The sequence below is a fragment of the Patagioenas fasciata genome, chromosome 1, assembly GCF_037038585.1.
Source record: "Patagioenas fasciata isolate bPatFas1 chromosome 1, bPatFas1.hap1, whole genome shotgun sequence".
NCBI classification, from domain to species: Eukaryota; Metazoa; Chordata; class Aves; order Columbiformes; family Columbidae; genus Patagioenas; species Patagioenas fasciata.
In genome coordinates, this window is record NC_092520.1 from 16,324,142 (window position 1) to 16,467,517 (window position 143,376).

At 40.7% G+C, this 143,376-nt stretch overlaps 6 protein-coding genes and 1 long non-coding RNA gene across 14 annotated transcripts in view; 1 reads left to right on the forward strand and 6 right to left on the reverse strand.

Moving 5' to 3' along the window:
- Window positions 1-540: 540 nt before the first annotated feature.
- On the reverse strand, window positions 541-18,552 carry TMEM123 (transmembrane protein 123). The gene is made up of 6 exons (XM_065831987.2): window positions 18,395-18,552; window positions 12,806-12,862; window positions 10,702-10,767; window positions 6,246-6,431; window positions 4,671-4,824; window positions 541-2,739 (listed from the first exon to the last, which is right to left on the reverse strand). The coding sequence occupies exons 1-6, from the start codon at window positions 18,468-18,470 to the stop codon at window positions 2,715-2,717; spliced, it is 564 nt and encodes a 187-aa protein (XP_065688059.1). The 5' UTR covers window positions 18,471-18,552; the 3' UTR covers window positions 541-2,714.
- Window positions 18,553-18,613: 61 nt separating this feature from the next.
- Window positions 18,614-70,357, forward strand: LOC136098499 (uncharacterized). 5 transcript variants are annotated; one of them, XR_011737220.1, is made up of 7 exons: window positions 18,614-18,777; window positions 34,013-34,348; window positions 56,937-57,190; window positions 60,091-60,215; window positions 62,828-62,933; window positions 64,842-64,958; window positions 66,555-70,357. It is a non-coding gene; the product is annotated as an uncharacterized lncRNA (long non-coding RNA). The 5 variants fall into 5 exon arrangements; XR_011737216.1 differs by lacking the exon at window positions 62,828-62,933; XR_011737221.1 differs by lacking the exons at window positions 34,013-34,348; window positions 62,828-62,933.
- MMP7 (matrix metallopeptidase 7) lies at window positions 40,646-59,047 on the reverse strand. 4 transcript variants are annotated; one of them, XM_071803648.1, is made up of 8 exons: window positions 58,247-59,047; window positions 57,472-57,669; window positions 45,543-45,810; window positions 44,798-45,021; window positions 44,544-44,692; window positions 42,804-42,929; window positions 42,117-42,278; window positions 40,646-40,838 (listed from the first exon to the last, which is right to left on the reverse strand). In XM_071803648.1, exons 3-8 carry the CDS (start codon window positions 45,648-45,650, stop codon window positions 40,816-40,818), a joined length of 792 nt encoding a protein of 263 aa, XP_071659749.1. In that variant the 5' UTR covers window positions 45,651-45,810; window positions 57,472-57,669; window positions 58,247-59,047; the 3' UTR covers window positions 40,646-40,815. The 4 variants fall into 4 exon arrangements, with proteins under 4 accessions (XP_071659749.1, XP_071659745.1, XP_071659748.1 ...); XM_071803644.1 differs by lacking the exon at window positions 40,646-40,838 and having other exon boundaries at window positions 41,247-42,278; XM_071803647.1 differs by lacking the exons at window positions 40,646-40,838; window positions 57,472-57,669 and having other exon boundaries at window positions 41,247-42,278.
- A 26,740-nt stretch (window positions 70,358-97,097) lies between the features above and the next one.
- LOC136098491 (matrix metalloproteinase-27-like) lies at window positions 97,098-105,581 on the reverse strand. The gene is made up of 10 exons (XM_065831963.2): window positions 105,449-105,581; window positions 104,825-105,063; window positions 104,091-104,239; window positions 103,866-103,994; window positions 101,396-101,557; window positions 101,098-101,221; window positions 100,250-100,380; window positions 99,864-100,023; window positions 98,261-98,364; window positions 97,098-98,052 (listed from the first exon to the last, which is right to left on the reverse strand). Exons 1-10 carry the CDS (start codon window positions 105,548-105,550, stop codon window positions 97,952-97,954), a joined length of 1,401 nt encoding a protein of 466 aa, XP_065688035.2. The 5' UTR covers window positions 105,551-105,581; the 3' UTR covers window positions 97,098-97,951.
- Window positions 105,582-110,976: 5,395 nt separating this feature from the next.
- Window positions 110,977-117,757, reverse strand: LOC136108356 (interstitial collagenase-like). The gene is made up of 10 exons (XM_065850091.2): window positions 117,656-117,757; window positions 116,389-116,633; window positions 115,966-116,114; window positions 115,750-115,875; window positions 114,880-115,041; window positions 114,393-114,510; window positions 113,597-113,730; window positions 112,272-112,431; window positions 111,278-111,378; window positions 110,977-111,077 (listed from the first exon to the last, which is right to left on the reverse strand). Exons 1-10 carry the CDS (start codon window positions 117,755-117,757, stop codon window positions 110,977-110,979), a joined length of 1,398 nt encoding a protein of 465 aa, XP_065706163.2.
- Window positions 117,758-128,769: 11,012 nt separating this feature from the next.
- Window positions 128,770-136,694, reverse strand: LOC136108354 (stromelysin-1-like). Its single transcript, XM_065850077.2, has 10 exons — window positions 136,590-136,694; window positions 135,536-135,777; window positions 135,296-135,444; window positions 134,201-134,326; window positions 133,504-133,665; window positions 133,218-133,374; window positions 132,066-132,199; window positions 131,375-131,534; window positions 130,043-130,143; window positions 128,770-128,870 (listed from the first exon to the last, which is right to left on the reverse strand). Exons 1-10 carry the CDS (start codon window positions 136,692-136,694, stop codon window positions 128,770-128,772), a joined length of 1,437 nt encoding a protein of 478 aa, XP_065706149.2.
- A 4,684-nt stretch (window positions 136,695-141,378) lies between these two features.
- The window catches only part of LOC136108345 (stromelysin-1-like), a 6,365-nt gene continuing 4,367 nt past the window's right edge, over window positions 141,379-143,376 (reverse strand). The window contains exons 7-10 of the mRNA XM_065850064.2: window positions 143,291-143,376; window positions 142,595-142,754; window positions 141,677-141,780; window positions 141,379-141,479 (exon numbers count right to left, since the gene is read on the reverse strand). The exon at window positions 143,291-143,376 is cut by the window's right edge and continues 48 nt beyond it. Of these exons, the coding sequence (XP_065706136.2) occupies window positions 141,379-141,479; window positions 141,677-141,780; window positions 142,595-142,754; window positions 143,291-143,376 (451 nt within the window). The remainder of the gene's footprint in view (window positions 141,480-141,676; window positions 141,781-142,594; window positions 142,755-143,290) is intronic.

Here is a 143,376-nt window from a genome sequence, read left to right on the forward strand (position 1 = left end):
TGTTATTTAGCATAATTTTGGAATGCTAAATTACTATTTCAGTTATTAATATAGCCAACTCCTCTACATGTGCAGAACAGCTAAATTCAGGTCCACTCCTTGTTCCAATCCTGTACAGCGACCTCCAGGAATGAAGCCTAGATATGTATTTAGTGGTGGTACGATACACTGAAAAGCTGTCATGTTCATCCCTCTTCATATACGTGTAACTTAAAGCTGAGTTTTTCACTTACTGTTGGAAAGCAAATGTAAAGGTAAACCTACAATTTATCAATTACACCTCACTTTTTCTAGTATCCAGACACCTGAAAGGAGGTCAGGTTTGCACTGACATCTCTGAAACCTTAAGCACCTAATGTTGCTTTATTGTGGTAACAACATTAGAAAATACATTACAACTGATTACAAATGCACTAGGTCTGGTATTCTAGCATTGAAAAGTAGATATAGTGAACACTTTTTATTCAATGGTTACGACTGTGTGAAAGGGTTGAGGGAATTATGAAACCTAATAAAATAAAAATCCATCTGAAATTGATATAGTAACTCCAAAGATTGAATTTTATTTATTCATCTGTACAACAGAGGTGAGACAATCCCAATAATTGAGTTGCACTTAATTGTCTTAGAAATTAAGGAAGTAAGGGATTAACAAAGTAAAGAATTGCAATTCTATGAAAGTATTGTTTCCAAAGTCTTCAAGTCAAAACCAGAAGTTTTCTACAAAACAATGCATTTAAGAAAAATCACAAAAGTTACTTCAAATCACTCCTCCTCCCCCGTACCTCAGTCTTAGCAAAAACAGAACAGCCCTGCTACCCCATTTCAGGTGCATGGCTGGTGCTATTAACAACTGTGCATTTGCCATGGTTTGCTGGAGTCAGCTGTGCCTCAGACACAACAGTTTTACTGCTCCATGTGAAAAAGGAAAACATCCACGTGGGCATTTTAACATTGCATGGCAGAACAAACTATTGCTCAACAAAGCAATTAACCCATGCCAGAGCTGCAGTCATTACCCCGATGCGTTGTTCCCCAGCCCTGACAGACCTGCCTGCCCTACGTGCAGTTCCCACTGTGACCTTCCTCAGCTGCCTCCACCTCCTGTCTGTGCCCTGAGTGACAGAATCGTGCCAGCAGCAACCAAGATGGTCAAGTCCCACCACCTCGACCCTTTTCACCATGGAGAGGTCTACAAGTGGAGCTGGAGGGGGGTGAAGATACAGGCCTGTATTTCTTGACCTTGATCCTTGCTATAGTTTTCCTTGCACCAGTGTAAACCAGTAGCTCATCTACGGAAGTCAGCAGGTTTACCTCAATGTAAACGCAGAAGTGATATGGGAGCAGCATCAACCATCTTGCACAGGACCCCCAGTGTATTTGGGCTTTAATAATGAACTTGTTTCTGTTGGAAGGGACCTTAAAGTTCCAACCCCCCTGCCATGGGCAGGGACACCTTCCACTAGACCAGGCTGCCCAAAGCCCCATCCAGCCTGGCCTTGAACACTTCAGGGATGGGGCATCCACAGCTTCTCTGGGCAGCCTGTTCCAGTGCCTCACCACCCTCATGGGGAAGAATTTCCTCCTTATATCTAATCTAAATCTACCCTCTTTCAGTTTAATCAAAAGGCCTTCTGAGAGATGCCCTTTTGCCTTCAGTGGGCTTTTGACCAGACCTCTGTATACATGTCCAGCAGTACCAATTCTGAAATAGTTGCAAAAATGCAGATTATGTTCTTCTAAAATGCTGCTGTCTTGCAGATTTTCCACTTCTCTATGTAACTTTCAATGTTTATTAAATGCTGCTAAAACATTGCATACAGCTTCATAGTAATAAAAACTAAGAGTGAAGTGATTGCTACATTCAACTTTAAAAGCCAATTTTTAGAAGCAATTTTCCTATCTTACCACATTTATGATGGCACATTCAATTCACATGCTTCATAAGGACATGCTAGAAAAAAGCAACTATGGATCGCATAGTCTGTTTTCTTGTAAGGACCCATTTATAGAAAAGGGTTGTGGATGGGTATCTCCAGTCTGTCCATGCAGCTCATCTCATGGTACAGCCTGTTTAGGGAAGTCTGTGCAGGTCACTGGTGAGCTAATGACTGAAGTTAAAAGTACTCATTATCACCTTCTATACAGTTAGCAAACCATGTCCCTTTACAGCCTAATAAAATTAACTGAATGGTTCAAAATCCAAAATTTCTAAACTAAAGTTCACATCAAATTTCAAAATAAATACAATTTAATACAAAATATTAGGGAAAAAATTACTTGCAAAAACCTATGCCTGGTCTCAAAGACATCTTGTTTAACCTACTATATCCATTATGGAACACAATGGATTTATGCAATATGTGAGAAATAATTGAACTTAGACTTGCAAAGATGCTACCCACTGTGCTAGTAATCAGTTATTTCAGAGACTTCTGTGTGTACCTTAAAATGACTCAATAGGTGTATTTCTTTAAATTTGGTTACAAATACTGGAAAAAGAAAATACTGTCTCTACAAAGTGCTGGGTTCTTCTTCTTATGAAAGCCAATGCGAAAAAAACCCAGGATGTTTAAAGAGCTTCTCAACATTTTGCAGCATCATACCCAAGACAGGTTTAGAGACTGCGATCATCTTTTATGAAAGGAATTCTTTCAGAAGTTACAACAGTTGCGATAGGATGGGTTTCCAACACTGTCTTCCCTGAAGTCTCTTTAAATGATAGCATCATGTTCATCGCTGTAACAGAAACACAGTAATTAATGTTCTGCAGTACAAGCAACAGTCAACATGACAAACAGCCACCCAGCTGCTGCCAAGAAGGTTATTTTGTGAACCAAGTCCATCTCCCTGGGCGGGGTAAGGGCACATTGAGCTGGGAACTGCAGCCCTCTCAGCCAAGCCTGAAGTTAGCAGAACAATTTCATTTTGTCAACACTCCTCCAGCCTCACCAGCCTTATTAACATTTTGGCTTTCACATTTCATTGAAGTACATATTTTTAGATCAGCTATTGTTTAGGCATTTTTTTCCTATCTTACCTGTATCTAGTAGTAACAGTGAATCAAAGCCAGTTTACAAGCTCAGCAACACGTTTCCTTTGTTTTAAAGATACTTTTGACCTGAATTCTAGAATATCCATTCAGACACTACTGTGAATAAACCTGTGCAAGCAGGGACTGGTTGAATTCCATTAACAGCAAGCAGGAGTCAGAGAAAACACCATGCTAAACACTAACATTCCAACAAGTCTGAGAACATCAGCTCACTTAAAACAAGCTTCTCAACTGAGATGGATGATATGGAATGAAAGAAATGAATGCTGCAAAGGAGAGGAAAAGAGTAGCTCCACCAAGAAGAACCATACCCAAGACAAGACTGGACTTACTACCTCCTGTCCCCCAGTCCAGTATCATAAAGGACAGAGATCAGTTGCCTGGAAGAAGCTGGTGGCAGAGAATCTGTTTCAATCAGTGTTATTGAACTTGTAGGCTACAGACAGTCTGAAGTCCACAGAAAACTTCTAAAGGGTCTTAAAATTATAACGAAGAAAAGCAACTTTACTCTCCATAGGCTCGTGTTTACTGTACAGCACCTGCCCTCCACAGGGAAAGTATCAGCAGCCTGCAGCTCCAAGGTCACTGGTGTACACAAAGTAAACAAGTAACCTGAGGTGGGAACCAGCCTGTACCTTTCAATATCCACAGCACAGACTTTATCTAGGACTCTTAGCTGCCCTCACAGTGAATATAAAAATGCATGGATAGGCTCATTCTTCTGACAGATTTACCCTACTTCAAGCTAATATGAATGATATGACAAGATCAGATGCAGATGCCAGCATTCAGTTAAATGAATTCTACTTCTCATTTCCTGGACTTCTGAAAGGTGCTTAGAGCAGGTTAAGCACATACAATTTTATAGACACATTTCTGGAGTTGAGACAAGATAATGCAGAAAATTAAATATTAGAACTCAGCCAGCTGGCCTGCCCATATTGCAAGGTAGGGCAAAAGTCTGAGTTCACAGATTGACACCAGTCAAACACTGTGCTTTAAAAAATGTGAATCAGGGCCATTTTGTTTTCTGTGACAAGAAATAAATGAATCAATTCAACTTAGGAATGTGGAATATTAGATGTCTGGATTTAAAACTGGCTGCTCAAAGTAGACTCGAGGATACATAAAAGATGATACAAAAGAGACATGTTAACAGAGTTCCAGCAAGACATCATATAGGTAACAGAAAACAGAGCTACTACAAAAAAATTAACGGCAAAGGGGAGGAAAATGCCAAAGAGGGAATAAACAAACAGAGCCTAGGAGAAAGTGCCAGGAAAAAACAGAATTTTTGCAAATTGCAGCAAACATTTCAAGGAAACGTTTTCAAGGAAACATTAGCTATTCACAGAATAGCTGAAGGACAATGATCCTTTCAAAAAACCCACAATTTTATATAATATATCAGAGAAAAACCCACACAGAAGACAGCCATAATAAGGAATAGCTGAAGTGGTGAAAGACAAAATATCACAGTTAAATCTTTTAATAATATTAATATAATGCACATTAAACAAATGTATATATCAGAGTTCATTCTCCTTATTTTGTTTGTCCTTGCTTCCCTCAAGAAAATAAAACACTGTCAAGAGACAATCCCTTGGGAACTTACATGGTTCTGTACTGAATGCCTCTTCTGGAGTGATAGGTTTTGCAGCCGAAGTAGAGAATAACTAGGAGTCCAAGTGTCAGCACAATGCCGCCCACAAAACTGCCCAGATCGAACCTGGAGGTTTTGGTTACGACAGCCTCAGATTTTGATGTGGCTGAAAAGAAAACAAAAGGCACTTTTTATAGAGCTCGCAAAATTGTGTTCTGAGGGACTCCCCTTTATCCTTCCTTCCCCATCGACATGTCATCTCAAGACCCAGCTGGACAAATTTAACATAGATCAGCTCAGAAGATACCGGCCAAGCACACTGAAACCTAGAGCTCCACTCTTAAGTGCCAGGAGCAGCTGGTCCAGCTGCTTGCTGCCTCCGAAAGACTGACTGTCCATTCTCCCCAGCTCCCTCTTTCCCCACCTTTCCCCCTGGGTCTCCCCTCCTTCCACACATGCAGCTCCTGCCCTTCTTAGGCCAGTTCTAGTGTTTTTCATACCCTCCATGATCCAGTATAACTCACTAAGCTGGCATGAAAGTAATCCAGCCAAAAAAGGAGGTGGTTTTCGGCCAGGTGAGCACACTGAGTCAGCCTGCACAGGGGTCCAGCAACCACCAGGTCAGTCAGTATAGTTACGTGGCAGGAGTAAAATACTTTTTGTGATGAAGAGCTGTTGAATTGCTTTACTTTGTCTCATGGCATTGTACCCTTACCCTCCAAGTTGAGAACACCTCTGCAGCCCAACACAAAGACTGACAGAGATAACATGACCTCAAATAAGCCAGAGCAGTTTCCCTGTGAAAACTGGTTTTATCTGCTACAAGCTCCTACCAAAAGACCCAGTCTGTGCCCATCTCTATTTGTACTTACCACAAGGAGGGTTATGTGGTCAACTACAAGTTCCGCTGATGACAGGTTCACCTACTTCACTGACATGTGAACAACCCGGATACGTTTACAAGTGCAAGTATGAAGTGGTGTCAACAAGCAGCTAACCACAAAGATATACTGAATTCTACACTTGCTGTTTTTGTATTAAAGGGTACTGTCAAACTGTATTTGACAACTGTTACATAAAGTGTGACTCATTCATAGCCATATTCTAGCCTTCATTAGTGATAAAATTTATTACATTGCTACAAATGTAGTTAACAGAACTCAGTCTTTCTATGAAGCCAGTAGACATATTCTGAGCCATGGGTCAGCTGTCAAAAAGTAGAGATGAGCTCAAGTTCAGTTGTAGAAGGAGAGCCGAACAAATACAGAAGCCGTATTCAATAGCCAGGCTTTCTCCTAACATTGCTGATTTCCTTGCTGGTGGCTGCTGGTTCAGATCACCCGCTTTTTTTTTTTTTGTCCTAGATATACCAGGTCTCTCAGGTTAAGTGAAGACAGCAGAGTGCTCAGAGCAACATTATTGTAGCCAACTTAATAATAAAACCCCACCTTATTTTCGTTTCAGTACGCAGACATCTTCTTTCTTTGTTATACTACCTTACTACTGTAAAACTAACAATTCTACAATTGTACGACACATGTCAACACCTATACAAGCCTTTCTAACCTTCTTGAAAGGTGAACTCACCTGTAACGGAAGTGAGAGAAGTCTTGGAAGTGGTCACCACTGTAATATTGAGTTGTGATGATGTGACTGAGGAAGCTGTGGTGGATCTTGTTGTCTGGCTGGTTTTGGTGGGCTGAGTCGTGACAGACGCAGTGGTGTTGGTGGGCTGGCTGGGACTGGTCAGATGAGTAGTACTGGTGGACACACCTGGGAAATGTTTATTTGTGATATCACACAGAAAAAGAACATAAAAATAATAAACTGTATACTCACTCAATGAGATAGCATTTATCATGCCCAAACAGAATGAGAGAGTAACAATGAAAATGCCACTTGCACACAGACCCTTCCCCTTTGCATTTCCTTTGGAAAGGCTCAACTTCTGAGGCTCAACATCAGGACTGGTTTTAATAAAAGGCTATGCAGAAAACCTGGATAATATCTAATAACTTTTAGAAGGAGCATAGAATCACGCCTAACTTACAGTATTTTAAAATGTGATAAAATTCTGGATCAAGAGTGACTTTCCATTTGAAACACACAACTTGTCAGATAACCAAGCTTCTCTGATAATAACGGATTTTGCATGAAAATGCCCTCCTCATTTTAGTAATGATTTAATCTTTAATTTACTTTTGAATGAAACACTGGCTTTACTAAGGTTGCATGTATCTTAAACTTAACAGAGAGAATTCTGTATATATGTTAAGGTTCAAAAAGTTTTCAACATGTAATAGAAGTTCAACTAAGTAAGTCTACTGGCTTGTATCATTTAGTAGTGAGCTGTCTTGCCAAGCTTAAAACAAAGACTGGAATGCTGTTTCACAAGTTTAAGTGACACCTAATATCTTTAACTTTTACTCTGCTTTTACCTAACACTTCCCCTTCCCTCCTGAGAAAGCAGTAATGAACTGTTCAGAATAAAATACCATGAAGCAAAATTAAGGAATAATAGAGGTTGATATTTATAGCAAAACCCTTAGAACCTTAGTAGAAGGCAGCCAGCTAGAATGATCTTAAGAATTACTTATTTTTGCAAGAAGGAACTAACAAGAAAGCCGCCTGTCATGCAGCTACACATTTCTCTAAGAAGACAATGTGAGGTAAATATCTTTTATGTATGAAGGAATTTCAGGGAGAAAAATATCTCCCTTTGCAGCTGTCTACTTCTGTATTATTTCTAGAACCTCCCACAAGGTGGGTTCATATTAAACACCACAAAAGCTTTTCATCATGGACATTCAACTGTCTAATGTTTTTTTGAAAATTGTCTAAAACTAGAACAACTGAAGAATAGGTAGTTTCACCTTAATTCCACAGAAAACTTGATATTCAATTCCTGCTTCTTTTATACAGCATGTAAAATGCTTCTATAAAATAAATTTCCTGTAAGTGTGGTTTAAAAAGTGAGTAGCTACACACAGAATGGTGTCTTTGCTAAGACTTAAGTATCATTGCTTCCCGTACAGATGTTAACAACAAAAACCTTAAAAACCCAACAATACAACAATGTAAGCCTTCCAAAAGGAACTGGCTTACACAATACTTTTAAGAGACATTTAACATTAGAACTACTGAAACAGCCCAATACAGCCCCCATAGTAAATGTTATTTAGCTTCCTGTTCTTTGATGTTATAATTGTATTGTGCCATAACCCTCGGAAACACTTTGAAATGAGCATTCATTGAGATGGAACAGTTGGAGTACTATATTAATGTACTTACCTTGTTACAACTAGGAAATTCAGTTCCTCTATGAAGCATGTGTAAAATACATCAGATAAAATTCAGGGCACAATTTAATACTGACAGGTAAACTCCCCAAAGGCACAATGATCTATAAATATCAAATGGTTCCTCATTGTAGGAAATGTCTTTATGGAAACCATCTACAGTTATGTGACATGAGACCACACCTGGTAACTGCATTCCTAATATAAAAGATACCAGAAGAAAGACAAATCTAATGCAAATGTCAACCAGTGAGTTTTCTATGGGGTTTTTTTGTTTGGTTGGCTTTTAGCCATGATTTCTGAGTGTCAAACTGGCTTGTGTTTCTGAGCAATATAATGGCTAATTGTTCCATGCGTAAAATTATTAAACAATGTTACACAAAGATGGCAGTTATTCCATGTGCATTACAATAACCTACACAAAACCTGAGTCAGCACAAAAATTATCCAAACAGCTACCATGAGGAATTTCAGCAAACCCGCACATCAGTTTTCCCCCCCTCTTTCCTACTAGTGATCCTTTTTTCTTATTTTATCAAGACTACAGCACTTGGTGATGTAATATTAGGAGTAAAATCTGGTTAATCTCCTACAGATTTATCTTTCATGGTGTATTTAGCATCGGTCGTTTCAAACCATCAGTGGGAGGCTGAGGCAGCTGGAGAATACGGGAAGCTGACAGGAACTGGGCACCAATCTGTTCTGCTGTGTCTGTGAAAAATCTTACCTGTACTATTTTACCAACAGAGTTAAGATGAAAGAACAGTTGCTAGCAACATCTGTCCTTTTATCTTTTATTTGCCTAATTACTTTGCCCCCAAAAGACCAGCTGGGCTTATCAGACATTATGCTAAACAAAGCCAGACTGTCTGGGTTAATTTTTATTATTTAAAAGGAATGCATGGCACTAATAGAGTTCAGATTTATGATGTTTTATTTTTAAAAGAAACAAGAATTTTACTTTGTATGCTACGTGTGTTTAAACATTAAATAGCTACGCTATATCCACCAATCAAATTACAACAACTGAAATTGCGTAAGCACCCTCCTAACGTACAAAATAATTATTGTTGAATGTTCTTCCTAAAATACATAAATACTCTCCTTCTGCCATGAAAAGCTTCCAAGAAAAGAAAACAACAACAACAAAAAAGAGGCAGGGACTTTAAGGAAAATTAAGTGCATATACCCAGTAGTCACTATTCTGAAGAGGGTGAGACAGATAATCAAAATGGACAAATATTTTATTAAAATCTAAGAAGTTTCTAACAGGGGAAAAAAAAAAAAAAAGGACAAAAGAGAAGGATGTAAATAATAAACTGTGTGAAGCACGGCAGAGCTGCATGTTAGGTTTGTGCTGTGCCTAACAGCAAAGGGCTCAGACCTCTGCAAGAAACCGATGGTCAGGGCTGGAGGAACACCTGTGTTTAAAACCCCACAAAGGCCCTAAGGCAACATGGGGATTACAAAAACCTCTCCACTTTCCGGGTTAGACATGCTTGAACTGGTACACTGCAAGCAATGGAATGAGAAGCTGCACCAAAGGCATTTGCAGAGATTTTTTTTTTCTGCTGAGTATTTTATTCTTAAATGAATAACAAGCAACTTCTGAGCATGGTAGATTACAGATACACAAAGTGAGAGTTGCACTGGAAATGGAACAACATAGCTGGGACCTTATGATCAGCATAAAACTCCACGAATATACAAAATATCTTAAGGCAGGAACAATCTCTCTGCCCTGCTTTCACCTGGCTCTTAGCCCATAGGGGACACAGTTAACGGATGGAACCAGCTTTTCTTCTCTCAGGTACAACCCTCTATCTGTCTGTCGCGAACTGAACAACTGCATGACATTAATTCTTACCCAGTCTTTATGGATGTGGTGATATATGGCTGTGCAAGTTCTTCCAGAAAATATTTTTTTAGATTTCGTTCTAAAAATTATCTCACATGGACATAGCCAATGGTTTGAACACTGCCAATCCAAGCGGACAAACTGTTTGTTTCTGCCCCAGGTTAAATAGCTGTTTTCAAACTCTACCAGTTGGTCTAATACAGCTATTTCTTCTTTCTACAAAGGTGTGTTTTGTAAACATGTTACTTCTGTTGGAGCATCGCAACTGCAACACTGCTACCTTGGGAAGTCATTCTTACCTACAGTTGTTCTGCCAAGTTGTGAAGGAAAAACAATAGTGCTAGAACAATGCAAGAGTACCCGCGACAGATTGTTCCAGATCTGCCAGTCGTGTCTTGCTTGAACGCCACTCTTTTGTGCTATAAGCTCTATAAGGACTATTTTCTATGGTATAGGGTGCCATGATTCTCATCTAAAAGAAAATAGAGTCTCACTCTTGAAACTCAAGCACCCAGGACTTCATTATATCCTAAATCTGTTTACTGTGAAATAACATTGAGAGATGCATTGTTTGCACAACAAACTATAAACCTTTACTCCATGAAAATGGAATAAGTTTGCTTAGAGACAAAGAAAGAACACTAAAAAGACCAGCTTATTTCAAGTCTCCCTTCAAGTTTTATTCCTGCTTTTCAATGGCACAGCAAATGTTATTGCTTCTACTGATGAAGCATGCTACTTAAAAAAAAGTATAGCTTCATTTCAGAGTTGTTTTACATGTTGCCTCCCAGACTAAAATTATAATGCCTCTCTCAAATATCCACTTTTGATGGATATTTATTTAGAATCTGGTATGATCTAGGGTAGATTTGGAGCAGATACGTACCTGCTGTAGATGTTGTCGTAGATTGTGTGGATGATATAACAGTAGAAGCAGGTGAACTGCTATTTTCTTAGTGGAAAAAAGAAAACAGGAAAAGAAATATTATTCATTTTCATTTTAACATACTACAATTACAGTACTCACAACACAATACTCTCCTCAGAGTATCTATGTTTTCAGGCTAAAGGTGAGAATAGAGCAGAGAGTATTCCATCCCAAAGCAGATGGTTTTACCCCTCTGCAAAATGCTTCCAGATCTCAGTGCAGCAAGAACAGAGACTGTAAGCACAGCAGCGCCCAAATGGTCTGAGTCTGAATTCTTTACATCTTTTTTTGCTTTCTTCCACCTCTACGTCACCCTTATATTTCAGTTGCTGTATCAGCCATACTGTCACTGACTTTCTTGGCCGACTTAACACTGTGTGGGTTCTTTCCAGCTTTTATTTGTCTATTTCAGTTCCATTTCCTATCCCTCAATCTTTAATTTTGCTGCGTATGTTGCAAACTGGGCTCATGGCCGGAACATACTGAAGTCATGTCAAGTAGACCAATACCCCATGAAACATCCTTCTGTGGGCTTATGCTCTCTCTGCACAAAAAGGGTCCTAAGAATGCACCTGTTTCCAAAGACTTAAACTAGAAACATTTCAGTCTTGATGGTTTTGTCCTTCCCTCCTTTCTTTCACTTCTCTTTTCCAGCTCTCTTGTTACTTCTAGCTTCTCAAGCACCCTCCCACTCTCACTTCTGTCCTCACCGCTGCAACGCTCCTCAATGTTTCTTTTCCTCCTGTCAAAGATCTCCTGGGCTGTTCAGTAACTCCGGTTCCTGGAAACCAAAATACTTCCCTCCCTTCATTCTGCACTGTTCTCTATGCCCATTCTGTGATTATTCTTTTTCTCAGAAGTAACTGATCTTTCACATTGCTAGGGCTATGCACCTTGCAGAAGCTCTATCACTTTTCAGCATGGCTTGAAAACAAGGCGCACAACCTCAGAGATAACAAGAACAGTGACACAGCAACCAGAATCAAGGAGTAGGCTTATTTTCTTTGAACGGATCTGCTGTTCTTACCAGTGGAAAAGTCTAGTCTAGAACAGTATTGCCAACCTACTTTGCAATTGCCTACATGTTATGAGCGAGCCCTAATTTAAGAACAAAGGTAACAAATTTACACCTTCATACCATCTGCCAAAAAGGGAGAAAAAAAATTACAAAGAGAATTACTTTGCCTTTTCCTTAGTATAATCATTGCAAACTAGCCCCACCATTGAGTACTGCACACACAACCCTTACACTGACATACCTGTGATATTAAGTGGCAGATTTAATTGCCTTTGAGAAACAGCCTGTGATTGTACAATTACAAACACATTCATTCTTGGATAAGTTGACTTTGATACCCGTGTAAGCCATAGATATGCCTGGGGCTAAACCTTTCCCACACTGGCCCAACACTGTAACCAGAACATAGCTCCGGGTTTTCCCCAAGTTCTGAGTCCTCACATCTGCAGCCCTGGGAACACATCTGGGTATGGACTGCATGCTCATACAGGTGAGAAGAAGCCACGTACACTGCCTGGAATTTGGGTGTGAGTCAGTCATGCAACCAACACAAGAGAGAGTGAGTCAGTGAGGAGAGTATTGGCTATACATCCCACTTGTTGGACAATAGCAAGTTATATGAGTGAAGTGGTACAGGTCAAAAAGGACTCCAGGCATGGCACATGCTTAAAGGTATACAGATTAACACAGTCAAAATGGGATTACACCATGAAATAAACATGTACTTTAGCAATGAGCTGAAGCATGGTGGACCTAGAATCCATCTTGACGTTAAAAATATAATTTAAAAGTGCCTTGCCTTTTTCTCAAGAGCACTGAATTCTAGTCTAGCAGACTTATTGAGCTGGTGGTTCTCTTTTTAACTGTAAATTCATGTTGGTAGGAATTTCTAGGTGTTTCAGAGTACCTCCTGCCCTACAGCTGTTCACAATTCAATAAAATAAAACAAAGAGCAAGCTATTAGAGATTTTAAGGCATACAGTAATACATATTACTTTTCTCGACGCTACTGAGGAACAGCAACAGAAATGCCAAGAGTATTACCTTGCTTAAGGCCTGGAGTCAAAGTAGAGGGTGCAGGAGTGCTGGAGTTGTTTGTCTCTTCATTTCCCACATAAAAAAAAGAAGAAGAAGAAGATAGGTTTAGGTGCTTGATTACTGAGAAGCAAGAAAAGAAGTTAGTGCAGCATCTGTCACTTGCTTTGGGCATCTAAATGACGAAACTGCCATGGACAGGAGTTAGGTATAATGACGATATAAAAGCACAGTGCCACAACAGCATGCTCTTAGCACATTAAAAATGACGTTTGCACTACTCAACCATCAAATGAACTGGAACTCCATCCCATCCTCAGTTTTATCTTCCCCATCATCGCCACCCCAAGTTCTCTTCTTCCTTGAGATGAAAGAAGACTGAAAAAAGATGCAGAAAATCAGGCACCTTCCTTCAGTAGTAACATATGACCTGCACCATGTACAGCAGAAAGAAGAGAACTTCTCACATAAATCTTTTCCTCTGAAGTCTGCAAGGCCCTGGAAGGCAGATGAGCACTTATTCTGCCCCTGCATGGACAGCATGGTAAGGCAATAAGCTGCACTGAGAAGATACATTGCTCAATTTGGAACTATCAGCATGTTAATGCATCCAGTGAGCATTTGGCAGGTGGGGAGTGGGACAGAAAAGGATCACACCACTGCTAAAAAATCACATCTTAAAGACTAATTGAGGCCTCAATACTCTGTCCTCAGGCCTGGCCTACAAAAAAGCGGTAAAATGCAAAGATAAACCACACAAACTGAAAAGTCTGGCATTCCCATACATGTAGAAGGGTCAGTTGCGAAATCTGTCTTTGCCAAGGACAGTTTAGTTTTGATCACTTGTAACAATATTCTGCTAAAGGCAAGCAAATAACTGAATTAAGTGTAACAGAAATAGAGTATTTTCCTAGTAGTTACAAAACCTTAGTGAAGATCTCTGAATGGTAAAGTTTCCAAATACAGATGACAAAACCACTCATTGTATCTTACCCCTGCAATATCAAGACTGAGGGCAGCAGGCAAGATATGTTAAGACTGTTTAATTAGGAAGCCGAGGGAAAACAAACAAAAAAGAAGGATGGGACACAGCTAAACTAAGCTTCCCCAGGAAGGACCCAATCCTGCAGAAAGTGGTTGACACCAGAGCTAGTCCCCCAAAATTTAACACTGATCCAGTTGAGGAAGTGAAGCCAACAGAAAACTTTCATTACCCCCTTCCCCAACCACACAGGATGTTTTTGCTGCCTCAACCAGCAGAAAGGGCTCCCTGTGGGATGAGACGAAAGAAAGGGGCAGGAACCAGAGGCGGAAGGAAAGACAGGACTCCATTAGTCCTAGTTCAGATCAGCTTGGACTGCACACCTTCAAAGATGTCAAGGACCTCATCCAGCTTCAAAGATACAAGTTTATTTCCCCCCCTCAAAAAAGACCCCCAAAACCCCAAACATTGACAAGTTTCTTAATTTAGATCACAAGCAGTGGCTCAAAAATACAAATACATCCTGATATGGGGTACTGCATAAACGTAAGCCACATGGGAATGGGGCAGGTGAGAAAAAGAAAAGCTTAAAATGATACTCTTCCCAAACTGTTCTATCCTTAGACTGCAGCTCTGGATCTGAAGTCATGTGGATTACTGCATGGACAGCAAGATACTTCAATCAGGGAGGCAGGAAGGACTCCTGGCTTAAGCCAAAGGGAAAAGCAGCAGGTGTTTTTATGCAGCGATGAGACTCTCATTCGAGACCATGGACCGCACAGTGAAACTGGCCCAAAGCAAATGGGGAGGGGCTCAGGGGTTCCCCAGGGAGCAGCTGTGCAAGGGGCACAGGTGCAGGCAGCAAGGCGGGGAGCAGCAGCCAGCTGCAGCATGGAAGGGTCGGTGCAACAGCAGAGGTAAAGCAATTCGGGCCACAGGATTAGTTGCAGTGTTGGGCCTAAAAATTTTGAGTGGACAAACTCCAATGCTTGTTCCCACCGTGACCCAGAGAAGGTGGTGTGGGGGCAAGCGTCTCCACCTTCATTTTTCACAACAATACAGAACCAAACCAAGGAAATACCCAACTCAAAACAATGCGCTGAAGAACCAAATACTGGTAAAGGGCAGGGAAAGGGGATCAAAAACGTTTTTGTCAGCTGACTCTTTTCCCGTTTAAGGTCAGGCGCGGATGCAGCTAAAACCAGCGCTGCCTGCGGCTGGCGGGCGGCTGGAGGCAGCCGAGCATCCTGCGGAACCCCACGGCGCCGCCCGGTACCCCCCGCGCTTCCGGGGCCTCTCGCGGTTTTGTTGCTACAGTGTGTAAGAAGTCATGAGTTGGAGACAATTCGGATAAGCAAACTTTCAAAACGGCAAAATCAGGCCAGTTCCTCCAGCTTTATAACTGGAATTCTGCTTCCAGAAGCGCTGTTCAGCCACAGGAAATGAATATCAGTGTTTGTGCTGAATCCAGAGGCAGATGCAGGGTATGTGATGGGGGTAGCTCTGCTACTTGTTGAAAACAAACAGGACCAGATTTTTAAATGGACCTGATTTTGCCAGATGCTGCAAAAATCAACACAGTGGATAAGACCCATGAACCTTAATATTAGGAATCTGTAGTCTCCAGCTCAGGCACGCACCAGATTACTATTCTCTGTAGAAGAAGTCTGGTAGAAGAACCATACACGGGTGACTGGCACTGCTCATTCAGTTCCCTGCATGTGACAGAAGTCAACCTGCCCAGTCCCACAATCATGTATAAGACGAACTAAGGACTCACATGTTTTATACCTAGTCTAACTAAACCTTATGCTGCAGAAAGATGTTGGTACATAAACTCACATTTACACATTTGTTTTGGGGACACTTCAAAAGTTATATAAAAATTAGGTCTGGCATCTTTCCCTTTCAAGTTTGAGGCATAGCAGGAAAGCAGAAGAGTTTTATATCCCCATTCCACTTTTGCTGTTTTAAAAAGCAAAAAGTACAGAAGCACTGATAATGCACAGTCCATCAGAACGACCTCTGACTTCCACAGTAACCTCTAAGCAACCCAACTGAGCTGACAGTTGAGGTGCTGCAATAGTTACAGCAGAAATGTTAGAGAAGCAACCTAAATATAACCATTCCCTAGATAGTTTCCACCATCAGGATACTTGTTCTTCTCAGCTGAAATAGATGAAACTCAAAATCTGGAAAATTAAAACAAGAACAACTGCCTGATCCCAAATCTTTTGTAATATTTACCAGGCAATTTTGACAAACTATAAATTCAAACCCCTGCTATCTATAAACATTATATGTCTTTTCCCTTTGGCACAATGATTCATTTGGGGGCCTACTTTTTAAGTGACATTCTTGAGCTATCATGAAGGCTATTGCTTCATCCTGACAGAGGTCAGGCAGGATTATCTCAGCAACCTTTTGGACAGGTCCTCATGCCTTAGTATTGTGAAATTACCTCACAGTCTTGCAAATGAAAGCATAAACGCTGTTGCATATATGCTTAAGGAAATGACATGGACCCAAGTAACTGATTTTCAATCCTTGTCAACTTGAGATTGAAAAAATACACCTTTTGCCATCATCCAAGAATCTAAGAGAAGGAGATACACTGAAATCAGAACACCATGCCCATTTTCAGGTCTGGAGGCTGCTGCTGCTGCTCACTTTTTGTACTGCAAGTAGTTTACGGCCAGGTGAGCTCCTGGCAGATGCTGGTAGCTATCTTAACAGAGCAGGAAGGGCTGGGAGCAGCGTCCTGCCAGGGACCGTGGATTCTCCTTACTCGCTTGAGTATCAAGAAGGCAGATGGATTTTACACTGGAGTTTTCCTAAACAATAACATTTTGGTGATGTTTCTACCACTGATTTGCCCAACACATAGAAACTAATTCTCCAGCAGAGTAAAGGAACGGCATTATATTGAAATAACCAGCCTGCCCCAAAATCATGGCTGGAATGAGGACAAAGCTACTGCCACTTTCTCTTTTTGCAAATCATTGTATTTGATGTGTTTCACACTTTCTCCTGTAGTGTTCATTAGTGAACCACAAACTTTTGCTGAAACCAACACAAATCTCAATAGTAGTTTCTGGAAGTTTCTGAGTAAGCGGGCAGAAAAAAAAAAAAGATACTTCAACAGATACATTAGACTGAGCCTTAAAAGGGCAGAACTGCTCTCAACATATTATAAATGGGGTCTAGACAATAAATTCATATATACAGCAAGATCTATATTTGACTGTCAAAAGTTAGATGAGATCATCCCTGCCCCAGGAGGCAGCGCTGACTGGAGACTGAGTTAAACCAGCATGTACACTCAGGAAGTCGCACGATAAAAGACAGATCAGGCCAATCTTATATCAAATGAAATGGCAGCCTATCGTTGTAAAATGGAGGCCATAAAGCAGTAAACAGGTTATATGTAAACTTCTTCAAAAAAAGCTTGTGTTTTTTGGAAGGGCAGTTATAAAGCTGTTTACATTCCTAATTTTACTTTTTTTTTTTTTTTTGGTATCAATGTATATTATAGTTTCACCAGATTAAACGATAGCATATTAACACTGCTAGATTGACTGATATTCCTCAATGTTATTCATGACAGGTTAATTTTGGTACCTGTCTTTTGGCTTATTTTGGAAAATTGCGGGGTGTTGGATGGGTCAGTTCGCTCTTCTGAAAAGGCAACTCTGGCATCTGAGACTTTTGTATCTCACATTTTATTTGAGTGCATGTTGACGACTATCCCCTCAATCTGTTCTTCTACTATCAGAGTTAAAGCACAAGAAAACAGGAGGCTGTGTATCAGTCACTAGAAAGAGGCATTGCTGCAAATCCCTGACAGAACTGTGACAAAACACACCATCTGTCCCAACAGTAAAACCACGGTGACCCCAAAGCTATTAAAAGCCACACGCCACAGTTACAACACGCCTCGGAGAACGGCATCAAGAAAGGTAAGGAAAGCGTTTCCTTCCAGTCTGACGCTGTCTGGGGTCCCGTGGCTTCCCCGGCTTCTCCGTGACCTGCTCGTCCGGACACCGACGGGGCCGGTCCCCGCTCCGCGACACTCGGGGGGTCGGGGCACATCTGCGGGCCCGCACCGCTGGGACACGGCACAGGGGCCACGGGTGAACTTTGGGGTGCGCGGGACGGCCGCGGGGCGTGTCTGTACATCCCTCCGTTGTGTGTAAGCATTCACATGCACACTCCAAAACTTTGTTTTTTCCAAGTATTATTGTTTCTACGTCAAAAGCATCCTGAATATTAAGCATATCACCCCGTTTCGGTCACGAGTCCGCTCTAGAGAAACCGGCCATGTGCACGGCGCAACCTCAGCTCTTGTTTCAAAGAGGGAAAGAAAAAAACCCAACAAACCTCCCAACTTCCTCGCAGCTGGAAACCCGAGCGAAGGGGCATCCGGCGGGGCAGCGAGGGCGCAGTCCGCACCCCCGACCCCGCTCCCAGCCCCACGGCGAGTCCCGGGTCCGCCCGGCGGGGATGCCGCAGCAGCCAGCGGACCGCGGTCCCCGTGCCGGCGGAGCGGAGCAGCGGCAGCGCCGCCGCCCGCTGTGCCCGTCCCGCCCGCCCGTCCCCCCGCGGCCGCTACTCACGGGAGCCGGGGACGAACAGCAGTAGCAGCAGCGCTGCCGCCTGCAGCGCGCAGAGAGCGCCGGAGAGGAGCCGCATGGCCGCGAAGGAGCCGGCGGGCTCGGAGCACACGCACGGTGCTGCTGCCCGGGCCGGCGCGGCGGGGCGGGACGGGCCGGGGGCGCGTCCTGCGCGGAGGCGGCCGCTGCTGGTCCCGCCTGCGGGCGCAGCCGTGATCCCCGCCCCGCGGTGCCGCCCCCTCAGCGCACGCCGGGGTCCGCCCGAGCACCCGCGGTGGGGCCTCAGTCCTCTCCTCCGCGGCGTGTCCCTCCGGGGTCCCCTCTCTCCCGGCGGTGTTGCAGCAGGCCAGGCGGCACCGTGTCGCGGTGTCCGTGCGGAGGGACCGGTAAGCAGAGAAGTCTGCGCTTCACGACGCGCGGACCGGGGGTGGTGCCCGAGTGGCGCCCCGGTGGGTTCGTGAGCACCCGGGGAGACGGGATCGAGTCCCGGGAGCGCTGCCCGCAAACAACGCTCGTGGTCATTAGTGTGAGACAGCACATTTCCTGAAGAGCTTTTTAATATCTCCCACCAGAGCCTCAACAGCGCGGGATTATCCCCCTCGTTAACACCTGAACAACGCCGGGTTACCGGTGCGCTGCCTCTGACTGCAGCTCGCCCTGCACGTCTGCGTTACATGGTGCTGGAGGCGCTTTACTGTCGTGATGTTCAGTCTCTGCTTAAGTGTTGCTGATTATCATGCAGTCTGGTTGTGTTTTATGCTAAATCACCAGAGCTAACGCTGTAGAAGTATTATGAAATTTCCCTGTGCACTTAGAAAAGTTTTATATGTCGTTAATTGTGAAATAAACTGCAAAGCTAGTAGGGAAAAGTGAAAGATAACAACCGTGTTCAAGTCTTTCAGATTTTTCTTGCGTACTTCTGGTATAAAGTTGATGTTAGGAATTTATTTTTCAAAGGGAATTTATTAATATTTTCTTAAGCATGACAGCAACTAGAAAATTATTTATCAAAGGAAGGGAAAATAAGCACTGCTTTCTAATAAATTAGAGAAAAATACTTGTAATGTGGATGACTCTGGGATCCTCGTCAAAGCCACAGCAGAATATTTAACATGTATCACTGCATTTAAGTTGCTGCAGGGCACTGATGTTTCCACATCAAGCGATGCATCTGAGCCAGAAGGAACATGGCTGGCCCAGGCACGCGTGGGCAGCCTGGGAAACTGTGCTTGGGTACTGTGTGAAACCTGGTTCCCTTCCCTCATGACAGAATTATCCTTTTACATGCATTTGCTCCGGAAGTCTCAGCAAGCGAGTGATAAACTAAAATGCTGAATAAAGATTTTGTTGTTGTTCTAGCCTAATTAGGCCCCATAGTTTGCATTTTCTGAAAACAGGTTCTTGTGTTATACTTCTGACATTTTCTTATGCCTTTGTTCCATGTTATTTCCTGTGTAGTTCTTGTAACTAAGGTACCTGAAAACCAACGTGCATCTTTTTCCTGTGAATTTTCTGATATGATCCTTCAAAGCTTTTCTTTCTTGATGGCAGTAGGAGTAATAACTGCAGCAAGCCTAACTCTCATGAAGCTTAGAAATCCTAATAATCCATATGTTACTAAGTATAAGGGCCTCCATTTGGTTATAGAGGCAAAGCTTATAGGGAGAAAGAATATTAAACTAACATATATTTAGAAGATAAAGGTATTAATTATGTAAGTCCTTCAGCTTTTGCACAACTCCAGTGAACATCAGGATTAGAACAGACTGGAAGCAATTTATTTTGGAACAGCGTATTTAACATTGCTCAACTTGTGTATCTGCAGGAAAAGAGTAGTTACATGGAACAAGGAGAAGACAAAGGCTTGTGGGCATTAGCTACGTAACTCCCCGTAGAAGTAATGAGTTAGTAGGAACTGAGACATGTTGCGAAAGGTCTTATACTGCGTAAAGGGAAAGGTGTTGTAAGGTCTTGCGTTGATTGCTTTGCTGTGATCTTGTTCCATTTGCTGTTTCTAGTTCTGTGGGAGGAGAATTTCTGGCAATGTGTCTGGAGGTGGCTGGGAGTTGTCTGTATGCTGAGAAGGAAACAATTTGGGAAAATTTAGTGGAAGTTATCATCTTCTTTTGATATATGATGTAATGTCGAGGGTTAAGATTGCGGGGTGACAATCAAACCCTGGCAGATGTATTGTTAACCTCCTCTCCCCTCACCTCCCCCTTTTGCCCCTCCCTTTCCCCCCTTCCCACTCAGCACAGGTGATGGGGAGGGAAAGAAGGACAGAGAGAAGAGAGTTGGAAAAATTAAAGATGTTTTACTAATGCTACTAATAAGAATAGAGAAAATAATACAAAATATACAAAACCAATCTTGAAAGTCTCAACAACTGCAAAGCCAGCACCCAAAGTCCTGGATTAGACTCTGCAGCCAACCGGAGCTGGATTCAGTCTCTCACTAGGCCTCAGTTCGCAGGGACGACCAGCAAGGTCCTCTCTTAATGTTGGCCATAAGCAGATGGGAAAAGGGAAAAGGGATAAGATCCACGTGATCTCCCACTTTTATATGAAGTATTCACGTGAATGGAATGTTATACACCATTGGTCAGTCTCTTGGTCACCTGTTTCTTGTTACCCCTCTCGCGAGATGTCCATCCGTACTTATCAATAAGTTTGCATTCCATTGCTAGGTTTACCAAAAGATGTGTCTGGTTCTCCAAGAAAATGCAGCTAATATGAAGGCTTTAGCTGACAGGCAAAATTCACTAAAAGAGAAACTTGTTTTTTAACAAAATCAGGACATGTAATTAAGTATTTCCCATATGGATTTCTACATAAAAGTAAGTTTGGATAGGTATTTTCTTTCTTCTTTTTTTTACCTATTTTGTATGGGATATTCAGTGTCAGAGAGCAGCAAGAATGTAGCTGCTCCACAGTGCAGATGAGCTGGGTGCTGAGGGTGACCACAGTAGCTCACCCACCGGGGCACAGTCCCACAGGACCTGAGCAGCATGGAGTGGTGATTGTGGCAGCGTCCACCAGCGGTCTCAGACAAGTCAAGGTGATGAGCCTGATGCAGGAAGTTCAGCTGGGAACAGCAAGAGATGGCTCAGAAACAGCTCCAGAGCAGAGTTAATTCTCAAGGATGATCAATAAACAACAGAAACACCCAGTGGGAACAGCGAAATGTCTTATTCGACAGCTCCAGGGCAGGGTTAACTCACACAGATGATCAACGAAAAACAGAAACACCCAACTGGAATAAGAAAACCTCTCTTTATTCACATGTGGAACCTGATCCTCAGGAAGGACCTGTAAAGGAAACCCTGGGAAACAGAAATACCAATTGCACTCTGTATTGAAAACAGACTCAGTATTTACTCAGTGAAAGTTCTATGACCGCTGTAGTTTTCCATACAGCTCATCAACTATTAACCCATTGTTGTTCCACAGATGCTCACTTCTGTAAACTGTGATCCCTTCTAGTGGGATCCACTTCTAGTCTTCCTCTCTTAAGGTGTTTGAGGAATATTAATTTAGGTTACACCCAGAACAGTCATTCCTGCCTGTACCTAGGTTGTTGTCTGCCATGTATGGATCCAACTTGGAAAAAGATTTTTTTCCCCACCTCAACATATCTTATACCAAAAATTATAAATGACACCTTGCTTTACAAATCATGTCATTTTTATATTCTTAGACATCAGAGTTAAAGGAACACTCTTAGCTAACAGCGAAGTATTTCTCATCAGAAGAAGACAGGAACATGCAACATGTTTTGCTGAAATACTGGCAAGGGTAGCTTTAATTCATGCTTCTTCACAATGCAAAGTTAACACTTGAGCTCTGTAGAAGGACAGATAAGAACCAAGGTTCACCAAACTGGCAATCTACTTCATCAGGCGCATTAGCAAATTTGCATTTGTTTGGATTTCTTCATGCATACTTTTTAAAGAGTAAGGAATTAAATTTTAAAATATGTTGGCACTACCAGGATTAGCCGTATTTTTGTTAAGCAACAGCACCCTGTGAATGAATACTGGCATTTCTTTGGCCCAGAAGTGAATAACTGAGTGAAAATCAACCATAATTCAAGTATTTCAGTCAGAAATGTCTGTTGTTTGAAAAGCTTTTAGCTTTATGAACTTTCTATTCCTGAACAGCTTTAAATTTTCCAATCCATACACCAGATTTTTTATCACTGTATTGTTCTCTCTGTGTGAACCTCCTGATGACTTTTTTGTTCTACGAGCTGTACGAGACTAGCTCCTATAGTGAATTCTGTTCTAGAACTCCATAGTGGTGTATTTCTGTGGCTGCTGTGCCTGGCACACGGCTTCGCACGCAGGTCCTGAGGAGAGCACCTGTTCAGCCAGGGACCTGGTGGAGGATCAGGCCTGCTATGGAGTGTGCTCAGGAGTTGGGATATGTATGGTCAGGAACATGGGAAGCGTACCCACCTAGTCCTTAGCTGCCTTTCCCTGTTGCCTTGCACTCGATGAGTACGAAACTGAATGCAACAACTACCCACTTCTCACATAGTGTAGTGGTTGTCAGAAGTAAAAAAGACTTCCTGTCGTAATTGACCTGATTTGAATGGGTAATTTAAGTTGTAAAAATAGAATGCTTTCCTTTTATACAGCAGTTTTTCCACACACATGAAGACACATCATGAAAATTAAGTGAATTAAGTGTAGTGGACTTTTTGAATACTCAGTTTCCAGTGAAAGTGCACAGGTACTTTAGTGAGTGGGAGTTTAAGATGCTCAGCAAGACAGCTAATATCTTGCTGTTGTGCTGTGACGGAAAGAGGAGGTTGTTGGCTGAGTGCCATGCAACTGCCTTACAGAAGTGACACTAAATTGTTCCTAATGGTGTAAACTAGGAAAAAATAAAATCAACCAAACAAAACAAACCAAAACCAAACCAAACAAGAGAATAGCCTAATTGGAACTTCAGGTGAATTTCAGTGATCCAGAAGTGGGTGATTGATTTGGGAGCTTGGCCGGTTTGATGGGATAAAGAAACAACTCTTCTGACAAAATCCATTACAGGACGTTAATAGCACAGCCCTTGGTGAAGTTGTCTGTCAGTTTTACACTGTCCTGGACAGGGATATTTATATATTTGGCATGGACAATGTTGCCTCCTCCAGCATTTGGCAGGTAGCACTTGGACACGTCTGAGTTTCAATGAAGGCTGACCCCAGCTGGCTTCTGTGATTTGATTCAGAACTTGGGTATTACTGTATGTCTATGCAGAGAGAGAGGGAGCTCGTAGCAATAGATATGAACCCCACTGCTGTCTGATATATTAGAATTGTACAATCGTAGAATCATTTTGATTGGAAGAGACCCTTAAGATCATAGAGTCCAACCATAACCTAACTCTGGCACTAAACCATGTCCCTAAGAACCTCGTCTAAAGCCTTTTAAACACCTCCAGGGATGGTGACTCCACCACTTCCCTGGGCAGCCCGTTCCAAAGCCTGACAACCCTTTCCATGGAGACTTTTTACCTAAATCAAATCTAAACCTCCCCTGGCAGAACTTGAGGCCGTTTCCTCTTGTCCTATTACTTGCTACTTGGGAGAAGAGACCAACCCCCTCCATGCTACAACCTCCTTTCGGGTAGTTGTAGACAGCGATAAGGTCTCCCCTCAGCCTCCTTTTCTCCAGGCTGAACAGCCCCAGGTCCTTCAGCTACTCCTCATCAGACTTGTGCTCCAGGCCCCTCACCAGCTTTGTCTCCCTCCTCTGAACTCTCTCTAGTATTTCAATGTCTTTCTTACGATGAGGGGCCCAAAACTGAACACAGGATTCAAGGTGCGGCCTCACCAGTGCTGAGTGCAGGGCGATGATCACTGCCCTGGTCCTGCTGGCCACACTATTCCTGATACAAGCCAGGATACTGTTGGCTTTTTTGGCCACCTGGGCACACTGCTCCTCATATTCAGCTGCTGTCAATCAACACCCCCACATCCCTCTCTGCCAGGCACTTTCCAGCCACTCTTCCCTGAGCCTGTAGCGCTGCCTGGGGTTGTTGTGACCCAAGTGCAGGACCCGGCACTTGGCCTTGTTAAACCTCAGACAGTTGGCCTCAGCCCAATGATCCAGCTGGCCCAGATCCCTCTGTATGGCCTTCCCACCCTCCAGCAGATCAACACTCCCACCCAATTTGGTGTCATCTGCACACTTACTGAGGGTATAAAAGGCTCAAGGAGCTTCTTTCTTTTTTTCCTAAGGTGGCTTTGAAATGGAACTGAAATCAACATTGAAAGTGCTTATTGCTACGTTTTCATGGGAGGAGGTTTGATCATCAACAACCCCAGTGAAATGAAGGATTCTGGACAGTATCAGTGTTTAACCACCAACATGTTTGGTGATACATTAAACAGAGAGTGTTCTTCAGTGGTGATGTTGTTCTTGCATGTGTGTAACATTTTTTTATAAGTGCAGATGAGACCATTTCATTGCTTGATAAGGCTCTAAGTTGTAATTTCAATGTTACACAAGAGTGACACTGTCCACTGACTTTATTGTGTGAGGATCTCAGGATCAGAAATAAAATGCTTAGTGGGAAAGAGTGGTTTTCTATGGACTTTTGACTTTGAAAAGAAATTGAAGCAACTAATAGGGAAAGTGACTCCAGTATATGATCCCAGATGCTGTCCTTTAATTATGCACTTGGATACTCTTCAGTCATATATTCACTCATTGCTAGTTTCCTGTAACAGATACCATTTTGCCACACTGAGCAGGACACAAAGAACTTCAGATGTAGGCACAGAGTGGGATAAACTGCTTCTGTATCTGCAGGATGCTCTGCATCTGTTACACAAATAGGTGTGTGTGAGCAGGGTTCAGTATTTGTATATATGTTTTATGTCCGTGTTTATGCATATCTGTGTTCATACATGATGAGACCGAGGTGGTTTTGGTAGCTGTTAGTGAGCAGGGTAGAAACTGAAAATATAATAGATTTTGAAATCCTTTGCTACAACACACTCCCCAGAAGTTATCAGCAGTCCGTGATCCTGAGTAAATGTGTGTGATCTACATGTCGCATGCTCTTTTCCAGACATAGTAACATGAGAGACAGGCCCAGAATTTAAGATATTCTGCCTCCAACCTTGACTTCCCTTCAGCACTGTACAGGAAGGCAATCAACCTGTTTTTAGTGCTTTATGTATGTAAACCTCACCATAAGGGAAGCAATACCGAGGTTTATCGAAATTTCCTCATCCTGGGGTAGTATGTTTGACCTGTAAACATTGCAACAGTGGTCTTGTTGCTGCATGTTACTGACACACTGAAAAAATTATTTAGTTCAGAAAAAATGATTTAGCCCTGACAAAATTCTGCTACAGACAAGACGAATATCCTGAGAGAAATACTTGGTTAGAGAATGTGACAGCTGGTATCACAGGTTGCTTTAGGGCTCCGAACATCAGATTTCTTTTTCCTTTTCAGAAGCACGACTAGCAGGTTTCCATTTGACCTCCGGCTGAAAGAAATGACAAGAAAAGTGAGAGCCTGGGGCGTATCGTTGGCTTTACTCTGTAATTTTCTAATAAAAATTAATTTGTAAATAGTTGATTGAATTACAACTCTCTATACGTGAGAAAAACCTTGATTTCTCATGTTAGTTCCAGAATATACAGTATACCAAAATGTGCGATCACATTACAATAGCCACGTTGCCTTCTAAACCACACAAAGCTAAACGGTGTTAAAAACTATAAAAGAAAGATTAGAACAAGCTGAAGTGGGAAAAGAAATCAGAATGAAACCAGTCATACTCTCATTTTAAAAAATGTCCCTGATCATCCTGTAAAACTGCCTAAGTTGGGCATTGCTTTGCTCTGAAACCATCACAGCTGTTACTACATTGGTTGAAAATAGCTACACTAGCAATTAGCACTGTAAAAGTTTTGGATAATTTTCTGCATAATTCCAAATTGCTGTTTGTGGGAAATACCTCCTTAAGATACACCTGCAAGCCAGGTGTATGTGGCAGGGAAAGTTCATTGTATATAGGACAGGTTGTATTTCATTCACAAATAGTTTATTAATTGAGGAATATCGTTCAGTGAACCCGAGGTGAATATGAATTTGTGTCACACTCAATAAATAGTTTCAGGTAAATGAAGATTGAGGCTGTTGTGTTATCTTACGATTGGAAGGGATCTAACTTCTAGTGTGGATGTGGATACTGCCTCCCATCCCGTTGACTACATATTTGTGCCAGGTGGAACAGTTCCACAAGGAAAGGTGGTGACATCTTGCTTAGCATTAGATCCTGCCTTTAGTGGATATAGGACTTGGATTAAACGCCCGGGCCACAGTTTTCCATGTAAAGTTTCCAACCACTTGCACATATCTATTTCCGCAAATCTAGCCCTGTCTTACATTAAGAAATTCAGGAGGATTTTTAAACTGCAAAATGTGCATTTTTTTAACTTGAAAATGGTGAAAAAATGAAACTGTGAGTCAAATTGTAACTTATTGTTTAATATTAGTTTTGGAAAAAAACAAGTTATTTACATTTTAGCTGTTTTGGTAATTATTTTGTTGTTTGTGGAAACATTAATCTTATACAACTAAGTTCAATGATGCAAGATGCTAAGAGCTTTGGCCCTAGTCTGACAAAACATTTCATCTTAAAATATTTGCATGATCCTTTTGAAGTTTTGTAGGGATGATGTAGGTGCTTAAAATTAAGCACATGCTTGAACACTTTGTTGTTGTTAGACATGAGAATTTCTAAAGCGGGTGTTGAAACAGTGTTTGTGGATTTCTTTCCATGGTGTTATCATGACAGATACATAACAGGTTTAATTAAGCCTTGCGCCATGCAATTCTCAATCCTTCCTTTCTTTCTTTCTTTCTTTCTTTCTTTCTTTCTTTCTTTCTTTCTTTCTTTCTTTCTTTCTTTCTCTCTTTCTTTCTCTCTTTCTCTCTTTCTCTCTTTCTCTCTTTCTCTCTTTCTCTCTTTCTCTCTTTCTCTCTTTCTCTCTTTCTCTCTTTCTCTCTTTCTCTCTCTCTCTCTTTCTCTCTCTCTCTTTCATTCTCTCTTTCTCTCTCTCTTTCTCTCTTTCTCTCTCTCTCTCTTTCTTTCTCTCTTTCTCTCTCTCTCTCTTTCTCTCTTTCTCTCTCTCTTTCTTTCTCTCTTTCTCTCTTTCTCTCTTTCTCTCTCTCTTTCTCTCTTTCTTTCTCTCTCTCTCTTTCTCTCTTTCTCTCTTTCTCTTTCTCTCTTTCTCTCTTTCTCTCTCTTTTTTTCTCCCTTTCTCTTTCTCTCTTTCTTTCTTTCTCTCTTTCTCTCTTTCTCTCTTTCTCTCTCTCTTTCTCTCTTTCTCTCTTTCTCTCTCTCTCTTTCTCTCTCTCTTTCTCTCTTTCTCTCTCTTTTTCTCCCTTTCCCTTTCTCCCTTTCTCCCTTTCTCTCTTTCTCTCTTTCTCTCTTTCTCTCTCTTTTTTCCTCCCTTTCTCTTTCTCTCTTTCTCTCTTTCTCTCTTTCTCTCTTTCTCTCTTTCTCTCTTTCTCTCTTTCTCTCTTTCTCTCTTTCTCCCTTTCTCCCTTTCTCTCTCTCTCTCTCTCTCTCTCTTTCTCTCTTTCTCTCTTTCTCTCTTTCTCTCTTTCTCTCTTTCTCTCTTTCTCTCTCTTTTTTCCTCCCTCTCTCTTTCTCTCTTTCTCTCTCTCTCTTTCTCTCTTTCTCTCTTTCTCTCTTTCTCCCTTTCTCCCTTTCTCTCTTTCTCTCTCTCTCTCTCTTTCTCTCTTTCTCTCTTTCTCTCTTTCTCTTTCTCTCTTTCTCTCTTTCTCTCTTTCTCTCTTTCTCTCTTTCTCTCTTTCTTCCTTTCTTAAAGTGAGTAAATAGAATAAAATAATGAGCTTTACGCTTTAAAAATAGCCTTATGAGAGTCAAGTATATTCAGGAGTGATATTCCTGGAAAAGCTTTGGGACAAAAATACTCACCTTGTCTCCTGGAACTCCCTTTCCACACAAAGCACCCAGCATGTCTTCAGGAACGGTCTCCTGACCCTGTCTACAGTGACTGGTCTATAATAGCGTAAGACCAGCTGAGAGCTCTGGCAGACTGGCTACTTGTATTTCTGTCCCTGTAGTTCTGCTTTTGAAGGTCTCTGAGAACTGCAGTGAGCTTTTATTTTTCCATCGCTACATCATCGTTTAAAGACCAACTGCCTTGCCCCCGTATTAGATCACTTAAATTGCAGAGAAAACCCAGTTCTTTCCTGTTTACAAAAGCGAATGTTTTCTTTCCTTCAAGAGAAAACTTCCTGCTCTGCTATGACTCTCAGATTATTATCCATTATTGATTTTTCAGATAGGCAGCGATGGAGTTGTAGCAGGAAGCCCGAGGGTGATTGAGGGGGACTTCAGGGCCTTGGGAGAACTGGTTAAGGGATCAGGAGCACAAGCCATGTTCTCCTCTATCCCTCAAATTGCAGGCTATGATGAGGAAAATACAGGAAGACCCAGCAGGTCAATATCTGGCTCTGAGCGTGGTGTCATCAGAATTTTGGGTTTTTTGATCATGGGTCTATTTATACAACATCAGGCCTGCTGGTGATGAAGAGGGTGCACCTTCAAAGGGGGAAAAGGATCTTTGTGCAGGAGCTAGCAGGGCTCATTCAAAGAGCTTCCAGGATATTCAGAATGAACTTCATGCTAGATGATTTTTTAGGCTGTTAGATAAACTAGTGCCGAGGTACTAGCTAGGACAGCTGCCTGGCAGTCATCTAAACTGCTAGTGATTGTTGCTCCTGATGCTTTGATTAAGACATCTAAGGTCTGTAGCATTTGTAAGTGAGATAAAAACAGAAAGCTGATTACCACTTATATAAGTGTTCCCAAGTTCTAGCATGTAGTTAATTCAGGGGAAGGGGAGGATTTTGTTTTATACTGCTGCCTCTTCTGTAGTAACCAAGAGGCTGAACAAACAGAACTGAGGGCCAGTCGTGTGAGATATTGTATAACCATGATGAAAACACAGTTAACAACTGAAAGTTTTACAACAGAAATTAAAGCAAAGAGATAACAGGGCAATAAAAATCTGAAGAAGACAGCATGCAAAGGTTAGGATTGGTGCTTTAAGTGACAGGTATGCTGGATCCCTAAGCACTGCAGAGTGTTTTTGCCAAAATCCAACATTAGGCCAAAATATGAAGATGGGCAATGTAATGGGGGATGGAATTTGTGGGGACTTTTTCTAATGCTTGAAGGTCAGAGAGGACATGGAAAAATGATTGAACTGACCTAGCAAGCAGCAAAGATGCACACAGTTGGCAGAGGCTTCTAAATAAGTGGTCACGTTCCTCAGCTTACATACACATATACAGAGTATGTGCAAGGTGTCCCACATGCAAAGTGCTTCTATGCTGTAGAAATTGTGCTGTGGGAGCAAATAGCCCAATGGAAATTACTGACCAACATTTACCCATCATCTTGAACATAATTTGCAATGTGTGTGAACTCTGAGCTGTTTGAACTAGCCCAATAGTGATATGATAGCAGCATTTGGCTTTGTAGCCATAGCAAACACAGATAAGAGAAGTGATTTTGTTCTTGATTATTCTGGCTTCTTATAAAAACTGATATCTTCCTTATTATTATAAGATATTCTACTCACTGCTAAATAAAAGTTGGATTTTTTTTTTATTTTTTTTTTACATCAGGACTAGGTAATCATCTAATAGTTTGGAAAATTATTTCAAAGAGAAGTCTAAGTGGTTGAGTTTTATTTGTGAAGCTAAGGCATATTTAAAAGAGTATCGTGCTGATAGTAGTGCTATTCCAGCATTTTGACTTCTGCTCAAATGATTACCTAAATTCTCATTCCCAAGAGGTAAAATCTTAAATCTTTTTATGCAAAGAAGCAATCCCTGTTCCCGTTTCTGGCACTGAGAGCAGGAATGAAGAAAACAATATGACTTAAGAAAATAAAGTTAAACCATTTCTTCACCATGATTCTTTCTCACCTCTTCTACTGCTCTTTCCATTCACATTCAGAACCACTAGGAGATATTAAAGGAAGCTTGACTCAAAAATGTTTCTGATAAGCCAAATTAACAACAAAGACACCATTCCAATATAGTTTTCTACTGTTGATTTTTTTAAGCGCTGTCAGTTCATACCGCATTTTTCCACAAGTGTTAAAAAATACAACCTCATTGGGAGCATTAAAGCAACACCTGGCAGTCTTTTAATATATTTTGCAATAATTTTCCCTTTCGTCCTTAACTGCTCTGAGTTGTTGTTGTAACCATCATGACAAAGAAAGGCTCTGCTAGTTATAGGTTATTATTATAATGATAACATTTTTAATGTATGTTTTCAACAGCAGCTTATTTTCTTTTTTTCTGTCTAACTGTAGGATTTCCCATCTCACACTTAGCAGGATTTCTGAGATTCCCTGTCTAATATGATGAAAGAGATCTTATATATTACTGGCACTCATTAGCCTTAGGATGTGGAGAAGGTTTCCTGGGGCAATGTTCTTTGTTGCTGCTTGGTGGCTCACATTCTCCTATGGATCAGCCCCAGGTGACACTTCTTATCTAAGGGAATGACTATTTTGAGTTATTCTAGGCTCCATTTTATTGGAGCGCTTGATTATAAATCTAGGCTATTCTTTCCATACTGACAATATGAAGATTCTTGATCTTCCTCTCTGCCCTGTCACTTCTCATCCCTACTTAGATTCCAGCAGTTTCATCTCCATTTTTCGACCATTGGTAGCTGTATGGAAAAGGTTCTGGGGAGACTGCAGAGTTGCTTCTATCACTTCAAAAGGGAAAGATGGAAATGTTACCGTCTTACCATGTTCTTATGTTACTATGCACTGATATATTCCAACTCAACTCAGCTGTGAATTATTTTCAGTTTACTCTATAAATGCTGAATATTGCAAATTTTGTAAAGAATGTGAGACTACACTTGGAGCAAGTCTAAGAGTGTTAGTTCAGCCAAGCAGACAAGGAATTGTGCAGGGCCACAGCAAAACAACTCAGTGCGAGAAACACTTAGGAACAACCTAAACCCAGTATTTTTTTGGTAGAAGAAAGAAATTTTAGTGATGACCTGAAGATAACAATGCGGAGTGTGTTCAACTCAAGAATCCACCTAAAGTTCCAGGACTGGAGGGGCAGAATTCATTTCAGCTATTTCTAGACATCGGTAAACAGTGAATATATGATTTCTGCTGGAAGTCCGCATTAGGATGAAAATAACTGCTCCAGAAAGTACCAAATAGAGAAAGAGTGCATCCTTGGTTTCATTCTTTAAATACACTCTTTATTTATTCTATTTATTATTTTTGTGTTAGAGCTTACCTCTACTGATTTCTAGCTTTTTGTGTCACTTGGCTGATTCACTTCAAAGGAAGATGGAAAAGTCCCAGTTCGAGCTCTTCCTGATCCCACATCCAGTCACAAATGACAAGAACATTGTGATCGATCTTTTGCAAAGCTCATTTTCATAAAGAATAAATTGTTTGTTTATCAGGTAGCCATTGATTTCAGATTAATGTTTCAACTCTGAGTGATTATTTGTGAGAAGTAGTATGTAATCAGGAATGCCACCACAACACTGTCATGTAATTGAAAATAAAAGATACTTAACATTAGAGACTCCAATTTATCTTTAGAATTTTTTCACAAACAGCAGTTAATGAAATGAGCAAATGCTTTTAGCAATATACTGTATTCTGTAATTCATGTCTGAACTGTCTAGATTGGCACTGAATGCAAAGTGGTTTTTTGGCACCATGTCACTTTGCTCCTGGATGTCTCTGCTTTGAGTGCAAAGCTCCATCTAGAGAAAGCCCATCATAATAACACAGATCACTTTGGCCCTTTAGAGCAGGATGGTGTCCCTAGGTAGTGGGACAGTGATTATGAAAAGGACTTAGAATTCTTGGTAGATAATTAGTTACACGTGATCTTGCAATGTGAGGTTTAGTGCAATCCTTATGTAAATATATAAGGATATCTGAGAAAGGAGCAGGAGGGGTTCATGAGGGTTCTCTGTTTTTTTCACCCTTTTATTTGACATTATAAATGACTGCTGGAATAGATCTGTTCTACAAATTAAAAAGGTTGTTGATGAGCAGTGTATCAGCCTGGTTAGATCCATTCTTGTGGCCAAGCTGAAGGCCTCTACTGTTTTCTGTTTTCTAATGTGGATGTGTTTCCCTGTCCCTGAGCAGCCTGCTGCTTTTCTCTATTCTTGTTTTATTGTCTGTGAACATTATTTTTAGGGCTGACAGAAAACAGTAACAATTTCCACCCCCAGATAATTTTCCTTAGTCTTTTCCAATAAACAGTGATTATCTGTGGTTCTCTGGCTTGTGGTGGTTCCTGCTGTAACAATAATCAAAACAGAAAATATTTTCTCTAGTCCTTTGCTAACATTTTTAGTCTTATAGATAAATCCAAAATAACTCCATTGACGTCAGTGGAGCTACTTCAGATTGACACTGCTGAAACTGAAAACACAATTATGATACTATTAAGAACATCCTGTTTGAGGTGGGTTTTGTTGAAGATATAATTTTATAAAAACAGAAAAAAAAGCATCTTCAAATTGGATGAAATTTCCAGTTAACACTATCAAGGAAAAGCCAAGAGGAAGGTACCATGACAGGCCATACTTCATACTTCTGCAGCTCATCAGCTCTTTCCCATGATATATCTGTGAGTTTTTTTCCTGTGGCAGCTTTAATATACATTGCTAAGGCTGGAATTGCTGCTGATGTCATGAAATTTATTCACCAGAGATCTTATTCCCCTGTTAACACCATGTATTGCTGGCTCTCCTCTAGACTATTAACAGTTAAGCCCCATTATAGAATTAAAAGCTGAAACCACAGGAGCCTTTGTGGGCAGCCAAGTTCCTGTGCAGAGCTGGGGTGGGAGATCAGCTACCCCATGGCTGAGTTTTCACAGTATCACAGTATGTTTGGGATTGGAAGGGACCTCAAAAGATTTTCCAGTCCAATCCCCCTGCTGGAGCAGGAACACCTAGGTGAGGTCACACAGAACATGTCCAGGTGGGTTTTGAATGTCTCCAGAGTAGGAGACTCCACAACCTCCCTGGGCAGCCTGTTCCAGTGCTCTGTCACCCTCACTGAGAAGAAGTTATGAAATCAGACAAGCTCCACCAAATGTCACTGTTAACACAGAATGTGCAGAAATACCTCATTGGAAGACAAGACAAAGCTGTAGGAGCACGTACTGTTCATGGCATGACCTCTATTTTTAATGCCTTTGATATCAGACATGGAGATACAGAAAATGAAGAGTTACAGGCTGCTATATAAACTTCAGAGCAGGACTTACTGTCTCTTCATGTGTTGAAGGACCATTTTCCTGTAGCTGAAAACTCAAAACAAAGGTGTATTTCTTACCTTGTCCATCCTTGCAGTGTCAAAATAGCCATCTCACTTCATTCCTGATGCACTGTCTTTGTATTTTTTACTATTGTTTCTTTTTTTGGTTGGCTGTTTGTTGGGTAAATGAATAAATTAAAAGATAAGTGAAAGTGTCTTTATGCCCAGTATAACCTTCTTCCTGGCTTTATCTGTATAATTAAATGTTTTCATTTCCAGGATTCTAGAAGAAATTAATCCCAAGGACATCATGCCATGCATTTCACTGAGAAGCTCTGGATTAAAGATGATTTTCCAGAGTTGGGCAGCAGAAATGGGAGACTGAAATAAAGGACTGAGATCGTGTTGGAATGTGCATCACCCCCACATAGCCAAATTCTGTTACAGTCATCAAGGAGAACAGGAGACAATGTGGACACAGTAATTTACAAAATATCAAAAAATATCTAAAAAGAAGGAGGGATGTTATGTAAAGAGGTTGACCTGAAAGGAAAAAGCAATGATTTAATACTAGAAAAGGGGAGTTGGTAAGTCCCCCCAGTGCACCTCGAAATGGTATGTATTTAAACTGTAGAAATAGCTAGTGTTTTGAGTAAAATGCTGTTTCTACTATATTTGGCTGATGAGAAGAGATGGGGATTTTCTGAAATATTTCTGGTGGCTCAGGAAATAACAGACTTCATCACTTTTTTTGATGTCTTCAGACATACAAGCTGTTTCAAAACATTATAAAATAAGAAAAATTTAAAATTCGGATAAGGAAAAAGAGCTAGTGCATAAGCTCTGTACATACATCTATATGGAGATATAAATTGATACAAGTCAATTATATTTAAAAGCACTTCTTAAAAGAAAGAAAAATTAATGAATAGTACAACTAAAATTATCCAAATGCGTATTTTGTCTTAAACTTTTATTAGACAACAGATGAAGTAGAATCAATAGTGTAGTGTGAATTGAAACTAATATTTTCCTGCAGGTCCTGTGCACCTCTTGTACACAGTTCTGCCACAAATATATTGACTTTGACTGCTCGGAATATCACTCTGTGATTGATGGAGTAGGCTCAGGATATGTGAATAACTGGGTTAGTCCCGATAATAGCTTCTCTAGGGTAGTAATCATGAGTTTTTGAAAACAGGAGTAAAGCCTATCCTTTATATGTGTATGGTGAAAGGACCCACCAGAAATGTTGATGCATTTGGGAGTTTATTTGCTACTCGTTGTACTATCTGGAACAGCAAAGCGGCGTTTAAATATATTTTTATTGAAAAGAGCAGTAGTACAAGCAAGCAAAAATTCAAAGCCCTACCAAAACAAAATACTATGTGATTACCCATTTCTTCTGGATGAAAGAGGAGAGAGCAGATGCTATTTAAGTGAAGCACTTAGATGTCCTCAGGTGTCTCCCAGAGACAGCATGTAAAAACTTACACAGAATGCAGTAGAATAAAGTGAAGAAGGAAGAGACAGCACCACACTTGCTAGATTTGCTCTTGTCCCTCCCTAATGATGGGAGATACAGTAATAACTGCTGTGGGCTTGTGGACAGGTGAGATGTGCTTTACAACAGGGTGTAAAACCAGTGCGGTTTGCCAAGCTGTACCACTAGATGGAGGCAGATATTGCATAGTTCACATATATTATAGTAAGCAGGGGGAGGTGTGCCAGTGGCAAGTGGCTTTCCCCAAGCGAGCGGTCCTGTACACGAGGGGGAGCCCAACAGGATCTTGGCAGGACAAGATGCTGCTGACAGCCTGTCAGTGGTACCATTGCCCTGTCTGAGGACAAAAGTCCTGATCCTACTTTATTTCATATGCTGTGGAGATGCCAGCTGAGTGCTGCTGCCTCTTGGAGATGTCTCCTTCAAGACACGAAGCTGCCTCACTCCCTCCTTGTGCTGGCCTTGCTGCAGACCAGTCATCTCCTCTGCTCACTGGAAGCTGTCTCCTAGTTGTGTGCCATCGTCAGGACAGTCTTCCTAGGAATACAGCTCTGGAGTTTTATCCCATTTATCCCATTTCATCACTAGAAAACAGATCTGCTCTTTCCAGTAATTTGTTCTCATGCTTTCCTCATCTGTCAGTACTGTGCCTCCTCCAGCATGGTGCATGGATTGTCCCGTGCATTCCTAGAAATGGTTCTTTCTGCACAGTCTTTCCTCTGATGATATCTTCTATGTCTGTTTTCTCTTTAAGAAGTACTAGTGAGTGACTTGAGCTCCATAAAGAGTGTGATGTGTCTCTCTTTTGTGCTATGTTCTCTGTGGGGACACTGGGCAGCAGAACAGGTGCTTTTTGTCAACAATTCAACTTTCCAGGATGCTCCAGGTTGACTCTGGTTGGTTGAGCATCCACATAGGCCGTGGAGCTCAGTATCACAGTATGTTTGGGATTGGAAGGGACCTCAGAAGATCATCCAGTCCAATCCCCCTGCCAGAGCAGGAACGCCTAGGTGAGGTTACACAGGAATGTGTCCAGGCAGGTTTTGAATGTCTCCAGGGAAGGAGACTCCACAACCTCCCTGGGCAGCCTGTTCCAGTGTCTGTCACCCTCACTGAGAAGAAGTTTCTTCTCAAATTTAAGTGGAACCTCTTGTGATCCAGCTTGATCCCATTACCCCTTGTCCTATCATTGTTTGCCACCGAGAAGAGCCTGACTCCATCCTCATGGCACTCACCTTTTACATACTTATAAACATTAACCCCCCTCAGTCTCCTCTTCTCCAAACTAAAGAGCCCCAGCTCCCTCAGCCTTTCTTCATAAGGGAGATGCTCCACTCCCTTAATCATCTTTGTTGCCCTATGCTGGACCCTCTCCAGCAGTTCCCTGTCCTTCTTGAACTGAGGGGCCCAGAACTGGACACAATACTCCAGATGGGGTCTCACCAGGGCAGAGTAGAGGGGAAGGAGAACCTCTCTCGATCTGTTAACCACCCCTCTTCTAATACACCCCAGGATGCCATTGGCCTTCCTGGCCACAAGTGCACAGTGCTGGCTCATGGTCATCCTGTTGTCCACCAGGACCCCCAGGTCCCTTTCCCCTACACTGCTCTCTAATAGGTCATTCCCCAGCCTACACTAGAACCTGGGGTTGTTCCTGCCCAGATGCAGGACTCTACACTTTCCCTTGTTAAATTTCATCAGGTTATTCCCCAGCCAACTCTCCAGCCTGTCCAGGTCCCGCTGGATGGCAGCACAGCCTTCTGGCGTGTCAGCCACTCCTCCCAGCTTGGTGTCATCAGCAGACTTGCTGATAGTACACTCAGTTCCCTCGTCCAAATCGTTAATAAATATATTGAATAATATTGGCCCCAGTACTGACCCCTGAGGCACTCCACTAGATACTGGCCTGCAACTGGACTCCACACCATTGACCACCACTCTCTGGCTTCTCTCCTTAAGCCAGTTTGCAACCCACCTCACTACTCTATTGTCTAGACCACACCTCCTCAATTTAGCTGTGAGGATACTATGAGGGACTGTGTCAAAGGCTTTCCTGAAGTCAAGGTAGACCACATCCACCGCTCTGCCGTCATCCATCCACCTTGTTACATTCTCATAAAAGGCTATGAGGTTGGTCAAGCATGACTTACCCTTGGTGAAGCCATGCTGACTGCCCCTAATAACCCTCTTATCCTTGATATGCCTTGAGATGACACCAAGGATAAGCTGTTCCATTACTTTCCCAGGGACAGAGGTGAGGCTGACCGGTCTGTAATTACCCAGCTCCTCCTTCTTGCCCTTTTTGAAGACCGGAGTGACATTTGCTTTCCTCCAATCCTCGGGCACCTCTCCCATTTCCCAAGACTTGGCAAAGATGATGGAGAGCGGTCCAGCAATGACTTCAGCCAGCTCCCTCAGCACCCGCGGGTGCATCTCATCTGGACCCATGGATGTCCAGATTATTTAATTGCTCCCTAACCCAGTCCTCATTGACTAAAGCGAACTCCTCCATTGACCTGGTTTCATCCAGGATCTCAGGGGTACAGGGCTCCCCAGGAGAGCCTCCAGCAGAGTAGACAGAGACAAAGAAGGCATTCAGCAATTCTGCCTTCTCTGTATCTTCTGTCACCAGGGCACTCACCCCATTCATCAGTGGGCCTGCATTGCCTCTGGTGTTAGTTTTATCTGGTATATTTTTGAAAAAGCTCTTTTTGCTCTCCTTGACCTCTCTCGCCAGCTGTAATTCTAAGGAGGCCTTGGCTACCCTAGCTGCCTTCCTACATCCTCTAACAGCAGCCTTATATTCCTCCCAAGTGGCCAGTCCCTGCTTCCATGACCTGTAAACTCGCCTCTTCTGCTTGAGCATACCCAACAGATCCCTATTCAACCACGCAGGCCTTCTGGCTCCCTTCCTCGACTTCCTGTGTGTGGGGATGTTCTGATCCTGAGCGTGGAAGAAGCAATCTCTGAATGCAATCCAGCTCTCTTGGGCCCCTTTACCTTCAAGCAGCCTTGCCCATGGGATTTCCCCCAGCAATTGCTTGAAAAGGCCAAAGTTAGCCCTGCTGAAGTCCAGGGTTGCAATTCTACTTATTGCCCTGGTCCTACCACACACCTTTTGGGGGGTACCTCCCTGGGGCCTTACTGACTGGCACGCCAGGGTGTTACTCCACCAGTTGATCTCCCTTTCGCACTCCCTGATGGTCCTCAATCTCTCGATACCCTCCTTAAGTTTCACCACCATCCTGAGCAGATCTTGCACCTGCTCACACCTCACACAGGTGGAATGCTGGCCTCCCTCCCCCAGCAGCAGCAGCCTCTGGCACTCCCTGCAGCCGGAGACCTGAACAGCCACAGTTCGGGGCAAAACCTCAATCTGCGTTGCCACAGTCTTCTTGAGACAAGCTCTTTGTAGTCTTCAATGCTGTCTGGCATCTGACCCTTTATTCTGGGACTTTCTGTTTTTCTTGTACCTCGAGACACCTGTTGCCATCAGAGCAATATCCACTTGGCACTAGCTGCTTCATCTTTGAGCCTCATATGGAAGAAATGGCTAGTAACTGAGTGGAGTATATCAAACTTCTGTCTTACCAGAGGTGAGAAACCTTTCTGAGGGGGAAGCACTCAAAGGAACCACGCTTCATACCCTATCCCTATCCCTATCCCTATCCCTATCCCTATCCCTGTCCCTATCCCTGGCACTCTGGGTGTCTCACTCAGGGACTTACTTCAGCCATTCCACCATCTGGTTGCTGCTTTTTGCAGCAGATATTAAGTTAGATGAACTGGACTAACAGGAATTCTTTATTATGGAATAAACTGCTGTCTGTCTGGGAGGTCAGAAACCCTAATTTTCTCTCCTCCACTCTTCAGCTGGTTGCTCCCCCTCCTGGAGGAGGTAGCTGTAGGGTTGCCCTCTTGCCATTGCTGGGGGCACTTCCAAGGCTGTCACAGAGCAGTAGCAATACCATGGATGGTGAAGATCCTTTTTCTGATGCAGTACCTTGAAGATAAAGTGTCAGCTAGGAAGGGAGTGACTAGAAGAGACCAGAAGGAAAGCATAAAAAGGTAGTTTCCCAACGTGACAGAGAGGGATTGACCTTCATTCCTTACAACTTGTTTCACATCCCTTCCAGCTCCAGGAAGCCAGGAGCAGCAAACCCCAGAGGTCAGCTGGTGCCCAGAAACTTGACCAGAAATTAGGCCTGCCCTGGGAAGGGTGTTAGTGTTGAGATGCTGTCCCAGGAAATCTGTCTATTTGGTGGCTGAGAGAACAGGACACAATTTTTCTGAGTACAGGTAGATTAAAATTGCCTCTGTTCCTTCCCAGCCCTTGAATAGCAGAAGATGCCACCAGTTCCTTTTGTCCCACATTAGCAATCAGCAGATTTCCTTCTCTCAGATGTCCTGCACCAAACCTGGGACTGGGCAAAACCTTTTCCCAGTTGTTTCTGGACTCAGAGTCCTTGCATCACCGGGCAGCAGTTCTGGAACTGGAAAAGGCTTTTGGGTAAAGACTGGGAAATGCTGTCAAGCTTTTGAGAGACTAGACCTTTGTGTACATTTGGCAAATGTGTTGAGGTAGAAGAAGCCTTCTCTTCTCATCAGGAAGCATAAAAACTTCCTAATGGAGAAATCACTGATCCCATAAGAGCTTATCCTGTTAAATATGCAAAAAAGCTCCACTGTTTGTAAACCACTGCCTGTGTGCAAAATAAGCTATGCTCATCACCTCCTTCCCAGCCTCTCCAAGGACTAAGCCCAATGGAGGCTTTGAAATTTCTCAGGTGATGTTTTGCTCAGGGAGCCAGGGAGGCATGACCATTTTCTCCTGGGACTGAGTGACATGGATGTGTTTTCCTGTGTCATTTCAGCTCCTCAGTTATGGCAGGCAGACAGGCATCCCGCATCCCACCCTGCAGCAGGGAGCAGCGCAGGCCCCCAGGACAATTGGCCAGCTCCAGCAGCCCAGATGTCATCCTGTTTTTTCTGGGATTATGCCTGTCTGTAGTTGTTTTCTGGTAATGTGGGATAAGTCTTCCAAAGGAGGAATCCAAGTCTGCTACTTAAACCTGCCTCTCTGGCAAGCCAGGGAGGACACAAAGTTGAAAAGCTGTCCCCTTTGGGAGAACATCCCAGCCTGTGCTGAAGGAAGAACTGTCAGACTTTCTCCTCCACGTGTGAGCTGTGTGGGGAGCAGTAAGTACTGTGAAGGGCCAGGACATTCACAGGAACTGAAAATGTGACAGGAACAGAGTTTGTATCTCCAGTGGTAAATGCACATAGGCTCTTTAGGTACATATGCCTCTATTTGGAAAAATATTTGTCTGTCACACATGCAGGAGTTATTTAAACCCCCAGTGAAATAGCAGAAAAAAACATTAGAAAAGTTTGGTGATTTTTTTTTTTTTTAATTGTTAAGTGAAATTGTATAAAGTGCAAATAAATCAATATAAAATTTCAGGGAGAGAAAGTGCAGTCCAGGCGTTTACCACTATAGTTAGATAGAGGATTAAAATTGTTTTGGAACACCAAAACAACCAGATGTGAATTCTTTGGTCTTTCTCAAGGACTTCCTTCAAGAGTTTGATGGCTTTTTCCCTGTGGGAAAGAAACACAAAACATAAGGGACTGTACTGGAAATGGACAATGCAGATAACTGTGTTTTATTCCTAGCATTCCTCTAGCATGCCTAAAGAAAAGCAAACCTGGCAAAGTTTACCCTGTGGGGTCAGTTCTGGTTATGCTCCACTCCTCCTGCTGCGTAGTTTCTGCCGTCACTGACCTGTCCCATTGACTCGGTCAGTGGCAGAGTATCTCTCATTTCCCTGTCAGTAGCCCCGCTCGCTGACACAGCTCAATTGCAGAGCAAGGTCCATGGGTTTGGTTTGGCCCTATGTAGATGTGCAGGAAGACCATGTGTCAGAGCACTGCACTGCTGCTCTGTCACCTCTTGGTTCCAGTGGGGACATGCTACAGAAGGAACACAGTAGACAAATTATACAGGAATGTGTTTTTCTCGAGTTTGTCTCCCTTCTTTCTTTGCAGTAATATAGAATCATATAATAGAATCGTAGAATAATTTCGGTTTGAAGAGACCCTCAGGATCAGCAAGTCCAAACATAACCTAACTCTAGCACTAAACGTCCCTAAGAACCTCGTCTAAATGCCTTTTAAACACCTCCAGGGATGGTGATTCCACCACTTCCCTGGGCAGCCTGTTCCAATGCCTGACAACCCTTTCTGTGAAGAAGTTTTTCCTAATATCCAACCTAAACCTCCCCTGGCACAACTTGAGGCCATTTCCTTTAGTCCTATCACTTGCCACTTGGGAGAAGAGACCAACCCCCTCCATGCTACAACCTCCTTTCAGGTAGTTGCAGACAGCGATAAGGTCTCCCCTCAGCCTCCTTTTCTCCAGGCTGAACAGCCCCAGTTCCCTCAGCTGCTCCTCATCAGACTTGTGCTCCACACACCTCACCAGCTTTGTCTCCCTCCTCTGCACTCTCTCCAGCACTTCAATGTCTTTCTTATGATGAGGGGCCCAAAACTGAACACAGGATTCAAGGTGAGGCCTCATCGTCACCAAGTACAGTGTGAATAATCTCTGCCCTGGTCCTGCTGGCCACACTATTCCTGATACAAGCCAGGATACTGTTGGCCTTTTTGGCTACCTGGGCACACCCTGTCTCATGTTCAGCCGCTGTCAATCAACACCCCCAGATCCCTCTCTGCCAGGCACTTTCCAGCCACTCTTCCCTGAGCCTGTAGCGCTGCCTGGGGTTGTTGTGACCCAAGTGCCCTTGAAATCAGGGAGAGTAGTGAAAGCTGTAGCCCAGTAGGTTTTATCTTGAAAATCAAATCTCATCATTAATTTACCGTATAACTTCTGAATTCCTCGTCTATCATCCTCCGAAAGTTTGAAGGTTGCTGGATTCACATATGAATAGATAGGGTACATCAGAGCTCCGCGGACATTTGAATGATCAAGTCCCAAAGAATGGCCAAATTCATGAGCAGCAACAAGGAATAAATTAATTTCTGCAGAACAGAAGCACCGAAAATTATGTTAAAGATATAGCATTCATTTTTAGCATGCAAATAATCAAAGTAGCAGGAAAATTTATATCTTTCATTCACTTGGAATAAATCTCAGAGTTTTGATTGGTTATTACTGAACTTTCTTATATAATTATAATGTTTTAATAAAAACATTACTGATCCCTTGCATATGCATCTGGAGGCCCTGAGTCTTTCCAACTTTGCTGTTAGTCAACTTTATTCCTACAAGCAAGTCATTTTACCTTTTCACAATCTATGTAGAAAACTGAAGCTCATAATCCTTGTTTAGCCTCTGAAAAGTTCTTTAAAACATGGATAGAAAAGGCATTATGTAGCTGCTAATGATAATGAAGCATGACTACTTAGAAAGGTAGGTGAAAATAACAGAGATGTTGGTACTGAAATGGTACTGAAGCATGAAAAGTTATGGAAAGCATTTTCTATGGCTGTGATCTTCTAATGTACAATATTTACTTTTCCCCTTCATACACACGTGGGTTTTACCTCGATTTGTCTCTGACCATATTTCATCATCATCAAAATGGGTATCTCCACCAATCCCTTCTCCAGGTGCAAACGCATGAGCTAGTGTGTTACCTCTTCCATCAAAAGGATATCCATCACCATGCGCTGTATTTGGAAAGAAATAAATGTCATCAGATGGCATTAGTTTAATGTTTAAATTCAACAAATTGAAGCATTTTGCTTGTTGTGTTAGTTTTGTTCATTAGCAAAAAAACCCACCTATGATAGCAGCAAGGCTGTAAAAACAAGGAATGAGATTTATGAAGCACTTTCCAAATTAAAGTTCAAAACTTCTATTTGATAATTCAGGCTGCTGCATGGTTCAGAAAGAGCTGAACATTTATTTCTGGGCCTTTGCCAAAATGTGTTTCTGAGGAAGTAATCAGGGATTATTTCGAAATCATTAGTGCTTGACAACATTATAAGCACCTGAATGTTTTCAGTGTTGGAAAGTGCTGGGCAACATTAGTCGTAGACAGTTTCACTTGTACTGATTTTGGTGAAAGACAGTGGTCTGGGATAGATAACAATGTTCCTGAAGAGCTGAGTTCATTTGTCCCCAGCCTTGGGGTACAGTCTGTTACCTGCTTCTGTCACAGTGCACCTGGAATGTTAATGTTTCTTACCTCAAGTGCAAGAGCTGTAGGATGGTGTATTTGTACCACCTCTGAAAATTTCCCCCTACCCATTAGTGAGCATCTGGCTTAACAGAAGAGTATTTGGGGACTCAGATGCCATTCTGTGTCCTTTCCTTCAGACTGTATGGAAGGACCTTGGGGCAGGACTAACACAGGCAGAAGAGACCTAGTCCTGGTGCAAGATGGAAGATTAAAACCCATTCCAACTTGCAGAATCCTCACTTTGACCTGCACATTAGTCGACTCTTCATGGCAACATAATATGCTTCCCGCCAGTTAAGCGTGAGCTTGGAACATTTTGATTTTTATATGCAGTCATCTACTTGTAAACCAGGTGTCTGATCTTCACTTAGAGTCAGTGGAGATCTAGTGAATCTTGTAAATGGATCGAGAGAACAAGTCAGCTGACTTTGAAGCAGGCATTTAGTTTGGCCGAGTTGAGTGAATTTATGTTGCAGGCACAAGGAAAAGCTATGTCTACATTTATGTTATTAGTCTGGATCACAAGAGAGCTTCTAAAGTGACTCTGCTGGTCGTCTGCATTTACCACGCTGTGGTTTGCATTTTGATGCAATCTTGGAGTGCACTAGTGGGCCATCTTCTAGAAGAAAATCAGCCAGAAGATGTTTTCTATGGCCAAACCTAATGCATCCCAGCTGCCAAAGACTGTTCAGTCCAGGGAACCAGACTAGACCTAGATCAAAGTAAACCTGCCTGAACCAACCTGAATCTGTGGATCTTCAGAACCAGCTGTTTTGCTCTACAGATCTGTTACTATTAGTTTGTACTGTTTGTCAAGGCAGACAAAGCCCTGAACATCTAAATTTAGGTGTCTCATTCTGGAACTAAATTCTCCCTCCATTTCAGAGCTGTAACTCTGAAAGGATTTTCTTACAGTTTCGCAGGCGTAAAACTGGATCATAATATATAAATTCAGTGTAATGATAAAGAGAAGATGAAATTTATGCAGACTTCAGAATAATTCCAAATTCTGTGTTCTTTCTTAAACCTATGGCTATTAAAATGCGTGCTCTAAGTCAAATATGGAAAATTGCATTTTAAAAATGGCAGGTATTCTCACCACGACGTGCAAATCCAATCACAATGTCTGCGTGTCCATAGAATACTTTTTTGAACTGCAATGGAGTCACATCACTCCAGACCATAAAAGCCCTTCTAATTGCATCATCCACTTTCTTTTGGGATAGATCAGGTGTATAATTGACAATCCTGACAGCAAAAGGAAACAGATTATTGTCATTTGGGTTGTGAAGGAAACCTACAAAGTTAAATACAAAGCAACCCTTTCCCCATGAAAGTTTAAACATCACTTACTTGTAAGTCAAAAGTGTCTTTTTCCATCTTGGACTTCCAGAAAATGTTGCATATTCTGCTATATCGGGCATTCCACATCTGGGCCGTTTTATTGTAGCTTCTGTTTCTGCATCTAATTTTCCAGTTACAGTCAGGTGGAAAAACCTCTGCATTTCTTTAATCCTCTCTTCTAAGCTGAGATGTTTTGTTTTTGTAAAAAGAGGAAAGAATTTGTCAAGATATGCCTGGAAGAAGAAAAGGAAAATCAAAATTAATATGTATATCTGTGATGTTTAGTCATTGCATTTTTCATTTGATTGAATTGTTTCATCATCCTGCAGTCATGGCTGGCTTTAGATGTATTTTTTTTCACATTTCAGTTTACCAAATGCTATTCTCTCTGTAGTATAGATTAGCATATATATAAAAAGAATTGCAATAGCAATGAAGCACTGTAAGCAAGCAATCCTTTCAAGTAAGCACAATTTAATGAGCATTCAAATCCACAACCTTCCAACGTAGTATACACAATGTTTTTTTATGTTTTAAAAATGACATGCTCTCCTTTATTTACCACTTGTAACATTGTCTCTTTTGTAAGAGGGTGTCTAAGCTAATCAGAAAGTTTAAATTGTTTTATGCACCCTCTGCAAAAACTATTGTGCTAATGTAAGATGATAATATCAACAGATAGGAAAGGAATGTGGCAGCCAAATAAAAAATCAGGTTATTCATAATGCAGTTATGTTGTCCCCCGGTAACATACCTTTACATTCTCAAAGCCTGTGCTGCTCGGTGTTCCTGGCTTACGTGGTGTTGGAAATGCAAGACTCTCAGGTAGGAGGATGGCAGCACAAAGTAGGAGGTATTGCATAGTGCCCAGCTTGCCAAGGAGCTTTACTACAGCAGAAAGTGTTTGACCTTCTGTCTCCCAAGATCACAGCTTGGATGCTTTTATAGATCCTAATAGCTCCAAGCGGCAGTTACGTACGTGACTCACTTTTTGGTGGTGTTAATGTAATGTCATCATGATTCTAAGAAGTAAATGAAAGCACATTAAACAAATCTTTCCTTTGACTTCCCTGTTGATGTCATGTCACAGCTAGCAACCAGCTTTGGCTCTCTTTTTTCATATTATTCCAGTAGAGAAACCACAGGGTCATAGGGAAGTTCACTTTCTGTAATTTCATCAGTACAGTTACTGTATAATCGCTTCTTAGTGCCGTTCCCTCCATTTCCTTATACACAAAGACATTTTGCAACAGCCTTTTGGTCAACCAGCCTGCCTGTATTAGTTGATGTGGAGGCAGAGATGAGATGGATGGGAGCTCTGTCTCACTGAATCTACTGGCATTTCCCAGGGAGTATGCACAACACTGTCTAGGTAATATTTCTGATTCAAATTATCTTGTGAGGTACCCTATGCTGCAAGAAATCCAGTTCAGTGAAGTTAGAGAGGTTTCTGCTGTTTTTACAGAGATCAGAAGAGAGCTCTTTCAATGTGCTCTCCACAAATAGGAGGCTGTGGGAAGGCTTTGTACCTTCCCTCCCAAATGACATGACTTTTCAGGAGAGTCTCTGTGTATTGGAGAACTAGATATAAAATATAATTTACAAGAATAGGTGGAAGCCTTCCAGAAAAAAGAGAGGAGCTTACCCTAACAAATGTGGAGGTATCTTCCACCTCTGGCTGTACCAGTGCAATGTAGTGGAGTCCATGAAGCACTGGCAGAGAAAACCAGAGTTGAGCAGGGCAGCCACAGCCTCCCTTGTCCACTAAGACCAACACTGGTTTCAGATCATTCCACCAAATCCCACTGGAAGTTGAGGACTGGAAACACCAGTCCACAGGCTGGCTTGTGATTTTTTTCAGCCTTTGCGGTTTTGTGACTGCATTGCCTCTAATCCAAAAGGAAAGGCACATAATAGGAAATGACCACTACTATTTCTCACAGTAGGACAGCTGGTATGGGTGCAGATGAGTATGTATGGAAGAATTTGTGAGTTACTGGCTGAAGTCCAGTGTACTTCTGACTGATTTGAGGAGAAAGACTTTCATTTCAGAAAAAGACAATGTATACCAAAACACTGCTGAATTATTCAGGAGAGGACTACATTATACAATGATGCCTGAAACAGTTGCTAAAGGAATGAGGCTTCCACCTAATACTGAAAACAGCCCAGGTACCCCTCATGTGATAATTTCTGTACATTTTGGCAGGCTTACAGGAAATCTACCCATTTACAAATTTTAAACATGGATGAAAAAAAAAATAAAGCTGTTCCATTATTAGGAGCAGGTTCATCTTTTTCTTCCTCAAGAACTGACTTAATGTCTGACTGTGTCAGTCAAGTAGGATCTGGAGCGGGGTCTGGGCAGCAGGAGATGAGGATGTGTTTGAACCACTTTGAACTCTGTGACTCCAGCATGTGGTACTGATTATTTCCTCATGCACACAAGAGGAATGTGAAAGCCTCCAGAGCCCCATTCCAGTTGACAAACTATTGAGCAACTCACATGTATGACCAGGCTATGGGCAAAACTGAAAAGGAGAATTTAAACAGGAGAGTTGCTGAGAAAGAACAGGCATCGTTTTTCCAAAAAAGACGGAGGGTTTTGAGAAATGTTGGGCTTGAATTGAGATAGAAAACTGTCAGTGAAAAGAGTTTTCATTTCTTTGGGCTCAAAATCATCAGGAATCAATCTAATTCTAACAAGATCCATAGCAAAAAGAAACGGATGCTGATTTTTAGATTTAGCTGTGTGAATTTTGAAAACTTTCTCTTTTGATCTGGAGTGACAAATCTGTTGTGAGTCAGAATAAATAATTTCTTGATAGTCATATCATTTACTTTCAGCAAAGAACCTGTGCCCAAGTATTGCCTGTATAGAGAATGTTCAAAGAGGTCAGAAGAAAGTGCTCCATGGTGTAAAATTCAGTTAAGAAGACTCACAATGTTGACACTGTGACATTTTCTGAGGTAAATAACCCTGTTGTGAACAAGGATGCTTCATGAAACTGTCCTATGTGGAACTCATTGATGGGCATCCGAACTTTTGTGGTCTAGAGGAAAATACATATATAGAAACTAAAACCTGAGCCTCTTTTGGACATGAGTGGGATGAAAAAGTGAAGTAGAACTGAATGATTCAGTGGTGAAAGATCACAGTTTCATGGTCATTTGGCTTAGACAGAAGGCTCAGCTGGATTCTGCTCAACCTGAATGCAGCCAGCAGTGAAGCTGCTCCAGTGTCTGTGAATGTACTGAGTCTAGCTGGGATAGGCTTAACTTTCTTCATAGCAACCCCTATGGTGCTGTGTTTGGATTTGTTGCTGAACCAGTGCTGATAACACTCCAGTGTTTTGGGTATCGACGAACAGTGTTTGCACAGCATGAAGGGTTGGACATACTTCAAGCGGGAGGTTTTGAGGGCACAGGATCAGGCTATACCAGTGCGCCGAAAGGCTAGCCGACAGGGAAGACAACCGGCTTGGCTAAACAGGGAGATTTTGAAGGAAATCAGAAATAAAAAGAGAGTTTACAGACTGTGGAAAAAAGGGCTGGCTACCTATGAAGAATTTAGGAAAATAGCTAGATCGTGCAGGAAAAAAATCAGGGAAACAAAAGTGCAGTTTGAAGTTAATTTGGCCAATTCTGTTAGGGATAATAAAAAGTCCTTCTTTAAATATGTTAATAACAAAAGGAGGGGCAAGGAAAACCTCCATTCTCTACTGGACTTTGAGGGAAATATAGTTAACAAAGATGAGGAGAAAGCTGAGGTACTTAATACCTACTTTGCCTCAATATTTACCAGTCAAACAGATGGCCCTCAGGATAACTGGCCTCTGGAGATGGTTGACAGGAATAGGAAGCCAAATAGTCCCCTTGTATTCCAAGAGGAAATAGTTGGTGGCTTACTGAGCCATCTGGATCCTCATAAGTCTATGGGACCAGACGGGATCCATCCTAGGGTGATGAGGGAGCTAGCAGAAGAGCTCGCCAAGCCGCTCTCCATCATCTTCCAACAGTCTTGGCTCACTGGGGAGGTCCCAAATGATTGGAAACTGGCAAATGTTACCCCAATCCACAAAAAGGGCTGCAAAGCTGACCCTGGCAACTACAGGCCTGTCAGCCTGACCTCGGTGCCTGGCAGGGTGATGGAGCAGATCATCCTGAATGCAATCACACAGCACCTCCAGGATGGACCAGGGATCAGACCCAGCCAGCATGGGTTTAGGAGGGGCAGGTCCTGTCTGACCAACCTGATTTCCTTTTATGATCAGGTGACCCACCTAGTGGATGAGGGGAAAGCTGTAGATGTGATCTATCTAGACTTCAGCAAAGCCTTTGACACTGTCTCCCATAATATACTCCTTCAAAAGCTGATAGCCCATGGCTTGGACAAGTGCACTCTCTGCTGGGTTAAGAACTGGCTGGAGGGCCGGGCCCAGAGAGTGCTGGTAAATGGGGCTGCATCTAGCTGGCGGCCAGTCACTAGTGGTGTCCCCCAGGGGTCAGTGTTGGGTCCAGTCCTGTTTAACATCTTTATTGATGATTTAGATGAGGGGATTGAGACCACCATCAGCAAATTTGCTGATGACACCAAGTTGGGGGGCAGTGTTGACCTGCTGGAAGGCAGGAGGGCTCTGCAAAGAGATCTGGATAGACTGGAAAAATGGGCTGATTCCAATGGGATGAAGTTCAACAAGGCCAAGTGCCGGGTCCTGCACTTTGGCCACAACAACCCCCTTCAGCGCTACAGGCTGGGCACAGAGTGGCTGGAGAGCAGCCAGACAGAAAGGGACCTGGGGGTACTGATTGACAGCAAGCTCAACATGAGCCAACAGTGTGCCCAAGTGGCCAAGAAGGCCAATGGTATCCTGGCCTGTATCAAAAATAGTGTGGTCAGCAGGACAAGGGAAGTGATCCTTCCCCTGTACTCTGCATTGGTGAGGCCACACCTGGAGTATTGTGTTCAGTTCTGGGCCCCTCAGTTCAGGAAAGATATTGAGGTGCTGGAGCGGGTCCAGAGAAGAGCAACAAGACTGGTGAAGGGACTTGAGCACATGACCTATGGTGAGAGGCTGAGGGAGCTGGGGTTGTTCAGCCTGGAGAAGAGGAGGCTTAGAGGTGACCTCATCACTCTCTATAACTACCTGAAGGGAAGTTATAGTCAGGTGGGAACTGGTCTCTTCTCCCAGGCAGTCAGCAATAGGACAAGGGGACATGGGCTTAAACTCTGCCAGGGGAAGTTTAGGCTGGATATTAGGAAGAAGTTCTTTACGGAAAGAGTGATCAGGCATTGGAATGGCCTGCCTAGGGAGGTGGTGGACTCACCGTCCCTGGAGGTTTTTAAACTGAGATTGGACATGGCTCTTAGTGCCATGATCTAGTAAATGGGCTGAAGTTGGACCAAGGGTTGGACTTGATGATCTCTGAGGTCTTTTCCAACCTAGCCAATTCTGTGATTCTGTGATTCTGTGAAGACTTTCTCTGTCTCACACTCTGCCCCCACCGTGCATGGAAGCAGGTGGGTGGGCAGGAGGCTCGAAGGAGACACAGCTGGGACAGGTGACCCAAATTCTCCAAAGGGATATTCCATATGATGTAATGTCATGCTCAGCAATAAAACTGGGCTGGCAGCTGAAGAAGGTGGAGTGAGGGTTTTCTTCCAAGGTAGTCATTGCCTGGAGACTGGCTGGATATCAATCTGCTTGCAGGTGGTGGTGAGCCTTTGCATCACGTCCTTCCCCCCTGCCTCCTTTCACTCATCAGATTGTCTGTATCTCAGTCCATGAGTCTGTTTTGCGCTTCCTAATCTCTCAACCCATCCCACTGTGGATGGAGACTGAGCGAGCAGCTATGTGGGTGATTAGCTGCTGGCTGTGGTCTACTCACTACAGTAAATATCAAGCAAAAAGAACAGCCAAAAATTCCTGTGAGATGTTTTGTTTGGGTTGCTTGTGAATTATGCAATATTGTATTTAAGGACCTACAAAACCAGACAGACCTGGATTCTTATGGGCATGGAGGTCCTGCCAGGGCCCTGTGGTGCTACATCCACCCATCCCTGGAGAGATGCAGTCCAGTTCTTCCCCCCTGTTCAGCTGGATTGTGGCTCATTGAGACATTTCCAAGCAGGATCTACCTCAGGTCCTGTACCTTATTGGAGGAAAGGCCCGAGGAAGGGATTAGATACTCAGGTTCAGCACAAACAATGTGACAAGAACTAACACATCTAGGTTACTAATAATTAAGCAATCAAACTTAACATATCTCAACTTGTGGATTTACCATCTTCTTATAGTATCTAAAGTTGCTTTGCATTTAATGACTTTATATTTGCAACAGTTTAATTGGGACATCATGGGGGAAAAGTATGTAAATATAGAGATAAGTTTTTACAATAATAATCTTGAGCAATAAGCCACAAGGGAAATTGCATTCCTGTAAATGTTACCTACCTGTGTTAGTTCTGACATCATCCATTTTTTAATTTGTTTGCTCCTTTAGTCAATGATCAGGAGTCTCCTCCCACTAACAGACACATATGGATCTGTCAACTTTTTCCATATACTAATTTGCTTTATTCAGTTTCAGTTGAAGTCATAAGACATAACTTTCAGGTGCATGCAGTCTTTCCTCCCTGCAGAAGCTCCTGTATAGGAGCTGGGGAAGAGCACGGGGGGGTCAGTCGGCTGCATGTCACTGCAGTGAGGATCCAAACCTTGCTGGACAGGAGCATGATCTCCTATAGTCACTTTTCCTTTGTGAATTCCCTTTTTGCAGCTGGCTGTCCCCATCGTTTCTAAGTCTGACTCAATGCTGTCTTTAAAGGACTGAGTCAAGATGCAATCTAAAGCCCTGTGTACATCTTGTCTTGAAAAAACTGTATCCCTTTGCATAGGAAACCTTTAAAATAGTACTTGGACTAAGGCAACCTCAGACTGCCTGTAATCCTGCAGCAAAGCTCTGTGATAAGCAGCAGAGTCTCATCTAAACCAGACTGGTCATGTCATGGTGCTGCCAGGGCAGGCAGGGTACACAGGTAACATGGGGAGGAATGCTGCGCTTGATCTATCCATACTAAATGTAGCCCAAACTATGGAGCAGTCAATGTCTGAATGTTTTCCTGACTCATCCTGAGGATCTGCACATGTCTGTACATACTGGAACAGCACAGTGAGTTTGGACTTCAGTGGTGATGGAGGGAGGGTTTGAAAGGCAGGGCAGACACAACAAGGCTTTGCCTTGTACCTTTACCCATGCTGAGCCTCATGGGCTTGTAGAGGTCTTTGGAAAAGTGCTGGGAGTATACATAACTTTCACCAAACTTTTGCATTTAGTCTGATTTGCAAAATCCCATTTCTATCAAAGAAGTAAACAGCCCCGAAACACCAGAGAGCTGGTAGACATTGTAAACTGAGATGCAGTAAAGCAATTCCAGAGGAATTAAAAACTTACCACCAGGGTTTTATGCTCTAGTATAAAAGGTGTGAGGTTAAATTTGAATGCAGTCAATATAAGACCAGTGCAGAAGCTTGATTTACCTCATGCGTATTAGAGAGAGCTGAGATACAGCTAGGAAGACTGCAAAAAAACTGAAATTAGTCATATGTGAAAACATAGGTAATTTTTTTTTTTACACCGTTATTTCCCTACAAGTTGTCAGGTATGGTCATGTTCTTGTCTCTATTCAAATTATTCCTGATTCACAGCACTGATTCACAGCTGGAAGCTGGTAGCCTGCTGGTCAGACAGGTCCTATGGGTGTGGACGGGTCCTTTTCTACTCCTCTGTCTGATATCCAGTAACTGAGTAGAAAGACAATTACATCACCTTGTTGGTAAACTTGGTTACACCACTGAGATGTTCTTTCACCAAACATTTCCGTCCTAGAGCAGAGTTGCAGGTTGTTTCACACGAAACAAGTTATGCTGAGTTTTCTAACATGGTGGGTTTTAACTTGGGCACCATTAAAAAGCAGCACAACCATTAAAAAGCTACACAACCACAAAAAGACCACTTGCATTCGGGTGGCAGGGAGTGAGTCACAGAGAACCCTCACTGACTTTAGAACATTTATTCACGCAGCTGCTCACCAGCCTGAGGGGTTGCTTAACCAAACCTCATGTGAGTAACTGTTTTTCACTCAATTTCTCCGAAACAGAAGGATGGCACTGGGCTTTGTCGCATGTGACTAGGTTCCTAAAGTCACCTGTGTTAGTTGTGGCTTGTAACTGCCTATTGAGCACGCTCTGCCATGGGGAGCACTTAGCTGAGCAGTTCAGATGTTGGTATGTATGTGACAGACACCTGAAGTGTGCCATTTCCCACCCCACAGACCATTATCCTTAGTTATAAAGAAACATTGTTACTGCATGTTTTAATAGTACTCCTGACTCCCATCTGCGATGCATTCATGTCAGATTTTCCCACAAAACTGCAAAAAGAAATGCAATCAGATATAGCCACAAGGCCTCTTAACTGTTCTCTTTACTCTGTTATGATGAATGTGTAGTTTAAAGATAGTAAATTTGCCATTAAAAATGTTTGTGTCATGAAAACAATATAGAAATTCTTCCTTGAAGAGATCCATAGAGCGTGGGAACATCCTCTTACCTTTTTTTAATTTTTATTTTCCATTTTTTTAAATGATCTAATATTTTACTTCTCCATCCTGTCTGCTTTTTTACATTTAAATTTGGCTTTTTTTTTCTCAGAAGGTCTCTTCTCTAAATTACATCCATTTTACCAAAGCATTATTCAAACAAAGTTCTGTCTTTGCTCCTCTCTCCTTCTTCTCATTTTCCTTTGTTCCAAGAAAATAATTTTCTTTTGTTCTTACCCTCTTGAGGAGGCCACAAGCCACAACCAGGAAGCATGCAAGACATCTAAAACAGGAGGGAGGCAGATGTTAGTGTATTGGGTTTATGTGGCAAGGTTTTGGTACTGGGGGAGCTGCAAAGGTGGCCTCTGTGAGGAGACACCAGGAGCTTCTCCCGTGTCAGATGCAGCTGGTTCCAGTGGGCTCCAATAGACCTGCCACTGCCCAAAGCTGAACCCATCAGCAATGCTGGTGGTGCATATTAAGGAAAGGGTAAAGAACACTGCACAGTATCTGGGAGAGAGGAGTGAGAAATTGTGAAACAGCTCTGCAGACACCAAGGTCAGTGAAGGAGGGCAGGAGGTGCTCCAGGTGCTGGAGCAGAGGTTCCCCTGCAGCCCATGGTGCAGACCATGGCGATGAAGGTCCCTGCAGCCCGTGGACCATGGTGGAGCACATATCCACTCTGCAACCCATGGAGGACACCACGCCGAAGCAGGTGGACATACCCTGAAGGAAGCTGTGTCCCCATGGCAGGAGCTGCAGCGTGGGGAGAGGAACCCACACTGGAGCAGGTTTTCTGGCAGGACTTGTGACCCTGCAGGGGACCCACACTGGAGCAGTCTTTTCTTGGAGGACTGCACCCCGTGGAAAGGGAGCAGTTTGTGAAGAACTGCAGCCTGTGGGAAGGACCCACATTGGAGAAGTTCATGAAGGACTCTGTCCCATGAGAGGGACCCCATGCTGCAGCAAGAGAAGTGCACGAGGAGGAAGGAGCGGCAGGGACGAAGTGTTGTGAACTCAGTCCAGCCTCCATCCCTGCAGTGCCACTTGGGGGCTGGCAGGAAGGGAGTGGTGGAGGAGCTGGGAATGAAAGAGTGAAATTCAGCCTGGGAGGAAAAAGGAGAAGGTGGTTTTAGTTTTGTTCTTATTTCTCACTATCCTACTCTGTTATTAACTGATTTTCACCAAGTTGAGTCTGATTTGCCCATAATGGTCATGGGTAAGCAACCTCCCTGTCCTTATCTTGACCCATGAGCTTTTACATCTCGTTTTCTCCCCATGTCCTGGTGAGGAGGGGGAGTGAGGGAGTGGCTGGGTGGGCACTGGGCAGCCAAGATCAACCCACTACAGTTAGAGAGCTTTCAGGAAAAAAAAAAAGGAAAGGGGAATTTCACATCACAATTTTGTCACTGTGAGAAGTCTGCTTAGACTCTTTCCAAAGTCTATGTATATATTAAGGAGTAAAGTGGATGTGGAGGGTGAAGGCCTGTGTGGGAGAGGGCTCTTCCAGACAAATCCAGGTCTGTCCCAGATGGCTGAGCATCTGTCCATTAGGTGCTGTGCTTTTTGGCTATGTGCTGCCTGAAAGGGACACAGTTTGCTCATGCCCGGCTGATCCCAGTGTGAACCCAAGTGCAATGAGTGCAGATAGTGGGGAGACTGCTTTTGGAAGCACGCACCCGGTCTGGAGTGAAACACTGCCCGAGGCGCACCCAGTGTCCTGGCCCTTCAAAACCAGCTTGACGTCATTACGTTTTCTCCAGAGGCAATTGTCACTGCCAAGTGATTATTACTGATCACAGGTCAGGAACAATAGGCTTTTGTATATTTTAATCCTTTATGATCCGTTACATTAATGTGTAACAAAAGGTTACCTACATACCTACAAAAGGTTACACATTAAAGAAAGACTGTCCCCAATTCTAGCTCTGTGTCTCATTTTTGCATAATGCATGTTTAAATTTTTATGGAAACTAAGGAGGGAACTAGCCTAGGGTGTTTTTTTTTCTATAAATAAGCTGCCCTTTACAGATAGAATTAATTTGTCACAGCGTCCTGTCTGAGTATGACCTGCCCCAGCCTGCTGTTACTCTGACTTGCTCTGGAGGTAGTTGTCGTTTATTGCTCTGCAAAGGCAAGAAGGAGTTTGACTTCATTGCGCTAGTAACAGATCAGCGACCACACCATGACAAAGAGAAAAAAAAAGTAAGCTCAGCATATTTTACATTACTCCAATCCAGCTGTTTTTCTGTAGTTTACAATTAGTTTAATTTCATCTCTTGTGTACAGCAACACCAGAGGTGTTGCACCGGGGATGTGCTTCTCTGTGTAGGTCACAGCAGGACATTAGTCTGTATTGGCTGTTACGGCTGTTGCACTGTGGATTACAAGAGCTTCCCAAATCCTGAGGAAAAAGGTAGTCATTTCAATAACATGGATGTTCTTATCAAGCAAGGATGGCTTTTCCTGAGGTTAATGCAGACAATAGCGACACATATTAAAAGAGCAAACACATCATGCTTTCGTTGACACCAGTATTTGTAGAATAAGTAGTCTTAATTCCTTGCCTTATTATCATGGCTCCTTGTAAAGAAATAAAAACTTCATATTGCTTTACTTTCACTCAGGCTGCGAGCAGGAGGCAGCTTCTGGGAAATTCTGCCCTGGTTTGCCATACCCGTCCCCAGGTTTCAAAAAACCCAGCCCATACCTGGCCAGTGAAAAACTTCAGCAGATCATAAAACAACTCTATAGGTGTCCACCAAGCCAAATTTGTAGGTGTTGTTGCATAAAAAGCGAAGTTCACATGCTTGCACACTTAATATTTGGTTGAATGTTTGATCAACTGCTTTTATGCTGATTGACAGCTTATAGCATCTTTTATACCTCTATAGAATTCGACTTTGTTACAGTAAGAATTTCCCATGATTCTTTTACTTCTGCATATTACTTTTATCAATTTATGTGGCCTAATTTCTTTGCAGCTTTGTCTTAAACTGGGGAGAAACAGATGTCAAATCAGAAGGCATGATTATTGACTGATTTTTTGTAGAGTGCATGCATGCTAGCATGCTGTTCACCCCATGTAGTATTTATAGTAGCATAACGTTAACCTCCAAAGTAAGTATAAAGGAAGAACATAGAAAAATGTTCGATAATTAGGGACTCTATACATACAGGTAAGTGAAATGGATAAACTAATGCTATGAATGGAACAAAGTGTGACATAAGTATATTTCAGAATGGCAATGCACTTTTTCAGATGGTGAACAAGCAGTAAATGAATACACTAAGCAGCTAAGGGAATGTTACATGAATAGTGACACTTTCGTGGTTGGAGATACATAGGAGCAGAAATTGTTGAGAGAAAATATTTGAATATACCTACACTTAATTTCATGGTTAATTGTGGAAAGAAAAACTTCTGTAATGATGAATCTGCTTGAAAAATGCCAGTTTCTATTTTAGGGATGCAATCTCATGCAACTTTGCTGACTTAACAATTCAGTTGTGTGGAGGCCTCATGTGATGTTCTCTCTCTTGCAGAGATTGGGAAGCTCTATGCCCACTTCCCCAGTGAAGTGAGAAGCCAACCCACTTGAATATGAGTGTATCTTTTTCAGCAACTTTCTAGCCAACATCATACAATGAGACTACAGTATGGGGGAGGAGAGGTTTGCTTACTTTATCTGTACCAGCCAAAGCCACATTGCGGCCACCAATGTCTTTTGAACAGTACCAAGGAAAATAAAATTCAGCTTTCATTTCACCATTACAGATAGTTGAAATTTCAGACCAAGGTTAGTAACTAGTGTCAGATGAATCTCTCAGACAGCTAAAACTGCTCTCAAATGCATGACTGAGATAGCTGGATATTCAGAAAAAGTCTCTGGATTCATAGAAACAGGATTTGGGAGACCTGCTTTCTCAAAACCACATATCTACTTTAGTTTCATAAGGAACACAATTGCTGTCTCGTGGTAAGGTGGCACCTGGTGCATTTTGCTAGAATTCTTAGGTTTATGTTTTTAAATACAACATTCTGAATATTTATAACTATTTATTCTCAATTTGTGCTTACCTTGAAAATAGACCACAGTTATAGCATCATTACTATGCTCTAGAGTGGATGAGGATGGGCAAATGGTCCACATCACTCAGCTGGACTAGATCTGCTAAATCTGTAGACTGTGATGTACTGAGAGGTGATGTAGTGTGGAACTAGAACTTTAGTCAGCTACTTTACAGCTTCCAGCCTCTTCTCCCAACGTCTGGATTTCTTTTATGTAACATGGAAAAAACAAGTGAAGTTATATTAGCTTTTAATGATTAGAGAGTACAACCCTGTGAGACTGAAAAAAAAAAATTCCTACATTAGCAGATAGCTGGTATGAAATCCCTGTGACAGAAAATTAGAGATCCAAAGCATTAGTGTTCTGACAGAAGTGGCATGCAAGAATTTTATAACAAGTAGAAGAGAGAGTGCGGTAGAAAGCAGGCGAGAAAGCAAACATGAGATAAGGATATATACATGTATAACCCTAAGATATTATCACATATGGCCCTTTTCTGTGACCCCTTTTTCCAAAAGAAAGGCGCACTACTCTGTGGCACTTCTCCTGAGCCTCCCTTGAACAGGAGAACTAGCACAAAGCATAGAGAGCTAAACAGACTTAATCTTTTTTATTAGCTGGTGCTGATACACCACCCTCTAACATAAACACCGCCCGTTCAGCTCAAGGTGGTATCAGATCTAGAGAGCACAATGGAATCTGGCAATTTGAATTAGGACTTCCGCTGACAAAGATGTCAAACTGCACTGGCCCCAATACCAACCCCTGAGGAATGCCACTCACCTCTGGTCTCCACTTGGACATTGAGCTGTTGACCACAACTCTTTGAGTGCGACCATCCAGCCAATTCCTTATCCTCTGAGTGGTCCATCCACCAAATCCACATTTCTCCAATTGGGAGATAAAGATGTCATACGGGACAATTCCAGGTAGATGACATCAGTTGCTCTTTCGTTTTCCACCAACCCCGTAGCCCCTTTTGTAGCAGGTCACCCAATTTGTCACTGGATAATAAAATGTGTAATAAATAAAATCCTCCTCTGCGGGGATTACGTTCTTCTGTAAAAGTCCAGCCCTGCTGTGTGCCTTCATTGCCAATGACCAGAGCACAGGCACAGTTCCCAGCTGAGGAGCAGTTCAGCATCTGGCCCAGAGGGTACATGTGGCACCATGGGAGGCTGGTGAAGAGATGCGGGATGACTGACCACCAGCAGCTTGTGCCCACAAAGTGCTGAGCTTGCAAACCTGCTGCTTCTCCAGACCTGAGCCTGGTCTTGAGGAGAACTCTCCAAAAGGCGACATTGCTGCAGCTGATGACTGCTGCTGGTCTAGCTTCTTCTGCAGATTCTGGTGGCTGCCATGTGGGCTGTCTGCTCCTCCTGGGCTGTAAAAGACATGAACATCCCTCTGTCAAGATGTTCTGTGCTGTCTTGTGCTGACTTGAGCAAAGGAGACCCCTGAAAGTTTTCAAAGAAAATAAGCAGAGCTCATAATGAGTTTTGTTAAGGCTTATTAAGTCCAGCACCAGAGGTATAATGTTTGGCCCAGCGCAACAAATAATAATTGTATTTAGGAGTAAGCAAAAGATACCACTCACTGGTGCCCTGCATGAAGGCATTTGCCTGAACAGACATTGTCTTCTACCAGCAAAAGCACGTTTCTTTGTCTCTAGAAACCATTAACAGTTTAATTAGTGTTATGTTATGAGTTATGTTTAGTTATTGTTATGTTTAATTATGATTATGTTACAAGCTATTGTTAAGAAGTCAATGTAGTACCACTCATTCTCTTTCTCAGTGCTTTGGCTTAGTTTGATGTTGTGAATTTAAATGCTGCTCTTATCTGAGGCTAAAGTCCTGTTGTGAGAATTATGGAAAATGCTCAAAATGAGCAAATGTGATACTAGACCTACCTATACTATCAAATTTTAAGACACTAGACCTAGCCAAGTTCCATCTGGCCACATTTTAAAAATTGGAATGATTTATATTAGTATCTCATTCAAAGTGATGACTTTTATTTTCTTAGAAGCAAACTTGAGTCCCCTCACTTCTATACGGAGTGGAGAACAGGGTTTTCATATGAGCATCCTGCAAAGGATAATCCAAGGGAAGCTGGAAACTATGGAGGGCAGTAACTGTTTTGTAGAAGTTTTGCCTAGTAAGTTATTGTTTAGTAAGTCCTTATTTGGAATGAACACAAAGACATACATCTTCCCAGTGGACTAGGAAAATGATTAATATTAAAAATAATGATTAACAGACACAAAAAATAATTAAATACTGTGAGTTAGGAAACTAAATCAACTATAGACTTTTTTAACAAAGCATTTCATGTGAAGTACAGGTATCACAGAAGGAAACAGTGAGGCCTTCTGAAATTTGCAAGCACACATTAAACCAGACTGTGATACACATTCAAGCTGGAAACATATCATTTGACCTCCAAGACACAGCAAAACAGGGTACAGCTTAAAAGGAATCAAAATCATGTGCTGTGGTTGTGGCTGAGTGTTGCACATTACCATGTAAGATAGGAACTAGTTAATTGTTGGTCACAAGCTGAATGGGAGTGAAAAAAACGTTTTGTTCTTTTGAAGAAGTAAACCAAATGAAATTATCATTCAGTTCCAACAGGTGCTGATACATCCCTGAAGGGAGTTTCACATCCAGTTTTGTGTGCCATGCTTCTGGGAAGGTGTGAACCAACTGAATGGAGCACAGAATTGAGCCACAGGATTTTCATTTAAAACGTAAGTTCTGCAGAAGTTCAAAGCAATGTGGTTGCTGAGTCTGGAGAACAGAGGGTGGAAGAAAGATGTGATACCACCCCGCAGCTACATGGGTCATAGTGGCAAAGGGGAAGGAAGTGTCTGCTGTGAACAGATTTAGCTTTGCAGGTAGGAAGAATGCTCCAACACCGGGATAGATGAAGCTGCAGAAGATTGCTTGGTGAGGCTTCAGAATCTGCATTGCAGTAAACGTCTAAGAACAGGAGTTTAAATAGTCATCACTCATTTATCTACCACCCTCCTAGGAGAACTGGAGCTGCATGTCTAAGTGCCATGTGGTTTTTAGGAAGACAGAAGCAGAATTTCAGTATCTGACTTTCAGATCTGTGGTACAAAAGCAAGTGAGGGACTTTTCTGGTACTGTCTTGTTTGATCCAATATACATTATATGCATAATTTTCCTGCAGCACAGCAGGTGCTAGTATACCAAAAATCCTAGATAAAATACACACATGCTCAAAGCAACATGCATGCAAAGGAGTGCTCAGTATTCAGATCAACAGCTGCAGGCTGACAGTGTCCTTTTGATACCTCTGGACTTCAACATCCAGACAGGACTTTTTCATATTTATAGTTATTTGCATGTTCTTGAGAGTCACAAAAAAGGTAAATGAAATATAGAAAAAAAAAAATCTTTAGTTTTGTTCCCTTATAGTTCCTATGAACTATGTGTAAGACTATGAACATTGTTGAGGTTAAGAACATAATGAGTGTGCTGGGCCATGGCCAGCATTGAATGTCTGGACCACAGACCAACATGAAGGCAATGGAAGTGGCTGAGGAACATCTGTTTTTCCTTGCTCTGTAGTAATGACTGCAGCACGTTAGTGGTCTCAGCAGGCTTTGCATGTCATTTTATAACTCTACAGCTGTTGTAAAGTAACCATGATTTTGGTTCAAGCATAATGGAAGTAATTTACAGGCAGTGTTGATAGCTGACTAATAAAGTCAGTATATTGTGCAAAGTGAAGTGTACATGTGAAAAAATGTTACATTTAAACCTTTTCCTTTGGCTCAGCATTACATTCTCCACCCAACTCTTCTTTAAAGTCCTACATTTTCTGCATTTTTAATCACAGAGAAAACCTCTTGTATTTCTTTACTTTACAATACTTCGTGATTTTAATCAAAACTGAAATTAAGTGTGTATATATATTTTTACTTGAACGAACCAGACAAAAATCTCATGGAAACAGCTGATTCAAGTAAGCAATCTGTTATGAGCAAATCACTAAAGGGATATTAATATAATTAATTTCATTTTTGTTTTAAAACTCCTGTCTAAAACTAAATGGACTCTTTAGTTTAGATACTTCATTCATGTATTGCTGGGAATGCTCCTGTTGTGTTAAAGAGAGCCCTGAAGTGCTGGGGGCTCACAGGACAGGTGGCCTCCAGAGTCAGATCCCAGAGGTGTGAAAGCCTTTGAAACAGGGATGAAAACCCACTGACAAAACACTGGTTTGTCTTAAAAATTAAAAAAGAATAGGCCAGAGCTCACATATTTTTGTAAGCCTGAGACACTTGGATCAAATGCGGAATATGGTTTTATTCTTGTAGATCTTTTTAAATTTCAGTACTTTCAGCTTGTAGAGATGCCACATTGCTTATCATACGGGTTATTGAACATACAGTTTATTGAACTATCCCTTTCCAACCATACATAATAACCATTCTCAACTAAAGGGGAGGCAGAAGGAAGTATTATTGTAAAGTTGAGTATGAACTTAACTGAAAGGATTTCAGTAAGGTCACTGTGCAAGCAGTCATAACAATAGGATTTTTTTTTTTGGCTGGAGCAAAAATAGTTATATATAAGTTCTTCATTCTTCTGCATTATGGATTTTAGTTCAATATGTTAAATATATTCCAAAATACTTGGATTTCTTCCAGAATATTATGCAATGAAAGATACTCTTCTTGAGCTAATTTTCCAAAGGACGTGTAGGTTTTTCTCTCTAGTTAAGCATACTTCTATGGTTTTTGTTTGCTTGTTTGTTTTTTAAATGAGGACTAATATTGTTAAAGGACATTCCCTCTAGGTCTCAGCAAATAGTTCATCCAGTTTTAGACTAAAATTAATATTATTATTCTATGATATATTACATGGGAGGACTGAAGTTTAGCCATTCACATGGGGACTGTTTCAGTGCAACCTGCACAAGGGCTAGATGGCTTTCAGACACCACGGAGAAGGTAGAATTCTTTTGAGCTAAAAAATGTCTATATTGTGAACATGCGAGAGTCTGCATCCTTGGAGTGCCGTTGTCCAACAGAATGATCAAATTCATGAGCCAGCCTACCCTGCTGAACAGATCACATCCTAATAAAAGAAAAATAAACTCACTAAGCTTAACAACAGATTTGAAAGTGTAGTTTGGTTTGCATAAGACATATTGTATGACAGCTGACTAATTTCTGCCTTCTGTGATAGCTTGTAATACACAAAACAAGTGGAACCTAGGAGTCTAAGACTATAAAGTATATTTATATTAGCCTATTTTGAATTTTTTTATAGCACAAAGAATTTCTTTAACTTTTGTCGTTGAATTATTTTATGTTTTTGACTGCAGTTTCCTGGGGTACCAGCCCTGCAGTAATTTCATTGGGGAAAGTCAGATTTGGTCTGAAATTTGGAACACATCTGGAAAAGGATTTGAGAGGAAGAATGTTTCAATGGTGAGCACTCCAAAAGAAATGTATATTTTTGAACAGATGCAGCAGCACTATAGATCAGGGAGCTAAGAGGGGCTAATGAATGACTAGGGAGAAAATGTGCAATAATCCTAAACCTTTAAACCTCCCATGCAGATAAATCTGTTCCTGACCTGAGTAGAAAATGGAAGGATGTGGTAAAAAATCCTTCTTAAAAGGATTATTCTAAACTGATCATTCTTCGACTCTTTGACATGTATCGAAATACAAAGTCCTTGGTGAAAAAAAGAAAAAACAGTTTTCACTGAAGGTCAATGTGAACGTGCCTGCTGAGCGGCACGTTAGTAGCTACTGCACACAAACAGGTTTGGATTTTCACACTTCCTGGTTTGCCACATCATTGTTTTGGGCAGCATTCAAAGCTTGTGGAAATCAGCAGAACTATTTCACTGCTAGGAGGTAGAGGACAGAGCTGTGGGACAAAGCCCATTGTCCAAAATTCCTCTTCATTTTGATGAGCATCACCTCTTATTTCCTCTCCTCCACATCCTTATATATGACCTAGCACAAAATGACAACCATCAAACGGGAAAAAGTTCCCATGTTGTAGAAAAATGGATATTGGATTATAGCTTGTAGTTCTTGTACTCAGGTAAACAATTCGACCAGAAGCTACTGTATTTTGAACTCAGACGACAACAGCCTTTGGCCTTTGGATTTTCCTTCCCTGTTAAATTTTCTTTTTTCCAAATCCCTTGTATGTGTTAAGTTAACATGTGCTATATTTCCAGCTACGGTTTGAGTAACATCTAGAGTGGCAGAGAATTAAAATTATATGGGCTAATTAAAGACTTCTTTTCCCCCAACACAGAGAGTGAACAGGGGTTAATTTCTAAGGGTAGTGGCAAATAGATCCTCCTAAGGTGTCTGTCTCCTAGCAAACAGTGCAAGAATGCACCATGATTTAGTATGCTCATGTCGTGTCCCTCTCTCATTCTCACCCCTTTTTGCCAAATCACATTTGCAAAAAGAATTTCTTCTTTTTTTCCTTAATGCACATTTTGATTACCTGGTGCCATTCAGACCAATGCAATTGGTTCAAGGGAAGGGAACCTACTAGAAGTGCCACAAACATGTAATTGAAATATCTTGGTCATCAGACTTCAGTCATCTGAAATCCATCATATCTCATTCATCAGGTTCTTTGTATGGTCAAATATAAAGGGACAGTCACTTCCAAGAACCAAATAATCCTGTCACATGATAGGAGCCACAATAGGTGGGATAAAGGACCCTCTGAATACAGTGGCCATTGATGAAGTCTAGACTAGACATCAAACTCTTACACAATACAGTGGAGTGAGATGACTAAGACTGAGGTTAGGTAAGAATTTAATCCTTTAAAAGGTTTTATTTCATAGGTATTGCGTGTATGTGTTTCTAAATATTGAAAACTATCTGTGTGAGTTCCAAGACTTAGGTAACATATTTAAATGTCTTTCCATTAATCTACTCCTTTGTGTGAGGATTCCTTTCTGTCCTAGTAGAATTGTACTTCTAAGGTCATGGTATCACACAAAGGCTGAATTGTCCTCTTCCCCCATTGTGGGCGGAAGATGAGCTGTGTATCTGAAGGACTTAAGGGGAGAGCGTTGCCTGCCTGGTTCTGCAGACCTTCCTGCTCTGTATGATGCAGCAGGAGAGATGCCAGCAGCTGGAGGCAGAAGAGAGCCAATATTCAAGCTGGAGTGCTGGGGACACTGCTTGGGGAGTGGGAATTGCTTGGTTCAATGGAATGCCCATTTACTGTGCATCGAAGACTCACAGATGAAATCCATGCTGAATGCCAGGCACCTTCAGGTACCTGTGTAATGGAAACGTACCAAACATACCATGTACATTTAAGGACTTTTGTGCACTGTTTTTTCTTAGATCACTTAGATTTGGGCTCTGGTATTTTGCTGAAGATGCCACTTGAACTTCTTTTGGAGCTTATGCCCTGTCTGACTGAAACAAAATATCCTTCCTTGGGAGTGCTTGCATCAGAAGGTAACACAGCATGAAGATTCTTATCACTTAGAAGGAAACCTCTCACTTCAAAATGTCTTTTGAACAGTTGATTTACAAAAACACACAGGGAAAGTAAACACCTTTAGAAACAGTGGTTATTCTGATATCAGCCTCTCCACTTCGCAGTTCAGAGTTCAGAGGTGTCTCGCCAGCTGCGTTCCTTAGAGATGTTTTGGCTATTTGATTCCCCTCTTCCTGGTGCAGGTCTGCATCATTCCATATAAGGAAAGTTAAAAAAAATCAGTATTGATATACAAATATTTTATTCTCTGGTCTAGCAAGTTCTACTTTGTTTATAGCCTCATACCAGTAGTACTGAGTACATCCAAACCAGTTAGAAATCAACACTGGAAATTCCCTTTTGGGGAGGAAATTGTCTGCAGACATAAGGAAGCTGCAAGTATTTTCCCTCCTTCATCAGATCCTGAAGAGTAATTGTAATCTATCTTGAGATATTGTTTAAATAGAATTACACAAAATACCTTCTTTACCTTTTCCCTTAATATGAATTAATTGCAGTCTGAAGGTAATGGTGCATTTCAATCTAAAAACAAGGTGACAAAGATACGGACCACTGGTCAAAGTCTACCCGTGTCATAGAGAAAAGGTTACACTCTGCTTCACAGACAGGTAAAAAAAAAAAAGACCAGCTTTTAGCCACATGCTTTGAAATCCTGCTCCTGTTCTGTAGTGACTGTGAAACTGAGTATTCTAAAATAGCATTGCCTAGTGGTGTAATTAAGCAACAAAGGATGACCCAGGAAGGATTCTGAATGAATATGTGGCTTCAGGAAATAGTTTTTAAGTCCGACTTGTCAGAATACTTTTTCCCCTAAAAATGCTCAGCATCCATATCTCTTATTATTCTATCTGTAGAAGCAAAATAGTCAGATTTATTTCATGTACTTTGGATTATAATAATATCAATGCACTAACTGAGCAAAAGTGTCCTTGCCTTTGAATTGCAACCTATGCTGTTTTATTCTTCAGTTCATTCTGATAAAATAAAAGTCTAACTGCAACTTGTGTCACACTACGGGTGCTTTTAATGATGTTATCATGTTAAGTCTTCACAATGACAAAGTAAACAGAGACCTCGTTAGAGCTTAATCATCTCTCTTCTGACCAGCGCTTCTGAAAGTCAAAACATATATTCAAATATTATGTGTTAAAAGGAACTTGTGTGCCTTCACAATACAGGACCAGGAAGTGATGCTCAGGTCAATTCCTGAGAAAATAGTTCAAGTAGAACCAAATGAGAATGAGAGAGGCCTGAGCAGAGAGCTATGCTGGCTGTACCAGCACGATGGTGGCATGGCAGCATCAAACTACTGCCAGGCTAGAATAGGTACACACTATGTAGTGATCATCTGTATGCCATGGTTCTTTCTTTTTTCACACTTCATTAATGTGCAGGTTTATTTTGAACATGTATTAGTTAATGTTTCTCTAACATTTTGAAAGATGTTAGGTTATGTGAGTATGGTTATGGTAATCACAGTAACAGTGCAAAAGTATGATACCATATTCAATTTGCTGAATAGATTCTCTATTTCTTAAATATTTTTTTCGTAGTATCAAAGAGAAGACACCTTTCTGCTGTGTCACCATTCTACATCTCTAAAGCAATGGAGTCAATATTAGTTGTGCAGCCAGTGTGTAAGGACACCAAACAGCAAACCCTCACGTTCATGTGAAACCAAGAGGAAAGAGAGAGCTGCGATGTCTTTGCCTCAGGGATTTCACATTGAGACTGTTCATCTTTGTCACTTTCTGAGCATCCAGATTTCCAGGATATGAAACACATAGTTTGCATTTGTTTAATTTGCTTTCTGACACATTGAAGGTACATGTTTGATCACCCTGAAGAACTGTGGTCCATGCTATAAACATGTTGCAGATATTTCTGCATGAAACTGATAAGTTCAGAGGTTGTTCATGTCAGGAACAAGATAGTCAAAACAATAGGTAATATGTCGAGCATCTGAAAGAAAACCCAAGAATATTGACATTTTAGGCAAAAAAATCAAATGCAAGTTCAGAAGCAATTATATGCTTTGTCATTTCTATTTTTCATTGGCACTGACTGGGGAGAGGTGTGTAAGGAACACAGCATGCAGGAGACAGAAAGAGGAAACCTCATGCCCAGAGTACAAGCCTGCCACTCCAGCCCTTGTTGAAAGACACAACGCTGCTTCTGGATATGAGTCCTTGCTCAATATGAGCGTTGGAGGGAGTTGGAGGACACTGCAAGTACAGGAGGGAACCAGCAGGACCTGGCCTGCCCCTAAGCAGGCATGTGTTGGTGTCAGAAGACGCAGAAGCCAGTCTGGTAGAGATTAAGAGAAAATCTTATCTCCAACCTGTGTTACTAAGGCCCAGCTACTTATTGGCTATTATGGTATCTAAGGTTAATCCTGAAAATAATGATTAAAAAGATTGCATACTATTTATCAATAGATATTCAAAAATCAGACCGTGGCATTTAAAAGGATGATTAGAAATACTCATCGTACAGTCACAGTGGTTCAGACTGAAGCTGATACATTTGTTACTTGTTCTGCTTTTTCGTTTCTGTAACCCAACCATAGCCTCTGGCTTATGTGGGTTTCAACTGTATTTTTAGCCAAGCAGAGCGACCTGCTGGAGTCAGACTGATTCCTGGGAGCTAGTTCAGGCCCCTACACCTACTGTAGGCAAATTCTCCTTCCATCTGGTTTGTCTGAGTATGGACTACAGGCATTGCTTCACAACTGTCATAGACTCTTGCTGATAATAAACAGCTTCTTACTCCACCCTTTCTCACTAACTTGACTTAGGCTATCTGGAGAGTCCTGCAGCTTAAACAGGGCACTGAGATCAGAATTTGGCCCACAAAATCTTCAGCATTTTTTGGAAACCCACGTAACTCTTGTTGGACCTGGAGTTCCTGCCACTTTTACTTTGGTGCCTCCCAGGCTGTGAAAAGGTTTACATCTACTTACACTGTGGGAAAATCATGACTCCTTTATGCTTGTGTTGCAACGATAAGCAAAATACAGTCCAGAGTTTAACAAAAAGAAGCAAAGTGACCTACTAACTTTGTATCTTCTAAAATAAATTCCCTCTTACAACCAGTTTCCCCCACTGACTTTCTCTGGCTGTATGGATGTGATTTTCTCTTCCTATAAGTAATTTATACCAACTTATATTTTGTATAAGCTTGAGTCTACTCCTGTGACCAAGATTATTAGGGAGATGACACCATGATAACAGATGGGACAAATATTTTAGGAAGAATATTATTATGAATGTACTTTAAGGTTGATGAAAAAAGCACTTGCACATAACTGGCAACACTTAAGTCCAAAGACTGAGTCTGCCCAGTCAAATCTCCCCCTTTTGTCTGTTGCCACTGAAAACTGGTGATGTACGGATATACCCTGTACAAATGTATATGTAACGCAGAAACAGAAGAAAAGTGTGTTTTGCTAACACATTTCAAAAAGCTACAGAAATAGAGTGGAGTGAACTTTCCCAGGGAAATAATTAATCTGTTAAAATAATACGGTTTCATGTTGAATTGAACAATTTTTAAGCTTAACCTTAATTAGTTAATTAATTAAATAATCTCAGCCCTTCCCAAAAGTTTGGTTGTTTTACAGTTTTTAGATAAAATACTTTTATGCTTTGTTACAAAGTGATGTTTCAAAGCCACATGTAACCAAAGTCTTTTAAAAAGTAAGTTGAACATTTCAGGTCAGACATGATATTTTTTTTTACTAAAACACCAGGACGCTTACAGAACTGTTTGCTTAATTTGAATATTGAAGCAAATCTGTTTATTAATAACCTGATGTCCAAATGTAAATTTCTATTACTGAGAGACTTTAGGTGAGGTATATTGCTACAAACACATAGTGCTTATCACCTTATGTGGTAATCTTACCACTATGGTAACTGCGCTGATAATATTTGTCAGATTTGATGATTGGGTATTTGGACATTTTTTTTTCGAAAAAGCTGTACCTTCAAATATGTTATTTTTGCTTTGAAAAGAAAGGCACCTTATTTTTCTAGAGGGATGCGACTGGGAAAACAATCCTGAGACTCTGGATACTTTGACTGGGACACTGAGGTTTGTATAACCGGTTCCTTATGAGATAACATAAATGTCAAAACTTTAAGAGGCTATGTCAACACATGGTTTGAATGTTTAACTCCTTGTGGTGTTACAGGCTCATCCTTGTGCGTTGACTTGAACCAACCCAGGAAGGGCAGTGTATGTAAGACTAACAGCACACAGAAGGACAACTTTAAGGTGTATCTGGACAGTTTGCCCTAACTGTAGTCTCTGAAGTTCAGTGTATTGGATGTATTGACCCGCTTTTTCTGGTAAAGCAATTTCTGTTAAAACACTTGTATTTACTATTTGTGCTGGATTAAATTTCTGTGGCAGAATGTGTTTCATGGTAAGCCAAGAGGTTTTGTTTGACTGTCCCCCTACTCCCAGAACAATCTTACTCCCTACTTTCTGGATTGTCTTCAGAGGAATGTAATCTACAGAAATTAGGGCACATAGTGGGTTTCAACTGAAATTTAGCGGAAGAAGAATAACAAACTTTTTTTCTTCTTCCTTCTTTAAAAACCCAGCAAGGAGGAAACAAAAAAAAAAAAAAAAAAAAAAGGCAAATGAACTGTTCGTTAAAATCCAGTCCAGAAAATTCAATAGATGTGCAGCTGTGTTATGTGAAACAGTGAAGTAAACACTTCCTCCAATTAGGACCTAATCATGCAAAGAATCAGTTTCCTCATGAGAAATCACAGGGCTTCTTAAGTTAACTGGTATTTAGTGAGGATACCAGCCTCCTGTGTCAAAAGAAAAGATTTTTGCATTTAATTTCCCACTATGAATCTTAGTCATGTTCTCAAATCAAATTTTCCAACCTAGTTCCTCAACTCTAGATTTGACCAGAGTTACACAAATATGTCCAGACTAGAGATTTCTAAAGGACCTTGTTATGGAAATGATGTGTACCGACCTGCAGTGTACTTAGATTTGACCATTAGATTGCTAATGAATGTGTTCATTCTTCATGGACTTATTGAAGACACAGTTATGAACTATGTTTGCTTCCAAACTGTTTACTTTGTCTAATCTCAGTTTGTCAAGTGTGATTTGTCACACCGCCCATGGTGCGTGAGTTGTGCTTCCTGACTTGGCAGTGAAACTTTTGAATGACACAGTGACCAAATTATGTTGAGTTTTGTGTTAAAAGATGCACAAGCATAATTATGTGGAGCATCTGATAAGAACTTTGCTGAACTCAAAGTTAATGATGACAGATATTCTTTTTTGTTCTCTGCTTCATAGAACATTAAATAAAGAAATAATGTTTTATTAGTTTTATTCCTCAGATATGCATGCTTGTTTGCATGTGAATTTGGGCAATCTTTTGCAGAATGAGCAGCAATTAAACAGTCATTGATTTGCGTTAAACAAAAGGAAGAATCAAGCAGCTATTTAGGAGTGCTAATTATAATTAAAAGTTATATCTTTTGTCAAATTATAGCAACAAACTGAAAACAACTATTTTCTCTTTAAACATGTAGTTGCTCATCTATGACAAACTATCATGACCTCCACTCAGATCTACAGGATCTCTAATCTTCAGATTCTCTGTCTTTTTCTTGAGCTTGCTGATGAAGCAATATGGAAATTTCTTTCTTCCCAAACTTTATACTATTCAGTGAAATAAACAACTGAGAGTAATCCCTTGATCTTTTGTGGTTTGATGTCACACCTCTGTTCTTAGCAGCTCATCTTCACCCTCTTCTCTTAGAACCTTATTTCAGTTGTTCATGGACAGAGTCTGAGATTCTTACATGATACGAATTCAGAATTTGCTAGAATGTTTAAATTTTTGCAATAGTTGCTGTTGGCTATTGTAGTATTCATCCATGTTTTTCTTCAAAATACATTTATATTCTTCTCTACATTCCGACCCTGGTCATTCAACATTATGCCTGTTAAATTTAGATGCCTTCATGAGGTTTTTTCTTTGGTTTTCCTTTGTGGATACATCCGAGGAGGAGTGGGCAGATGAGCATGAATCAGTTAGATAGGGAACTTCCCCAGTGCCCAATTACTGCACCATTGTCTACAAGATCACGAGTAAGGTACTCCTCTAATTTTAGCTGATCACGTGTGCTTTCCCTATTGGCAAGAATGACAAACAAACACCACCAGGAAATGATTTATCCTGTCCTAAAATAGGCAACAGAAAATGCCTCAGTCGCCTGAAACAGTAGAAAACGTTAATTCATGGATCATGCCTTCCTCCATAGCAGGGATTATATCATCCATTTCTGATCCTTAGTTCAGAACTTTTTCCAAGATTGAGACACCTTTCAGCTGCTACTACTGAAACCATGCTTAGAGAGAGGAAAGAGGATGAGCTGGGTACAATTGTGTAGCCAATATGCTAGGTGGGAGGAGACCTAGAAGAGCTAGCCAGAGAAACAATTGACTGGAAGACCCTTTGGACCTACAACATGAGAGAGACACCTAGCTGCTGGACATAGTCATCACCAAGCTGCTTATGGTCATATTCAGAAGTCAACCTCTAATCGGGGTGTGGACATCTACTCTTGAGCTGTCCTATTTAAAATAACCAGTGGATCTCTTTTTGTAGTCAATCTGAAGAGAGAGGCACCTCCTACCTGCCTGCTCAACTCAGAGTAAGAAAAAAATCTCTCTGTATCCATTCCCATAGGCAGAATTAGTTTCCTACAGCCTTTCTGTGCCTCCAGAAACCATCAGAAAATAAAATATGAGGATGAAGGACAGAGGAAAGATTCCACAATGTTCTTTACAGTATCTGTCCCCCAAAACTCTGGGGAGCATTTCAGCTCTGAACCAGCATATGACTTAACAGGCCTGTACTCCTACTGCTTAGCAGGTTCTGGTCTGTGTGCATGTGATGATGACAGGCAGAGCTCTTTGCTTGCCCACTTTACTCCAAAATGCCCTCGCTTGACCTCCAACAAATGGTGAATTTTGCTCCAGTCCTTTTTCTTTAGGAAACCCCTTGCATTTTGACAATGCCAACTTCAAGATGTTTGAAGTTTGCGGCTTACTTATCTCATGGTTTTGGTCCCATGCACCTTCATCAGAAGCTATTGCCAGATGTCACTTCACCAGCCTTCTTCCTTCTCCCATTAAACTCTCCCCTCTTTTCAGCTCACCATCCATCCCTTCTTCCTCTCTCTTTCTGGGAGTTCTTTAGCAGTTGCCACCCTATTCACAGGCTCCTTAAACATAAATTCTCTTTGTGTTTCGCATTCTCTGTATTATGCCTATTCTGATAGCCTAATTATTAACACTGCTAATGACCATTGGACTAAATAAGAAGGTAGAAGGCATGGTGATTTGGCATGCCTTCAGGTGCAGCACTCTGTTGTGGTTAGAAAATTTCTCCATGGAAATGAAAAATACCAGTAGTAGTTACACTATTAAATTGACCTAGCACTTGAATTTTTACATTTTTGATTCTTCTCTTAATAATGGAGGAAAGTGCACATGAAAATCTTAAATTATGCATTTTATTTCCATATTTTTTTTCTCTAACATGGTGTTTTGAAAACTTCCACATGGCTTGATATTTTCTATGATACAAGGGTTATAAAATGTGCGATAAAATCCTTGTATTTAGAAAAAAAGTACCTCATGTTGCATAAGTTTCTCAATATAGCGTGCTGAAGGTCACTCTTAACAGACAATTGTTTATGATTCAAACAATAGAGGGATTGTGTGTGTTGATTTGAAGTCTCAGATAAGAAGAAACAAAATCAAATCCTTCTTCATTTGTCTGTTTTGAAAGCAGATGAATTTGAAAACCTTCAGTGGCTGCTGAAAGTCATAGAGCAAATTGTGTAAAGATCAGAGAAATGTCGGTTAGTTTGCTTTCATTCTTAAAAACCTTCATCAGCTACAAATGCACATTACTTACCATCAAAGATGCATCCTGTAGCCTTCTCCTGGCCATAGGATTCTGGCTTCAGGGCGAAGTCCAAGGCAGAAGAAATCACTTCTCCCATAAAGCATGCTCAGGTAGAGATTACCTTTTCTTCCTTACTGCTGATAAGAATGAATCAGAAAGTCTTGTTTCTACTGGAATGACGAAATGCATTCTTCTTTTTCTCAGAATGAATATAATACAATATTTACTGTACCCATTTTTGAAGAATACAGTACTTTTCTCTCAAACTACTAACAAGTTCATATGTTAAGTTAGTTTTACCTGAGAACCTGGATTGGTCATTCCTAGTTGATATAAAATCAATGAAATAGTGAACATATTTGACCAAACACTAAAGGCAGTTGCCAGGGCAAGAACTATTGTCCGTGTGCTTTGCCTTGTACTTTCCAAGCATCTGCTGCTGGCTGTCATGGAGACCTTAAATCCCATCTAGTAAGGTGTTATCATACATTTCCTAAAGGCAGCTTTGCTGGAGATTTTCAACAGGCCAGGATTTTGACCCAAGATGGATTTGATTTCTTATGAGATCTATTAAGAAAGGAGGAAAGGATTTATTGATTATACATTTGCTGTTTGCACAGCAGCCAGGAGGGGTAGAGAGTATCTCTCGTGCTAATGTATGCTATGCTTGCAGCCCGAGGTGCTGTGCAGAGGATCTGTGGTGGTAAGGATCTTGAGATGCAACTGGATCTGTTGAACTTTACGTTTGTGTCCACTGAGCATTATTTTCTTTCCTGTGGTGGATTTTATTCTCCTGGTCTCTTCTACCTGTTTTATTTCAGCTCCAGTGGGGCTGCATGAGATTTACAGCACTGTAAACAAATGAAGAATCAAGAAAGCTTTTTAAAAGAAAATCCATGTTCTTCACTTTCCTTCATGTTTATTTAGCTTTTCATTCTAAAGCATTTTCAGTGAAAAGCAAGACTGCTCCAGGGAAACATTTTTCCCTGCATATTATAGAATCATAGAACGTCCTGAGTTGGAAGGGACCCACAAGGATCAAGTCAACCTCCTGTCCCTGCATATGACAACCCCACAGTTCACACCATGTGTCTGAGGGTGTTGTCCATTCTCTTCTTGAACACTGTCAGGCTTGGGGCTGTGACACCTCCCTGGGGAGCCTGTTCCAGTGTACAGCACCCTCTGGGGGAAGAACCTTTTCCTAATGTCCAGCACTTCTTCCTGCCATTCCCTCGGGTTCTGTCACTGGTGACTAAAGAGTTTGGTGCCTGCACCTCCTCCTCCCCTTGTGAGGAAGCTGTAGCCGCCATGAAGTCTCCTCTCAGCCTCTTCTTCTCCAGGATGAACAAACAAAATGAGTGTTTACAGAACTTCTTTTGAGTGTTTCCAGAACTGCAATCTGAAAAAGAACAATCCTCCGCTTGCGAGTGCTGGTAAAAAGATATATATATATCAGGAATGATTTGCTGGGTTTGGCAGCCTTTCATGTTTGCTTTCAGAATTAAATCCTTGGGTTCACAAACATTAGTTCTGTATTAGTGCTTCCACCACCCCTTAACTCATCTTTTTGTTTCCATATTAAACCTGATAATGCTGTTGGCAGCAAGGCCTGTTGGGTAACATAAAACGTGTTTTGATGCACTGAGTATGGAGCTGTAAAACATAGCTTGAATCATTCAGTGTCATTCATTCGCACACATCCTCAAGGGAAAGCGGTGGCCCAGGAATGCTGTGTTTTTGCTATGTGAGTGATTCAGATATGCTTGTTTTTCGAATGGGGATGTCAGAACAGATAAACTCATGAGCAGCAACAAGTGCAGGCTAACACCTTCAAAGGATGATGCAGTTAACAAAGAAGAGGAATCGCAGTTTCAAAAGCTGAAGTAAGAACATGTCACAGGGAAGCAGAACTTGGCTATGGTTGCATGACTTCTCCAAATTTGCATCTAGGATGTGTATTATTGAAAAAAATCAGACTCAGATTAAGATTTTGATGACATGAAGAATTCATCTGTTAAAATGACACCTGCATTTCTTATCTTGAGAAAAGTTATCTGCCTTTATCTTAGTCAGACTTTTATGGACACTGTTGCAAAGAGTTACTGTGTTTTCTCATAGCTTTGTGGCTTTGAAAAGGCCTCTTAAATTCTTGACAACTGTTTCCTTGTGTGTTCATACTGATTTTCAGGATTGCTCAATAATGTCTGCTAAATTCAATAACAGCAATAAATAGCTGTTCCCTTGATCAGTATGTTTGGCAAATTCTGCTTGCACTCATTTGCTGACAGAGGTAGAGATGAAAAAGTGTTCATTTTTCACTGGTGGAAGTAGAAAATAAAGGGATGTTTATGCAGTACTGTCATGTGGAAAACTGGAGGCTATTTGTAGTAGGCCTACACAGGAACAAATCTGAGCCAGTTTTGGATTGCAGGGTTGTTTGGTTTTTTTTTTCCCCACTTGATTTTGTTCTGAAATAGATAGAAAGTAAGATTCATCTACATCCATTGATTGGGACAGACGACTAAAAATCATGTAACGAATTGCAGATACCTGAAATGAAATATAATAGTATTCTGCATAGGTTCCACAGTTCTGAGGCAAGGCATAACAGATTTAGGGCTCACTTGTGCCTTGATCCCAGGCTTTTCTGAGGGTTAAAATGGCAATTACTGTCATAAAAGTCAATGGAACAGAGACAGAGAAGCTCTCACTTAAACTGCTTTGGATACAAGTGTTTTATACATTCGCAGTTTCTCTGTAAGCCTGTGCCATTGTCAAGTCTTTGGCAGTCACCTAAAGAGTTCTACCTGGAACAGTTTCTGGTGGAGAAAATTGGCATACAAAGGCACAAAGTAATGAATACTAAAGGTCCATATGTTTATGTACCAATTTTATTTGGGTTAATGCAAACAACCATGTCAATAGGATGTAGCATCACACATATCCATACTTTGAACTACACTTCCCCAGTGTTTTAATGAGTGATATTCAAATCCTTTGTTATCACTTTAAACTAAATAGTTCTGTAGTTACTGTGTCAGGTCTCATTCATAAGATCACGCAATGAGTTCTTTCAAACTAAATGGAGAAGTGGTGATTAGCTTCTGCTCTCTCATCACCTTTTCCTTAATGATAACAGATTGTGCTGATGAAAAGTCACACTGAAGAGGCTGTTGACTGAACTCCAGTGATTAGACACTGGATGGGTGTGAATACTTGCTGCTCTGCTCAGCTGTCTTGCACAGGACCACTTAAACCACAAGAAAGGTTCTTCCTCCAGAGAGCTGGTCTCTCTGCAATATTTTTGCTGGTTCCATTAGAAAAGTGTCTGGTTAGTCATAGCTTCTGCAATGGTTTCCCATTGTGTCACCCTGTTCCCTGGAAACGCAGGTCTTTAAGAAGTGGTCAGAAAGGATTTCTCGTTGAATTTCATTAGAATTGATTCTAGATAGGAGAAAAGCAACAATATTCTGGATCCAGCAGTTTCTGAGATAAGACTGAAGCTCTTCAAATGTCGTCATTGATCTGTTTATTGGAATAGTTTTATATTGCCAGGCTGAGTTGTAGCATTGCTTGTGATCTGTGTTTACATAAAAGGAAAAGCTCAGGAGTCACCTTGTTTCCAGTCCTCAAGGTCCAATTTTCAGTTTCTTCTACTTCCATCTGATGATCTACTGAGTACTGTTATAGCAATCAATCTAGAAACTGATTTTCACATTACTAATCACGTTTTCCTTCTCTCTGACATATTTATAGGCTTTTGGACCAGAAAAGAAGTAAATAAATCCTGAAAAATGAAAAAAAAGGAAAAAAAGAAAAAGGAAGTGTTCATTCCAGGAACGAGCACGTTCTCTACTGAAATAGTTTGTAGCTACATATGCATGTTACACAGTGATCATAAAATCTAAGTGACTTTATATAAGTCCATATTTCCAGGCTTGTTTTCTAGCAGCTTTTTACATTATAGAGCTGTAACAGGTCTCACAGAGTTTTAAAAATACAGAATTAGAATACAATAATAAATTAGTAGTGATAAGTCTTAGGTCTGGGCATGCTAAGTTTGGAGGGTCAAATTCAAGCAGAAATTCTCACCCAGTGATTTGTTTGTTTTGTTACAACTGAGTCTAGTGTAGGATTCTGAAATTTGGAGTTGCAGTCCCAGAGGTGCAGGGGTGTTAGATGTTGAATTTTAGAGGCAGAACTTTTGTCTGCCAATTGGAAGTTTTCATGAGTGGGAAAGTCTTGATTTGGGAGCTGAGGCACAATTGAGACGCATGACAGTGTGGTCTACCTTGACTTCAGTTGAGCATTTGACACAGTCTCCCACAGCATCCTTACAGCTAAACTGAGGAAGTGCAGTCTGGATGATCAGGTAGTGAGATGGACTGTGAACTGGCTGAAGGAAAAAAGCCAGAGAGTCGTGGTCAATGGGGCAGAGTCCAGTTGGAGGCCTGTATCTAGTGGAGTGCCTCAGGGGTCAGTACTGGGACCAGTACTATTCAATATATTCATCAGTGATTTGGATGAGGGAATAGAGTGCACTATCAGCAGATTTGCTGATGACACCAAGCTGGGAGGAGTGGCTGACATGCCAGAAGGCTGTGCTGCCATCCAGTGAGGCCTGGACAGGCTGGAGAGTTGGGCAGGGAAAAATTTAATGAAATATAACAAGGGCAAGTGTAGAGTCTTGCATCTGGGCAGGAACAACCCCAGGTTCCACTATAAGTTGAGGAACGACCTGTTAGAGAGCAGCATAGGGGAAAGGGACCTGAGGGTTCTGGTGGACAGCAGGATGACCATGAGCCAGCACTGTGCCCTTGTGGCCAGGAAGGCCAATGACATCCTGGGGTGTATGAGAAGGGGGGTGGTTAGTAGGTGGAGAAAGGTTCTCCTTCCCCTCTACTCTGCCCTGGTGAGACCACATCTGGAATATCGTGTCCAGTTCTGGGCTCCCCAGTTTAAGAAGGACAAAGAACTACTCAAGTGAGTCCAGTGGCAGACTACAATGATTAGGGGCCTAGAGCATCTTTTTTATGAGGAGAGACTGAGACCACTGGGTCTGTTCAGCCTGGAGAAGAGAAGGCTGAGAGGGGATCTCATCAGTGTTTATAAATATCTTAAGGGTAGATGTGAAAAGAATGGGACCAGACTGCTTTCAGTGGTGCCCAATTACGGGATGAGGGGCAATGGGCACAGACTGAAGCACAGGAGGTTCTGTCTGAATATGAGGAAAAAATTCTTTACTTTGAGGGTGCCAGAGCCCTGGAACAGGCTGCCCAGAGAGGTTGTGGAGTCTCCTTCTCTGGAGACATTCAAAACCTGCCTGGACACATTCTTGTGTAACCTCATCTGGGTGTTCCTGCTCTGGCAGGGGGATTGGACTGGATGATCTTTTGAGGTCCCTTCCAATCCCTAACATTCTGTGATTCTGTGACACCAGATGACAGATAAACAAAACCAGACACATTTGATCAGTTGCCTAGGCTCTTCCATTCTATTAATTAGATGTCCATTGGCTAATTTACATGTAGACCACTATATTAAGGTTAGATACCAAATCAGGTATCTGAACCTCAAACTCAACTTGGGGTTGAGGTTTAATTACTCACACGTAAGTACAAAAGGAAATCTGAGTTGCAGTGTCCTAGATGGCTTTCAGGTGCTTCTCCAGAAAGACATGGGCCCCCATTTGTTTTGTGTCATGTCTGCTTTTTCTGTGCTGTGCCTTGGGTACTCAAGTGTTTGGCATTAACTAACCAGGACTAAGTTAGACAGGATGAACTTGACATTTATGATCAAAACAGTTTCTAACCTGTCTTAAGACAGCTCTATAGTATACTTTGGAAGTGTCATAGTTCAGAGACAGTCAAGTCAACTTTAAACTGAATTGCTTGGAAGCAATTAAAACTGCGAGTAGCTTGAAGTTTGTCATAGCTGAGGAGTTACCCTTTTCTTATAGCACATGCTGAGCTCCATGCTGCTGCAAATTTATGCTGTTCCTGAGGTAATTTTTCTAAACTTAGCCAGACAGAACAGACAAATTCACTCTCATGCTTTTTTAACTTGCTGTCATGAAGAAAAATCTTGGTGAAGAACTTCTGGGATCAAACCTCATGCCTGCCACATCCTGTCTGCACTCATTAAAAGTACCTTCTGCTATCTGTAGTCTAAAATGTCTGTTGGCAAACCCACACGTATGCATTTGTTGCCAGCTCACTGAGAAGGGTTTCACAATCATCTCTACACAGAGCTCTGAGCTCCCAGAATCAGCTCTTGCTGTTGCAGAGTGTAAGATGTGAGTGAGCTCCAGTGCACACCATCTGCCGTTGTCTGATACCCCTGAACATCTGCAGAACATGTTTTGTGCTGAATGCATGTCAGTAGCTATTGCTACCTTCCACAGGAAAAACTGTTTGCCTGACTGTCATCAACTCTGTTTTCAGTTTTCTCCTGCTCCAAACAAGTTATTTATATTTTGGGGAAAAAAAAAAAAAGAAAAAAAAAGAAAAAAAAGAAAAAAAAAAGAGGGTTTTTTTTTTAATAGACTTTCAATTTGGGGATAACTGACCTATTTCTTCATCGCAGTGGTGGCTGTTACCCCACTAGCATGCCTCAAAGACTCACTTACACTGTTAGCAAACACTGACATCTGTGTTACCCCAACTCCATTTCTAGCAACACCTGAGCTGTTGGCACTTAGTGTCCAAAAGTAGTACAGGCTTGACTATCCAGGCTGCCCTGGCTGCAGCACATTGATACATTCACTGTCAAACAACTCGAATTCATTGTCAAATAAATGCTAAAATACTGTTGAGAGTACAAACTAATGTCTCTACTTGTTATTGACATTTGTGGGTTCAATGTGGACCACTTGCTTCTTCATTATGGTAGGTCTTGCACCAAAATAAACAGAGAAAGGAAAAGAAGAGAAGAGAAGAGAAGAGAAGAGAAGAGAAGAGAAGAGAAGAGAAGAGAAGAGAAGAGAAGAGAAGAGAAGAGAAGGGAATAATGAATAGAATAGAATAGAATAGAATAGAATAGAATAGAATAGAATAGAATAGAATAGAATAGAATAGAATAGAATAGAATAGAATAGAATAGAACAGAACAGAACGCTGGCCACTCTAGTTGAGCTTTGGCTTTCCATGTCTTCTCCCTGTATATGTGAATCATGTCTCTGTAATCTTCCCGCAAAGCCTGATCTCACTTCCAATAAATATGTATGCAACCTTTTCCTAATTAAAACTTAATAGTTTTTGTGTGCAGTGTTTTTTTCAGCAGAAAACTGGAGAGTTTAAAACTTACACGGAGAAAAACACTAAATTAAATGCAGAATGATGTCTTAGGATTTGAAATCACCTTATGATTTCAGGGCTTGGATGTAGAACTGAGTCTTTGGGAAAGTAGCTGGACAGGAAATCTCATTCAGCTTCAACGCAGAAATAAATAAATGAAAATGCTATTTTTAGGAACAGATGTTGTGCTTATATTAACTTCCTTACTTCCACAGAGGAGAGACTGGCAGGATCCAGCCTGTTTGCTGTGTAGTTGAATACGCACCATTCACTTCCAGTGCTGCATCTACTATGCCACCGATTCCTCTGAACTCTTTATAAATACCTTTTGAATAGTCTTTCCCCATTTTTCTTTTATTTTCACTTCAGCTATGGAAGAAGAAATAATTATTATAAATGGACAAGAGTTAACGCTATTTTTTTCATTCCTTTGAATTTATTTGAAATATTTGGAGCGGCAAGACTTCTTTACTACAGTCAGTAAATGATATCTAAGTAGCACTTTTGAATATGCAATATCAGAAAGTGGGCAGAGGCGGCTCTTTTCAGTCTATTGGTGGTGTATAAGGAACAATAAGATAATAAACAACCCCTTCCTGCCTCTTTCTACTGTCTCTTATTCAGGAAAGCATGCAACCTTTACACTTGCTTACTCCCCATAGCTCTGCTATGGCTAACTAACCTTTGCTCCTTGACTATGTAATTGTTTTCAGTCAGATTAATAAAATGAAACATCAGATTGAAAGCTTTGATACTATTTTTAATGTTACTCGTCATGGAAAGTCAGAGGCCATCCATAGCAACTTTGCTAAGGACTGACTACAGTAGCACAGACATTTGCCTTAGTTCCATCCTTATTTATTTTATTATTCGTGCTTATGCCAGAAAATACACATACTCTTTATTTACCAAGTCAAATGAATTTAATTACTCCAATGAAGATTTTACAGCTTTTCTGAATGTGGTTTCTTTAGTATGAATCAATGTGTTTGCTCAGGGATTTGAACAGCTGTAATAATATTGCATTCACTCCGCATCCTTATTTCATTTGCTTAGTAAGTGGGAACCCATTTTAAGATAAGTGGATCAGAACTTTCCAGAAAACTTTTATTGGAAAAGTTGTGGATTTTTTTTTTAAACTTTTTTTTTTTTTTTTTGAGTAACTGCCTCTTTCTTCGATTTTTAGTTACCATTTTGAAACTGAATTAAAATAATTTAGATAAATCAGGAAAAAAAGTAATATGTTTGATAAAAGAGATAAATAATCAAAATTGTTTAGGAATGCAATGACATGAAAATATTTCATTGTTTTTTTCACTTATTCTCTTATCATTTTACCGATTTTAAGATATTTTTATTCTTTACTTCCTTAACTATTGTAAGTATTTCAAATCGTACTTCAACTTAGATGAAGCTAGAAAATTTTAAGGATGTTTGATTCTATTTTAAGTGCAGGTTTGATCAGAGTGGCTTTTGGGTGGTGTGTATTTCTCCCCAGCATCTTCCTGGAGAAAGAACGAGCACTAGTGAGGGTGGCAAAGGTGTTCATGGTAAGAGGGGATCTACTACACACATCTAATGCATTCTCAGCTGATTAAGGACCTGGGACTTCGAATAGCTCTGTGACTTCTCTTGCTCTCTTCATCTGGTGTGGTTTGAGGGTTACAGAGACTGTTAGATGAACAGTTTATTTCAGAACTATTTTGTGTCTTGTATTATTTGGAAGTATATAGGATAAGTATTTTGGGAATCTTCCAAACATTGATACCTCTGAAACTGGAGGAGGCAAGGTGTGAGAAACCATGCCTGTGCTTTGTGTTTAGCCATGGAATGAGCTTGTTTCTTATGATGCTTATGGAACTGGCAGCCCTGGAGAGGCTGTTGAGATGGCAGAGCAATTTCTGCTCTGCTTTAACTCTCTTAATGGGGTACCCTTCATATTTTATTCAGAGATTGGAATAAATCACAAGTCTATATTGAGTACAGGGTCTTTTGAAAAGATGGACCCAATTTCAGAGCACTGTGATTTCAAATTGGGTCCATCTTTTTGAAATACCTTGTATAATGACAATCTTTCTAGAAATACTAATATACAGTCATATACATTGTAGACATCTACATTTTTTCGGATGTATCCCACCTTTCTAATGCTTTTAGTTCATCTGTGTTCCCTTAGTGAAAAATAAAACCTTTGTTTTCCAATAGAAGTGCAGTCCAAAAGGGTTAGATAGTAATGAATGCATGTGTAATATTAATCTCCCACAAAGAAGTGCATCTCATTTTCATCCTTGAGGTAGTCCACTGCATCAATGTCCTGCACTTTCTTGGAAAAACCTGAGTCAGAGATGGTGTAAGGGAGACTTAGGGTTTGAAATCCTTGAGTTACCCAGTAATGAGGGCCTGAAAAAGGAAAGATGTTATACAAAAATAGTTGATTTTCCACCAGTGCAGTTGCAGATACCATTCTTGAATCTGAATTTGAAGGTAAAAGCAGCCACTGCTATGATTCAATATAAGAGAAAATCAAACTACTACATGATGCAACTGATGACATATTTTCATGGGATCTTGTGCCACCAGCGCAGACCAGGTTGAGCACTCATTTTCCTGTATAGCTTTTGGATCTGACTGACTAAAGCCCTAGAAGACCTTGAATCTGATTAAAGACATTTCACTTTTCTATGCAATTTAATGGAAATAGTTCAAATGCTAAAATGTCTCGTGTAATGAGCTGGGAAGTTCTTCATCACCTGATGTCTTTAGATAAAGATCAGATTAATTTCTTTAAAAACGTACACAAATGTAACGTCTCTTGTTTCGAAGATAAGAAATGCTGGAGAAGTTTTTGGTCTCTGTGTTGCGAAATATAAAATGAAATGATGAAATAGACCCTTTTAGATGTAAATATGCTTGTAAATGGTTCCTTCCTTAATAAACCTTTTGGTACACTAACCTTTACTTAGTGCTAAGTAGTCTTCACTTCAGTAAGTGTTCTTCTCTACAGAGGAAGTTTTCTGTACAGAGCTAGAACTTCTGTGCAAAACACAAAGTCCTACCTCATTTTTAATTCTTCCTGTGAGTCTTTAGGAAACTAGTATATTGCTGTAAATTTTCGAAGTGTGGGCAATATAGCTAAAAGTAACTTAGGAGAAGGCAGAATTTGGTTTAATTTCCTGTGCTGGTTGCTAAAGATAATCTTAACTGTTATATACTTCTCCATCTCCAGCTGACTGATCCACACAAAAAGACACTGAATTGACAGTTAGCTTTAGAGATTACCATTCTCAGTGATGGATATGTACTCTAGTGACTCAACTTAGTGACCTAAGTTATGGACAGTTGAATTCATCTCTCAAGAGACCAGTAGGCTTGAGAGCTTTATCTTTCCTAAACAATTATATTCTTTTTGTTTTCCCCCCAGAAATAAATGACCTTTTTTTAAAAAAAAAAACCAACCCCCTCTCAGGAACTTCATAAGTAGCATCAGCATTTCACACCAACTGAGGAAAGGAAGGAATGGTCAGTGAGCCTTGCACTGTTGTAGGTGGCTCTGCTTTGATGAATGGCACAAGTGACTTGCTGCCAGCTTGAGCTTTAGGTTTCTTTCAAATTAAGAGAGTAAAAAAACCTGGGCTAGCATGAGGGAGAACATTAACGCAGATTACGCATGAGTCTTTGTCACACTGTCAGAAGCAGGTTTTGATGTCAGGCATGGATTCTTCTCTCCTGACTTTAGCTGTCTGCTTTAGAATGAAACAGCTCATTCCCCAATAGTGCTTATTACTCTGCACTGACACTAAGGATTAACTCTCACATAATCACCTGTAGAATGGATATCTATAGTTAAATGGAAGGGATGTCACACTCTACTGTCCTGCCTATTCCTCACCATCTGCTGATAGGATGGTCTAGCGCAAGACTCTTCATGACATATAGCCTGGGGCAGCACAAAGTTCTGGTCAATAAAACATCCTCCTCCATGCTTGAATCCCAACATGTGATGCAAGTGGAACACACATAAAAGATTGATTTTACAGGGCTTTCATCTGGTAGGTGGAAAACAGATTTACTTTGTAGAGCTCCTATCAAGAGGAGGCCACAGAAATTTTGGAATCAATCTACTGCAGCCAGGACTGCTGCTTTGACCGCAGTAAATGCACAGCTACCTTGATGGAGGCTGTGTGAGCTGGGAGGAGGAGGAGAAGAGAGTCAAAGGGCTACAGATTTGCTGAGGGCAGATTGCCTGTGTGCAGCTACGACACACACAGAGCACCTCTGCAGTATGTTGGCTGGGTCCTCCTCAAAGTTATAGAACTATATGCACGCACATATATGCATATGCTTGTGTGTGAGTCTAAAATGATTTTGTGCAATTTTACTGAGACAACTATCCAAGCTAATCTTGTGTCTGTTCATCCTACTACTAGACCAACGTGTTTCACATCTGTTTTGAATGAGCGGTAGGAGTCTCCAAACGATGTCATGCTTTATTATTTCTCCCCTTTTTAGCTGTGGTGTTGTGGCTTTCTATAAGCCTCTGTTATGTCACCTCTTGTGAAATGGTTGTAGCAGCTGCAACTGTGATTCAAAGTCTTGTCAAAGTCATCAAAATTCTCATCAGACTGCTGGGCATAAAATTTAATGGGAACTTATTAAATGGGCATAAAATTAAAAGGAAGGAAACTGGGTGAGAAGAGCAGAAAGCATTTTGCATTGTGGGCCTCATTGGCATCTGTGAGTCTGGTGTTTGACGGAGTTTAGGAGAGACAGGCGGATGCTCAAGCTATATCTGATATTAGTAAATATTGTGATACCAAAAAACATTATTAGATCTCAATCCTCCGTACTACTAAATTGCTGGAGTGGGTCTTGAGTGGTTTCATTTTGGACCAACCAGTTCCCAGGCTATTCAAGACATGTCATGTGTCAAGGATAATTCCCAATAACCAGCTTGGATATAGCCAGCCTTTCTCTGAGATTAAGAGAGTTTAATAGCATGGGTAAAAGATGTTTCATGCCTGTTGGCATCCAAGCCAGAGAATGGTCCCAAGACTGCTACAGACGTAGCCTTAGGTTTCAGATTCCATCTGAAATAGCGTATTATATGCTTCTGTCTACTAGCCTCATCATATCAGTCATATGATTTCTCCTTGATCTGGTCATATTATTTGAACCTACAGCTAGAGATCAGTCCCCATAACTGATAAATGCATTAGCTCAGCTGCAGTCATATTACCTCTGATCTCTCAGGTGTTTTGTCTCCTCTACAAGCCTCATAATGAGGGACTGAGTGGTAATCAAAAACTTATTTTTTTTACAAAAATTCTTCCTGCCACAGATCTAGAAGATTACTCACTGGCCACAAAGGATATGGCTACCAGTTTGTGAAATCTGGGGCATTTTTCAGTTCCTGATGAAAAATTAAAATTACATAAATTACATTTTATTTTAGGAAGTTTTCTTTGTTTTTCAAAGTATTTTGCTGACAATCATTATGCTTGGCAAACTGCTATTAAGGCACAAGTTCAGTGAAATCCTGCATGACTTCCTGCCAGCTCATGGTAGGCTGTGGTGAAATGTGGCTGCAGTATATGGGATTTCAGTGGGCTGTTCATAGAATCATAGAACAGTTTGGGCTGGAAGTCTCTGGGACAGATTAGAAAAAAAGTGGTCCTGAGCTTTGAAGAACCTGAGGGTTGGCCGAGAGGTACGGAGAAAATGGCTTGTTAGATGCCTTGGACATGTTTAAATTTGGTTGTTGTTTTAACTAGAGACGAAGTGACACAGCAATAGAAGACATTTCTTTTAAGTCTGCCTTGTAAATAAGAATTTTATAGAGCATGGTTGGACAACAAGCAGGTGTTGATCAGGACATCCCATGACAGTAGATTTCAGTGGCACGATCAAGCAAACCCACCCAAACAGGACTAAGATGGATGAGAGGATGTGCTCTCAAAAGCCCATTATGAAGCAGTGGAATACCCAGGAAAAAAAGATTTTGCAACTTTTTACAGCGTTTTAAGGTTGGACCTCTGACTTCTAACTAAGAGTTAGGTTTGTTTTCCTTATCAACTCCCAAAAGAAAGGTTACTAAAGTCTGGCTGTGCTATCAGAGCACTCTGAAATGGAAAGGATTGGGTAAGACCCAGGTGGATGACAGGCTACCTATCAGATGGGAAGAAAACCTGATGTTATAAACAAGAAAAAAGGGTCAGGCATGTAATGCTTATCCACATGAGTGTGGCAATCCATCAAGGTGCAAAAAGCAAACACTGACTATCGCTGTACTAATAAAATAAATAGGCCTGGAACCAGCCTCCTCTTACCTAAAATTATGTTTCAAAACAGGGTAGGTACATGCAGATTACTTCTTGAGAAAGGTCTCTGAACTGTACTGAATCCTGAATCCGGTCCAAAGGCTATTTTGTCCAGGATAAAGCTGTGTCAGGGACCAAGTTAATAATTTAACAGTATAGATTGTTACTTCTCTGGCACTACTTAATTTACTCTACTGAAGACAAGGAATCAGCATGTCCCATGGACATTTCAGGATTTTTCACCTCAACACTACAAGATGATAAATGTTCCAGCACTGACCTTGCAGAACTCTTCAGGGTGGGCTCAGCATTAAACCAGCAATCACTCCTATTAGGGTCATGCAGCCTCCTTTCACAGAACAGGGAAACTGTTATCCAGTGGCTTCTTAGCAAAGACACAACAATAAGCAACATAATGTGTTTCTATACATATGTTGATCCTCAGTGGCCAGCAGTACAGAACTGTGGACTGTTCTACTTGATTCAATTATTGTCACAGATAATTATGGATCAAATTGTGTTTTACACCTCAAGTTACAAGGATAGGTCAGAAATAACTTTCAGGATTTGTTGAGTTAGTCTGATTTTGAAAGAGTCAGATTAGATACATCTTTCAAAGAGTTTGATTGACATTAAGGTTTATAAATATCTTCATATATTAGAGTATTCAATTTCCAAACTGACCTCAAATTTCTCTCCTAATATAGGATTTCATATTTCCACATTTTTAAACTGTTCTGATATCCCACATTGTTATGCTAGTTCTCTTCAGTAGCTCAGGAATAGTCTGATTTCTGGTTGAAAATTTCAAGGATTGTTTCATAAGAAGTCCTCGAATCCACAAAATTAATGAGCTGTTTCCATGTACTGTTTGCTTCCATGGACCGCTCCTCTGTGCTGCCAAAATGATTGTCCTCTTCCAGTCCTTCACTGGGGTAAAGCATGTGCCAGTGTCCCATATGGACCATCAAAGGGATGAGAGTCAGGATGAAGCAGTAAATTATAGCAGGAGAAAAAGAAACCCAACCACATAATATTTCAGAAACTATATCCTTAATGAATACTGAGGTGCTGTTTTCTTGGAAGGAAAGGTACCTTAGAATCAATCCAGGAAGCAGATAATGAGAGGTGCCTTTTCACAGCTGTGACCATGAACAGCAACTGAAAGACTTTGGTGAAAAGAATCATTTAGACACTTTTGGGAAGGACACCAAGAACCAGATTTAGGAAAGGAGTCATATCCCCAGCAGTGCAAACAACGATTCACACCCACTTAGAGCATTCAGCTGAAGGGATAAAGCTGAGAAGTGCCATGAAGTGGTGTTACAAAATTGTTCTGATGCAAAGTCCCTTTCTCATCCTAAGTAATTAACTCATTATTTCAATGTTTCATGCATTCTGTCCCATGGCTTTCCTGCCATAGTTAGGAAGGGATAAGTCTGACATGTGCTTTGTTTTTAGTATCATTTGCTGTGATTAAAATTCATTTGCATCATTTCACTTTATGTAAGGTAGTAGAAAAAAATGAAGTTCTCTGAAGCATTTTGTGTGCTTGTTTGTTTGTTTTGTTTCCATGTTTGGGTTGTTTGGTTGTTTGGTTTTGATTTTGTTATTTTTCTATAAACACGGATAGAGCAACCAGATTAAACTGGTGTAATCACAGAATACAGAGCTTGTCCTGTATACTGTTGTGATCAACAGTGCAGAATCTGGTTGGAGGCCTGCAGTTAGTGGGGTTTCTCAGGAGTCAGTATTAGATCCAGTCCTGTTCAACCTGTTCATTAATGACCTGGATGAAGAGACTGAGTGCACCCTCAGCAAGTTTGCTGATGGTCCCAAACTGGGAGGAAGGGCTGACACACCAGAAGGCTGTGCTGCCTTTCAGTGTGACCTGGAGAGGCTGGAGGACTGAGCAGAGAAGAACCTGATGAAATTCAACAAGGGCAAGTGTAGGGTCCTGCACCTGGGCAAGAAAAACCACAGACACCAGTACAGGTCAGGGTTTGACCTGCTGGGAAGCAGCACTGCAGAGAAGGACTTGAGAGTTCTGGTTGGCAACAGGATGACCATGAGCCAGTAAAGTGCCCTTGTGGCCAAGAAGGCCTGGGGTGCATTAAGAAAAGTGTGACCAGCAGGTCGAGGGAGGCTATCCCCCCACTCTACTCTGGCCTGCTGAGGCTGCATCTGGAGTAGTGTGCCCAGTTCTGGGCTCCCCAGTTTAAGAAGGACAAAGAACTACTCAAGTGAGTCCAGTGTCAGGCTACAATGATTAGGGGCCTAGGGCATCTTTTTTATGAGGAGAGACTGAGACCACTGGGTCTGTTCAGCCTGGAGAAGAGAAGGCTGAGTGGGGATCTCATCAGTGTTTATAAATATCTCAAGGATAGATGTGAAAAGGATGGGACCAGGCTGCTTTCAGTGGTGCCCAATTACGGGATGAGGGGCAATGGGCACAGACTGAAGCACAGGAGGTTCTGTCTGAATATGAAGAAAAAATTCTTTACTTTGAGGGTGCCAGAGCCCTGGAACAGGCTGCCCAGAGAGGCTGTGGAGTCTCCTTCTCTGGAGACGTTCAAAACCTGCCTGGACACATTCCTGTGTGATCTGCTCTGGTGAACCTTCTTTAAGAGGTGGGTTGGACTAGATGATCTCCAGAGGTCCCTTCCAACCACAAGCATTCTGTGATCTGGTGATTCTGTGAAAGAGACAAGCTTTCTCCTCCTGTATTTCTACACAAACATTGCCTTTCCTATGTCCCTCCCCCTTCTATGTCTTGTCCTGTGAAGTTCTGACCGTGATTACAGAGGAGCAGGACTCACAGTCCAAGGCTAGTCCTTCTGTTGGGTACCATAATGTGGTTCAGGGCTGTCTCACTAGCTCTGATCTTTGCACAAGGTCCCTTAACTTGCTACGGAGACTGTTCATCAACTCCATTACATGACACAGAGGATATACCAAGTCTCCTTTTCTTTACAATATCCAGTTTGCCACCTTCCTTGAATGTAAATATAGCATGATATTTCATCACCAAGCCCCACAGTTAGTGTAACCTAGCTGTGAACACAGGGCTGAAGAGCAAGGCTATTGAGCTAGTTGAGTTGTAAATATAGATGATGATATGATGACTGAAGGAACTAGACCTGATCATTTACTTTTACTTTATATGATCTTAATTTTAATTGGGTAAGCTCTGTGTCTCAGTTTTCTATTGTTATTTAATGTTAGCATTGTGGTAATGCTTAAAAGTTCCTGTAATGAATCAGGGTTCATTTTGAAAGATGATGCTGTAAAAACAACGTAAAAGCCCAAAGGCAGAATCTGGCTTCAGGAGCTTTCCTAATGTATGCCACGACATAAAAGACCAGTAATTTAATACTGCAAAAAGCTAAAGACCAATGGAGTTACTTTTTTTTTTTTTTTTTTAAATTTTCTTGGCCATTCACCTCAACATGTGTAATACTTTCCTCTAACTCATCCGTTAACCAGATTCACTCATCTGTGGGACTAGCAGGGCCCTTTCATAATCTGACATCTAGTGGCAGCGTTGTGTAATAGTAACGAGAAAAAACCAGGGAAGGTCAGAAATGGCATACCATAGGAAAAATTTCATTTTGTTATAACCAACCTGTGTTTTCAAATGTGTAGTCTTCTTAAGGTAAGTCAATGCAGTTACCAGTGCATGCTTCTCACTAAAAGAGACAAAGAATTGTGCATTTGAACTGCCATTGTGCCCATTTTTAATACAGCCTTCCCTTAATCCTAAGTACTAGTAATTTCTGGTAAAATCATAGAGACTTACTACAAAATCCTTGCTGAGTTTATAGTAGAAATAAAAGATTTTAAATACAAGTAAGAGACAACACTGATAAAAATTGCAAAAGGTTGGTGATCCTTTTAAATTATCCAAGCAATGCCTACTCATTTTCAAAGCCAGAAAACACACAACCTGTGCATTCATGTATTCTCTTCCCATTTGGGCTTTCCTAGAAAGAGCCTGTCGTTTGCTATGTCAGGAACTACAGACTGTAATCTCTGAGTCACTTTCATAGTGCTATAGTCCAGATTCCTGGTCAGCTGAACACCTAGGAATGCCTGCATGTTTCGAAGATTCCTTGTCATGCAGCTGCTGCCATCTCCACAGCTTGATGCCTCTCTTGTTGACATACTCCTTAAAATGCAGAAAAATTAAAGCAAAAGTTATCCATTGACATGTCAATGGTTTGATTAACGTAAATGGAGTACTTTCCACAATTTGTAATGTATGAAATCCTGATAAAGAAAAGAATTTAACTGAACATCTGGCTAATAGAAAAGTCTGGCAATGAAAACTGGGCAGATACTAGCATAAAGAGAATATAGCTTATTTATACTAAACTTAGGTCATGCTGATTTAAGGCTTAATTCAAAATGAAAGGAAATGGTAATTTTGGAGTTTTCTATGATATCTAACATTCAGATTTTGACAAGTTTGGTTTATTTGAACGAGCTTTCTCTAAGACAAATAGAAATTCAGCAAAGAAGTCTAAACAAAACTTTGGTCTGTAGAGGAATTACTATTTTGTAGATGATTACTGTTCAACTTTTCTATTTCAAATACACAAACCTGAAGACAGAGGAGGACTGATGTGTATCTGTAGAATTACTTAAGAAAAAACCAAGGATATAGCAAAGACATTACATGGAGAAAAACATGTGATGTATTTCAAAATAGCTGGACCACAACACTAGTACCTCCTTGATGATGAGTAGTCCTGTAGATGTATTTCTTTAGATGTCGAAGTCTGATCTAAAGACTGAGGAAAGGTACCCACAAGAATAATTCATCTTATCCTAATACAGATTTTCTGTGAAAATCATCTTCATCTAGGATGATTAGGTGAATCATCGTCTGGAGGAATGGCCAGATGTTGTTTCTGTACATCTCTGTAAACAAAACTCTGTAACTTGCAGAATTTTGCTCCAGAACATACCTGTTTGTTATCCTCCTAAGATCAGTGTAGCCTTTTCTTGCGTCTGTCCTGGTATTGTTAAAAACCAAGTTTCACTTTTAGTGAATTTTGCCTGTCAGCTAAAGCCTTCATATTAGCTGCATTTTCCTGGAGAACCAGACACATGTTTTGGTAAACCTAGCAATGGAATGCAAACTTATTGATAAGGACAGATTCACATCTCGCGAGAGGGGCAACGAGAAACCAGTGACCAAGAAACTGGCCAACTGTGTATAACATCCCATTCATGTGAATACTTCATACAAAAGTGGGAGATCACGAGGATCTCGTCCCTCCTTCTTTTTCCCTTTTGCTTATGGCCGACATTAAGAGAGGACCTTGCGAGTTGTCCCTGCGAACTGAGGCCTAGTGACAGACTGAATCCAGCTCCGGTTGGCTGCAGGGTCCAGTCCAGGACTTTGGGTGCTGGCTTTGCAGTTGTTGAGACTTTCAAGATTGGTTTTGTATATTTTGTATTATTTTCTCTATTCTTATTAGTAGCATTAGTAAAACATTGTTAATTTTTCCAACTCTCTTCTCTCTGTCCTTCTTTCCCTCCCAATCGCCTGTCCTGAGTGGGAAGAGGGGGAGAGGGAGGGGCAAAAGGGGGAAGTGGGAGGAGGAGAGGAGGTTAACAATACATCTGCCAGGGTTTGATTGTCACCCCACAATCTAAACCCTCAGCAGCGTCCTTAAGCGAAGTGTATTTCTTTTACACTAAGAGCCTGATTTGTTCACAGCAACCCTGTTTGCAATAGAATGAAGTGGTAAATATACTGTTCAGCTGCTTGGAAAAATGTAAACACCTAAGCTAAATTAGACCATGATTTAAAGAGAAGAGTTTGTATCTTTATTATATAAATAACTTCCTCCATAATCATGGGTGAAAATCAAAAGCAGTGCTTATAAAAATCGTGATGACAGTCTGAAACATAACTAGAGGTAAATATGCATATATATTTGCATTATATACATACGTATGTTTGAAAAATATTTTCCAGCGCTTGTTGTAAACTATGTATTTTTTGTCTTTGTTACCAAGTTCTTCGGTTTAATAATGAAATTTACCATATGTCTGTAGGCTATTTTCTTTAAACACCTTCATTTTTAAATACTGATTTTTCATCTTAACCAGTTTAACCTTCTCAATCTAAGGTAAAGCTGCTTTTACCAGTTCTCAGAATAGTTGCTGACAATGTGGGGGGACTAAGTTCTTCAGGAGATAGTTTCTAGTACTCTATCAAGGTTTTTCTATATATTTTCTCTTTGATGATTTTGAATCACCAGCAATGTGGTAAACACAACGCTCAGTTTATTTAATTTAAATTATGCTATTAATAGATTTAACCAAGTGTTTTTAATTTTCAAATCTAAGTGCTTTCCCTAGCATATATTTTTCTCTTTTGAATACCTTTGTGCAAATCATTATTTAAAAAATTGTGAACTGCATAACCACACAACCAAAATTAAGCATCTGAGGAGCTGAGCAGTTGGGAGCCAACTCAGAGCCAATGCCACGGCAGTGGTGACTCCTAGGTGGCAGCTGTGACCCTGCGTGGCTGCTATAACCGCTGGGTGGCAGTTGTAACCGCTGGGTGGCAGCTGTAACCTCTGGGTTGCAGCTGTGAGCCCTGCCTGGCAGCTGTGACCCCGGGTGACAGCTGGGTGGCCTCTGTGCCCCTGTGCTCCCCATCCTGGAGGACTATGATGCATGGAGCAGTGGGGAGAACTGGCCAGTCCCTGTGGACCGTCCACGTGGGATGTGTATGCTGTGCTCTGCAGTGTAAGGCTCATAACTCCAGCCTGTTTGAAAAATCAGTATTTTCTTTGCTGGCTTGTGCTAATCTTCTGTATCCTCAGCAAGTGCTTCAAAAGTAGAATCATAGAATGTCCTCAGTTGGAAGGACCTACAAGGATCATCGAGTCCAACTCCCGTCTCCGCATATGACAACCCCACATTTCACACCATGTGTCTGAGGGTGTTGTCCAGTCTCTTCTTGAACACTGTCAGGCTTGGGGCTGTGACACCTCCCTGGGGAGCCTGTTCCAGTGCTCCAGCACCCTCTGGGTGAAGAACCTTTTCCTAATGTCCAACCTAAACCTCCCCTGGCACATCTTCCTGCCATTACCTCGGGTTCTGTCATTGATCACTGAAGAGAAGAGTTTGGTGCCTGCCCCTCCTCCTCCCCTTGTGAAGAAGCTGTAGTTGCCATGATGTCTCCCCTCAGTCTCCTCCAGGCTAAACAAACCAAGTGGCTTCAGCTGCTCCTCATACAGCTTCCCCTCCAAACTCTTCACTAACTTAGTGTTCCTCTCCTGGACACTCTTCAGTAGGTTTACATCTTTTTTATCCTGTGTCACCCAGAGCTGCACACAGTGCTCCAGGTGAGGCCGCACCAGTGTAGAGCAGAGCGGGACAATCACCTCCCTGCCTGGCTGGCAATGCTGTGCTGGATGCACCCAGGACACGGTTGGCCCTCTTGGCTGCCAGGGACACTGTTGGCTCATGTTCAACTTGCCGTGGACCAGAACCCCCAGATCCCTCTCTGCAGAGCTAAGTAAACACCACTCTCATGAGTCCAAGCTCAAACTGACACCCCGCAGTCAATATATCAAATCATGACCTAACCACCCTATCGCTAGCCTTTAAGAGCTTATGATGGCTTTCTATCTGATGGTTTAAAACCTTGCATTGCTCAACTATGAGGAGGTTGTCTTGCCCTCAGTCCTACAAGCAGCATTTGTACGTGAAACACACAAAAAGTATTTCCATGCTGCTGGTGAGACCCACTGCTCCTCCAGCCCCTGCAGGGCTGCAGAGCCCACAGAGGCCACACAGACCCACAGGCACCGGTGGGCCAGGCCCTTGTGTGAGAGCACACAAACACATACATACCCATTAGGTCTATTCACTTAATGAAAGGCAGCAAGACACAGTGCTTACAGATCACAAAAACACATGAAGCACATGGCACTTGAGGAAAAACCCCCACATACACCCCCCTCAAGCTGATTTAATTAGTGAATGCAGGCAGACCATTAAAAACTCTGATTCACAGCTAGAAGGCACATCTCAAATCTTTAGGTCCTGTCTACAAAGTATGTGTACAGGACACAGTCTAATGTAACTGAGATGGCTGTCCTGGGGTCTCTGCCTGTGCTTGTAGCCCTCAAAGATGTGCTCTCCCCTGCTTTAACCAGGCACAATATGCAGCTCATCTGCACGTTGTACTGGTGTCCTCTCTTGGTACCTGCAGTGGCTGTACTGAGTTTCAGTTCTCTGCCAGTACTCTGCCTTGGTTACAGTTTTGTCATGTCTGAAGGCTCAGTGTTTGAAAAGGTCAGACTTTACTAAGCTGGTCAAAGAGTGTGTTGGCTATCTTAAATACTAGCCTTGCAGCTTCCTTTTCTGTTATCAGGATCTGGGCAATTAGCAGCAAGAGGCACAAAGTTATGACCAAGTGCAGGGAAGAGCAGCCATGTACATCCGGGCAATGGCAAGTTCTTTCTCCATATGCCAGCTCCAATGACTGTTTTTTCCCCTTCTTTTATGGTACCAAATCCTTAGAAAGATTCAGTATGAGTTTTCTCAAGGCTTTTGGGGTATCTGTCTGTCACCCAAGAGCACAAGAGGTAAGTTGGTCACCCCAAAGGGGAAGGGGAAGAGGTGGGTTTTAAGCCTTGCTCTAGCAAGCATTTACACAAGCATACACAGATCCTGCCCCACTCTGGTAGCCAAAGCACTCCCATGCCAGTGCTGAGAGACAAGGTTCTTGTGGGCAGAGAAGAGAGAAGGACTTTTCAGGACAACGTACAGGGGATGCTGTACTGTGTGTGTCTCAGGAACACATTACATTAGGATGCATAATCTCCTCATTTCTCAATCCGGTGTCATCATAATGATCTTATGATCCATTTGAAAAACAACTGTTCAAAAATTAAATTGGCTGAGAAAAAAGCAACTGTTTTTTCTTTGTGACATGAAACAACTGAAAAGACAAGTGTGGATTAGCTTTGTCCTTATTTTTGTGTCTTTTCTGCCTTGCTTTGTCTGTCTTTTCAAACTCCTCTGGTCAACAGTAGGAATCAATATCACAAAACCAAATGGAAATGTGCAATGGGAAACAAGAAGGATGTTTAGTAAAAACACTAAGAAAATTATTTTAGCTTGACTACATGGGATCCTGTTTTCTCTGTCTGTGTTCATGTGTCCCTTTGGTCCCACAGTAACTATTGAAGGTGCTGGCCAACTTCAGCCAAGGTGAAATGAGACACTGTAGTTACTACAGGTTTGGTGGAAAATCGTAGCTGCCTAGAGGAGAAAAAACCCTATTAATCAGAAGATGGTCAATTAATCCCTTGGCTAAGCTGTGGGGGCAGTGGCTGGCCAGCCCACGGATAACAACACAGCATTACTCAGCTGATAACCTAAATACAGTATGAGGACGTGCATTACCATGAGCTATAGGTGGCGTAAGAGAGTGCTGGAGACGTGATATCGGGAGCTCTCCGGGGCTGTGGGAGGACGTGGAGAGGTGCAAGACATGGCTGCATGTCAGCCAGGCTCCTGGCAGAGAGGGACAGAAGGAACCACCACTAAGCACTCATCACTGGCTGGGTTTCTGCTGTGATGCTCCTATTGTGTGCTTCCTATTCCTCCAAAGAAATGATGAGTGAAGAGGGAAAAATGAGTGACCAAGCTGTTATCATTACCAAAAAGTGAAGTCTTTTTGTGTTGGGTGTGACTTTTCAGGCCTTCTTCACAAATAAAGGAAAAGTGGTACTCATTGTTTTTTTAATTGTTTTTGCAGGTGACCTGTGAACCTGCACCCTACGCTGGTTTAACAGAATGCCAAAGCTGCCAGTCAGAAAACTTAATTATCAGCATTTCCCTGTTAAAGATTAACTTTCCTCAAGACAAGGGATTTATAGAAGTTGTGAAACAATGTTTTACCTGACAGAAGAAGGAGCACACAGTTTTTGTTTGTTTATGTATTTGAAGATAAAGGAACTTGCCTATGTTTTACAACGAACTGAATAATCTTGATGACTCAATGATTAGGCTTTCCTTACAGCTAGAATTACAGTTGTATTACACACTGTACAGACTGTGTGTGAGAGCAATCTTGCCTCTGAGTATAAACACTTGGGAGTAACTTGGCAGCTTCTATCATTGAGCTGTTAAACTGTGCTTTCTACAAAGCAACCAGTTGAACTGAATGTTGAAGAAGAGTTTAAGCATGCTGGAAATACAGAAATAGGTAAGGCATGGTCTCCATCCCACCTGCCTCCAGCAGGTTCTGCTCTTGTCTCATGGGAAATCATGGTCATCTCATGGGCAGTGTTGGTCCAAGCCAATGTATTCAGACAACTTCATCACTGTCTTGTGATAAAAAGCTGCTGGCATAAGTTGCCAAAAAGCAAATATAAAGAGGATGAAAGTAGGGTATGATTTTATTTTGGATCACATAAAAACTGAAAAACTGCAAAACACCCGGAAAGGACATTATAAATTTCACAAAACTTTAGCTGTCTGAAAGTTAACTACTCTAAGCAAGTTGGCTAGTCTGGGACTTTACAGATTTTGCCTGATTTTGTGAGGCAGTTGCTTTGTGTGCAGTGGCAGCATGTAGTAAATCTCAGATATATCTGCACTTGAAGCACATGCTTTGTAGTAGCAGAGTAAATGTTGTGCTCTATGGCATCGTAAGTGTTGAATTTCTTGAATAAGATGGGGCTGCTTTGTGAAGGATGCCATTCATAGATCCTCAAAAAATGGCTGCTGATGAAATAATCTAACTGTTGCATTGGAAAGACAGAGCTGAGTGAGATAATCTGTTTAGACACTGGGGCAGGAGGATGATTTTTATGGCAAAATAATGATATGGTGTGAAAGGGACAAGACTGCAAAAGTCAAAGAAGAGCAGGAGAAGATGGTAGGAGAGAGGACAGAAAAACATGTGATTAAGGAAAAGCCTGGCTCTTGAAGATGTTTGGAGAGAAAAGCAAAATACAAACATGTGTTGGAAGGATATTAACACAGTAGTGTGAAGTCTTTCACACCTCAGAAATATAAAATGCCTTCAACAGATTAAGCAGAAAATAGTTAACATCAAACTAAACCTGTTTATTGCCAAAATATTTGAAAATTTACTTGGAGTAAAAATAATAAATTGGACATTTGGCACTCAATCAGGGGGAAAAATACAGTTTTGTTCTAGCTTTTGGAGATACAACTAGCGCTGACATGCTGATTTCTTAAAATGGTAGAGAAATAAGAGAACTAATCATGTAGCCTCTTCTGTATAGTAGCATGTATATGAACAACGTTTGAAAAATCTAGAATGACTTTTTATTCTCGTTTGCTGTGTGTAAGAAAGTTAAATGCTATTAACAGTTAAACCAACTGTTACTCTTTATTTCACGGGTAACTTTTTTAGTGATAGGGTCAAATTCCCATTGCTTTGATCCATGGAAGAAGTAGAATAATCCTGGAAATAAAAAAGTAAAGCATTATTTTGTGAATACAAGAACTAACTTCATTTTGACAAAGTGGGGAACATGATCTTTGTATACACAGGAGAGCATCTCTTCAGTTCTGTCTTTTGCAGGATACAGCAATAATGATGTTCATCATAACTCCAGAAGTTATGTTCTTTACAAGTAAACTGATTTTACTTAAAAGCTCATTTAATTTACCTTTCTGTTGGAAAACAGCATCAATCTTCTGGCTAATTCCTGGAAAGTCATTGACTGCCTGTCTAGGATAACCCTTCTCCATGGACTGGCTATTTTCATCATACCTAAATCATATGAAGGGAGACATGTCATTTTACAGAGTTTAGACATTCACCATCTGTAGTTTGATTTCACTGGGACTATGAAGAGTGAAGTTATCAGCTCGCACAAATATGTGCAGGACACTGGCCGTTGCATTTTCAATAAGGTGGCTACTTCTTTGTTGATACAACAGACACAGCTCCAAAGAAGCATCTGGAGTGAGACAAATGGAAGGAAGACCCACAGTTTTGACAACAGGGACAGGATTTACCTCCTCTAACTACAGCAGTGTGACAGTCAATGCATAGAAACTGTCCAGGTTGATTCCCACTACAGTGACGGTAGAAATTATTGCATTAATTTTAAATTCCTCTCAGACTTTTGTATGATATTGTACATAGTCCTCTACTAGATGACAGATTTAGGTGGAGGAAAGGAAGCTGATTGGTTTCTTATACAATCAAGTTGTTCCTAACTGAACCAGGACAATATGTATGAGATGGAACAGAATTTGAGGGCTGAAAGGAGGACCTGAAATGTTCTTCTAGATTTGAGAAAACATCTCAGGAAAACAAAACAAGCAAACAAACAAGCATTTGTTTTACTTCTCCTTGGATACAAGGAATACTTTTCGCAGGGACATGAGACTGAGAGAATGAGTTGTTAGGTAAAAAAATCCATGCCGTGGTTTCCTTGCATGCCTTTGTCTTGTGACCAAGGCAGTAAAATAGCAATGCAAGATGTTGTAAATAATCTTTCCAAAACTCTCAGAAACAAAGGACAGGAAACAACATGCAGCTCAAAATCCAGCTGACCCTGTATGTCTCACTGAGGAACCCCACAATTAGTCATGATAAAATCCATTTCACCCACACATGCTCCCGGTTGCCTGCAGAAGGTCTTTGCAGCAGTTGTCCTTGCACACGGGAGAAACCTATCAGCTTCCCAAAGCTGACTTTTTGCTTCCATTTTTCTGATATTTGGGTATCAGGAATCACTTATGCCAGTTTGGGAGTAGGATTTAGAAGCAGCATGTTGCAAATCCAATGCTAAGCAGGCAAAGAAAGGAAAATGAACTATCACTTCTATCTCTCTAAAAGAGACAAAATAATCCAGGATTTTTCAGAAATCAGAGAAATTCTACCCAATCCATTTTAGCCAGCCTTCTACTGAAGTAAATTAGCTTTCAGAGCTTTATTTTCTGGAGATGGTTTTGTCTTCTCTTTTTTTTTGGTAAAAATTCTCTACATGCTAGATTTTTTTTTCAGCTTCCAGGCATAATGCATCAAATTGGGTCCATATCTTGAATGCCGATTTCAGGACACCCTTAAACTCTCAAAAGTCAAAACTATATTATTCTCCTTGTGCAGGAGTCAAAGAAACATTTCTATGAAAGGTAGGATTGCTATAGCTACCTAGTTACATATAGTTACCTAAAAGTCTTTTGTCACATAGACAGTTTTAATTGCATTCAGATTATATTGGAGTCAATCATAAGAAAACATTTGTCAATTTTCCTTACCTCCAGTACTTGTCACCTATGAAAAAGTCTGTCTTCCCTGTGTTTTTATTACAAACAGCTGCATCAATTTTCTTGACACCTTTAGGGAAGCCCAGTGTGTAGATATACTTTGGATAACCAAGCAATACTTGATACCCGCTGATAACCCAGAATTTATTGCCTGTTAAAAAAAAAAAAAAAATTTAATTTCACCAGTGATTTTCAGACACTAAGAGAAAAAAAAATTGTTCCCTTAGTGTAGGTTGTAGGAAAACTAGATTAAATGTCATAAGTTTATTTTTAATTTATTTGAAAAGTGAATTTTATGCACATAGCTACCCCTCCTTCCTCCCATCTTCCCGCTAAATTAATGGTAAGAAAAATTTAAATAAAATCTCATACTTCACCTTTGAAAAATAGGATCTGATCTTTCATGTTCTCATACGCAGCTTCAATACCAGGTGGCAGAGTTGGCCAGAAGGTAGAAATTAATTCTTGTTCAACTTCTGAGTTATCAGGATAGAGTCGCCATAAGTGCCTGATTTAAAAAAGAAACAGTTTTTGTAGTAAACAATAAACCACAGGCAATTCTGTATGTGCCCAAGAATGTGAATAGCATTGTGACTTACAAGCTCTTTCTTGTCAATGGAGATACCTGGGTTGATGTGGCAGAAAGGAAAACACTCCCTTTGGTGGGAAGTGAGATTTTTTAATTCTGGCTTCTTGCTGGAATTACCCTTCTCATTGGTACTGGTTGATTAATGGGATCAGCTACAAGTAGGTGAAAAATTTGAGTTGTTTCTGTACTATATAGTAAGAGAGTTACAGGGTCACATATGAGCCTGACTGTAAACTATTTTCTGGCCAACTTACTTGGGTGACTTTGGGTTTGTATATGTGACTGGAGGAGAGATTTGCCCAACTATATGGTAGAACACACTGATTTCTTAGGAAAGGATTACAGCATTCAGTCATGTCATTAACTGGTGTAACCACCTATAGATTTGGGATTAAAGCTATATTGGGATTGAGATATTTTCTGGAAAAAAAAATGAAGTATGCTTTTTTTTTTTTTTTCAGAGGATCCTGTAAAAATATTGGTATAACTCATTTCTGCTAAAAGTTTTCAATGAATTTCCATTTGTCTCATTCTAAATCACATAATCATAATAATGTGAAACACCAAAGCATTCAGCCTTTGTAGAAATCAAGAAAAAATAACCCTCACAGAGACACATGTCCTATCAATATTTACCTGCCCTTTAGAAAAATGACTTCTCGTCGGAGAGTAGTTATAGCATTGAAAGTCATCTGGGAGCCACAGGTTTTAGGTGAGGTAGGGGTAGCTGGCCTTTTATCTGGGGCATTTGGTGGAGATCCTAAGGGAGACATTTCATAAAGAATACATCAAATTTGTAGAAACACCATGATTTTAACAGATACATGCATTTTTTATATTATTATTAGAATATAATTATTTTCATGGTGAAACAGTGAGAGAGATCATTTCTCTACTGCTTACTTCTTTTTTTTAAGCCATGGATTTTACTCACCATAAATGGACTGAATGCCACTTATGTCATCTGGAGAGAGGGGAAATTCACTGAGGGTGACATAGGCATAATTGGGGAACATCAAAGCCCTCTGATCATTAGAATGGGAGAGACCCAGGGCATGGCCAATCTCATGAGCAGCAACGAGGAACAAGTTGAACCCTTAAAAAATTGATAGAGATAAGAGATAAGTCTAATTTTGATGTGTAAATGATTGATAGGAACATAGCAGGGATATTACTCAGTGACAGTTCTCATACAATACAAAAAATTAACTAGGGTATGCATATATGAAGTATATTTTTTGTACAGAACAAGGTTGTGTTCTTCTCCCCCTAGAAGGGAGTGACTTTTGGCCCTCTTCCCTCCTGCTCTTTCTGTTAGCTGCTGACAGTACGTGTGTGGCATGAGTGGATGTCTGGGGGTGAGTGTGGGTGCAGCTCTGAGGAATGTCCTGGCAGGGTTTCCTGGCTGAGCTAGAATGGATTAGGTACTGAGTCAGATCAACCGAACAGATATCTCCAGGGCCAGGACAAGACGATGCACTCTGTGCTCATTTGAGCTACCAAAGCGTCACTGTGTGTCACCCTCCTGCCCACAAACCTGAGAAAGAAAGGTGAGATCACGAATATACAAGGAAAAATATAACGATATAATGTTAGCAGAACAACTTATCTTTGTATCACTAGGACTTAGAGCATATGGTTCTTCACAGCCTTGTCAAATAAAATATCTTTTAAAAATATTGTACTAATGCATGCTTATTCCCAGTGAAATATGTTAGCACAGTAAATAGATAAAAATGGAATTTCCTTCAACAAGAATCCCTCCAAGTAACACGCTTTCTGAATTAGGGAAGAATGATCATCTGCCCTGAAGACTGAGAGCCAGAAATATCAACAGACTAGTGAAGCTCACAAGTCTGTGGCAGAGTGGAGGACTGGTCATCGATTGCCCAAGAAAGGCTGACTGAGGCCAAGATATGCATTTCTCAAAAAACCAAACAAAGCCTCAATTTTTCCACGTGTATTTCCAGTCCTCCCCTCTCACGAGTCCTCCAGGCTCTCCAACGAGTTCTGCAATGCCTGGCTGCTGGAGCCATGCTGTTGAGGAACAGTAGCAAAACTGAGATTGACCCATTCGGTCCCAGTGCAGAGAAAACATTACATTCTACATGATATTACAAAATATTACATATTAGATTAGGATGAGAGGAAATGGCCTCAAATTGCACCAGGGGAAGTTCAGATTGGATATTAGGAAAAATTTCTTCACGGAAAGGGTTGTGAAGCATTGGAACAGGCTGCCCAGGGAAGTGGTCGATTCACCATCCCTGGAGGTGTTCAAAAGATGTGTAGGTTTGGTTCTCAGGGACATGATTTAGTGATAGTGTTGAGTTAATGATTGGACTCTATGATCTTAAGGGTCTTTTCCATACAAAATGATTTTGTGATTTTATCAGCATGGCAAGTGCACCCCTCATCCTTCTTTTTTTCTTTCCCACCACAATAAGCCCACACCACTCCTCCTCATGCAATGCACCTTCCTGTTTATTACCTACTCGCTTTTCCTGCAGTGTGACCTCGATTCTCCTACTGCAATTATCCTCTTCAGTTTTCCATCCCAAAAAATGGATGAGAAAAGGGTCTAAAGTAAAACAGCATGATGTGCCTGTGTACTGTCAGATCTGTCAGAGGTCGTATGTACTGTATGCCCAGCCTGGAGGGAAGGGGGTTGAGAGGAGCAGATGAGTCCTGGCCAGATGGTTGAGGACTTGGTGTTCCCATCTCTTCTGGCCCAGTGGTACACATTTGTCATCAGCTCTGCATGCTGCGTTTCAGTCCGTGGGTGGCCTGAACAGCGTGTTCAAACTCCTGGCTGCTGGCAGACAGCTGAAACTGCTTGGAGAACACTTTCATGTATAAGCCCATCCTAGCCTGGATTCAAAGTAAAGCTGTTACAGCCTATAGCTGGGCCTATTTTGGTACTGTTAGTGAAGACTCCTTGATCACTGGTGACTGTGATGTTTTTTAGATGATGGGGATCTCCTCTGAGGGCTGCTGTGAAGTATGGTGTGCTTCCCCTGCAGTGTGTGGCAATGCCAGGTGTGGTGCCAGTGTTTGCACCAGGAAGGGAAAAAGTCAGAAAGCTTTTACCATGGTTTGCAAATCTCTGGTGTGTATGAGCCCTACCAACCCCCAGGTAATAGTGGCCCGTGTCTGTAGTGTGTGTGTGTGAAAAGGGTTGTCCTGATAGTATATTTACCAGTGTGAATTGAGAACTAGATTAGATCTGGCTGGTTTTACATCAGCATAATAGTAATTATCCCAGTTGGAGGATGGCCTGTAATAGCCTCAAACTGCTCTTACAGTTAATGATGTGTTTTATCTCAGTCTATTCCTTCACCTAAATAAAATCGGAAATTAATTTACTCCTCTGCATTACACTTCAGAAAACCTTTTTTACCTACCAGCTGAGCCTGTGGTCCAATCTTCATCTTCATCAAAGTGCACATCACCACCAAAACCATTGCCAGGTGGAAAAGCATGAGCGAGAATGCCAAGGGGGCCATCAAAATAACGAGGGCAATGTCCATGAGCTAAATAATAAATGTTGAAACAACATTAGGTTTATGTCATGACTACTGGAAAATCTTTGAATTAAACTTAACGTTGGTATGCAGGCAGCTTATTACCTTTGGTCCCAAAAGCAATCATTATATCTGCTACTCCCTCATGAATACGAATGAAAATCAGTGGGGTGACAGTGCTCCACACTTTAAACGCCTGCTGGATTGCTTTATCCACATCTTCTTTGCTCATATCTGGTGTGTAGTTCACAATTCTACAGTTATGAGGGTTCAAGTAATAATACTTAGTGTTTGCAGAAAAAAATTATTATTATTAAGGTGATGAACAGAAATGTATAAGCAGCAGTTTAACTTGTTATCCAATAGCTCCCAAGGTTCCTCTTGGACTGAGTTTGGGGAATGTGATAACTGTCCAACATGTCTTTTCATAATAGTAACTGTGTACATGGTATCAATTTTTCTGAAAATGGGCCTTATCCAGGAGGGTGTTTCTTGAGCATGAGGAAAATCATCTCCTCAGCTTTCTGTGACCACTAAGCTGTCAGCCTTGGGAAATTTTGAAGATAAGGGAGCTTGTACAGGGTGCAATTTATATTGCTGTTTGGCTCCCAGAATATTTGTCAGGAGTGATACATGATTGGCAAAATACTATGGTTGACTCAGAAAATGTAAAATACCCAGCTTGACTCTCAGCAATAAGCATAGCTAACGGCTGGGGAAAGAGAAATATTTTTGTCCCAACTGGCAACAATTTCTATGGAAGTTATATTTAAATATAACAAACATGGATACCCACAACCCCAAAATTTAAACACAGAAAGTAATTATCTAAATAGTACCTGTATGTCAGCTTGGTTTTTTTCCATCCTGGCAGAGTAAAACCATAGAGACCCACATCGGGAACTCCACACCTGGGTTTCTTCATCATTTCCAATGTCTCAGTGTCTGGTTTTCCAGTCACTTTCAGACCAAAAAATTGTTGCATTTTCTGAAGTTTTTCAGCTGTAGATTCATCGTTGATTTTCCATCCAAGTTGATTTGGATCTGGCTCAACAGCATAGAATTTACTTAAATAGTCCTAGCAAAAAAAAAACCAAAAAACAAAAAACAAAGGACAACATAAAACCAAAAAGTATACACATTTCACATTTTGATCTGTTTCTAAATAAACGCCCTAGGGCTGATATTGTTTGTGTAGTTTGCTCACATCTGCCTGTGATTTTGGAGCACAATAGATGTTTTCCGGAGGATCATAGCTAAACAGAAACAGACAACATTGTCCCTGACTCTTATTGACTTGACATGTTTGTACAGATTCATCCTACTTGAGTAAAGTTTGGGCAACAGAGTTCTATGGAATAACACGGTCTCAGAAAGACGGCAAATGCTGTGTAGTTGGAACATGCAGATTACATATGAAAAGAGAGGACTGAATAGATCTGAGATGTGAACAATGTAATTACCTGTACAAACTTTGCATCTTCTTTGTTGTCTTTCTCTGGGTGGACGGGAAGAGCGTCAGAAGCAGCTGCACACATTAAAAGCAGAAGTGAAAGTTCCTTCATTCTTGCTCTCCTCTCTGTCCGGTGGGACAGCAGTCTGCTTTCTGCTCTGTGTGCATCCTCTCTCGCTGCCCAGTTCGTACAGGATGGGCTGCTGTGGGAGTCAGTCGTAGACTGACTCAGAGTTTATCATTCTCCAATTACCTCCACACGTCCTATCACTCTGTGCTGGCTGACACAATGAAACTTAATTAAACCCGTCCAGTTTCACAGACATCTGAAGTCGGTTAGTCTTTGAATACTCCTAAGCTGCTTGGCTACCAGTTCAAAACTGGCACTCAATTTCAGATATTTTACACTAAATTTTTAGTGAATCTGAACAATTTCACAGCAGATGAAATGGAAGACAAATGCAAAACCTTTTAAGTTGTCCCAATCCAGCTGTATGAAATGTGGTCACCAAATATACAGGGACTCTTAACCATTCTCAGCCTGGAAAATGAGAGTCATGCACCAGATGTGAATCTCATGCAAAAAAATTAAAACTTTGGGAGAAATTACTGTAAGCAGAAAATTGGCTTTTTAAATTGATCCATAAAGTGAGACTGGCTATTTTGGGAAATGGATGAAAACCCCACATCACTCTCTGCAACTCAGAAAAGGTGTGGGTTTTTTAAATTACATTGCTGGAATTCAGGTTATACACAAACAAAAAACATTTTATCCTATAAATCCTGCCTGCATTTATCTAATCTATCTATCTATCTATCTATCTATCTATCTATCTATCTATCTGCTATCTACCGTTTCATTACAGAAGGTTTCTTCAGTTTAACCGCATTAACCACAAGGGATATGATTATTTCCTGTCTTAAGTAATTCAGAATAAAGGAAGTTTCAAGAGTCACACACGTTGTGACAAACTATGGGATTTCACCCTGGGTTGGACAATCACCTTCATCTTCCTCTGACAACAATTGGAGCTGAAGGTGTTTGGCACCTCAAAGGAGCTACGACAGTATGGATTCAACTTTTACAAAACAGTAATACCCTCATGTTGGACAGTGGCTTTGTCAGGAAATCCTTGCTTCTGTGTTTTTGGCTTTTTTGCTGTCACTTGTGGTCAACTTTGCTTCAGCTGGAGGTGTTAATGACGGATTTTCTATCCCAAATTTCACAATGTAGACTTGTTAGTGAAACTTGTTTTTTAATGGCATTTCTCAGCTATGATAAAAAACCCACAAACCCTTCCATTGATTTCTGCTTATTATCCTTGTATTAGGTAAGAGATCTGTGAGGCCTGGATCCCATTCAGTTCTGTAACTGAGGTACAAACTGTGACAAACTGAGAGCTCAACTGAACTGCTACTAGAAATGACGTGTGTTTATCCAGAAGTACAGACATTTGAGATCCGTCTTATGTTTTCAAATGAACGTATTTGTTTGTCTCAGAGGTTTTAAAGCTAGAAGGGATGACCATGGTGGTATCATCCAACTATATCTATGGTGTAGGTCACAAAAGACAGACCCCTCTTCAGTGGCTTTTGCACCAAGCATGTTTTCCACTGGCACTAGAACATATTTTTGGAAAACATGTTTTGGCTGATATGAATTTGATTTTGTAAAAGATCAGGGCAGTACTATGATTTGGTAAGAACTGGGAGAAGCGGTCCTTTTTCCCGCTGTGGTTGATCATCAAATCCCCACAGCTGTCTGCTGCATAGCAGTGGAAGGATAGAGGCGAGAGCAGCTAAGTTAAGACTGGTTACACCTAACTATGCACATTTATTAGTTAAGCATTCTCCTATAGCAAATGGAGAAATACATAACACTGTATGCAACTCTGTAGAGTGATTCAACGGGCTTAGAATAGGTGCTCTCTGTCTTTATTGAATATAAAGAAGCTTTAAACAACTGGTTTAGACTACAATTCTAGTTTCTGTGAACAGCTCAAGCTACATTAGTGTTTGCTCAGAAGACATTTGAGTGACAGATGGTGGAGGTTTATGTCACTCAAAGCACTTTTAGGGTTTCGCAACTTGACCACCTACACAACATAGCAGTCAATTTGCACTGCCCATGGGAGAGAGGCCCGAAGATGTTTTTTTCGCAAGTGATGTTTCACAAATACACTTATAGCTGGCCTTGAGGCCTGGGAAAAGAAGAAGCTGTATAAGCAGCTGCTGGTTGTGGTTTCCTTATACTTATCTTTGACATTGGTTAGAGCTGGTGGGTGTTCATCTACATCGTGACTTCTTTTCTCATCCTAGAATTGTTTTTATCCAGTCTGCAGTAAAGTGACCCGTTTTAACCCAAAAAGGTCACCTCCTAGCCTCATCATATCAGTAGTACTAAGTAACGCTACACAAAGCATCACATGAATCATCAACACTGCTGCATCACAGTGACCTTAGCACAACACCAGCAAGGATCCACCTTTCCTAAGTGTTCACGATGTGAGGATCTGTACCTGAGTTACTGTCTAAGCTTGCTTTATAACAACAGAAATCTAATCAATATGGTCAAATAGCATCTAGAGAGCATTTCATCTGACCACATATAGAAGGTAAACTTAGGGTGATCTATGCAGCTCTTATGAGCTCACTGAATGCTTTGACCAACACCATTGACTATGATGAGAATTTAAGCCTGAGATCACATGAAAACATTTAGGCCGCAACTAAGCTGCCTGAACAGTGATTTGTTGTGCTTTTGAGACAGTCTAGTGACCCTGGTACATTGACACAGGCCTGGTTGCTGTAACCCAGGACTCAGAGGGAACATGTGCACTCTATACTGGCAGCTGGAGGTCAACTCAGTCACCCTGATGGCACCAGGTGCCTGGTCAGGCAGCTGAGTTGAGCCACTACTTTGCAGATTTAATCCTATGGTAGAGTCAACAAAGCTGAATCATTACTCAGCTTGAGTGTAAAATATGGGACAATGGCAAATGATTCAAATAATGTGTTTGACCCCTGGCAAACCTTTAGCAAAGGTCGCTGCCTGTGAAGGCAGGATCCAACCACCCGAACATAGGTCCCTGGAGACAGTGTAGGCTCTGTGGGGCTCTGGGGAGCACTGGTCTCCCACAGTCCTGTTTCACACCAGCATGGGTGACCTAGACACCCCACGTTGCACCTCAAATGCACTAAACACATGTTTAGGCAATTGTATTTCTGCCTGGGTAAATCTGTGTCAGTTAATAAAGATACGGGCTACCATTACTCACAAAAACAGTAACCAGACACTAGGGAGTGGTACGGTATTCCATCATAGTACAATAATTAGCAAATGGGACTGTAAACTTATTAAAAGGGAGTAAGAAAAATATCAGGTGATTCTGTGGACTAAGTTGGAAACAACACCCAGATTCCAAATTGCTGAAAGCGGTGCTTGTGCCTGCAGGCGGGCGAGAGCTGCTGGCACCAGCTGTGCCCTCCTCCTAATGATGTGACTGGGATGGAGCAATTGCCATGGCCATGTAGGCAAAGGAAATGTTCACTCACATAAGCAGGGGGAATATTTCTCACAAATAAATCATTCATTCTGAGCTCTCAGTCTTCTTGTTCAAGGGAAATCCATAAATTATTTAAAAAAAAAAAAAAAGTGGCTGGCAACTAAAATCAGAACTTCACAGGATACCAAAAGGAATGGACTCAAAATATGCCATCGTAAACTTCATCCTCTCTTTAGCTTCTTCTTCATCTTCCATGGTTTGTAAAGGACTTTTTATCTCCCTCTTCAAAACATAACCACCTCCTTACCCCTCATCTAACATTTTCTCTGTCGTTTGAGTACCCACTACTTTTTTCTTCCACAGGGGGGTTAGTGTTCTCTACTAAATCTGAGGAGCTTCTCTGTCATTTCCTTGAGGTCTTCTGCTTCTACTTTGTATCTGAAGGGAATATGTGCCCCCAATTTTTATTTTTTAATACATAATTGGTCTGGTAAGAAATATTATATTTCTCTATAGATCTTGTGTTATGTTTATAGCTCATCTCTGCTAGAACATCATAATCAATTTAGATTTTTATACTTCTAGAAGAATTTTTGGTTAATTGTTGTTGGTAGTTCATTAGCACTGGCTTACACAAGAAAATATGATTAATTAGCATTGCTACTAAGTTTTCAAATTAAAGAACCAGTACCTAAATCACCTTGTGAGAACAGGAGTCACATAAGTTAAGTTCTTCATTAAACACTTTGATTTACTGTAATTTATTTTTTATTATTTTATAGTAATATTTGTAGGGTTTTATAAAGAATATAATATATTTAAATTAATTTTCAGTTATACAATTCCTTATCTTTGAATAGTATTTAGACTAAGTTTTACTCCTGAATTTAATAAACATAAGAACTATCAAGTCTATTCTTTATTCATGAAGGATACAATTTAATAGGCTTGTAATATAGACAGGTAAGAAACGAAAAAGATAAATGGAGGCATTTATATAAGGTTACACATTCTTTTCTCAAAATACAGCTACTGCAGTTACAGTAACCTGAAACCTTCCTCTGAAGTATGTAGAATAATACAAATGTTGCATGAGATAATACTTTTTGTTATGGGTGTATGGCTTCTAATGTTATCAGCTGAGCTACGAAGAGAAAGCAAGTAATTCTTCAAACATCATTTTGATTGAGGATATTTGAAAAAAAAATGCAGCTAGGCTCGAAGTCAAGCTGTCTTTTTCATTAACTATTTGTATCAGAAATATTTTTGGCCAAGAATTTTCAGTTTTTAAGGAAACTTTTTCATCCTTTAACCCACTGAAGTTAGGAGGGATTTACTAACTACTGGAGTAGCTAACACTTGAAAGAACCTTGAATAAAGAGGCTTATTTGTCCATTATATGATTTGTCTACTTGTGACAGTAAGGGACTGGTTTCAGCAATCTCAGAGGTCCTTTCTAATCTGCATTTCCAGGCTTAAACCCAGCTCCTAAACCCAAAACATGAGGGAAAAAACCCCTCCTACACTTGCAAAGACATGCACCCAGAAGGGAAAGCTACAAGTAGAAGCTGGAGACAGAGGAACAGTATGTGGAAGTGTGATTTGTAGAGTGATGCTAACGAGTCCCAACTGGCCTAATTACCCAGAGGATTTGCACCAGGGCTTGTGTGAAGTGATGGAGTTCAGAGCCAGCTGACTGCTCCTTCCTCTGGCTTTGGGAAAAAGACTTAATGTGTCATTCCAGAATACATTTTCTAGTGTTCAAAAGTGAGACTGGGCTCTTGAGTATTAGTATGAATGAGACATCAAAGACACGATTATATGATAAACATAATTTATTAGGAAACTTCAATGTGAAACTTCAGGTGAAATTCTGATAAACTATACAAATGTATTTGTTTTACAATAAATAATTATTAAAACTATACTCCCATAGAATTTGGGCAGAAATCCATTGTGACCCGATAGTCATGAAACGTTGAAAAATTCAGCACATAAAAACATGCAGTGTACATATGGTAAAACATTGCAATTAACAATTAAACCAACTGATGCTCTTCATCTGTCTGACAATCCGTTTGGCACGAGGATCAAACTGGAACTGAGTTGTACCACGGAAGAAGTAGACATACCCTAGAAATAAAATTTAATCCAATTATATTTCATAGGTGACTTCAGTATTTTTGGAAAAAAAAAATACCCCAACATAAACAGCCGATGTATATTTGCTATTTTTCATTTTCACGTCTACTAAGGTTTTTGAAAACAAGTGCCTCTATCTACAGAAGCCCAAATATTCAAGTAAACCCATATTAAAGGTATGTTTTACTTACTATCTTTCTGGAAAGCAGCATCCACTCTGCCAATTTTTCCGAAGTCGGAGATTATTTTCCTTGGATAGCCATGATCCATGGACTTTTTGTTTTCATCATACCTTAACACAAGAAACATCATTGCAATTTGTGGGAAAGCAGCAATATTTTGAAAGTCCAAAGCAAATTCATACACATATGCTACTCTACTCTTCCTAAAAAGTCTTACAAAGATTAGCCAAAGTAGTTTTTTTATTCTTTCAGTTATGTGTTAGGGTCTTCATGTTACGGGTGTTGTGAGATATGAAATCCTGCCTTTGGTGAATATTGTAACAAGGCTCTCAAGGACCTTGGGAATGCAGCCCAAGAACACATTAATGCATTTCTGGTCTGTCCAGAGCCTTTGCCATCACTTGCAAACAAAATAAATTTCTCTTTTGAGATGCTGGAGATCCAGTTCAGTATGAAAACAAAACATAAAGCTCAGGAATAGAAAGATGGTACCACAGGCCTGAAACATACTCATATTAGTGTAAAACCTTGTATTACTTAAACAAAATTACTCTCTGAAGTTTGTCATGAGCTACACTTAAATTGTAAATACAACCAGCTGTACAGCTGGAGATTATATACCATTTGTTCATAGAGAAATTCAATAACAGCACTTTTTGTTAGCAGTTCATTTTGTCTGAAATATGAGTGAAAAGTGTAAACTAGCATAACATTGCTCAGAAAAGCTACACTGTTGTGAAGAAAAAGTTAATAATTTACTAGAAAATCATGCATTTATTGGACAGATGATTAATTCAATACCAAGTAATTACATTCCTGCTACAGGAATCTAATGAATGGCAAAAAACCCCACAAAACTATAGAAAAGTTGATGTTTCCTTCCAGAGAATCCTGTTTAAATTTCTGGAGTATATTTGGATTAAATATCGCTGTATTTGAATTTTAAAGTCATGCGTCAGTCCTGAGGGACAAGTGAACATGGAAGACGAACATTAAGTCTTACCTCCAGTATCTGTCAGCTATAAAGAAGTATGTTTTTCCTGTGGTTTCATCACTGTAAGCTGCATTAACTCTTTTAACAGTCTTTGGGAACCCCAAATGATAGATTGGTTTAGGATAACCAGGTGCAATACCATAACCCCTGAGAACCCAGTATTTATTCTCTGAAAAACAGAAGGACACAGCAGTTGGTTTTGCCATTTATAAACAAATTGTGTTTAAATGGCTAGCAAACAATTTTTCTTAGATATCAGTATTATTCCTTTCAGTTTATTACTTTAGAAAATGCTTCTAAGCCTTACACTGGACATACATCATAAAGACAGTTGAAATATCCTTTGTTTTTATGAGTAAAACAGTAGAATCATGAGATGAATGGATAGTACTTTTACCAGATTTTGTTCAAATGAATACAAAGTATCTGTCTAGGTAACAGTTTGGGGAGGGCTGGAAGCTGATGTATTAGTTCACTGACATTGTACTGGGATATTGAGTTCATTAAATTCATGTAATATGTTATTTGATTATAGACCCACATAATATTTTGAAAACTAGACAATGTGCATTAAATTAAACGCAATGAACATATTCATACATGGTAATATATCATATGCTGTGATATGTGCATAATGAAGTTATTTGAGACAGTTAAAGCATATTTGAGACATTTAAAGAAAAGAACTGATTGTTTTTTCCAGTAAACAAACAATTTTCCTCCCACAATATGCTTTTCCACCAACATATATTTCTTTAATCAAAAATATCACAGAATACTAATAAGCATGTCAGTTTTCTAAAGATTCCCAATAGTCTGTTTATGTAATTTCATTTTTTTTATATTTTCCACAAAAACAAAATGTTTTGACTAGTCTAGTAATCAGTTTTCGTGCTCCTTTTTAAAAATGAACTTCACATTTTTGCAAAAAGTTGCATTATTACATGTGATAACAATATATTCCATTCTAATAGTTAGAATAGTAGCAGTACTATACAAATGCCTGTATTTGCCAACTAAATTCAGAAAAAAATCCTTCTGCATAAAGTGAAATCCTGTTACCTGAAGAAAACTAGGCCTGAGGATGGGAATCTATTTTAATGTCTTGTTTTTCAAAGCATTAACTAAAACAGAGGGGCAAGTTTTCAGGATTATGACCTCCAGAAATCTCTTCTAGCACTATAACTCTATGAGTTTAATTATTTGTAGATTTGCAAGATTCTCTGTTTCATTGATCTTCCTTTAAAAACCACTTTGACTTCTGCATTTGCAGAGTTTGCAAAGGGGCAGGGAGGAAAGGGTCAGAAAAAGTAGAGAATTTCAGAATCAATTACCTTTAAAAAGTAAAACTTCATCTTTCTCAACATTTTCATAAGCAGCTTGAATTCCTGATGGTAACTTTGGCCAGAACAGTGAGATAAAATTGAGCTCTGCCTCTGTCCTTGCAGGATGTTTGCGCAGCATATATCTGTTTTTTTTTAAAAAAAATATACGTTAAAGTAGTTCCACTCCTCTCATAAGTGCAAAACAATTATTACATCTCCTGGAGTATAACAGGAGAGACATGGGTGTAAATATTTTCATCCACTTAATGTAAAGGAAATCTAGAGTGAAGGCATTCTTGACTTTAGCACCTCATTTACATGCCAAAAATCATGCAAGATGAATATAAGCCCTTCTGTGTCTCTGTAGGATGGGCAGGCTAAGAGTAATCGCTTGACAAATATCTTCCTATGTACCAGTGCTTTCAGTTCTGCCCCTGCTCTTGTGCTGAGGAGTAGCAGGAAGGTGACAGTGTGGGAACCATGGACACATTGTGAAGGGACATGAAAATGCTCTTGCTTTGCTATTAGTTGAATTGAGTTCCCAGACAAGTTGGTTGCAGCACTGTCCACAGCAGCAGAACAGTTGGTAAACAACCTACAAGTCCTCACCTCCTTCACTGCTCGTGTCAATGAGGGCTCTTGGGATTAATGATTTGAGAACTCTCGCTTGTGTAAATATGTGTTGGTTTTCTAGTGTTTTTCTTTGTACTGCATTCCGAACGGACAGTTTTCCGTTGTAGATTACAGATTTTTTTAAAACTACTGAATATTTTAAAGAGATAATATATACACTTATTGTTGTTACCTGCCCTTGAAGAATATCATTTCTCCACGCAGAGTGGTAATAGCATCAAATGTCAAATTTGGGTCGCAAGCTTGTGGTGTTATGGGTCCCGTTGGCTGCACAGCAGCATTAGACCGTCCTATAGGAAGAATATTTTATCTTTTAGTACAGAGAAATATAAAGGCAGTGTTCAGAAAGTCTCTGAGAACACCAAGAATCTTCTTTACAGAGAATGAGGGGGCATGTTATTTTAAAATAAGGGTCTGACACTAAAAACAGGCTTTTAATGCCAATAAAATCAGTTGTGTTCATCTTTTACAAAATGAGTTTTCTGCAGAACTGCATTTCAGTTGAAGTTAGCTTCCAGGAATTTTCTCTCTTTTGTTATCCATTGTTTAGCAACAGTTAAACTTCTCATATTGGCGGGACAAGCATATTTTAAATATATTCTTATCACTGTTTACCAGTCTCCCAAGTAGAAACATTAAATAAGAATATTTTTTCTTACCATAGATGGCTTGAATGCCATCAATGTCATCCTGAGGAAGAAGAAATTCATTGGGGTCTGTGTAGGAGTAAGTTGGATACATCAGAGCTCCAGGATCGTTTGAATGAGACAGACCCAGTGAATGGCCAAGCTCATGGGCAACGACAATGAACAAGTTGTAGCCTGTAGGTTGAAAATAATATGAAACAAAGTAAAATCTGTTTTAATATTCAGCATAGTTCACTAAATTGGAAACACTCCTGAACTACACTAAAAGAGAATATGTGAGTAATGCTATCAATATTACAACTCAAAAATACTATAACAGAAGAGCTATATGAGTTCTTAAAGATTTTGAGGCCTTAATTATGGTCTCATTGTCCTTTCTGTAATGTCCTTGTGTCCTAAACACAAACCTTGTTTCTCTTGCTGTCACATAAACTGCTCAGATAAGCATCATGTCAACAACGTGTGGAGGTTCAATGATCCAGCAGAAAAAGGCCTTCAAAAACAATCCTTCAGATGACAGTTTTGGTGATATTGGAATTCTCTAGTTAGCACCAAACTTTGAAGTGTTGGGCTAAGAAAAAAACTGACTTGAGAAGTTCACCACCAGATCTTCCTCTATCCAAGCTTTAGGCTTCATCTGAACTAAAAAGTATTTTTAAGTGTTGACTTTGTTGCCATTATAAGCCACTATGACTTAAAAATGTCTTTTCTGTCAATTGATTACCACAAATGGCATATAAGGGAGGAAAACAATTTAAAAGGACAAATTCTTCCACTTGGGTTCACTTTTTGCCTGCGATCGGGCTCATGAACTAAGCATCACATGAGCTAAGATTGTATGAGTTAAAACTGTATAAATGGATCCAGTTAAAAAGCCCTTACCTCTCCCATCTTTGGTCCAGGCTTCCTCCTCATCAAGATGTACATCTCCACCAATACCTTCACCAGGCTGAAAAGCATGAGCCAGCTGCCCATTGGGACCATCAAAAGGAGAGTTGTCTTGATGGTCTAAAATGAAGAATGAAATACTCAGTTAGAATCCTAAATTATTTCCATGATTGCAGATTCCTATTTGCTACACAAAGATATCAGTGTTACCTCTATAAGCGAAAGAGATCACTATATCTGCTTCTTTGTCCTCAACCTTTCGGAATGTCAGTGGTGTCACATTGCTCCAGACACTGAGAGCTTTTCGGATTGCTTCATCTACATCAGCTTGTCTCATCTTTGGGGTGTAATTCAAAATCCTTCAAAGCAAACCAAACACATTATATGTTGTTAAGAATACAGAATTTGAGCTGAAAAATAATAATTTGTACAAAAGTCAGAAATCTTAGACATATCTTTCATGAATGAAAAATACTAATGGCTTAATTTTAGATACCACCTTCTACCATCTGCCTTCTTCCAGAAATCAGTTCATCACTCTGTATGTCCGTATATGGCATAATTAATAATTCAGACCCCCCAGAGTTGAGATGCTAGATTTGTGCATTTTTGAATAAGATTAGGAAAGGTTACCTGTATGTCAGATCATTTCTCTTCCATTTGGGATTCCCTGGTGTGAAAACATATTCCCCTATATCAGGTACACCGCATCTGGTTTTTTTCATCATCTCCAAAGTGTCAAGATCAGGTTTCCCGGTCACTTGCAGTCCAAAGAATTCCTGCATTTCCTTGAGCTTTTCAGCAAGGAGGTTTCCAGACTTGTTTCTTAAATGAGGCTTACGATCCCTTTGAAGACCATAGAAATTCTGTAGGTAACTCTGAATCAAAGTTTAAAAAAAGAACAGAGTGGCATATCAGTACATCATATTCAGTCACACTTAAATTTTCTAAGTAATCTTGAACTATTCCCATATCTGCATGCCATGTGTTTACCAGGAACAAGAAGAGCCTATTTTCTCTAGGAACTGGTGTGAAGAGTCAGATATAACTCAAAGTTCTCATATAGTTTTCTGAATTTCTTGTTTCACTGATGGAATATAAGAAGAAATGTCTTTAAAATTGAATACTTAATGTTAATAATTACTTCCATAGTCCATTCCAATACTTCCATATTACATTCCGATAATTACTGATTAACAACAAAACTTATGAGGAAGTTTATAACTGGTCTTATTCAATGAACCAGAGATTGGCAGCAAGACTCCACACAGCCAGGACTCCCAGCAAAGCAGGTGAGCACTCCTAGAGAGGCAGCACTTGGCAAATCATGTCATTTATTTTTAGCTACAAAATATGATATCAGGAACTCAAGTCTTCCTACTAGATTTCAACAATTTTGTGTCCAATAAGCACTGTTGTGTCTATATGTTGTGTTGGAAAACTCATAGATATCCATTCTTTTCCAAAGTATTCCATAAAAGATCCATTCTGCAAAATGTTGAAACCTATGCTTGCTTCAGGCAAGGTTCTTCCCTTATGTTACTGAGACCAGTCATATCACAAGTTTCAAAACACATTCTAAAATGTAAGTTGTTGCTGAGTTTGACTGTTTCTGCACAGCCACAGAGCCTTGCTGCTATAATTCACGCTTCATTAGTTTTTTTATTACTTTACTGACAATGTCAAAAGTGAAGTTAAGCAATATTCAGACAACTTTTCAGTAAGTAAATTCCACATAATTTTCGCACATTTTCTAGACTGGTAGGAGAAGCTTTCTCTTGAAACCTCTGCAGAATGGTACATATTTGGTTTCAAGACATATTCAGTGAAAAGAACTGCAATTATAGTTAACTCTCAGATTACCTTATGTTTCACTTAGAATGCACTGAAAGATATTTACCTCTACAATCTGGAGGGTTTTTGTTTCATCTTCTTCTGGAGTCACAGGAAAAGCAGAGGAGATGGTCACATATAGCAACGGGAGAAGAAAGAAGTTTTTCATCCTTGTCTAAGGTTGTCTGCCTCAGTTTCACTCTCGAGATATTGAACACACTTCTCAGCTCTGTTTATATAGCTAATTTGTAAATCAGTGTCAGTCTGACTCATGCTGTATAATATCCTCTGATTAGTAAAAACGATGCATAACAGTTTCGTCATCAGGTGGTGACGCAATGTGTTTAATCTTACTGTCCTCATTTTGCCTGAGCCCTCCGTTTTGGTCAGTTTCATAGTTTTAATGAATAAAGAAATGCTGTTCAGGTAGAACGTGGAGGTACATTTTGTATGTTTTTTTTTTTTTTTTTTTTTTTAATAATAAATTTAGACTACTTATGGGACAAGGTCTTAAACTGAAGAAATAATAGGAGATACCATATAACAGTAACATGATGGAACATTGTATTATAATGAATAACATTATGCTATGTAATATATTATGTTGTAATATGTAATAATGAAATAAAAAAGACAGTACAAAGAACCGATCTTATCTAGGACTAATCAACACTATGACTCTAGGGCTTTCATAAACTAACTAAAACTTCTATCTAAAACAAACTTGTGATGGTAGCAAAACTGAGTGCTGAAATTATTCAACATTTTTGACTGATATTAACAAAAATCACTCATGTTACTGGAATGCATAAACTGGGTTCCCATATGTATGGTAAGTAAAATAATGTTTATGCTCTTGCCAGCATGGAAAAGGTCTCAGCTGCAATAGCATGTTTGGAGTCAGACAGAGAGCTGAGCTCTGGTTGGAAAGGTTCCATGGAGCCCAACAGGAATTTTTGTGAGTCTAGAAAAGGAAGACTGAAGTAACCATTTTGTGACTCTGGTTTTACTATTTCATTGAGGGAAGACTGAGGGGAGTAATGATAAATGCTGTTAAATATATGAAAGGTTTTACTAAAAGGGAAGCAGTGACTGTTCTCCACATCTCTAGAATGTTGTTTTAAACAACAGTGATTGAGTTTAGACATGAAGTTTGGGATTCAGTTGCCAGAGTGCTATTTGAGATGCTCCAAGGAATCCCACTTGACCTCCAGATGTAGCTTCTGTGTCGTGGCAGCCAGCCCCAGGTGGGTGTCTCATAGAATCATTTTGATTGGAAAAGGTCTTTAAGATCATTTAGTCCAACCGTTAACCTGACACTGCCAAGTCCACATCTAAACCATGTTCTTAAGAACCTCATCTATGCATCTTTTAAACACCTCCAGCAATGGTGACTCCACCACTTCCCTGGGCAGCCTGTTCCAGTGCCTGACAACCCTTTCCACAAAGAAATTTTGGCTAATAACCAGTCTAAACCTCCCTTGGTGCAACTTGAGGCCATTTCCTAATGGTTTTGTCATGTAGATATCCACAAGTTATCTTGATGTCTAAGCTCCCATTTCAGACAATGAATTTTAGAGACTGATTCAACTGACCATATGACATGGACTTTAAGATAAGATCAATTGCTCTCTATACTTCATTGAGTGTATTGGCTAGGTCTCAAGCAACAATAACAGAAGTTTAAATACCCAGGACACATATGAGAACCTACAGTGTAGACTCCTAAACTGAGGAATATATTTCTAACAGCAAGGACAGCTGAGTACCAGAGTAGATGGCCTGAAGTGGCTGCAGGTGTGCTAACTCTGGAAGCTGTCAGGTACAGGTTTTCGTATTGCTGTCCTTGTTGGAGGTACAGAGCCTCTTCGGAAACCTGAAATGGGAAACAGTAAATGTTAGTATGAGAGGGAGAAATGTAAATATGTATCATTACCATTTTTTTCTGATATATGAGCAAGTTTTGTTCTGAAGGACCTCAATATAGGATGAAAATGTTAACTGTGTTGGGAAGTACTTAGTTTCTCAAATGTCAGGGAAAAATAATATAGTTAGTAAATGATTCTACACTCACTGCAATGTAGCATCCCCTAACTATATCTCAGTTTAACAGAGCAGACATCATTCCTGGGAAAAGCAAATTACTTTATACCTTCCAATGCGAGTCCCATTGCTTGTCTGGAGTGATTGAATAAAGTTAATACAGGACATTGCAAAAGCAGAAGCAACAATACAGTAATGATATTTGAAATGACTAGGACAATACTCCAAAGGATACAGCTTTTGTAGATTTGTAAATATAAAGAGATTTAACCTCATGGTTCTTAGTCCGAGGAAAATTCATGGTTGATGATCCTCAATCCATCTTGATTTCCAGACAGGAACAAGAAGAACTGTGTGTGTTAGATACTTCTCCAAGGTCTTTGCTACAACTCACACGATCCTGGGATTTGTGAAAAGCTGCTTAACTTCTCTAACTCTGTTTCTAAACTAATGTTATTTCACTATAAATATTTTTATAGACTGTTTTATATAGTTCCTGATCCAATACCTCTGTTTCTTTCTTGGTTTTGTAGTTTGTGGGTTTTTGTTGTTTTATTTTTTTTTTTCCTTAGTTGACTCCTTATTTCTTCTATATATTTTTTTCTTTTATTTCCCGAAGGCATCATGGGCATGTTTAAACACATACAGCCAAAGAAGAGATGCAGATTAATCAGATGTGTCCAGTGCCTGAGATGGGAACATTAGGAAATCATGTGTTGCAGCTTGCACAGGGAGGTTCTGCTGCTTTGCACATTTCTGCAAAGGGTCTATGGCCAAATTTTAATGTGACCAAGAGGATACTGAGTCAAGCAGAGGGTGAGAGGTGACAGCTGGTTGTTTTCCAGGAAACTTTAAATAAATTACTTTCCAAAGCAGCCAGTTGGCAAGCTGGAGAGTCCTGGACTCCAGTATTAGCTGTGGGAGCTGTTTATTTATTTGAAGAGTCATTGAATGAAAAACTTAAACAGCATCAGGAAGAGGAAGCAGAAGCAGTGGCTTACCTCTGTTTAGGGAATTTCCATGGTTTTGGGCTACAGAGTCATGTCTCATTTCAATGTCTGCACTTGCTTCCTACTGCGTGCCCTTCAGCACATCTTCCTTGAATGAGGGAAGAAGACATTTCAGTCATCTGCTCTTTCCGTGGTGTGGCAGCTAGCACACTGACACTCCTTTCCAAGAATTTGTCTTCAGACAAAAATCTCAAAACCCAAGAGAAAGAAACACAAATATGCCAAAATGAAATGGATACATGTCAAAATACATGAGAATTATCACTGAGTGCCAACTGGTGTCTACACAGTCCCTCGTTTTGGTTGTGGAACTGTTGCATTGCACCTGCACCTGAACAGCACAGTCTGTTATGGCCTCTCACCAAACCCCATTTCTAGCTATTTTCATGGGCCAGGTCTCTGTTCTGTGTGCAGAAGTGTGTGTTGGTGTCTCAGTGACAGCCCTTGGGTTCAGATCAGGGGCTGGAGATCCATGTGTCTGTGGTGGTGTGACTGGAGACATCAGGGTGTATGTGTGTCAGTTTGGTACATATGTATATCTGCAAGTGCCAATGAAGATCCAGCTGGATTAGCCAATGAGTAGGATGATAGGTTGAGAGCAAAGTGTCCATAAGCCAGGGAGGGATACTGGAGAGATCAGGGTTCTGTGGATTGGCTACTGGAGGGATCAAGGGCCCAAGCCAGCATCTGGTGACACTGTGGGATCTGGGGTCATCAGAGACATGTTGGCCCTGGCTCTGTTTAACCAATGGAGAGAGATCAACCTTACCCTTACCTACCCCCTAACTGTTCTTCAGAGACAGTTGTTACCTGGACCACAGGCATCAATATCTCACTTTGATCACCTCAAATCACACTGCCAGGTCTTGGGCCCATCTACTAAGTCACTGCTAAGGCCAAACTGCGTGCCTAAGGAAGAGGGGATTGAGAGTGTGCTTAAGAAAGGGCCAGCGTTTTCAAGGGTTTTTCCATCATACACCCAGGCAGTATGAGTTTGTGTCTCTCTCTCTTAGCAATAATCCTGCTTTATTTGCACACTTTCTCCTCAGCAAAACTGCGCTGTTGTTGTTTGTGCTGAGGCAAGAGACCTCAAAGTGTCCCTTCTCTAGATGTTGTATTCACCATTCCTCATTTATTAGGTCTGCAGAGGAGTATAAGCAGTGCCAGGTGTCTATCCAGCATGTTTCCTCCTTCCAGAATTGACTGAAAAGGACATTTAGACAGAAGCATAAGAGAAGTATTTCTCCAAAAGAGTTTCCCAGTCTCAAGCAACTTTCTGTCCTAGGGATTTCCATTTGCTCTGCACCTCACTTACCTAGGGCTTGCATTTGACTCGTCAGGCTATTTCCCTTTTCTCCTAGTTATATCTGATAATATTTTAAAATATTCTAATAGTTTTCATCCTTCTTTCCCTATGGAGAATCTTCCACACACACCTCTGACTAAACAATGAAAAAATAAATTCATAGTGTGAATCATAGTGGGGCTTCCCTGAATCAAAGTCTTTCACTACAGAATTATTGTAGAAAAGGGACCTTTGATTAGTAGTTCTGTAATTTTAATATTACAAACATTAGAAGTGGTACTTCATAATTCTAAGAATTGTTTACTGTTTTAATTTGTCGCAATGATGTTTGTAACTGCTTTCTCAATAGCAGGTGGCATTACAAAGTACAGTCGTCATTCTTGCAGGAAGTACTTTTATGTCCATTCTGTGCTGTTATGCATATCCTAATCTCTTAATGTGTTTCCAATCTTTTTTTAAGCAACAAAATAAAAATATTTCTGCAAATCCAGCAAGTTGTCTTGAAACAAGCTATTTCCTTGGAGGATGTCACTTTTCATGCAAGGACTGGAGTGACAAAGATATAAATTATGTCACCATGCAGCAATATTCATCTAGCTGCCAGATATTTGCATGAAGTTTAAGAATTCATTAGGAATTTTCTCTTAATGAGCCAAGTACATTTCAATTCCCAGATGAAAAAGCCAAAGGCACCTCTCCAAGCCAGGTGTCTTAAAGTTTGCACAAGCTTGTGGCTTAACGTCACCCAATGTTAAACATTTCCTTTATAGAAATGCTGTTGATTCTACTCAAAGAGAATGATCAGTCACTCTGTTTACGAACCAGAGTGCTGTGCTAGGCAGTGTTAGGAGCACAACAATATAGTTCAAACCACACTGAAGTCCAAAAGCCATTGTGATAGGGCTCAGGATGTCAGGTGCTGAATCAGTCCTAATTATTCTATTGTAGAAGAGCAATTCAATGTGACAAATCACAGACTGGGGCAGTGCCCCAGTTACACCTCAGTGACTTGCACAGTCTCAGACATGGCATCATCAATTCAGAGAAGGGAAGGAGGACCACTTTCCATGGCAAGCACCTGTTTCCTGAATACAGGAAAATCAAATCACATTCTTCATCCCTGTATCTAAGCTGTTGCCTGGGCTGGGAACCTGCTCTACTGTGTCCCAAGCAGGACTTCACCAATGGCAGACAGGCCCTGGGATACCTTGCAGAGCCAGCCTTACCAACTTGAAGTCCTTTGCCTCTATATCTGGATGGCATCACACAAGTTGTGCAGATGTAAAACTTGCCCTGAAACAGGCAGCAAGCAAGATCAATGTCTCTGCACCGATATGCAAAATAAATCTGCAGATGCCCTGGGGCTCTGGACCATTTGGGATACACTGGAATTGCTATAGGCTCACAGCCCCCTCGTTGGACACACGGCACCAATTGCTAAAACATCCTGTGAGAAAGCTACTGCCTGTGAACCTGCAAGAACAGTTGTCTTGTTGGCAGGGAGCAAACACAAATGGGCTGGCTGGAGATCAGGTGGCAGTTCAGAAGCTGCCAGGGAATCCTCTGGAAACAAAATCTGCACCTGGGTAGCTTTTAACTATTTTCTCTGGAGTAATGATGGCAGCTGAAAGTTGCATCTTCGCAGTTCTGAGTTGCCTTCAGCACTTGTGAACCCACGAATCTGCTACTTTTGTCACCAAGAAAGAGGTTATTTCCACCAGATTTCCTTAAACCCAAGTCAACATTTTACTAGGAACAGCTTCCTGCAAACAGTAGTTAGATGGATTCATTTTAATTTTGTTCTTTTTTGTCAGGATGTACTTTACCTTTGTCTGTTTTACTGAGGTGATAAACTCTCAGAGCTCTTTTAGTTCTGGGTGCCCAAATCATTACACAATAGCTTTTTGGCTCACTACCACAGCCCTACCTATTGTGATAATATATATGTAATTATGCCAGGAACAATATCAAAGGACATTTTTCCCTTCCAGGCAGAGTGAATGTATGAAAAGAAGAAAACCAATAAATGGGAAGAAAAAGAACAAGCAGACTAAACTGTTTTTTTCCTGGGATAGTGTTGGACCTTCCCTGTTGGACCTCCTGGATTGTGTCTAATGGATGCATTACAGAGTCCTTGGCAAACAAAAGGCAAACAGATACACTCAGATGTAGGAAAAATGCCCTCCAAGGCAAGATGTAGAAAACTGCAACAATTGAGACCATTATAAGTAAAGCATTGAAGAAAAAGTAATTTTTGTGATCGGAATTCTAGAGGAGAAGGAGCTGCATGATAAACCTGTTTCTTGTGAAGAGACTTATGTCTTCACCCAATTTTTCATGCAAACAGGCTAGAAATTTGCTATAGCATGGAAAAATCTGGTACATTTAGAGGACTGAGAAAACCATAACTGAAATGCTTGAACTGAATGTATCACAGACAATTAACATAACAGCTCAGGTCAGGGTCTCAAACTGTATCTCAGAAGAGCACAGGATATCAAACACAGGTCAATGACCTTCAGGTAAAAATGCTGCTTTCACTCAAATGATGAGGTTGATTTGTCAGTAGTGCCGCAGATTTTCAAAATAAGAAAAAAAGATACCAACATCCAACACTAAACCAGCTAAATCATATTAAGACAGATAGTACTAGTGTCAGTTGAGCTCTGTGTCTGCTACAGAACCAAGACTTCGTATTCAACAATTAGTTTGATCACCTGAGTGCACAGTTAGTGAAATAAGGAAGGAAAGAGTCCAAACTAATCAGAAATCACCAAAATCAAGGAAGAACTAGTCAGATAAGTATTTGGGAGCCCAAAACCTACAAAACAATCATGAAAGGTTTAGGACAAGCCAACTTTACTGTGAGAACTATCTCATCTGAAAAAAAAAAAAAGTTGGAAAGATCAGAGCTGGCAGAGATTATCCCATTTAAAATAACATGAACTAGTGCAGTTAACCACAATGGTAGTGCTATGAAGGGCACAGATGATGTAGGGGAGGGTCAGCAGAAGAGACAACTGAAGAAAACAATCCAGACTCAGAAGCGGTTAGAAACTTCCTTAAGGAGCTAAAAATCTAGAAATTGTGAGCCACTCTATACATGCATCTTTTGGGTTTTTATTGTTACAGCTGAGACCATGGACTGATTAAGTCTTGCAGTTGTGAGACCACTCAAAAAGCTGCACTAGAAATGTGAAGGAAAACCAGAATTACAAAACAAGAATATAATGAGGTGAATAACAAGGAACAAATAAGCAGCACTGAAATATTTCCTCCTAAATTCAATAGAAATATTCAAGTTAGAAGACTTGAATCTGCTTCCCTGACCTTGGCAATATCAGACACTCATCAGACCTACTCATTTCCTTTTCCTGAAGCACTGTAGTTAATCATTTTGACTCTAGTTCTACCTGGTTGGCAAAGTCTTGTTTGCCACCTCCACAGCAAGGTGTGGCACCAGTGTTTGTCTTGCAAGACTAAGAATGCCATAATATGTTTTAGACTTTGATAGAGTTCAGATAAAATTTGCTTAGATTCTAGATCCACACTGGAGTGCCCCATTAGAGTAGCTCTGCCACTAGGGGTTTTAAAAAGGCATTAGAAAAAAGTGTGTTGAAATATCTTATTGCATCTATGCAATTGTATGTATAAATACAAAGCAGTTGCTTTGTCCTGACAGGACCAGAGGCAATTGACACAAATTGAAACACAGGTTCCCTCTGAACATCAGGAAACACTTTTTACTATAAGGGTAACCAAGCACTGACACAGGTTGCCCAATGAGGTGGCTGAGTCTTTCTCTTTGAATATATGCATAAGCAGTATCTCCAAAGGCCACCCAAAGTCTGGACAAACTGCTGTAGGTGGCTCTCCTTGAGCAGGGGGGTTGTACCAGATGAGCTCCAGAGGTCCAATCAACCTCAATCATTCTGTGATTCATGGAGAAGAGAAATCTAATAGAAGACTTATTTTTTCTCTGATTTTTTTTTCTTTTTTTAGAGAAGTTGTCTAATGAGGGTGAGACAGTGGCTACTGGGTGACATTTTTTACGTGCATAAGAGAAAAGACAGCTTCTCGAAGACCTTAGATCTTGCTAGGTGTCCATCTGCATACTTATGGGCCCTGTGGAGCATTACCAATTAATGTCTGATTTCAGCAGCAGGGATGTTTTGTCAGCAGTGCTGAACTGGCAGCTGCTGCATGTCTGTCCCCCAGGTCCAGAGAACCATGAGATCACAGAATCACTGAATGTTAGAAGTTGCAAGGGACCTTGAAGGATCATCCAGTCCAATTCCCCTGCCAGAGCAGGAACACCCAGATGAGGCTACACAGGAAGGTGTCCAGGCGGGTTTTGAATGTCTCCAGAGAAGGAGGTTCCACAACCCCCCTGGGCAGCCTGTTCCAGTGTCTGTCATCCTCACTGTGAAGAAGTTTCTTCTCAAATTTAAATGGAACCTCTTGTGTTCCAGTTTGTACCCATTGCCCCTTGTCCTATCATTGGTTGTCACCGAGAAGACCCTGGCTCCATCCTCGGGACACTCACCCTTTATATATTTGTAAACATTAAGGAGGTCACCCCTCAGTCTCCTCTTCTTCAAGCTAAAGAGCCCCAACTCCCTCACCCTTTCCTCACAAGGGAGATGCTCCACTCCCTTACTCATCTTTGTTGCCCTACACTGGACCCTCTCCAGCAGTTCCCTGTCCTTCTTGAACTGAGGGGCTCAGAACTGGACACAATATTCCAGATGGGGTCTCACCAGGGCAGAGTAGAGGGGAAGGAGAACCTCTCTCGACCTACTAACCACCCCTCTCCTAATACACCCCAGGATGCCATCGGCCTTCTTGGCCACAAGGGCACAGTGCTGGCTCATGGTCATCCTGCTGTCCACCAGGACCCCAGGTCCCTTTCCCCTATGCTGCTCTCTAACAAGTTGTTCCCCAACTTATACTGTAATCTGGGGTTGTTCCTACCCAGATGCAAGACTCTACACTTGCCCTTGTTATATTTCATTAAATTTTTTCCTGCCCAGCTCTCCAGCCTGTCCAGGTCTCGCTGGTTGGCAGCACAGCCTTCTGGTGTGTCAGCCGCTCCTCCCAGCTTGGTGTCATCAGCAAACTTGGTGACAGTGCACTCTATTCCCTCATCCAAGTCATTGATGAATATATTGAATAGTACTGGTCCCAGTGCTGACCCTTGAGGCACTCCACTAGATACAGACCTCCAACTAGATCATCAAAGAGATCATCACAGACAGAAAACACAGAGCACTCAGACAAATACAAAAGGAACTGGAGGCCACATCTGTTCCTCCTCTTCACATTAGTCCACTAGTGAAACATTGACATAGAAATACAAACAGTAGATGCCCCCACACATCCTGTATCCCTAGTTACATATGATTCCCTGCAGCTTGCAGCCATGCTCCAGCTTCTGGTACTCAGATCTCTTAACCTACTCACCCAGTCCATCTTGAATTTCACTCAAATGCATGTTGAAAGAGCTCACCCACACATAAGACGTGATTTACTGAGAAGACAGAACCAAATGTCCAGGGCATGGCCTAAGTAGCACACTGACCTGCAGCCTATTGTCACGCAATCAGTCCTGTTAATCCTCTTATCTGTTTATTTTCCCAGAACTGTTCCTTCCTTTGGTCCTTCCACTTCATTGCCTTTGGTTTTCCCCTAATCATCCCATAATAAATTTTGTACATTCCCACAGTCCCCTTCAAAGATGCTGTAGTAAGTTTTATAAAATCCTCAAATGCTCTTCCCCTGGATACTGATCCTTGTGCCCCTGGCACTGACCCCTCAGCCTGTGAGGTGGTGTGGTCCCTCTCCCATTGACACATGGCGATGGGTGTTCCCCTGGCCATGGGGGCTTCCCTGGGAGCATGGAGAGGAGTGGAGGCAGCTCAGGGATGACTGGGGCTCTCCTACGGAGATGAGCCTTTAATCACACCTATATCAATAAATATCTTAGGGTAGTGTTCATCACATTTAAGCTTAGCCTTCTATAATCAGGTGTCTGACAGGGACTGCTCAAACATGCTGCCTCTTCAGCCAGTAATAAAAAGGAATATTCCCATCCCCAGGCACCCACCTCAGGCTGGGAGGGATTGTTCTCTGGAGCTCCTGTCTGTCCGTAATTATGAGTGATCGTTTTGATTAGCCTACTTGCTTAACTTTGAAATATCTGAAACTTGTTGAAAGTAATCCCAGTTGTTCTAGGAACAGAAATCATAGAGTCATGCAATAGTTTGGGTTGGAAGGGAATCTTCAAAGGTCACCTAGTCCAACCCACCTGCCATAAGCAGGGACATCTTCAACTACATCAGATTGCTGAGAGCCCTGTCCAGCCTGGCCTTGAATGTCTCCAGGGATGGGGCATCTACCACCTCTCTGGATAACCTGTTCCTGTATCTTTCCACTCTCATTATAAAAAATTTCTTCCTAATATCTAGTCTGAAATACTCTTCCTTATGGACTCCTGGCTGGTAGGGCTCTGTGTAGGGTGATGTACAACATGAAGAATGAAGACTGTGTTAAAAAAAAAACAAACAACACACAATTTTGTATCAAAAGTAAATACTGCATTGTTCTTTGGTAAACTAACAGTCTTGATGTTAATTATGTACATATATACACATCAGTATGTTAAATACTATTCTGTTATGTACAGAAACACATATTGTGCAGGGGCTGAGGTTTGCTGACTAATGCTGAAGTACCTATATATTCCATATATTTACAAAACAAAAACTGTTTCTAGTGCAATAACACTACATTTTTTCCCACACCATTACAGATTTCATTTTCTTAACATGGAAACCAGAAGTTTGTCTTTAGGAGGCGTGTAACTCTCTTCTTATCAGGATCAAACTCAAATTGCTTTCTTCCACAGAAGAAATAAAAGAATTCTAGGGGAAAAAAAAAGATAATCATTTTATTGCAGGTGTAAAAATTAGTATGCTTTAACAACTTCTGGAAAGAGCTCAAAAAAACTCTGAATACACTTACACTGCCAACAACATCTTCTCCCAGGTGTAACCTCTACAAAATGGTGCACAGCAGCATGGGGAAACCTCCCATAGCAAACCAGCTATGCACAGACTTCATAATATACTTAATAAATCCCCTGATGTACTCCTTGCAAAAATTTTTTCCTGTGTGTTTCTCCAGTTTAAAATATTTGCTGTGATGCAATGACCATGTTGAAGCCATAGAATCATAGAATGTCCTGAGTTGGAAGCGACCCACAAGGGTCATCGAGTCCAACTCCTGTCCCTGCGTAGTACAACATGACACATCAACTGTCCTCCATCCAGGAGGGCGTATTTCTGGCTGCCTGTGGGTAGGTGCTGCACAGCCTGGAGTGTGCACAGAGCATGGAAAGGTGCAAGCAGGTATGAGTTTGTTGGGGTGCCACCAGGTACCGGTGCAGGAAAGGAGAGATCCAACCTGGGGCAACCATGTCCGCATTGACCTCTGGGAGTGATGGCTGCAGTTAAGGATCCCCACATAGAAGATTCATTTTGGAGGAAGTTGCTAGATTTGCTGAGGAGCAATTAACATGCATGGGTTTTGGTAATTAGCAGATGAGGGACCAGGAGATAACTGGGAAGCTGTGCCATTTGCCACTATGGATGGACCCTTACATTTATTCCAGTGTCTCTCTCTGTAAATAACATTCTCCCTCATGCAGGAGAAGCTAGTGCCAGTTATTATTCTTAAAGAAGTGCCTTTTTATGTCAGAGAGCCAGGCTGGGGTAGCTCACAGCAAGTAGATATGTTACTGAGGTGTCAGTCTCTTGAGTGGTGTTATTCATGGTGTGAGGTATGCATCAACATGAATACAGATATATCAGCCTGGCCCTTAAAGATGGCCTTTCCAGCTGAGATTTTCAGCCCGTCACTATCACTATTTTTCTAGGGTATAAAGTGAAGCATGGGAGCATTGCGTTACTATTTCAGGGTCTTTGTCACTCTGAGGGCTATGGGCAGCATTTAGAATTGCCTCTCTCTGTCCAAGCACTCTCAGCCCTATGACCCTGAGCATTTCATACAGATTTTGTTAAGAATAATTACTCACTTTCATGTTGAAAAACAGCATCGATCTTCCCCTTAATTCCAGGGAAAGCATTTCTTATCAGTATGGGCTTCCTATCCATAGACAGACTTCTTTCATCATAACTGAGAAAAAAGATAAACAACCTGGTATCAATAAAAACTGCAAACAACCCATTATTAATTCACCTCACCTCATTACCTTCTACCTAGCAACAGGTAACCGAGTCCTTTGAAGACTTTCAGTATAATTTAGATTGAGTTGAGACAGATACGATATGTCATAAATAATTATTACTCTATTAGCTGCACTGGAAGAATTTTTTGTCTAAGAACACCTAATATTTGAACCATCATCATCAGTCTGGTAAATGTATTTCTAAGAGATTGTACCTAAAGGAGAAGTAGATAATCTTATGTCAAACAACAGTTAGATTTGTAAGATTACAAAAAGATTCCATTCATGTCTGCTTTCTGTAAGAACTGTTTATCAGGAAAAGTCCATTTTTTTCTTAAGTTATAAGTTATTTTAAGTAATTTTACTTAAGTTACTTATAGCAGGCTATTACAATATGAGTAAAGAGCAGTTTATCTATCAGTGCTGGTATAAGAAGGCTTCTGAAAGTTTATTTCTGATATCTTTGCTCAGTAAAAAATTTAATGATCAGACAAAATGCTCAGCTGAAGTTCTTCAGGTTATGAGAGTTTGAACTGAAACGTGGAAGACCGATCTTCTGCTTCACCTACAAATGTATGGCTGGATAGTTACTCCAGGATGATCTCTGTAGGTACAATGACTTGAGCATTGTGGTGGCAAGAAAGAGAAAAGTTGTGTTGTTCATTTGCAAACGTTCAGGTCATCTATTGCTTCTGTTATAGGAGCACCTCCTTCAGTTCATAGAATTATATGCTCTGTAGCACAACTGGATTGAAAAGGGGAAATAATAACCATGCACAGCAGATAATTCTTTGAAGAACATGGCATCTACCAGGAACTTTATGAAACTACCTGCTGACAACTGGAAAAAGGATGATGTACTCGTTACCCAGCAGAAATGTTTGGTATAAATAGTGAGGTTCTGACTGATTTCCTGAGCTGACTTGTGGAGCTGTAGAATGGCTTTTTTCGTGAGGCAGTTAAATGAAAGTAGATAGATAGATAGATAGATAGATAGATAGATAGATAGATAGATAGATAACACTCTTTGATCTCCCTTTCAAACATTTTTCCATAGCCAGTTGTGAAACTGGAAGAGGTCATCAGAACTGTGTGAGTAACGCACCCTAAATCATGACAGGATATTGATCATGTGATTGTATTTGCTTCTATTTATGAAAGCAGAACAAGAAATATTACCTCCAAAATTTGTGCCCTATGAAGTAATATGTTTTCCCCTCATTTGCATTATAAACAGCAGCATCAATTTTGGTAACATCCTTTGAAAAACCCAGGATGTAGATTTTTTTGGGGTATCCAGGAAGTATGGTATCTCCTTTCACAACCCAGAATTCATTCCCTATCAAGAAAAATTCATGCAAACATCAGAATCTCTTCTGGGAGTATCACAATCCTTTTCATGAAAGTTAAGATTTTAATAGAAAAATGCAGATACAAAATGATGGTTACTTAAAAACATTCTACATACAAGTTCTAGACTCAAAAAAATGCAAGAATATATCTTCTCACCACATTTTATGAAAACTGAAATTTCAGTCTTCCTTCATACTTATGTTAGTTTTCCACAACTTAAGAAGATGCATGTTATCATTTTTAAGTTCAATAGATAATTTTCCAGAAAAAAAAAAAAAGGAAGATAATGATATTTATTTTTCCAGGGAAACTTTTCTATATTGATATTAAAAATAACATACATGTTCCTTATCTTGGATAATATTTTCATTATCTTGTGACTGAAATACATCAATTTATTGGACTAAATTAAAGCTTGCGGAATCCTACAGAAAGAGGTCAAGTGTTTTTTAAGCCAGAAACAAATTCTCAAGGCTACTTGGAAAGACAACACAGGAAAATAAAGACGACAGTTTACCTTTAAAAATGACAGTTTCGTCTTTTTCAGGAATTTCGTATGCAGCATCAACACCAGGTGGCAGCCGTGGCCAGAATGAAGATATAAAATCTAAATCAGCTGTTTTTACTGCAGGATGCTTGCGCCAAAAATGCCTTACAGAAATACAGAACAGGTCTTAAATAAAATCAGACATTCACACATACTAATGCGTGAAACCACATCATGGCAACCAGGGCAAGATTTATCTGACCAAACCCAGCTGTGTACCCTGAGTTAGTCACCCTAAGCTTCCTGTAATGTCAGTGGAAAGAAAATTGTTCCCATGGTGGTATTCTTCTCATCTTGATGCAGACATCTAAATTAGGTCAGATGAACTGCTTTGTCAAAACAGGTATTGTTTTTGTTTACCCAGAAAGGGAGCCTAGAAAGAACCTGGCTCACATGGCTAGTGTGGGGTAAGATTTTGGGAATGAAACCCCACCCTGAGGTTACCAACACCAGCTTAGAGAAATGGTCAGTATGCATGAGATCTTCTGAAAAATAACTGGCTTTGTGGACTCCAAACACTGAGGTCAAAACTCACTTTAAAGTTGATTTTGGGAGGATCTGAAGCAGTGGAAGCACAGCCCTACCGCATGTAAAGGAGAGGATTAAGTTCTTTTACCCCTTCTCCTGAAGTCTTTGGGCTGTCATGCCCCAGAGAGGAAAAATTTGTCTGAGTTTAGCAGAACTAATACTGCAGGTGCTCTTCAAGCAGATATTGTGACAGGACTGGTAAACTCTGAAGTCTCTCAAAGCAAGGACAGCAAGTAAGATGCTGAGTGTCCCAGGGCTGGTGGTGCCTTTTCCCAAAGCTGAACTCTCCCAGATGCCAAACACCTGGGACTTCGTTACAGCCTAAAGTGAAAACAGCACATGTTTTCAGAGCAGCCACCTTTCCCCATCCTATTAATAGCATGCCCTGTTTCAAAAGTGATCTTCCTCCTTACACCTGTCTCTCTTCATTTCTTTACCAACCTCTTTGTTTTTGCCTCCCACCTCTTATCCTGATTCCCTGTTTCACCTTCATGCCTAAAATGTCTGTTATTCTGGGTAAAGTTATTTTTCCACGTTGTAGGGCATAATTTAAAAATTATATCCAGCTGGTTTGCTTTCAGAAAGTTGACCTACTTGTCTTTAAAGAACACTATTTCTCCCCGGAAAGTGGTGACAGCATCAAATGTTAAATTGAGGCGACAGGTGTTTGTCAGTGCAGGATCTTTTGGCTCAGTTGGGTCTTCTATCTCAGCAGATTCCCTTTGGTCACTGTGGGTGTTAGAAGATGGTCCTAGAAGAAACAGTTTATGGAAGAAATTAGAGTGAGAACTTATTCAGTACAAAAAAAAAAAGTATGTTGCTGAAAAGCATTCCAAAATCTTTGAAGTTACAAGCATTGGTTGATTAATAACTGAATTACCATAGAGGTGCTGAATGCCATTAATATCGTCCTGACGAAGAGGGAATACTGAGGGGTCAAATTTCCTATAAACTGGGTACATCAGAGCATTGGGGTCTTTGGAATGGAAAAGTCCCAGTGAATGGCCAAACTCATGGGCAGCAACATGAAATAAGTTCGTACCTAAAAACAAAACACATAATAGGAGAGCTATGTCTTTTCATTTGTCCTGAAAACATGAAGGACATAAGGTAGATCAGAAGATTTCAGCACTGCTTGCCTGAGCATATTAGGCTGTTATGGGAAATCCAGATGAAGACGAAATTCTGGTCAGAAAGAAAAATAATAAAATAATTACAGTAGAGTACAAGGAAATAGTCTGTAGATCCTGCAGAAGTCGATGTGGGAGAAGGACCCTGAACTGTGATGTAACTGTGTGGGGAGAGACAAGTAGGTTAGAGGAGTGGAAAGAAGGGGGCTGCCAGGTCCCTCAGCTCCTTCCCAAATAAATCTCCATCTGGTCCATGGCTGAAGTTCAGCTGGGGCCTTAGCATTTTAAACCAGAGAGCTCAGAGGCTTTTTATAGCTATAGAAACAATGCTCTTTCCAATCAGCGCCATTTTTAAGCACTTCTTAAGGAAGAGAGGAGACAGACACTGCACCCTTTATTTCCTGTACAATTTGCTTCAGGAAGGGCTCAGAGAACTTAATTTCCTACCCTCTGCGCTTTTGGTCCAGGTTTCATCCTCATCGAAGTGAGCATCTCCACCAAAGTCCTTGCCAGGTGCGTAGGCATGAGCAACAGACCCTCCTGGGCCATCAAAGGGTATGAAGTCATTGTGACCTGAGGAGCGAGTCCAATACACAGCTGACTGGGGGTAATGGGGAGTAAAAGAACTCAACCATGCACAAGAACTTCTGCTGATTTTATAAACTTTCAAGCTCTCCTTCTACACAGATTTGCTGAAAGCTCTATATTTCACAGGGAAAACTTAGGAAAATTTGAAATGATGCATCAGGAGTGAAATACTGGTTTCCTCAAGAAATCGATGGATATTTACATACTGCTGCCACACAGGAAGAGGAGGACGTGGTCTAGGTTGAAATATACCACTTTTTTGTTCATAAGGTAAAATTTCCATAAACTCTATGTCAGCAGCCATCAGGTAGTTACCTGAACCTGACTGGCAATTTAAGTGTTGATGATCCAGCAAAAACTGTAAGCCAGGAAAGGTTTTAAGGACACAGAAGTTACGTGCAGTACCTGTATTATCTGCATAGCTCAGAAGAGTGGGTATGTTTGGGCGGGAACAGACGAGCTGACTAGAACAGTGTATGTGTGCATGACTGTTAATGAAGGCTGCTGGTAAGTCTTCCCTGAAGGCAATGCCAAAAATATAACCCTTGAGTCTGTCTAGAATTTATTTAGCTCACACAAACCACATGACTAATCCCGGGAGTGTGACTAGAGCTACTCACTCAAACAAGCTCTGAGCACGGGTATATTCCACAAGCCCTGAGCCTCTTGTTCACGCACACCTTGGGTGTCATATACTATGTATAGATCCAGTGAACAACAGAGAGATCATTACATTTATTTTCTCTCTCCTTCTCTTCGTCTGCCTCTGTAGCCTCACCCAAAGATCTTGAAGAATTATAGCCATAGCACCTTGAGTGGGAGCTGTGTTTTTCTGTCTGCTTGTTCAACCAGACATCGAACTCTCTACATGCTACTCATGAGAAAAAATCATTAGCATTTAAGGTCAACTGCAGTAACTTGGCTATGACTTGTAATGGTTACATAGAATTTTACCTCTGGCTGCAAAGGAGATCATTACGTCTGCATCACCTCTGTCCTTCTTGATGAATTTCAGTGGTGTCACACTGCTCCAAACATTTAATGCTTTCCTGATTGCTGCATTGACATCTGCTGGGCGTAGGTCTGGTGTGTAGTTTAATATCCTTTGAAATATAAGGTAGAGAAAGAGTCGTGTTCTTACAAGTTACACTGTATAGTACATTGTCTTTACATTAAGAATTTCAGGATAACTACCTGTATGTCAGGACCTTTTTTGCCCATCTTGGCTCTCCTGCAAAGGTGGAGAACCCAGCTACATCAGGGAACCCACAGCGACGTTTATGTACCAGATCCAAAGTGCCAGAATCCAGTTTCCCTGTTACCTTCAGACCAAAGAATTCCTGCATTTCTTTTATTTTCTTGGTCATTGGACTATTATTTTTCCAAATGAAAGATTCCCCATCTTTCTTAAATCCATAGTAATTTTCCAGGTACTTCTAATTAAAGAAAAGAAAAAAACAAAACAAAACAAAACAGTATTTTAGGACAGTCAGTGAAGCTTATTTTGAAGACCATAAAAAATTATGCTAACACCACCTCAGACATGTACCTTTACTACCTTGCTTTCTGCTTCTTGGACACATGGGCAAGAGAGTTTGTTTAAGCCTGGATGAATGTTTTTCTCTTAATGGCAGTTTTTTTCATTATATTATCACTAGAAATATTTTGCAGTTTACTCAGAATGCATTCAGAATTAACATGGGTCTAACAAATTGCTTGTTTTCAGTAATGTACTCTCCACTTACCTTGTGCTCTGAAGTTACTCACAGTCCTTTAAAGCAGGCAATGCAGAAACTATTTGAAATACATGACTGAATACAAAATTTCAGCATTAGTATCTCATTTTCCTAATTTTTTTGAGAGTAATAATTCAGACAAAATAGTATCTTTATTTTATGAAGAGTTACGTCTCATAATACCAGAAGTCACACAAATAACCACATTTCCATCCGACTACAAATCAAACGTGGACTGATTCATTTGTAGAATAAACAGATAAGTGTACACATAATTATTTTTAGTTGGTCTCTACAAAATAAATGAAACAAGAATGAGTTAGGATTAGAGAAACCTTTGTCATCATGGTAAAGAATGCAACTCCCTCTATTTCGAGAAATACTCAATCATGTTATTCATTCTACTGGAATTTGTAGAACCAGCTCCTCAGCTACTATATACTAGTTTCAGAGACTGCAATGGATGCTCAACAGTTGCTAAAATCTCCTCTCTGGAGGTCGATCTTCCTTACCTGGATAAGCTGTATGTCTTCTTTCTTCTGCCTTGTATCTGCAGGAAAAGCATGAGAAAATGCTGCACTTAGTAACAGGAGAAATAGGAGGTTCTCCAGTCTCATTTTCACTTGTCTTTAGGAAAGTCTTCGTTGCACTCTGACATGCATTTGCTTCATCTTTATATAGTATATGTTTGCTTTATAAAGCTTTCCAGTCCCTGACTCACTAATTCTCACAATTTCTAGTTAGCAACAGAACATATGCAAAACAATGGTTTTATCATAGTTAAAGATTAATGCTGTCTTTCATCTGGTTCCAACCTTGTGCAGGTTTTGCAATATGGAAATATGAGTAATGAGGAGATAATAGACCTGTAGTTCTTTTTAATAAGCTCATTAACCTTTTAGTTATTCAAATGTAGTTTTATTCTCAAAAACCTTAGAGCATATCTCTTTAATGTTCTCCATTCAAAATTCCTATTGAATTCAAATGGGTTGTTGAAGTACTTAAAGACAAAAACTTTTACAGACGGTTGCAGGACTGTAGACTACAAGCAGAAAAAAATTCCACTTTTTTTTTTTTTTGGTAGTTACTTGTATATATATATGTGTATATATATATATATGTATATATATATATATGTGTATATATATATATGTGTATATATATATATATGCATATCTATGGCCAGGCTGGACTATGGTAGCAGTGCAGGACCCCTGGCAATAACTTGGAATAGCAGTTCCATGCATGGGAAGCTTCTGAACTGCAAAACTTCCTCTTCAACCTGTGTTTCTGTTTAACTCAGCACCTCCTTTCTGGTTTTGCTGCAAACCCTCAGACCTGGCTGGACAGACTTAGCCTCAGAAATATATTACTCATGGAGATGAGTGTGTGACATGCTTCTGGCGTTTATATAACATTAATTCATCTCCAGTGTGGTAGTGTTGATTTACTGACAGGGCCCCTCTTGTCCCAGTCAGCCTGCACTCAGGTCACCTTTCTCTCCAGTGCTGGATATTCAGGGACTACTAGCAGGTTAATTCTTCATTTTCTTCTTGCTTATGGCAGTGCTGTCTGTCCTTGTGAGTGGAGTCTTGCTTTGTACAGAAACCCGCCTGGGAAGATCCCAAATCTCAGGCACAGAGAACAGCATTAGACAAATACTTCCAAATTTTCTCAATAACCACAGCAACCACCTTGAAAATCAGGCCAGGAAGAGGAAATGCAGAAGATTCTTCTCTCAACATCTCCAAAGATTTCTGTATAATGCACTCATTCTCCTTCCCAAAAACCAACATGTGACGACAGCTGCCGCTGGTAACATTAAACCAGTCTGCCAACTGCAGAGTGAGGGCTTCTGACTGAACAGTCAGATGTCCAGGTCTGGAGCCCATTGCTTTAACATAGCACGTAGAAGTGCCCAGTACTTGTGACTGAAGTGCCAGGACAGTCACAGAATCGTTTTGGTTGGAAGAGACCCTCAGGATCATCTAGTCCAACCCTAATTCTAGCACTAAACCATGTCCCTAAGAACCTCATCTAAACATCTTTGAAACACCTGCAATGCTTCACAACCCTTTATGTGAAGATATTTTTCCTAATATTCAATCTAAACCTCCCCTGGTGCAACTTGAGACCATTTCCTCTTGTCCTATCACTTGCTACTTAGGACAAGAGGCCAACACCCTCCATGCTACAACCTCTTCTCAGGTAGCCGTAGACAGCGATAAGGTCTCCCCTCAGCCTCCTTTTCTCCAGGCTGAACAGCCCCAGTCCCCTCAGCCACTCGTGACCGGCCACCAACTGGGTTTGGCTCCATTCACCACAACTCTTTGGGCCCGACCATCCAGGCAGTTCTTTATCCATCGAATATTACACCCATCCAGGCCATGAGCTGCAAGCTTCTCCAGGAGAATGCTGTGGGATATGGTGTAAAAGCAGATATTCCTCAGATTCTTTCCGCTTCTTGTGCTCCTAACATTTTTGTGTTAGTATATACTGTTGCAAGCTTGCACAGCTAATACTCTGTAAGGGTTCTATTAAACTCTCAGTGAAGTCAGTAAGCCATTTTTGCCTGAGTATTCATGTGCAAGAGATTGGGTCTGGGACAGCAGTTGTGCAGTCAAGAATTTCAGATTTAACAGTTTACTTTTTGTGTGTCTCTTTTTGCATGCCTGGTCTCAGACTCCAGGGAAAATTCATATTCATAGAGGGTGAGTACTTGAAATTATGTTTATGGACAAATTTCCCCTGCTGTAATCCAACAAACCTTTAATTCCAGGAATTATTTATGAGTTATAACCAAATCATGGTTGCTCACTAAGTGTAGATGGGCAGCTCCAGCACTTTTGTTTCCAAACCCATCTGAACTACGCATTTTTGTACCATTTGCCAGGAATTTCATTGCTTTTCCCGAACCGAAAGTAATGTTCTTTTGTTGATAAAGTTTATGACATTAACAAAGCAGAAATACAGATGGCAAATCCATGCTTAACACATTTCACCAGTACCCTTGTCCAGGTGAAATCTATGTCATGTTGTCTTCCATTTATGGTCCAAATTAGACCAAAACACAGGACATTTTCTAAATTCTCCTTCGCAGCCAAGTAAATGTCATTCATTTTTCAGATACTAGTAGATTAAGCTAATTAATACCTAGTGGTGGTGGTGGTAGTATTTTAATTTAGCTGTCTCCCAGAGGTTATAATGATAAAACAGTACCAGCTTCATGTAAGAGAACTAAGTTGATATAATGGCCAAGGTGAGTCATAATAAACATTGTCAATGTTTTCCTTCACCATTGCTGAAATGTTCCTTTTGGTTCCTTCTTAACCACTTTCAAGTTCGAGCAAACAACCAGAGCCTAAAGGCCTGATTTCTGAAAGCAGCCTTCACATACAAGCAAGTATGTAGTTAGGATATCAAAGTGTGTAGGCACTTATTAAAATCAAAGTGATTAACTCCAGGCAGTGTTCATAAGTGCCCTGCCTAACCCTAGAGGCATCTAAAGTCCTTGGACTGAAGTTTCTTCTGAAGTGGCTGCGTACACAGCACAAGCTATTGAGAAAGATACTGGGAGATGTTTGGGCAACATCAGTGTTCCTGTGTCTCTGCCCTGCCTGGAATGTGGCCAGGTGAGCTCATGTACTTGTCAGTCCATGATGCACCTTTGTGGCAATGCTGAGCTGTTCAGGTCCTACTTGACTTTAAGCCCTGTTGAGATTCATGGCTTAATTTCTCACCTGGGTTGGTTTTATGTCTTGCTTTAGCAGTCAGTGCTCAGTGTATACCTAGCATGGCAGAAAGCATGCATGAGGAGCAGAACAGGGCAGATAAGAGGTTTTCTAAGATCAGGCATGGCAGTATCCTGGCAACTTGTTCTTGGTCTTGTCTGCTAGCACAGGGGGACAGCAGGTCTGTGAGTACACTGGGAGACACATGGCTTCCTCTGGCCCTGCTGTGACAGATGTTAGTAGGTGTTTTGACCAGGTGTCTGAGGCATCTGCCCTGTGCAGAAGACCAGGATCTGCCTAGTGAGGTTTGAGCTGTGGTAACTGGAAGACTGTCCTCAACAACCATTCCCATTCTCTCTTGCTGTCTTTGCCAATTCTACTAGAGAAAGATGAATAGCGAGGAGGAGTTGACTCCCTTGTACAAAATCACATCATCAGTTGTGATAGAAGGGATCAAATCCCTTCAAGGAGAGGACAGACTTCAGCCAAGCTTTCTTAGAGGCCCAGGGGTGTTTCAGTCACTGAGCCTTGTGAGTGGGACTCAAGCAAGGTGGACAAAGAAAGCACATGTTCTTTTATATGTCTCACTACTCTTCCTCCAGGGGATTTGTCTCTGGTAGTTACATGAAAAACCTGTGGTTTTTTTCTTATGACTTTGGCTTGTTTTCTCTGGGATGTGGCTCATCAGTTGTTTCTTGTCCAGTATTGTGAGTTGGACCATCAGTTCTGACTCCATTCTAATGGCACATGGTCACAGCTCAGCATGGGTAATCCCCTGACTTCCTGGGATCCTATGAGCATATCTCCATCACTTTCCACCCTGCATACATGCTGCCTCCCTCGCTAAATGAGATACCCACCCTTCTCTCTGGTCACTCATGTCCTGCTCTACCAAAGACTCTGCCCATGAAAACCACCCATAGCTACAATGGAGCATGGATACTCTTAGCCCATTGCCATGTTCTCCAGCAGGCATCATCACCATCCCTGCCCTGACCCCTCTGTGCTCATGCCATGGGGTCATGGCAGGTGAGGCCACCACCATCTGTTTCTCCATAACCCTTCCCACATGGTAGTCTAGGATGTCCTCCTACCTCTCCCACTTCCCCCACATTGTTCCTGAACGTCTTTATTTCCCTTCTCTGTCCCTCAGGTCATTTCCTATTGCCTGTTGAAACTGCACACCTACTTCTACTTCTCTTTAACTTCCCTCCTAGGGACACTGAGTCCTGCTAAAAATGATGGTGTGGTCCTGGCGTTGTTCAGGCTTGTGTGTGGTCGTATCAGAAGTCTTGTCTCCAGCAGACTGAACCAGGACATAAGAACACGAGTATACTCGAGAAAAATATTTTATTACTCAAAACCAACTTGATTAATAAATATTTGGAAAATGAAATAAATTAAAACTGTACATTAAGTTTTACATTTCTAAAGTTTTAAATTAGAATTATCGAAGGCCATCATTTCAGACTACAATGCACAGTAACAGCTGAATGATACTCTTTAAAACCAAGGAACATGAAAAAACATTTCTGGTACAAAGACAGCCCTACATCATAAAGTAATATTTCTAGCAATTAAACCAGCTGTTGCTCTTCATTATACGGATGAGTTTCTTGTTCTTCATGTCAACCTCATACTGTTTTGATCCATGGAAAAAGTAGAAATGTCCTAGAATTGGAAGAATAAAATATTGGCAAATTAATATTTCCTTTTTGCATACCTATTGCTATATACTTGCTATTTTCTCAAATGATTTAAAAAAAAATCAGAACAAACATTTCATATGTGTATGTATTTGAAACACATAGTTTTTGGTCTTTACTTGCTGGTCTTTTTTGATATAAATCACATTTTAATGTATTTACCATTTTTCTGAAGGGCAGCATCAACTGTGTGGCCAATTCCTTGGAAGTCAGTTGCTATTTTTCTTGGATATCCCCTTTCCATTGACTGGGTATTTTCATTGAAACTAAATAAAGAAATTGCATGAAAATAAGAAACAAGCATGTGATGTTTAATGTTGAAAAAAGGGAATTTTTACTAAATAAGTTTACTCTTAGCTGAAAATCCAGTAACTGTGAGCATCTGTGATCTCATGGAACTGTATAAATCCTGACTGTGTGAATATTTACATCTTTAGTGGCCTATGCAAGGCTGTTTTCAGAACATCAGACTAAATAATTCACTTCCATTCTGAGACTGATAATAAGGCTGGATTTGACTTATACCGAGGAATAAAATTAAATAATTATTAAAGCTGAATATTTTAATTTTACAGCATCCAAACTATGAAGTGACCCCATGAGTGGAATGTAAACTTCTGGTGTAATAATCTTTCAAGATAATATTACAGATTAATTGTTATGGCTAATATTACTGTTTAGCTGAAAAGTGAATATTTTAATCTCCTTCCATAAAATTCTTGATAGATTTTCATTTATAAATGTCAGAGAGCACTTCTGCCCCTTAATAGCTACAGAATGAATATATGACATGATGACAAAGCCTACTGATATTATATTTTTAAACTAAGTTCATGTAAGTCTGCTTCACAACGTATTAACAGAGTTTGTTTGTCTGTTAGTCACAGACTGGTAAAAGTAAATGGATGTTGTTTTTATCTCACGTGTTACAGACTATGTTCTATGAAAATACATGACCATTCTACTGGCTGAGAAGGCTGATAACAAGAGGCCATGAATTTACTGTACAAACACTAATATAACTTGAGATTTTAAAAGCTATTTTGATTATCTGCTGTACAGAAGAGGAATGAGCCTTACCTCCAGTACTTGTGGCCTACAAAAAGATAAGTTTTCTTGGTATTTTGATCATGAACAGCTGCATCAATTTTCCTGACAGTGGTGGGGAAGCCCAGGTTCTGAATAGGCTTGGGGAAGCCTGGCTCTATCCTGTAACCACTGACAGCCCAGTACTGGTCATCTGCAGATAAAACAGAAAAAGTTAGTATGTGTTCCTGGGGCTGCTGAACTCCTTTTCATCAGAGTCCCAGAGCTTTCTATGTAGAAAATGCCACGAAACAGCACAGATAACCAGCTGAGAACATGACCCTCTTAGGACACACATAAATTTGAGTATTTCAGAGCTGTTGGGTTTTCTACTTTTTATAGTAATTAGAGTATTATGTACTCAATAGTCAAAACTCAAGATGTTCTCTATGTCTGTTTGGCACATTTAAAAATATATTTAAACAACAATGTAGGCAAGCAATATTGTCTCAACTATGGTCTCTCCCACTGACAAAAGAAGAGTAATATCATATTGTACTGGGCTGTTGTGAAGCAGCATTTTTTAATGACAGTAACAGAATTTTCAAAATGAAAATGGATTTAAATATTAAGAATATCTTACATTAGTATTAGTATAATATTACTTGCATTATTATTACCTAACTTTAGCCTCACTACTATAACTTTATTTATTCATAAAAAGAACTGATGGAAATGTAAGAGAAATACCTTTAAAAAATATCACTCGATCCTTCTTGTCAACCTCATAAGCAGCATCAAAGCCAGCTGGCAGTGACGGCCAGAACGAGGAGACC

Coding starts and splice junctions, on each gene's coding strand:
- TMEM123 (XM_065831987.2), bottom strand. CDS start 18,470: ATGCGGCTCCTCTCCGGCGCTCTCTGCGCGCTGCAGGCGGCAGCGCTG. Junction 10,768..12,805: donor GACTCCAGGCCTTAAGCAAG/GTAATACTCTTG, acceptor TTTTCCACTAAG/AAAATAGCAGTTCACCTGCT. Junction 2,740..4,670: donor GGCATTCAGTACAGAACCAT/GTAAGTTCCCAA, acceptor TTTCTGTTACAG/CGATGAACATGATGCTATCA.
- MMP7 (XM_071803647.1), bottom strand. CDS start 45,650: ATGCAATACCTCCTACTTTGTGCTGCCATCCTCCTACCTGAGAGTCTT. Junction 44,693..44,797: donor AAGACACTTTTGACTTACAA/GTAAGTGATGTT, acceptor TTTTGCTGTCAG/GATTGTCAATTATACACCTG. Junction 42,930..44,543: donor GATTGGATTTGCACGTCGTG/GTGAGAATACCT, acceptor TTCCAAATACAG/CGCATGGTGATGGATATCCT.
- LOC136098491 (XM_065831963.2), bottom strand. CDS start 105,550: ATGAAGGAACTTTCACTTCTGCTTTTAATGTGTGCAGCTGCTTCTGAC. Junction 101,558..103,865: donor TTGGACCACAGGCTCAGCTG/GTAGGTAAAAAA, acceptor CAATTTTTTAAG/GGTTCAACTTGTTCCTCGTT. Junction 100,381..101,097: donor GTCATTTTTCTAAAGGGCAG/GTAAATATTGAT, acceptor TTTTTAAATCAG/GCACTTATGGCGACTCTATC.
- LOC136108356 (XM_065850091.2), bottom strand. CDS start 117,757: ATGAAAAACTTCTTTCTTCTCCCGTTGCTATATGTGACCATCTCCTCT. Junction 116,115..116,388: donor AGAAATGATCTGACATACAG/GTAACCTTTCCT, acceptor TTTGCTTTGAAG/GATTTTGAATTACACCCCAA. Junction 115,042..115,749: donor CTGGACCAAAGATGGGAGAG/GTAAGGGCTTTT, acceptor TTCAACCTACAG/GCTACAACTTGTTCATTGTC.
- LOC136108354 (XM_065850077.2), bottom strand. CDS start 136,694: ATGAGACTGGAGAACCTCCTATTTCTCCTGTTACTAAGTGCAGCATTT. Junction 135,445..135,535: donor AAAAAGGTCCTGACATACAG/GTAGTTATCCTG, acceptor TATATTTCAAAG/GATATTAAACTACACACCAG. Junction 128,871..130,042: donor TGCTGTTTTTCAACATGAAA/GTGAGTAATTAT, acceptor TTTTTCCCCTAG/AATTCTTTTATTTCTTCTGT.